General features: G+C 41.8%; 1 protein-coding gene across 4 annotated transcripts; it reads right to left on the bottom strand.

Annotated features, from left to right (window-relative positions):
• Positions 1-29,523: 29,523 nt before the first annotated feature.
• Positions 29,524-97,989, bottom strand: AMOT (angiomotin). 4 transcript variants are annotated; one of them, XM_075539608.1, is made up of 15 exons: positions 97,584-97,989; positions 89,201-89,277; positions 82,852-83,000; positions 80,184-81,117; positions 79,915-79,974; positions 72,848-73,379; positions 67,773-67,917; positions 66,542-66,634; positions 62,593-62,738; positions 44,999-45,148; positions 43,530-43,720; positions 37,190-37,312; positions 36,204-36,436; positions 33,786-34,547; positions 29,524-33,431 (listed from the first exon to the last, which is right to left on the bottom strand). In XM_075539608.1, exons 4-15 carry the CDS (start codon positions 81,053-81,055, stop codon positions 33,334-33,336), a joined length of 3,405 nt encoding a protein of 1,134 aa, XP_075395723.1. In that variant the 5' UTR covers positions 81,056-81,117; positions 82,852-83,000; positions 89,201-89,277; positions 97,584-97,989; the 3' UTR covers positions 29,524-33,333. The 4 variants fall into 4 exon arrangements, with proteins under 4 accessions (XP_075395723.1, XP_075395726.1, XP_075395725.1 ...); XM_075539611.1 differs by having other exon boundaries at positions 36,357-36,436; XM_075539610.1 differs by lacking the exon at positions 79,915-79,974.
• Between the last annotated feature and the right edge of the window lie 46,190 nt (positions 97,990-144,179).

The following is a 144,179-nucleotide window of genomic DNA, read 5'->3' as shown; positions in this document are numbered from 1 at the left end:
TGGTCCTGGCAATGTGGCAGGCCACTGATAGCTTTCAGGATTGGGGGAGCGGTAGGCCTTTGAGCCAGATGCGGGATCTGAACCAGCAAGAAGAGAGTGAAGTCTTGCCGCAGAGTCCGCTTAACTAGGAATAGACTACTTACCCAAAGCACACTTCTTCTTAATGGCAGCAGGGCGGTGACCTGAGCAAGGAGACTACTCCTCCCTAATCTGATTACAACTACTTTGCTGCTCACAGTAGACTCCATAATGGAGGGGGTTACATTATGTTATATCAAAGGTCAGCAAAGTTTTGAGATACAAGAGTCAATCTTGTCCCTCATAACAATTTAAAAATTAATTTAAAGCCATAAGTGTATTTTTCCAAACCAAGGCAATCACTGTTATCTGCATAATATCCTTTATTTAGTTAGTTTTAGTTTTACTTCTGAGCCACATGTATCCACATGCCTGGAGCATTGCAGTCGGCCAACCCCTGTGTTAGGTCACATCGGGGTGTAGGCTTCAACTTCCAAACAATGAGCATCCTGCCGCGGCCGACACAAAACTTATCATCACCATGATCGCTGCTTTGAAAACAGAGGAGCTCTGGGACAGTGTGGAAAGACAGTGAGCCTAGAAGTGGATTCTTCCCCAGAGTTGGGAGAGCCGAAGGTGAGAACTCACTTGAATCCCATTGTACCTGAATTCATGAAAACTCTGAGATAATAAATGTATGTTGTTTCAGTCTCCTAAATTTGAGATACTGTATTATGAAAGCAATAGACAATGAAAACAAGCACACGGTTGTTCCTTTCCTATCATTATTTCCTTTCCCAGTTTTCAAATGTCACCATGTCTGTGGTTCCTTCTAGGCTGTAGGGTCATCATACCCAGGATGAGTTTCCATTACTGATCCTCATTCTTCTTCTCAGCCCCCATTGCTTGTTTCATTCATGGCCTAGCTCAAAAAATTTAGTATTTTATTTGACTTTTTACCTTTTTTTGGAAGAGGGGGTTGTCTGTCTTTCCAATCAAATTGTCAAGGTCATGTAGAGAGTAAAGAGTCAATCTAGAATTCAAAGCCACGGCTTTCTTATGTGTCATACAGACTCTCAAATATTCTCACACCCATCTACACTGGCCTAATAAGAACTTTGTAATGGATTTTTAAAGTACGTATTCATATTCACATGAAACTTTACCTCCTGTATAATTTCAAGACTGTCTTAGAGCCCACCTACAAACCACAGGTCAAATTAAAGTACGTCACTGGTACCAACGATTATTTGCCCATTCATAAAAATCACGTGGGTTGGATTAGGTGAACTTCACAAGCGGTTTAGTTCTTAAGTGGATAGTCTTGGAGATGAAAATAATCTCCCAGACTCATATACATAAACTAATGCCAATAGTGAGCTGATAGCATTGGGAAAGGCCAGTATATCAAAACCAGGTTTGTCTGGTATCCCCTCTGATTTAAATTCATGTAAAAATTCTACTTCTAAGACCATCCTTAGCTCTATCAGTTCCTCTGGTAGTACCTGTTATTCCTAGCATTTAGGAAGTCACCTGTGTGCCTTGAAAACAACCCAATACAGCGCGAGTAGGGCAGGCTTTCAAACCACCCAACTTGTGGTCAAGAGCTGGGAGCTGCAAGAGTTTCCCTTTTTCTAAAACTCCCCCAATCAGACTCGACTAACAGGAGCTTTTCAGTCCCTCCCTGACCACGATTTCATCAAAACCAAGTATAGATTTTCCTTCTCAGCTCTGGGTAACACTTAAAGTTCCTTCCAGATAAACAGGATTGTGGCCAAGAGGGAGCCAAGAAAGAAATTAATGAGATAAGATCTTGAGGTGAGATTTATGAGTCAAGTTTCGGAAAGCTGCTCCTATCGCTCAGTGGACAGGCAACAGAGGACAAATTTCCCTTGTCTAGCTGGATTGATTCCACCCCAGGGCGCGCTGGGGCTCTGCTGGGGCTCCCAGCCTTGGAATGCAGTTCTCCTTTCCTTATCGCTTGTCCCCTTCCTCGGGATGAGTCATTCCTGCCGCCACAGACATTCAGGTTGTGCGTCCAGACTGCAACTGGAACTACTTTGGGATAGAGAGCAAGGATCATTTAAGTACATCCCATTCAAATTCAAAATTTGAATATTCTCCACAAATATGGGCCAGCCTGTGTTCCCTTTAGCGTCTAGACACTTTCTGGGGAAATCCCCTTCCCTTTTTTTGAATTGGCTTCCTTGCTTGTCTGAGGTTTCACCTTCCAATTTGAAAGGGGACTAGGGGAGTGGTTAACAGAACAGGTTCTGGAGCCACATGGTCGAAATTCAGAGTCTGTTCCGCCATTTACTTATCAGCTCATTGCCTGAGTGATGGCAAGCCTGCATGAGGCAAGCAGTTAACGCACTCAACTGCTAACACAAAGGATGTAAATTGGAGTAAACCCAGAGGTGCTTCAGCAATAAGCCCTGGCAGGGGAGGAGCAGCCTACCATTGGGAAGAAAACAACAACAAACAAACAAAAACATGTAACAAATGCCTGGTACTACATTCCTAATTGGAAACATTTGACCTAGTTTCTTTACAGCTTTTGGTGAACCAGGCTGTGTGCTACATACCACTGGGACTTTTGACTGTTCTTTTGAGGTATAAAGCATCTTTCACAGGCCACACCAACAGGACTTGATGTGGAAATCCCACTAAGTGAACTGGACTTGACTCACATGTAGCCCTTGCATGTTAGGCAGAAACTCCCAACTGTGAGAAAAAGCCAGTGACTGCTATCCTAAGGTCATAGAACTGGCGGTCATGGAACTTTGGTTTGGATCTGTTGTCTTGGGGATGCCAATGACTGGTGGCCAGGGACTACTATATACTGGTCGGCATGGTTCTGCAGATTTGAATTAACTTTACTGAAAGTTTTACCCTATCACCAACCCCCATTGCTTATGTAAATAATGTCTAGTAACATAAGCATTTAATCTGTACAAGTCAACAATTAATATATTGTGGTTCACAGCCAGCCTATACTTGTATGGTCTCTTCTTTTCAATGGTGTTTTAAATGTGATGCCTTTGACCTAATTAATGACACTATCAATAGAATTACCTTATTCCCCAGAGGGATGATTAATAATGTTCTCTAACAGGAAATGCTATTGATATCTCTAAAGTGAATATATATATATATATATATATATATATATATATATATATATGCTATGGGCCTACACTTAATTCTAGCCCCAATCTAAAAACAATTAGTTCTGATGACATGGTTTTGCTCAACTCTCTCCTTCATGAAGAGATCCATGAAGATATGAGTGCTACAGCAAACTGTGACGAAGATATTAGATGATGCTTAACTATAAGAAAGAATCACATCTGGGATCTTAAAGACTTGTCTTCAAACAAGCAGCCTTCTAAGTGAGGCATCAACTATGTCCACATGGAAGAAGCACACCAGCCTGTATTCAAGGATTCTAAAGAATAGAATCCAAATGCAAAGGATGGAATGGTATCAGAGCTTTAATTGTGAACACCCAGTTTTCAGAAGACTATGAATGAGAGTAGAAGCCCCAGATTCATTTTTAGGATTCACACGTGGACTAAGCCTCCAGTGAATTTCTTCTGACTATAGTCAAGGGATGTAAATAGCCTTGTTATCAGACAGAAAGTATTGTAACATCACTTCTGGCAGATGTAGTTAGTTTGTCGTTCTGTGGTTGTTTGTGTGATGCTGTGATGCTGGAAGCTATGTCACTGGTATTTCAAATGCCAGCAGAGAGAGCCGAAGTGAATAGGTTTCAGCAAGCGCCCAAACTAAGAACAGACAAGGAAGAAAAATATTATTTACTGCTGAGGAAGTAACTGCTGAAACAACCTGAAATGTGTGGATGGCACAACCTCGCTTGTTGAAAATGAGGAGGACTTGCAGCACGCGCTGAGGAAGGTCAAAGCTCGCAGCCTTCCGTCTGGATGACAAGTCAGTGGAAAGAAGACCTCCATCCTCACAGTTGGCCCAGTGGGTAATATCGGGCTCAGTGGAACAGAGTCTGAATTTGTCAAGGATTCTATGTTATTTGGATCGGCAGTCAATGCTCATGGAAGCAGCCGTGAACAAATCAAAGAATGGTGTTGCATTCAGTGAATTAAGACCTCTTTACAGTATTTAAAAACAAATATGGTATTCTGAAGACTAAGGTCTGCCGAACCCAAGTCATGGCATTTTCAATAGCATGTGAAATGTGGATATTGACTAAAGCAGACCAAAGGAGTAGCTATGCATGTGTTTTGTGATGCTGGAGAAAACTATTGAAAATACCATGGATCGCTAAAAAGACAACGTGATCTGTATTTAAAAAATAAAATAAAAAGTAGGACCAGAAAGCTTCTTAGAGATAAGATGGCAAGACTTCGTCTTATACAGTTTGGACATGTTGTCAGGAGAGACCAGTCCCTGGAGAAGGACATCGTGCTTGGTCACGTGGAGGGGCGGCACAAAAGAATACCCTCAAGGAGCTGGACTGACACCGTGACTAAGTGATGAGCAGAGGCCCAGGAACACTTGTGCAGACTGGCCAGTGTGTCATTCTGTCGGGTCGAAACCCAGCAACAACAATGACAGCTTAAAATGTAGTGTCTTATCCATTGATCTCCCTTGGGACCCACTTCAAATTTGGTCTAATTTTTAGCATTGTTTACTTTCTATTGAGGTTTTCCTATGTTTTACTTTGCTATTATTGCTAGATTTTTGGTGTGTATGCTTCTTGTATATTTTTCTGTATATGAGATCCAAGATAGGTAAATCTCTAGAGATAATAATTACAGTATATACTTGAATATAAGCCAACCTGAGTATAAGCCAAGGTACCTAATTATTACCTGGGAAACCAGAAAAAATGATTGACTCAAGTATAAGCCTAGGGTGGGAAATGCAGGATGTGAGGGGAGAGACGGAGCGCAGCCACAGACACATCCTTGCCAGTTCAGCTGCCCGCATAAGTGAATCACTAGAGGTGCTTCTGTGAATTGTGAATTGTGAATTGGAGCCATCCACATCATAGGGCGGCTCTGATTGGTTAGATGTGAGTAAACAAACATTCAAAGCCCTGCAGTGTCAGCGGGGCTTTGAATGAACAGCAGAGGAATGGCAATCACCCGCGAGATGTTACACCTCGGTGGGGTACCATTAACCTGTGTATAAGCCAAACCCCAGTTTTTCAGCACATTTTTTGTGTAGATTAATGGTCTCTTGAAGGTATTGCAGGGGAGGAGGTGGGGAATGAGGCACTAATAACCGAAAGTAGAGGAAAGAAGAAAATATTTTAAAATTGATTGTGGTGATGATTGTACAACTCTCCAGAGGGTTAAACTATTGAATTATATAACATATGAATTATATGCCAAGAAAATTGTTGAAAGAAAGAAGGCCTGGCGGTTTCTTCTGGAAACTCAGCCAGTGAAAGCTCTATGGAGTGCACTTCTGTGCTGACACACATGTAGTTTCCATGAGTAGAGTCCGAGTCTACAGGACAACAATTGGTTAACAAGAGTCTCCAAATTTTAGTAAGGATTCAGCCAAGTGAATACAAGTAAAGCACTTAGAACACTGGCTGGCTTAGAGTTAGTGCTCCGTTAGTGTTAGCTACTGAATGTCTCTTCAAAAAGCTCATGGAAAAATAGATTGCAAAGATAATTGAATTTTTCCATGAATTTTTGAAGCTCCCTTCTATTTGCTATCTATTCTGGGAGGCAGGGGATCCCCTCTTGTATTCAAAGACAATTGGACATGTTGTTTGCTGCTTTCAATGCCATTCCTATGTATTACATAGAACAAGGGATGGAGTTCCTAACGTGCCTATATTATTTTGTTACAGGATGATACAGAAGATAGAATGTATTCAACACTTCATATGTTCCAGGAGCAGCTCTAAACACTCTGTATGCGTTATATTGTTTAGTCCTTACTAGAAATATGAAGAAAGCACCCTGTTGTCACTCTGGTCCGGGCATGGGTCTGTTAAATGCAAAGCTCACCATTCAAACCCACCAGCCATCCCTCAGGAGAATGAGAACGCTCTCTATTCCCACCCAGATTTCCTGTATTGAAAACCCTGCATCGGGGTGCTAGGAATCAGCATCGACTTGATGGTAGTGGGTTTTAGAAAGTTGGGGTAAATGCCATTTTCCACATCGGACTCAAGACACAGAACAATGAAAAAAATACGTTATGCAAAACGATGTGATATAAAACTCTAGTTATCTGGTGCAAGGAGTAATTAGCAAGAACTGAGGCAAAATTGAAATGATCTCTGGAAGTCAGGCCTCTAGTTCAATTTTTTTTTATCACACAAAACTGGGTAAGCAGAGGGGATGATGATAGGGAGGATTCCAAGTTGAGGAGACCATAGAAATGGAAATTGGCAACAGGCCTCGTTTGTGTACCATAAAGGAACTAGACTGACCCAGAGGTCACATGTTGTCAGAAGGTGAGGCATTAGGTAGCATCATTATTCTTATCGTGGAGACTTAACAATGATGTCTCCGTAGTATGACAGCATCAATCAGTGACTTAGACTCAGAGGCATCAATCTTACTTTCCTAACCTAGATGTCATAATGATGTTGCTTTCTAAACAGTCTTTCTGGTTCCTCCCACATGAGGCTCTTAGGCCATGGGATATGCTATCCGCTTCCAAGACCATCTGAGCTAGGCTGTCCCACTGTGTCTCCCTTGGAATGCCCTGTGGATGTTTGACGGTGTATAAGGGATGGGCCACAAGAGTGGTCCTTGTCAGATCTGAGTTAAGTTTTGTCCATTCCTTATGATCCCAAAGCACATCTGAAGTCACACTGGAATCTTAACATACCTCCCTACCTTTCCTCTTGTAAATCTTTGCTTCTTTGTTTACCCTGAGCTTGAGCTTCTCCCCAGGTGAAGGCAGCCCTTTAATGATGAAAGCATTTATTGTTGCTACAAAAATGTATCAAGCTCTCAGTCATGTCAGATTATAGTGGAAATTTATTGCAGAATATAGAATCAGAAGAGGTGCCGAAGGGACTTGGTGTTCTTTGGAAGAGGATATAGCCAGAGTAATTTTTTTTCTAGGTCAGGAAGGATTAGTGACAATATAGCAGTATGTTTTGCAACAATATAAGAACACCAATGGGGAGGTGGTGGGCAGCCTATCTTTATCTTTCCTTCCTTCCTTGCTATCTTCTGTGCTTTCTTCCTTTGACCTTCAAAATGAGAACACTGGGAACAGAAAGAAAGGAAAGAATCTACTCCCTACTGCCCCCATGCCTCCCTGCCCCTCACAGACTTGACAGGCGGAGGCCCATTCTCCTGAAGTGATGGATCACATCTTGACAGGAATAAGAGGCCGGGCAGGATATGAGAATTATATCTTCTCCCTGGAGCCTGAAATGCATGCCCAGAGGTTGCCATGGTAACTCACTAGTACCCAGGCTCCAATCTATACAAGTCAATGTAATGCTTCTCTAGGGTTTTCTTCGTTCCATCTGCTTTTACATTTTGTTTCATCTTTTCTGGACATCAAAATGTCGGTGTTTTATCAGATCATAGGCTGGTCTGGAAAACAAAGTGCCATCAGGAAATACAAAAGGAAGAAGGCAAGGCCTGTAAGGTGGATAATAGGGTGATTTAGGTTTGTTGGTTTGTTTGTTTATTTGCTGCTTACTTACTTTTATTGTTGTTGCTGCTGCTGTGTTTTCATTGGAATTCTGCACTAGCGGACTACATAATTTGGTAAAATACTTCACCTCTTGGGGCTTCTTATTCCATTTCTTATAAATTAGAGGAATGGGCTAGTAGATTGGCAAAGGGAAGAATAATGTATATGAGAATAAAGCAAAAACAACAACAAAATCAAACCCAATGCAACAGAGCCCACTCTGACTCGTAGTGACCCTACAAATAATTTTCGAAGTTTTGTTTATCTTCGTGGTGCAGCTGGTGGCTTGGAACCAACACCTTTGTGAGTAGTAGTCTGCTTACCTAATAGTGCCACCCATTTGAGAATAAGCAGGGTCAAATGAAAGTGAGGAATGGGGCCTCCTTTCACCCTTTGGTCTGCGTGTTTTCCAGGTTTTTTGAAATTTTCTCACTCATTTCCAGGTTATAGTAAGTCATTTTCACATTCTTGCTTTTATGTGCACCATTTTCCCCATCCAAACTCCCTGTCATCTCTGTCAAAAAATTCTTAGAAATCTCTTAAGTCTAGCTCTAGTTCCATCATTCCCATAAAGGCTTTGTATTATTCTCTCAGACTCCAGGAATTGGTTATGCTTCTGGACAGCTGTGGCTCTCAAAACGTATACCCCCCGTATTTTTTGTGATTATTTTATTTTGGGTGCTCATACAACTCTTATCACAACACATACATGCATCCATTGCATCAAGCACATTTGTACATTTGTTTCCATCATCATTTTCAAAGCATTTGCTTTCTACTTGAGCCCTTGGTAGCAGGTCCTCATTGTTTTTCATTCCTAAGGGGTTTATCTGTCCTGGATTCCCTGTTTCCAATTCTTCTCTGTACCCATGTGCATGCCCTGGTTTAACAAGATTTGTAAGGTAGAATTGGGATCATGATAGTGAGGTGGTGGTGGTGGGAAGCATTAACGAACTAGAGGAAAGTTGTATATTTCTTCATTTCTATATTGCACCCCCTAATTCTTAACACAAACTTCTTTGCTGTCTCAGCTACCTTTAGGTTTGTTTTCATCATAATGTTTTAGAAACTCAGTACCACGAATTTTGATTTAAAATATGAAAAGATACACACACACACACAAATGTAGGCAAACCTTGGTCTCCTTAAAACTATGAGAGAAAAGAAGCCTCTCCCTCCATCACTGGCCTCTTTGAAAAAAATCACAAAAAAATATTTCATGTGGAATCATCCAGAAAAATTAAGATTAAATCAAGCATATGTACACACACACACACACACACACACACACACTCTACAGGGCCATAAATCCTTATAAAAAACTTTTGGGGTCAGAAGCATGCTAAAATGCAACGTGTTTATGATTTGAACGTATATTTAATATAGTGATGACTAAGACATATAATATGTTATTCCCTCAATGGGATTTAGGACTGAAGATTCATAGAAATATGAAATACTAAATTTATACATAAATCAGACATGTTTTCTATTAATCAAACACATTAAGATGTAGGGAGCAAAGTGGTTGAGCCATATGCAAAAAACATGAAGAATTCAAATAGCCATATGTCAGCAGCAGATTTTTCTCAAAATGAGTTTGTGCTAAATTAAAAAAAATAAGTAAAGTTATCATTTATAAAGCTTTTATGATTTTATAATTACAGATAAAATATTGTTTATATATTCTCTTTCTCTGTCTCTCTGATACACAAGGAGGAGCTATAACATGCATGTTATAATTACATACTCTTCTTCATTTGCTTTTTAACCTGAATAACATATATTAGAGATTTTGAAATATCATCCCATAGATAATTAACTTGTTCCTTTTACGTTTTGTCCAATATTCTAGTGAATGGTTGTAGCAATATTTATTTCCTTAACAAGAACCAGACTGATAGACATTTTCAAATGTTCTGGTTTGGGCGGGGGGAGGGGTTGTTTTCATTTAAAAATGTTGCAGAGAATAAATGGCCTTTGTCAAATCTCTCGGAGAACTTCAGCAAGCTGTGTATCTGTCTATAACAGACATTCTTAGCAGTAGAATTTAATGATCTTTTATGGACTTCATTTGTATTTTTATATAGATTGAATGCTCCATAGAACAGGGCTTATATTTTTCATTTCTTTGTATTAGCCACAGAGCAATGATAAGTAGAGGCTAATAAATATTTGTTAAAATAGTGAACATAATGATGATAAGTAAAGCAAGTAAGTACTGATTGGATCATTTACTGAGACCCTCATATCAAGCTCAAAAGTCACACAGTGATTGCAGCTGCCATCTGACCCCAGGCCTCCATTTCTTAGTGTGCTTTTTTCCTGGCAGGGGAGGTTGGAGGGAAATGGAGAACTAATAACAAGGAGTACATGAAAGAAGAAAATGTTTTATAATTGATTGTGTTAATGATTGTACCTCTCTTCTTGCTAATTGAACTATTGGATTTTATGGTATGTAGATTATGCCCCAATAAAACTGTTTTAATAAATATTTTTAAAAGAAACAATTTAAAATACAGGTAAATTTGTGAAAATATTAAAAAACTATTAGCAATAGTGAAAAGTGAGAATTTTTTGATGTTCAGTACTACTGGTGTGTGGGAATACAAAGGAGTAGCCACCTCCCACCCAAAAAAAAATCCCAAAACGGAATTGCACTGGGCAGAGCAGAGCTTTCGTTGTATGAATTTTTCCTGCTAGGGGAGCATCAAGCAAATTGCTCTGAGTTAGTGTACCCCATGGCATCACCTAGGGAGATTCTCTCTGGTCACAATGAATTCTTTTTTTTAAGGAGTTATGCTCAAACCTCATTTTGTGTGATGGCCGATTTATGAGAACAGCGCGCAGCTGTTAAATTTTGTTTTCTGCTTGGGAAAAAAATGTCTCAGAAACTACTGTCATGTTGAACACAACTTACAAGGACAGCTCTGTGGGAGAAACTCAAATGTATGAGTGGTTTTCTCCTTTCAGAATAGGCGAAATGTCAATTAACAACAAACCTCATTCTGGATGTCCATCAACTTCCCAAACCAATGAAAACGTCAACTGATGATAGTGCATTTGGAGGTCAATTCACCAGATCAGACTGTTAATCAAGCTTTCTATTTAGAGACTTTGAAAAGATTGCATAACCGTGTGTGACAAACAACGCATGATTTGTGGCAGACGGGGGACTGGTTGTGCCACCATGACAATGCATTTGTTAATTCAGCCATCTCAGTGTGCCAGTTTTTGACAAAGAACAGCATGCCTCTTTTGCCCCACGTACCTTACTCACCTGAACTCCCTCCATGCGACTTCTTTTGGTTTCCTTGAATGCAGGTCATGAAAGGACAGCAATTTGATGGTGTAGAAGATGTTAAGAAACAAATGAGGGAGGTGCTGCCCATCATCCAAACAGATGGGTTTGAAAAAAGTTTCCAAGAATGGAATCGCAGATGTGACAAACATATTAAGGTGAATGGAGAGTACATGGAAGGTGATAAGGTTGTTGTGTAAAAAAAAAAAATTAAATACGTAGCTTGGGGGAGAATCCATTTTTGGGAGGGAGTACACAGTCATATATATAGATACAGAAATATACACAAACACACCTATGTACCTATTAATAATTTGCAAAAAACATGTTTGAGAATGGTTTTAATGACAAAGAGAAAATGTAAGGTTAAGTGAAATAAAATCAAGTTAAATATACAATCTCAGCTATATGCAATTTTATATTCAACTATATACAATTCTCAACTATGTGGAGCATAATATATATTTTTATTTTAAAACATGGAGCAAAATGTGAGACATTGCTGCATCTAAGAGGATGACAATATGGGTTTTAAAAATATATACATATTTGCCAATTCTAGCTTATAAATCCGGCTGGACCAGAGGATGTACACTGGTACAGATAGGAACTAAAATCACAGGGAATCCAGGACAGATGAACCCCTCAGGACCAGTGGGGAAAGTGGCAATACCAGGAGGGTGGAAGGAAGGAGAAGGAGAAAGGGGGAAGAGATTACAAGGATCTACATATAACCCCCTCCCTGGGGGAAGGACTTCAGAGAAATGGGTGAAGGGTGATGCTGGAAGGTGTAAGATATGACAAAATAATAATTTATTAGTTATCAAGGGTTATAAGGGGAAGGAGGAGGGGGAGGAAGGGGGAAAATGAGGAGCTAATACCAAGGGCTCAAGTAGAAAGCAAATGTTTTGAGAATGATGAGTGAAACAAATGTACAAAATTCTTGACACAATGGATGGATGTATGGATTGTGATAAGAGTTGTATGAACCCCCAATAAAATGATTTATTATATATACATATTTGTACTTTGCTGTGACATACATATTGTGTTTTTACATTTATTGTGTGTCGTTTTGACAATCAGGGCCAAGATATACATAATTTGAGGTTGTTTTTGTTAGGTGCCATCAAGTTGCCTCGGACACATAGCAACCTTGTGCACAACAAAACCAAATACTGCACGTTCCTGCTCCGTCCTCAGCAGTGTCCCTATGCCTGCGCATATTAATGCAGCCATGGCATCAATCCATCGCTTCGAGAGCCTTCCTCTTTTCTGCTGCCCTTACCCTTCATCAAACATGATGTCCTTCTCGAGGGACTGGTCTCCTCTGACAACATGTTCAAAGTATGTGAGAGGAAATCCTGCCATCCTTGCCTCTGATGACTACTCTGCACCTTACTTCTTCCAAGACAGATCGGCTTGTCCTTTGAGGAGTCCATAGCACTTTCAATACTCTTCTCCATCACCACCATTCACACACATCCATTCTTTAGTCTCCCTCATTCAGTGCCCAACGTTCACTTGAATATGATGCAATAGAGAATACTATAGCTTGGCTCAGGCACCCTTTAGTCCTCAAAGTAGCAGCCTTGCTTTTCCATACTCTAAGGAAGTTTGGAGCAGCAGATGTACCTAATGCAATACGTCTTTCGATCTCTCGACGGCTGCTTTCACAAGCATTGGGTGTGGATCCAAGTAAGACAAAATCCTTGACAACTTCATGATGTTACCTACCAGTCCATTTGTGGAGTTTGGGGTCTTCTTTATTTTGGGGTGTCATCCAAACAGAAAGCTACCTCCTCGATCTTCATCGGAAGTGCTTCAAGGCCTCCTCGCTTTCAGCAAGCAACACGTGTCATCTGCGTACCACAGGTTGTTAATCAGCCTTCCTCCAATCCTGATGCCACACTCTTCTGCTTATGTAAATTTCTGATTCAAAATGGCAAATACTAGTCCACTTCAGCTCACTAATGCCTAGCATATTGATCTCCATGCATTCCATTCCATTTTCGACCACTTGTAATTTTCCTAAAGTCATGCTTCACGAATTCCACCTTCTCATCTGTAGAACCTTTTGCGCAGTCGTTGCTCTTTACCCGAGTCGTGCTCCATCAGCAAATGGGAAGCCCATAGTTTCCACTCCCACCAGCTCTAGTGGACAAGTGTCGCCGTGGGCGTCGCCCTCCACGAGACCATTTCCTTAGTCACATGGACCCGAAGGACCCATCTGGCGACTGTAGCCCCGACAGCGGTCTACTTTGTTTAGGCTTTCGGTATTTGAAAGTGATCCGAAGCTCTGCAGATGGTTTACAGCGGCTTCTTCTTCCAACGTGGGGAACTGAGTCCTTCGTGGTCTGCTCTTGTTTTGAAGCTCCACTGAAACCTGTTCACTGTGGGTGACCCTGCTGGCATTTGAAACACCAGTGCCATTGCTTCCAGCATCGTACCGCACGCAAGCTACCACAATGAGACCAAGTGGCAGACGAATAAGAGTAACTTTAAGTTCGCTGTAGGAAAAAGATTTTCATTTACATCTCCGCATAAATATAAGGAGGCATCTTTTATATCTGCTCATATCTTAAACCACCAGGTACCCTTGTGGACTATAAAAAATCTTAGTAATTGTCAAATATTAAAGTTTGCTTCTCTGTGTGCCCGTTTTATAAACTCCATTCCAGTTAAATTGTGCCATTTTACCACTCCTCAGAAATTTTCTTTTGCTCTCTCTCCTATTCCACATACACACCTACTCTTCAGACTCAATCTAATGCAGATTGACAAAAGTGGGTCATTTAGACTGCTTTCATTCTTCAGAAAGACCACCTGAGCCAGGACGGTGCGACTGTCTCACAAAGGGTGAACATATTCTCAGGAGAAGCCTGTGGAAGGGGTGGGGTTTGGCCTGTCTATCAAGGTATAACCAATGATTCCTCCGTGTGGGAATGGTCTTCTGATTCTGAGAATTCTGGGAATCTGCCTCCTTGGAGGCGGGAGACAGTCTCTCTCTCTCTCTCTCTCTCTCTCTCTCTCTCTCTCTCTCTCTCTCCCCTCACTCCCTTGGAGACTCTCTACAGACAAGGCTAACACCCTGCCAAACATGCCTGAGGAGAAGCCACATGAACCTACCCTGATGCAACCCTGGGAACTGGAGACCCCTGCCAGCTCTGAGATGTTTACAGCTCCCCTGGATCAAAAGACTTTCTCCCCAGGCCATTTCCTGTTTCTCTGCAGTTTTCCTCCAGCTTTTTGGGTGGTGGTCACCCTGGGCTTCAGCTCTCAGTCCACTGAGCACATGGCCCAGCCTGACCTTGTACTGTCTGTCCTCACGGGGTGAGTGTGCTAGGTTTTTGTAGATTTTCTAAAAACCCATTTGTTCGTTTTTGCTGCGATTTTGAACAGAGATCTGTCCAAGGGTTCCCTCCAGTGAAGCGTTCTTTGGGGCGTTGGGGGGGGGGAGCGGTGGGGGGGGGCGGGGGGGGGAGGGTCTGGGGACACTTGAAGTGATAGAAGACAGTATTTTGACAGAATCTGAAGTGGCAATTGATTTACACTACATTGTATCACAAAACTGAATAAAAGTGTCAAGGGTCAAATCTTTCAAAAGGCGAGTTTCTGCCCAGTGCAGCAGAGGAGACAGACAGGAGTGGTCTGTGTCCCCAGCCCCCGCTCCCCGTGTCTGCCACCCCTCCCCTGAGCTGCAGCCTCACCTCTGGCCACTCTAGACCCCCATGCAGCCCAGGCTTTCCCTCTGGAGCCCCTGCCTCAAGAGCAGTGTCTCCTTGCACTATAGACGGAGAACGCTCTAGACCGGGTTTTGTAGATTCCAGTGCGTTGCGTGATCAAGTTTCTTTCCTCAATGCTGATGAAGTGCTTCCCCTTAGGTCCCTAGTAACTAGGCGTAAAGATTGTGTGTGGCTGCCTGACCATTGATAAAACAGCGGGGGCTGCCTCCACCAGCACCTTCTCTAACCTCGCTGTCTTGCCAGATGACCAACACTAACCTAACTAACCCGACCTCACCTGCGTGGACACGCTGCTTCCCTTTGTAGCTTCTCCTGTGGGTCCATGATGTAAGCTCCATGCTAACCACCTTCTCTACACCTGACACCTTGGCAAGAACACAGCGGAGGGCCTTTCAACCACTAGAGCAAATGTTTTTTTAAATTGTCCGATGCAGAATTGTGGAGTGTTTTTACATTGATCTTTTGCTAATGCAATTAGCACTGTTGTGCATGTTATGACTTAATAAATCCTTGAACCATAAAAAAAAGACTTTCTACCCACTGGCCTGTGATCCTCCTGAATTCAGAGTCACTGCATGTGTTATGTGAGTCTAAAGAGGAATTTATAAATTGGTATCAGACATATGGGCTTGAACTATACTGGGTTGGGATGCTTCTTAATGTACAATTACCATGCATATAAAACTCTCTCATACACATATGAATTTCCATGCATTTTTTCCTCTAGTCTACTAACACAAGGCCCCAAACCAAAGTCACTGCCATTGAGTCATTTCCGACTCGTAGTGATGCTATAGGGCAGGGTAGAACTACCCCTATGGGTTTCTGAGACTGCAGCTCTTTAAGAGAGTAGAAAGTCTATTCTGTCTCCCGAGGAGTGGGCTGGTGGTTTCAAACTGCTGACTTTATAATTAGCAGCCGAATGCATAATCACTTTGGCAACTAGGTTTCTCTCGTCCCTGAAAAAGGACATTGAGGTTGGTATCGTGGAGGGTCAGTGAAAAAAAAGATTCTCAATGATTGTGAGGTTGGCACAAGATCAGTTCGTTTTTTGCTCTGTTCTACATCGGGCCACTGCCCCAGGGGCACCTAACAGCAACCACCTGGTGTCCGTAATGGTTGGCTCGCCTCTCCTTCAGTTGTTTGCCAACTACTTAAGACCTGAGCAAAAGATATACCACAAAGAGGTCCACAACAGAGTACTTAGTTGGTCACTGTTTTCTTCTAATTGGTTGGAGATAGAGTCTTTTTCTTATTTGTTGATTCCTGCCTTGCTTTTGGAAGCAGTAAAACATGTACAAAGGTGGTCCTGTTTGTATCCTACCTGTAGGCACTCAAACTTGTGTCTTCAGGCCAGCCTTACTTTCTTGCTCCCATACCACATTTTCTTCAGCACATGTATATGCTCACATATCCTAATTAAGGAAAGGAGACCTCTGACATCAGATGGCAAGTTCAAAAGTTTTATACAAAATAATACAAACTATTTTTAAGCAAAACTATACAAAATGTGAAGCTATTGTTTCTCAACATAGCCTCAGTTTAGGTCTTCCATTTTGCTGATCCTTCCACAGGAGAAGCTACGAAGGGAAGCGGCGTGTCCGTGCAGGTGAGGTCGGGTTAGTGTTCGTTTTCTACGTTCTGTGAGTTGAGAGATGAAAAAGATGTCTGATGGGACAAACTCAGGACTGTGTGGTGGATTAATTAACGTCTCCCAATGAAATGCTTGTGAAATGCACGTGCTACCCTAAAAAGCGAAACAAAACTGAGCAAGAGCATGGTTGTGAAGGGGAGAAGAAACCTCTTAGTACAATTTCTCAGTGGTTTTTCTCAACAATGCAGTTTTCACTTTTCTGGAAATTTCTTCCTAATAGGCTCCTGTCACCAATCCGTGCCCTTAAAACAACAACAACAACCATAAAACAGCATGATCCCCTTGCAATCCTTAAAAGGAGTCACCATAAACTTCTGAACTGACCTTTCTGCCTTGAATTTACTTATCCCCGCTGATTCCCTCGTAAGTCACTATTTTGATTGGTCCTTGATCATATTGGTCATTCTAAAAGTCATCCCCAATTCTGATCCATTCCATGAAATCATCTTCATTAGTTTTGAATTTGTTTAAAGAACTGATAGAAAGATCATCTCTTTGAACTCGCTAGTTGATTTTCATGAAATGTGTTTGTAATCTATCAAGCCAAAGATTTCATGAAGCTAAGGTGTTCAAATTCAAAATGCTGAACCATGGTAGAGCTCAACTTCATTAGGCATTCTATTTCTGAGGTTGTCCAGTAGTTTTTTAACGTTAACCAGTTTCTTCATTCATCACTGTTACAGTGTTCTCTCACTTGACTCACCTTTGAGGTATTTCCGTCCTTCGTAAAATCTTTTGTTCCATCTGAAAACTATTGTTTTGTGTGAGGCAGTGTGTTATTCTGGGTAGACTAGAGAAACAAATCCATGGACACACATATGTGCATAAGGAAGAGGTTTATATACAATTGTACATTAAGGAAACATCCCAACCCAGTCCAGTCCAAGCCTGCAAGTCTGATGTTAGCCCATATGTCCGATACCAATCTATAAAGTCTTCTTCAGACTCACGACAATCACAAGCCAGTGGATAGAAAGTGTTTGGGTCCAGTGGCGTTGGAAGCATCTCAGCGCTGACAGGGGTCTCTCTGTGCCTTCTCCAGCTTCCGAGGTCTGGTTGCATCCATGTGACTTGTCTTCTGCAATGTCTCCCAGGGAGTGTCTCCCAGAGAGAGAGAAGTGTCATCCACTTCCAAGGAGGAAGTACCAGATCTCCCAGAATTCTCAGGAGAAGGCCATGCCCACACAGAAGTCTCTTTGGCTATCTCCAGATTGACAGCCTAGACTCTACCCCTACACTCTTAATCCTTAAATTGACACCAGATTAGGTGACTGTCACAGTAAACTTGTTGCAAAACTTCTAGGATTTAGGGAGCTATTCTAGGATTTTGAAAGATGGTAACTTTAATTTTGTTAAAATTTTGAAATTTACCTTAACCTCAAAAATCATGTACGTGTGTGTGTGGGGCACAAATATATTTTCTTTGAAGACACTCTAAGGAGACTCAGACAAGTGAGATAACTTGTCTGCAGCCATCCGCCGATGAAAGAGGCATGTGTAAACACATTTTGTTTGGAATAAACCTCTGGATGTATGAATTGGAACCCTATAAGCAGTACTCTTTGACTTATCTTCGTATTGTACCATTTGATCCTCACAACAGCTCTATGAAGTAGGTACTATTAATTTACACGAGGAGACTGAATCATGGTCACATATGTGAAAGTGATACACAAGATTCAAATGTAGACATTCTGGCTGCAGAGTACATGCTCATAGCAACCGATTGCTTAATGACATATTGCCTTAATGATGTCACAACTTTGTGGAAGGCAGTATGCTATAGTAATTAAGAACGTGAGCTCTAGAGCTAGAATTGATGAAAATCAAAACTCTTTAACTTACTAGCTATGACCTTGAGGAAGTGAATTAACCTCTCTGACTCGGGTTTCTCTTTGTGAAAGGGTGAGGATTCAGCCTATGCTAACGTTTAATAGAGTCCTTAGTATATTTCACATCTTCAATAAATTGTGGATATAGTGAATAAACAAACAATCTTATGATGATAGAAAAGGGATACAATGGATATAAGAAAATGGTGAAGGCCTTTGAATCCTACCTCTGCCTCTGGAGATTTGAGTATCTTTCTATATGTGAATCCCACTGCACCGTATTTTCCTCATCTGTCAAATGGGAATGATGAAGTTATGATAAAAAGGAGGAATACATGCAGCACACTTAGAAGAGTGCCAAGGACATCGTACAGGGCGTCACCGTTGGCTTATGACAACAAACATCCTCACATTGACCTGAAAACCTTGCCTCTTCTGCCCTACATGAATCTGTCCCAAGATTCTTCTTGGTTTAATCAGAAGTGTCCCCAGTGGCGGGGATTTCATTTGCTCATGATATCCTCACAGCCAGTAGAGTCACTTGAACATGGTTTCCTGAATAAATTAATAAATGAATGAATGCAACTGAATCGGAATGAATAAGCAAAAGTATAAAAACTGTTGATGTTCTGGGGCAGGTATAGCATCTTCAAGTGGGACCAAATTTTCTAGCCAGACAGGAGAATGGAAAACTGCCCCCTGACTTCCTTCTTAACTTAATCAATTCTTAATAAATGACATTTAAATAATAGCATAAAATAGCTCATTCCATTTCATTTAGCTCAATGTACTAGCTCACAGTTCTTCCTCTGAAAGCAAGCACATGATCACTGATTTGGTCTCACATATCAAATGTCAGTGTGACATCGTTGTCCTTTTTCAAAGTAAGACAGCCTGAGGACTGGGACTGAGCTACATCAGGCAAGCTAAGGTGGTCTTTAGTACAGTTGTGCCTACCTCTTGATTATGATGATGCCTAAAGCTAGGGCTTTTGATATTGAGGATTTATCAGAATCATTTCGGGGAGCTTATTAAATATGCAGATACCACATTTGTTCAATCTTATCTTCTGAAAACAGAAACCCAGAAATCTGTATTTTTATAAAATTGGCCTAAATTATTTTAAAGCATTGCCTTAAGGATAAGCCAAGGTTGATGAGATTTCACTGAATTCTTCCTGACACATTACACCCATTTGTCCTGTTGTCCTAACCTTAACATATTTACTTGGCCAGCTGTCTGTCTAGAGCAAGTAGCTAGAACCATATCCCCAAAGAATCCATAGCTCTGGTCTCATGGATCATGAAAGAGAACAAGGGCCCTGTCATACATAGCATCTGGAAACCAAATGTTTTTATAGGCAGTTTGGTGAAGCAAGGGTGGTAAGCAGTGTGGCCTATGCAGGAAGCAGTCCCCCAAGTCTGTGGTTTTTCATTCTGTTCTGATGTATTGGCTGCTAAGGTGATATAACTCTGTTTCTTTGAATGCTTGGAAATAAACAGAACTAGTAAATGGAGCACAAAATTAGAAACACGTCATTTTTTAAATTGAACACTTAAAATAGACCTCAATTTTTAATTCTACTCTAATTCTAAAGAAGCAGGAAAACAAACCAAACAACATTTTAAAAACAACAAATCATACCAGAAGAAGGTGCAGAAATCATCGCATCTGCTACAGAAGGCCTCCACAAAATTTGACCACTAAAAAAAAGAATCAGACTGTTCCTAACTCAGCCACTCAGCTTGTCGTGGTTCAATCTAGCAAGCCTTACCACAGAAGAATTCAGCAATTTGCTCAGAAATGTGGTCTTAGTTTAAAACACAAGGACCTCCTGCTATGAAACCGTTTTTTGATTCAATAAACCCAATACTAAATTTCAGAGATTCTTATCTGGAGGTACAGATACCCCCGCACACAACTCCTCCCTGTGTGTAGGGACTTCAAACTACGGAGGAATTTCGATTCCCCCTTCATTTGTAGCGCTTTCCCCTACAACTCCTGTAGGTAAATCTACATGTGCCCCAAACATATGGCGGGCGAGGTGCTGTACGCCAACCAAAGACAGGCCAGCTTCAAAATGACTTCAGGCAAACCCAACCAGGAAAAAGATGCATACATAAACCAAGATACAAAGTATACATCCAGTATGATAGCCAGTCTGTCCTCCCCATCCCCATCTTTTACCATCTACCCTCACTTCACCAATATCTTCAATGGATAAATTTATGTGCTCTGCCAAGGAGCTTTAAGCCCCATCTCATCAGGTACCCCAGCAAGCAGATGTAGTAGAGCTCTCTCTCTAGGGTTCAATTGCCCAATGGTTTGCCAGTTTGTGATCAAGCAATGGTTTGCATGTTGTTGGAATGCAGGAAGATAGGCCACTGGTCTTACAAATACTATTCAGATAGCTCAGGATGGACAGGTTTCAGTAGAGCTTCCAAATTAAGAAGAAGGAATAGACAATCTACTTCTAAGGAAACAGTCACTGAAAACCATAGGAGCAGGAACTGATGTTAACTATAAGACTACAAGGAAGACAAGTTAATACAACTATTACTCAAATTTACCCACCAAACACTACAGCTAGTGATAAAGAAATTGAAGGTCTCTCCCAAATTCTTCAGTCTAAAAATGATCAAGCATGCTCTATCAGGAGTATTGATAATTGCTGGTGATTATAATGAAAAAAGGAAGAGGCAGAATCAGTGGTTAGAAAAGATGACCTTGGTCACAGAAATTAAGTTGGAGATCACATGATATAATTTTACAAGACCAACAACTTTTTCATTGCAAATACCTTTTTCTTCAGCAACAATGGTTACACACATAACCCTCACACATAACCCTCACAGGAGTCAAATCGATCACATCTGTTGGTGAAGATGACTGAGAAGCTCAAAATCATTGCCAAAATGAGTCCAGGGGCCAACTGTGCTGTGTAATAGACCATCAATTTCACATGTCTGAGTTCAGTTTGAAGCTGAAGAAAATTTAAACATACATATAAGAACTAAAATACAACCTTGAGAATATCCAACCTAAATTTTGAGACCATCTCAAGAAGAGATGTGATGTATTGAACACCAAATGAATTGTGGAGTAATATTCAGGACATCAGACATTAAGAAAGCAAAAGGTCATTAAGAACACAGGAAAGAAATTAAAGGCCCAAATGGATGTTAGAGGAGACTCTGACACCTGATACTTTTTCAAGCGTGATGTCTTTTTCTTACGACTGGTCTATCCTAAAACATGGCCAAACTACATGAGACAAAATCTTACCTTCCTCTTAAAAAAAAGAAACAAATTGTGGAGGATGTGCTGATATAATGAAATCTAATATTTTCACACATTTAAAAAAGTCTTGCCATCCTCACTACTAAAGAGCATTCTGGTTGTGCGTCTTCCAAGAAAGATTTGTTTATTCTGACAATCCAGGGTAGTTTCAATAGTCCTCTCCAAGACCATAATTCAAATGCACCAATGATTTTCATACCTTCGTTATTCATTATCCAGCTTTCAGAGGCAGAGGAGGCAATTGAAAACATCGTGGTCAGGTGTATTTTGGTATTCAAAGTAGCATCTTTTCTCTTTGAAACTTCAAATATGTCTTCTGTAGGATTGCCCAGTGCAATACATCATTTTATTTCCTGACTGCTGCTTCCACGATGGTTGCTTGTGGATCCAAGTAAAAGAAAATCCTTGACAATTTCAATTCCTTCTTCATTTATCATAATATTGTCTTTTGGTCCAGTTGCGGAGATTTTTGCTTTTTAATTTACATTGATTTGCAATCCATACTGAAGACTCTAGTCTATGTTCTTCATCAGTATATGCAAATGCATCAAATCCTCTTCATTTCCAGTAAGCCATGTTATGTCATCTGCATAGTGCATGTTGTTAATGAGCCTTTCTCTACTCTTGATATCATATTCATCTTCGTGCAGTGCAGCTTCTCAGATGATTGGTATGGTGAATGGATATAACCTTGACACACACTTATACTTGTGGTAAATACTCGAGTATAAGCCAATCTGAATATCAGCCAAGGCACCTAATTTTACCACAAAAATAGCATTAAAATGTGCTGAAGAACTCGGCTTATGCATGAGTATGTACAGTATTTTAGACCGTGCATATATCCTGGTTCTATTTAAATAGCTGTCTCTTGTTCTACGCACAGGTGAATAATGAGTAATCATAATGAGATGTTCTTGAATTATTTGCAATGCTATTCACAGTTTGTTATGAATGCCCTTGCATAGTCAATAAAACATAAGTAACATGGTTCTGCTATCCTTTGCTTTGAGCCAAAATCCATCTGATGTCAATAATCATATCCCCTCACTCCCTGTCTCCCTCTGGATTTGGCTTAAAGTTCTGGCAGCTCCCTAATATTGTACTGTTACAACAGTGAGTTGTCTTCAGCAAAATTTTACTTGCATGTGAAATTAATGATATTGTTCAACAAACTCCACATTCTATTGTGTCACCTTTCTTTGGAAATGGCTACAAATACCAGTCTATTAAAGAGATTCCAGTCAGTTGGCCATGTAGCTCTCTTCCTTGGCATACACAAGTGCCATCCTGTGCTGGGTCCGATTTTGGCAACGATTCAGTTGGCATTCTGTTAATTCCTGGAGTCTCATTCTTTGCCTAGGGGCACCTTGGATTTCTTCCTGCAATGCAATTTATCCATAAATTCTTGGGCATATGGTAGTTCATGAAATAGTTGAAAATCGACCAGTTCTCTTGGGCACAGTTACTCTGTATATTCCTGCAACCTTCTTTTGCCTGTAGAATCTTTCTAAGTTTCAACTTAAGACTCGGATTTCTTCTTCTGTTCTCTCAGCTTGAAATATGCTGAACATGTTTAACCCTTTTGGTTTTATAACTATTTCATTACAATGCTGGATTTGTCTTCTCATTCTACCTTTTGAAATTTGCTGTTCAATACTTGGACTTCATCTTTTCTTCCACTTGTTTTAGCTACTGTGTTTTCAGTTACCTTGAGTTATAACCTGTACAATTCTACGTAAAGAAAACAAAATCCCCACAAATGGACCAATATATACCCTCATAATAAACAGACAAACAAACAAATAATACAGTTGTCAAAGATTTTCTTTCACTGGTATCCATGAGCAACGTTCTTTGAAGCAGCAGCCAAACATTAAACAGTGCATTACAATTGGGCAATTCTGCTGAGAAGACATATTAAAAGGGTTAGAGAGAAAAGATGCCACTTTGAAGACCAAGGTGCATTGACTCAAGTCATGCCATTTTCACTTGGCTCATATTCACGTGAAAGCTGGACAATGAATAAAGAGGATATAAAAATAATTGGTGCATTTGAATTATGGTCTGGTCTTGAGGAGGACTATTGAAAGTTCCATGAACTGCCAGAATAAACAAATCTGTCTTTGAGGAAGTACAACCAGAATGCTCCTTAACAGCAAGCATGGTGAGGCATTGTCTAATGTACTTTGGAAATGTTATTAGAAGAGACCAGTTCCTGGAAAAGTAGGGAGTCAACTTATAATAGAAAGACCTGTAATGAGATGGAATGACACAGTGGCTGTGGCAAAGGGTTCAAATATAGCAATAGTAAGGATAGCACAAAACTGGGCTGTTTGCTTCTCTTGCACGTGAGGTAGCTGTGAGTCAAAACCAACTTGATGGAACCTAACTTAAACAATCATAGGCGTTAGTTTTCGGCAAGGGAAAGGGGAAGTCAGATTGAGTACCAATTATCAGCATACCAAAGAGAAAAATGAGTATCAGATATGCAACACAAAAAGCAGAGACTTTCAATGTTTGTATAATAAAGATCCCAAATTCATTTGTAGAGTAAGGTTAACTTTGTCAAAGTGTAGTCTGGTTGATTACCTCCTTTGATCCGCAAAGCAAACCAGAGTTATTATTTCCACCTGACAGGCTAATGAACTCCGGAAGAAATAGTAATGCAATAAACAACCCCACGCCCCCCTCAACCCCAAACCATTGCTATTGAGCCAAGGTTGAGTCATATGACCTTTGGTATAAGACTGAGTAGAATATCTCCATATAGTTCACAAAGTTATAAAATTTAAGGAAGAACTGTATATTTTTCCCTAGGGAGTGGCTCGTGGGTTCAAACCACTGACCTTTTGGTTAGCAACCTAGTACTTGTTCAGTCACTGTGCAGCCAGGGTTCCTAGAACAGAACAGAAGGAGCTGGAATTCAAGTTGGTAGACCTCAATGGAAGTGATTAGATTCTGGTTACACCTTGAACGTGGGACTGATGGATTGAATGTGGACCCTGAACTATATCGACTTATCCCAAAGCCTTCAGGGGCTATCTGGCCATGGATTTACATGGCAGTTTGTTTCCGTGAAAAATGGCAACTATAGGACCTCTCACTCTATTGGTTAAAATTGGCTAAGGCTATGATCTCTTTCCACTATGATCTGCCCCATTACACCTTCTCTTGTGTCAGGTCATGTTGCATGAGCTGTGAACATTTTTGACATCTAGCTAAGGAAAAGTTGAGGCAGCTATATATTTGGTTTGGATTTAATGGACTGCATTAATGGGGCTATATTTATGTTGCGTTTTTTTACCAGTCATTTTTATAGATAAACTGTTGCTAACCATCCCGGTAAATAAATGCTTTCCGAAAATACTCTTACTTCTCACTCTGCCAATTTTGCTTACATAGAAATACACAGGTGCAAAACCAGAGGACTTAACACTATATGAATATGTCTTATGGGAAAAGCTGCTGGAAGTAAGTGGATATTGAAAGAAAAACGAGGTTTCAAATTCAGAGAGCCAGAAGTCTCTGTGAAGCTCCTTCAATTACTTGCACACAGAGTCCACGGTTAGTATTAGTACCTAACCACAGAAAGCATTTCCTTTTGATAAAAATATATACAATAGTGTACATAACTATGCACAATACTTTTATTTTTGATGGAATTAAACATAGTTTATCACAATTCTTATGCTCATAGATGACAAACCTAAAGCTGTTCCACAAGCATTGAGGACATTTGTGTATGAAATCACATGCTATATCTTCTTAACTATCAAGAACAAAATGAAAGTTCTGATCAGTCATGCTTGTAGAAAGACTAGTAGGTACAGCCAAAAATGGAAGAAAAGAAAATTCAAGTATGTGCTGACTTAGTGAACTAGAACTAGAGGCTCAGTGAATATATTGGCATGCCCCTGGAATATTTGTTTTTGGTATACTCATATTTTAAAATGTCATTTATCTGTATTTTATAGCCAATTTTGGATCGATGTTAAAGGATTTATGATCTCAGAGGCAGTATTTAGTCTTGTGGAATCATGGACTGTAAAAGCCAGGAGGGACACCAGAAACCCCAATCCAGTGACCTCCTATTAGAGAATGGTCACTGGAGCTGAAATGAGCTGACCAAGATCACAAATGTGATTGTGATGGCCTCAAGGGATACAAAACTTATAAACCATTAAAGGTACCCAACAACCTGCTTTATCAGAACAGGACATCCACTGACTTAAAGTCCGATCCAAGGAGAGGCAGCTATTTCACTTACAGGGCCTACGCATGAATGAAAGGAAAAACGGCTGCCCACTAGAGTGAGGGTGTGTACCATAGCTGACATACAGAGTAGAAGTCTCCATTTGACTATGCATAGCGCTGAAACTTCTTTGTAGGAGGGGAACTGAAGAGGACAAGGGAAGTAAGATAAATTCCAGGAAATCCTCTTCCAGTATTTCTGTAAGTATGTAGTCTCAGGATTGGCAACACCAGAATGCCCTGAAAATTTCCCGGTCTTATGCAAGAACTACAGAATAAGCATCTCTCGGGCAAAGTTGAGGAATTTGCATTGTCTAAACACCTGAGGTGACTTCAATATAGTTCGTTTGCTTTTGGACTTTAAGAAATATAGTTTTTTTTTATTACTAGAGGAGAAATAATCATGTCCTGTCAGTAACATGAGAAAAAAGAGGATACTCAGAACAGCACGTGGTAATGATCTTTAAAAAAAATACTTTCACTGGGGGCTCTTACATCTCTTATCACAATGTACACATTCATCCACTGTGTCAAGCACATGTGCACACATGCTGCCCTCATCGTTTTCAAAGTAGTTTCTTCCCACTTGAGCCCCTGATATCACCTCCTATGATTCTGATGACATAATAGTCCAGGATATCTGAATCCTTTTCTGAATGCATCAAAAACGAAAAGAATTTTGGGCAAGGAGTTTTACCCATTGTTACCCAGTTTCATCCATTATTACAATGGGATGCTTTCAATGGTGAATAGAGGTGGAATAAAAGAGACATGGAAGCTATTCAGAGAGACCATCTGTGAGTGAGATAATGGTGGCTTAGAGTAGGTTGCTAGCAGAATGGAAACAAAGTGAATGAGTTTGAGAATTATTTTGATAGGATCTGGGATATATTTAATAGTTATTCAGGCTATCAGAGGTGTCAAGGATAATGCATAAGTTTCTGCTTGAATGAATGGGTGGAGTTTTAGGGGGTCTGAATGAATTGGGTTATAGAATGATTGAGTACAAGGTATAGATCACATAGATAAAAGCTAAGATCCTGGGAGGAAATGAAGGCTTTAGGGGTGTAAGGCCTCTCCAAAGGACAGACAGTTACAGTAGAGGAAGTAAGAGGTTGTAAGAAGTGAGGTACTGGTGGCATTGTCCTGGGGGATGACTTTCCCTGTGTGTAACTGTGAGCATGGATGTGGAGATCAATGGAGTTGGAGAGTGGGAGGAACTGATGTGACAAGTCAGTGGTGGGATTGTTCACATGGAGCCTGTAGTCATCTGGGATAGCACGTCTTTGGGCTAGAGAGGATGACTGTGGTAAATGCAATTGGAGTAGTAACCCAATGACATTGATGGGGTAACATGGAACCTTGGTTGTAAGCAACATTTTGCCCTTGATATATTTATATGGTGAATAAGGAATAATAGTCTAGAGTTTTCATTGGGAGCAAACAACAGCAACAAACACCAAAGATGCAATGGAACGAGCACCTCCATTTTTGAAAAACCTTGGATTTCAGCTTAAGGGAATTATAGGATAAAAGGAAAATGCTTGGTAAGGGACCCTAGTGCTAAATTATGGTCCTATTTGTAATATTTTGATTATAGGTGTAGTGCTTTATATTTTTCCTTATTAAGAATGGATCTTTAGGCATGCTGAAATATTTATTTATAAATGGCATAATTTAAAATATGTGGTGGGGGTGGTGGCATAAGACTGGCTAAGATTTGATATTTATTGAAGTTGCCTTGAGATATTGTTTGTTCTTGTGTGCTTGATTTTTTTCCTTATTTAAGTTTTATTGGCACTTCATCCAGATAGCGTGCAATTCAATAGTTCAACCATATCGAGTTGTATGTTCCTTATCAATTTTAGAACATTTTCTTTTTCTCTGTAATGTTATTCATGTATTTGAAATTTTAAACAAGAAATTAAATTGTTGCTTCTTTGCCGTTACAACATTGTTTTTCATGTAACTTCCCCCGCCCCCCAATATTCCAACTATGTGAAGCTCTCCTATCATCTTTCCAGGAGGTCAAGAGAAATAAGTATTATCCTCATTTTACTTAAAAAAAGAAACACTAAGGGACTTACCCCAGGTCAACCTATATGTAGAGGTAGAACTAGGATTAGAACTCCATGAGCTTTTGATTTCTAGGCTCACATGTTTAAATGAATTTTTATTTCTATTAGTAGGTTATTACTGGGTGTTGAAACTCAAGAGTAATTCTCTAGGACACAGCGAAGATTGGTTTTGCACACACGATTTCTTCTGTGTGGAAGGGTTGTCTTCATCCCTTGGTGCATCGTATTAATGCCTATACATCCTTCCACGAAAGCTTTGCTCCACCCTACCCCATTCAGTCTTTTGCACTGGCTCATTTATTTCATTCAAATTTTTGTCATTTTTTTATATAATGAATTGCGAGTATTCGTTTTCGAATGAGCTAGAACCACGGACCAGAGTTTTTAATGGGATATCCTAGGACCTGCTAATATGAAGCTTTGGACTAATTCTCACATGCCTCAGACCAGCAGCAACAGCAACAGGTAAATGGAAAGCCAGGAGAGCCTGAAGAGAAACCGTCGGTTTGGTCAGTTTGTGTGTCTAAGGAGTCATTTACAATGTAGTTTCAATACAATATACAATTTGGGTGTTGTGGATGACCAGTTTTGTTCTTGGAAATCCAGTTCCATCACCCGGGGCTCTTCACTGTGTGTTAAGAGAAATATTCTAAGCCACACATAATTTCATTTGCCTTTCTCAATCTGAAAGTGGAGACAAAGCACTTTTCTTCAGATTAGATAGAGGGAGAGGGAGGGAGGGAGTCAGAAACAGGAACTGAAGTAACCACCAGATAAAAGTTGTTATATTATTTGGTCATTTCAGAGGCAGCTCCGATCATGGGATCTCAGAAATTCTGAAGGAATCCTTGGGCTTTCTCTCCACAAAAGACTGCTTCATAAGAGCTGGAAACAATGTTTTTCAAAGGAATATTTTGCACACAAAAAATTATAGAAAGATGTGGCTCGCTTAATACCATTTCCGCTGTCCTTAAAGAGAATGGTGTCTCTTTCACAATTACGATTTTTAAAACACTCACCATAACAATGGAGGAAATATAGCTCACGTTTTAAAGGGCCAATCTGGACTCATATGCATTTTATATTCCTTCCTCATCCCTTTGGCAATTTCCATCTGACTAACAGCGTGATGAGAAAGTGCCACTTCAAAGGCCAGGGAATGTTTTCACCCTCTGACAGGTTGGGGACACACTGGTGAACAAGAGGCCCAGGGATGGCAGTGTAAAGGCAGCCTTAACATTTCCAGTGAAAAGAGCCAACTTGTTTGGGGTTTTTATTTACTTCTAATAACAAGCTCCCTCAACCCAAACTGATGAATTGGCACAAGAATAAGGATCCAAAAACACATCCCGAGGTCTTCCAAACTGCTAACCAAAGGCTAAAATCTCTGCTTTGGGCGGCCATTTTTGCCCTTGGAGGTAAGGAGATAAAACAAAACACAGCCTCTAATATGTACCGCTTAATTCTATAAAGAGACTGATTAAAGCAATGTGACCCACGGTGGTGTCTTCATACTTTATCACCATCCTGTAAGAAAATGCAAATTCTGCTCTATGTGGTTCTTGACAAGTCCTTTCACTGCACACTGAATTGAAAGTAATCGTTGCTACAGTGTCAATAAAGTCTCCATAAACACCAAAGCAATTTCCACACGGTATTGCATTTTAAAAAGCTAATTTTATTGTCAGTAAAAAGATAGGCACAACACAGATTCAAACTTGCTTAACTTTATTGGAACTTGCTCAATTGAATACAGAAGGGAGTCTCAATGCCTACGGGGCTACATACATTTGAAATCAAAGGTGATTCTTCTCTAACCATCTCCCCCCAACCCACCCCCCAGCACATTGTACAAACGCATGCCATTAATCACAAGAGAGGCCAGAAGGCGGGTTGATGGCTCGATGTCACACATCTTTGTGACTGGAAAAATAAAACACAAAACAGCCCCCTGACATTTGTCCCACTGATGATGGACAGCACTTGGAAGATAGATTTCCAAGAATCATGGCAGGCTGACATTGGTGGCAATGAGTCCATATCTTATGCCTTACTTTGACAACATTTTCAGTCAGAACGCAAACATTTTAAAGAACACATTCCATATGTGATTGAGCTATCATGATAACAGGAGATTGAATGCCTAACAGACATGAGAATGTGATTTATAAAAATTAGTGCACATATATACGCTTTAAGTTGCGACGTTATGAGCACTTTAGCTCTTCCGAAAAAGAAGTATGTACAATCTGTCTGTCTTTTTCCAATTGTTCTCCCTGACGAACCCGTGTCTTAACCAAAGGAGACTACAGCAGGTCTCTTGGTGTGTTCTCTAGGGTGGATATTTCCACGTCCCACTGTCCTGTTATCCCAAAGCTCAAAAGCAGCATCGAAACGAAATCCTTCATTAAAACAATAGAACGCATAATTTTAAAAGAATGCTCGCAAGCAAACCAAACCCAAATCAATGCCACCCAGTAAAGACTGTATATATTTCCGGTAGTAGACTTCATCCTTTGCCTGCAGAGTGGCCGTTCCGTTTTAATCACTGTCCTGAGGTTAGCAACCCAACACCTAAACCCCACATTACCACCAGGGCTTCTCAAACGAACACTATGCTACTTCTGGTAAATAGAAATGGTTAATTGGAGTTTTATATCAAGTATGTATTTTCTAATGCAATAATTTTTTTATCTTTCTTACACGGGACGCTGGAGTACACGAGAAATAGACATTCTCCAGAAATCACTAGGCAGTACAAGTTAAGACAGCAAGGTCACCTTCCTTTCCTGAGGTGCCAGTAAAATGCATAGATAGGTGGGGCTCCCCAAAAGGTCCCCAAAGGTTACATCCACACAACAGTAAATAAGTGGCTGACGAGATTTCTCCCATAAACCTGGATTTTTATATGATACCTGCTAGAGGTGTTTCTGAAAAGGCAGAATCTATCTTTTTCGTAAACATTGACTTCTTTCCATCTCTTAGCTCTACAGTATTGTCTTGGCAAATGATCTGGGGTTGAAAACTGAGGGGAAATGGACTACCTCGGGAGTGAGGCGAAAGGCATGTTCTGGACACTTCAACATAGATAAAATACGTAGTTGAGAGCTTCCTCTTTCCCCAAAGACATGAATCTAAAGAGACGGCCACCGCTCAGTGTGGAATGTACAGCACTCGCCACCAAACAGCATGCAACTCAAAACACAGTTTCTAGAGGAAGCCAAAGTTCTTATAATGGCTCTGGCCAGGGGAGGAGAAAAGTATTGCTTGTTTCATTTATGTATTTGGGAAAAAGATTAGATACCCTGCAATTTAGTGCTTTTGCTCAAAGTCTGGTTTTGGTTTTGTCTCCCCTACCTTTCGTTCTCTTCTGACAAACGGTTGGATGAAGGAGAACAAATACAACTGCACTCTTAATTTCCATTTGGCATTCTCTTCAACACGGAGTACAGTTCGGATGGTCACTTCATTATGGAATATGTGAAAGAACTGGCTGGAAATAACATCCAAACTTTTCTCTTGTCTTTCCACACACATGGCAAGTGATTCCTCTAGAAGGTAGGTAACGAATTCAGCAGATGAGTATTACATATGCCATCCCTGTACGCACGGAAGAACCGCATAAGATGATCCAAGACAAGTAAAGTGGGATGAGCTCCTTAGGAGGGTGTTTCATGGGACTCAGGGTCGAAATGGGGATCAGGAAAGGGAAATCCTTGTCAAAGGCACTGCAGGAGAGGTAAGACAGGAATTCAGAATTCTGGGAAAACTATCCAAGCCAGGGACATTTTAGAAAATACATATGCCCTGAGACATGAAGGGACCTTTTACTGAAATGGAGAATTGGAGATCTAAGGGTTTTTCAAATAAGTATGGTAATTGGCAGAGTGGTAAACTATGTTGTGTGAATTTCAGAAAGTAAACTTTTCCAAGTCTCAGGTTCCTCTGAGAATTCCCTCATAAGACGAGGGGCTAAGGCTATATTGCTAAAAGTCCACCCTGGTTCATGATGTCACTTCTCAGGCTTATTTTCTATTAGTCTGGTTTCTAATTAACACAGGCCTAAAATCTTTACCCATCCCACCCTTATTTACACCCCGCCCTCCCTAAACCCCTGAAAACTGATCTTGATGACACGATCTGTGGATTTGTCACCTGAACAGAGGGCAGAGGAAGCCCTGTGTCCCTGGAGGCAGCTGGATGACAAGGCTCTGTCCCGCCCACATGCGCGCTTCCTGCTGCTTTCCAAAGGTGCGCCAAGGTGAAACCGAGTGTCAGGGAGAAGAGGTAGGTGAGGACACTGCTACATTGAACCTCTCCTCCAACCGGAGCACAGGACTTTTTGGGGTTTCTGATGCTGTTCCCTTGGAGGTGACAGTCAAATGGGCCTTTTAAGACTTAAGTTGTGAGTTCACGAAAACAAAAGGAGTTACTGCAAATTAGTCACCAGAAAGCCAAAGCATTGGACTGGGCCAACACAAATCACTCTTCATTGCAAATAATGAGCAATTTCCAACTGATGAGCCAGCCCGTGAATGTGCTGTAGAAGAAATAAACACTCGGGTGATTGCTCTTCAGAATCACAAGCGTCTGGGTTCATGGCCACACACCAATCACAAAGGTCCACATACAGGAGCACCTCGTGCAAATCTCCATTGAGGTCTCTGACGCTTTGACTCCCCATGAGAGGAAGTTGTCCATCCATCCCGCTGTTAATTTCCTCTCCTAGCATCTGAAACCAATATGTTAAATAGCCCAAAGCATGACTTACTCCAGAGCACATACATGAACTTCTGAAACTCTAGGAAGGAACCAAAAGAATTCACTTCCAAATCACCACGGAAACACAGAACGAAACCATCCCTTGGGGCTAAATAGTTTTAAAAAAAATGGGAAGGAAAGTTAGCTCCAGCACCCTTCCACACCACAATAGTCCCAACTTTTTGTCCAGCAAACAAAGGCTCCTGAAAGGATTCCTTTTCTCGAGCCAGGTGAGAAAGCTTTCTCTCAATGCCGTCTAGATGGGAATTGTACAAAACAGTAAATGCACAAATTATTTCCAGCGTCTCCCTTCAGAACTACATGTTACAAACTGCCTTCAACACGTACTGTGCTTTTCAATGAAAGAAAAAAATTGGTGTACAGAAATCTTAAACAAATTTAACCACGCGGTAAAAACACTGATGCCTAGCCAGATATGAACAGTCTTGATATTTGTATAAATCTCAACCATAGACTTCACATCACATTCGCATTCAGTTGTGTTCAGAGGTATTCTCTAAGTGTGCCAGTGCAGCCTGGAGTTTGTACGGTATTACTTAAGTATTACAATGTTTCCAAACCAAGAAGAGAAGAAGAAAGGCCCTTTAAAAAACATTCCCACCCCCACCCCTTGTTCTCACCCTCAAAAAGAAAAAACAAAGGAAAGGAAAAAAAATGATTAGAAGAAGCATTCTTGCTGATAAGCTGCAGCTCTTGAGTTGGCCATTCAGATGAGATACTCCACCATCTCCGCATCAGGCTCTTGTCCCAGGATCTGAATGGCAGGTTTTCTTTCCAGAGTACTGGAGCGGAACATAGGACCATCTAAATGGAAATAAAAAGTTAGAAAACACTTCAGGGACAAGGGAAAAAACCCAACTACCTATAAATGGAGAGCCTTTGGGGTCCAATGATACTATGGCAGAGAAACTTCACTGCCAAAGCCCTCGGTCGCCTGAACACTCTCCAGGCGAATGCCCTCTACTTAGGCTCATGTCTGTCTTGTCTTGGTGGCTGCTAAATCATTCACCTATTCTTTTTCCTACCTCTGCTGATTAATCCCCCTTTCGAACATGAAAGTCTTACTCCCATATGGCCAACTCTGCCTAAAATGCAGGTGTCACCAAACCAGTATGTCTCTGAAGGCTGAACACAGATAACTGGTCAGAAAATCATTACCTGTCTTATCTAGATTGTAGGTCAAACTCGATAGGGATAAACGCCCTGATCCGGAGCTGGTAGTTGGACTTGCAGGAGCCTCAGCTGCAGCCAAAGCTGGAGTTGAAGCTGGAGCTGGAATAAGAGCTGTAGGCGGAGCTGGAGTTGGTGCTTGAGTCTGAGCTGGAGCAGAAGCCTGAGCCGGTGGTGAAGCCGGAGCCGGAGCTGGAGCCGGAGCTGGAACTGGAGCCGGGGCAGCTGATGCAACCTGAACAGCAGCAGCAGCAGCAGGAGCTGCCGCAGGAACAGGAGCAGCAGCAGCAGCGGTCAAGGCGGCAGTGGCAGCAGGAGGAGGAGCAAGAGCAGCAGCAGCAGGGGAAACAGAAACTGGAATGGGACCACCAGCAGTTGGTAAAACAGCAGAGACAATGGCGGCAGGAGCATTGGCTGAAGATGGGTTAGCAACAGCAGTGGCAGCTGGAGCTGGAGCATTAGCAGCAGCAGCAACTGGAGGAGCAGCTACCATGGTGGTGGTGGCGGCGGCAGCAGTGGCAGTGTTGGTGGCAGTGTTGGCGACAGCAGTGGCAGCAGCAGCAACTGGAGCAGGAACAGAGACTGGAGCAACAGCTGCGGTTTTGTTTGGTTCCGTCCCACGTTCGGTTTGGGTGCTGCAGTCTCGGCTGCCAGTTTTGGAGTGAGCTGAAAGCAGGGGGGTCGAGGGCGGCACAGGTGAGGGAGTAGAAGAGACAGAGTCAGCGCGGTAGTCTCCACCCAGGAGAATACCTGCAAATGAAAGAGACAAGGGTTAGAAAACATCATCGAATTGAAAACCAAGCTCACTGCCATTGAGTCAATGCCAACTCATAATGACTCTTTAGGACAGGCTGAACTGTCCCTGTGAGGTTCCGAGATTGTATCTGTTAACTGGAATAGAAAGCTCTTTTGAACCGTGGACCTTGCAGTCAGCAACACAACACGGAGCCACCAGGGCTCCTCTTTGAAAACAATGACATCGGATGACCTGTGCCCCCTTATGTACTTGTGGGGGGGGGGGGCTCGGGGTACAGAAGTATAGGAGATGTTTGAATGGATCTAAATTATTTTTAAATCATTTCATTGGGGGCTCTGACAGCTCTTATCACAATCCATATATGCTTCCATTATGTCAAGCGCATTTGTACATTTGTTGCCATCATCATTCTCAAAACAGTTTTTCTACTTAAGCCCTTGATAGCAGGTGATTTCCCCCCTACCTCACCCACTCTTCCTCATGAACCCTTGATAATTTATAAACACCCCCCCCCCCCGTGTGTTAACATTGACCTCTGTCTCCCTTCACCCACTTTTCTGTTGCCCATCCCCCTGGGACTGGGTTATCTGTAGATCATTGTGATAGGTTCCCCCTTTCCCTCTTGGTATTGGATCTAAATTCTTGCTTCATTTATACCTCTAGAAAACTCAAGAATCAGTCTGTCAGATACCTCCATCATTGCCCAAAAGTTTCTTTCAGACTTGGAAGACCTTTCTGATCCTTCTCCAACCTCCAGTCTAACATATTAAGCCTTTAAATATCTTGCAAATCTATTTTGACTTACTTTTCCAATGATGATTAATTTTCACCAAGTTGTTAGAACTCTTCTACTAGGTTCTTACAACCAACATCATACATGTTTTTGTTTTTAAGTTCATGGGAAAATGATACTAAAAGATAATGGAGTTATCCCATGGATTTCACGAAGCCCTTGTACATTACATAGGATCAGAGGAAGAAGACGTTAGTCACAGATCAAAGGTATGACCTATGCCCATGTCTTCACCTCCTCAAATACCTACTTGAAGAACACTCCAAGTGGCAGAGGATCCAGAAGCAAGTAGAAAAGTTAATATCTATATCTACATCTATGGATAGTGGACGGATGAAAGGATTGATGAATGACATAATCTGCTTCCTCAGGCACTAAAAAAGTTCCTGTTTCTTATGTCATTTACCACACTTCTCAGGTTTTATTGGGGGAGGGGGCAGGAAGAGTAGAGAAAAATGGAATGGAAAAAGCACATTCTGTTCTCATCTCAGAACATTCTGCTACCCAGGACAATTTAGTTTATGTGGGACAAAGGAGCAAAGAAGTTGTAATTTTGTAATTCTGAAGGACATCGAGGCCACATGGACTTTAGACAAAGGCAAAGTATCTCCAAAGGGCCAAATCAGGATTTTCCCGAGGTAATTAAGTGATCTTTCTTCTCACCCATACAGCACTCAAGAGTCTCCAGGGTACAGAAGTTCTTACATGGGCACCGAGTCTCTTGTAAGAAAATACACAATCTCGTAAAGCGCTTCTCTGTAACCTGGGCCCTCGTCTCCTGTTCTGTACACACTTACTGAAGTCAGGACTCTCTTTATACTTGTTACTACACTCTTGCTTATTTTCCTGTCATTACCTAGGCTGCCCTTCCAGTTCTTGTCATCCCGCTTTTCTTCCATGATAGGGGTGCCAGTCAGGGTAGGAGAGTGGGAGAGCAAGCCTGATCCAGCATTCGAGATGGACATCAGAGATTTGGCTGGACGCATGGACGACAACTGCTCTGTCTTACTTGGTTCCTTCCGGGAGCGCTGCTGAAGTACTTTGATCATGGCATCCTTCTCGATAATCTGGGCATGGAGCGTCTTAATCCTAGGAGTTAGAGATGAGACAAAGTTGATTATAAAGACCTTGCTGCCACCATGTTCTGCTCTCACTACTTCTCTGAGTTTCAGCTCCCATTTTCTATAATGACTAAAGGGGTGAGCTCCCGATTTCTGAGTAGGAGGAAGCAAGATGGTGTACTAAACTTTTAAAAATACCTTTCTGAAAGCAAGAATAGAAATAGCAGATTTCCCAGTAGTTGCATAAATGTTAGGAGATCAAAGCAGAATACGGCTAAAAAGAAAGGTTGTGTATATGCAAGAGTGCACTGATGTAGTGAGTACTGGAACGAAGGCCCTGCATCAACAGAAATGAAATGTTTAGCAAGAGGGTGAAAGCGTCTGTGGATGAGCCACGGCCTTCAGGTAATAAGTAAATGATTATGAGCTTGGAGAAGACAGCAAACACCCTTCTCCCAGGTTAAGTGAGTGTTCTTTTATGGAGTAGTCTGCTGTATTATAGGCTTGAAATTCAGTGCTACGAAGAATTCTTCTCAGTAAAATTAGCAAAAATTCGGTTGCGGCAAAGTCAAGGGGAGAGCATATCTACTTGGAATTGCACAGTCAGTGGAAAGTAAAGGTCATCATATCCCAACCCCTGAGTAATAGGCGAGAAGTGGTGGAGGAAGCCCTCATCATTAGGTTTCATGGTTATGAATAAAGAAGCTTGTCCCACCCTACAGACCTATCTGGGATTTACACCAACTTCTTATATCCATCAGGGTCTAGATTGGCCTATTACCTGCCCTCCATGTCAAGGCAACGCTTATTGGCCATCAAGATTTCTTCTTCCTCCTTTTGGATGCGAACTTCTAGGGCTGTGTCATAGCTGGTGTTGGGAGAGTGGTTGATGATTGTTGTATCCCTGAGGAGGAAAAGGGCAGTGCTGATGACAGAATAGCAACAAAATCAATGAAAAACGAACACTACCAGCCCCCCCCCCCAGAAATTATAGATATTGTTGGAAAGCCCCAAAATGAACTCATTAGCAACAGTTATTTTCTGGGTGACTTTCTGTTTAAAAACTCATCACCATTGAGTCACTTCCAATTAATTCAGAGCAACCCTATAGGACAGGGTATAATTGGCCCTGTGGGTTTCTGAGACTATCATCCTTGACAGGAGCAGAAAGCCTCGGCTTTCTTTTAGGGAGTGGCTGGTGATTTCAAACTGCTAACCTATCGGTTAATAGTCCAATGCACAACCACTATGCTATCAGGGCTCTGGCGTTCTGATAAGAGCCCTCAAAAGGGGAAGATTCAGCTTTTAGGAGATGTTCCTCACATGGGTATGGCTCTAAAAGCCAGTGAGGAATTCTATAAAATGAACAAGAGTGTTTCCTCAGAACTGGACAAGCATCCTCTTAAAATTTTGTGACTGATAGGTCCTTCAACTTTCAGGCCATGGTCAGGAAATAAGCAAATGCACTTATTTGCACTTTATTCTCTTTGACAGTCATAGTCAAAGGGAAAAGGCCAGAGAGTTGGAAGAAAGTCAGGGAATATATCAAATAGCTTATTGCTACAGAAGAACTGTGGTAAGTATACCTGGGAGTTAGAAACAAACTACAGATGAATTAACAGCTAAGATCAGATAGGGCCTGTGAGCTGAGTGACGAGCAGTGCCTTTCAGCCAGTGCCACAGCTCCTATCTAACCTACATCTGAAACATGCTAGTGCCAAATCGATGAGTCTACCCGACTAAGTGACTGTTCTCTTGCCAGATTCCCAACTGCACAAGAGGCCATCATGTTCCTGCTGAAACTGTCTCTGGCAATTAGCTCAAAGAGCAATTAACATGAAGCAATGCACCCGCGCACGTGCACGTTTGTGTATGTATGTGTGTGTGAGAGAGACAGACAGACAGACTAGCACTTCTCTTTACAAGTCAAAGAGATATGTGCATCATCTGATAAATGAGGCCACACATCTTTTCATGGCTCCTTTAGAATCAGCCATTGAGAAAAGAAGGATGGGAAGTCAGAGAGCTGATCTTACAGTCGTACCTGAGAGGTATTGTGGGTCAGCTACGAAACACCATACGAATGTCACACAATACAGTGATAGACAAGACTTGCTGTTTGGTTGCCTAGGGCATATACAAGTCAATGTTTCCATTATCCTATAGGGTGCATTAGCATTGTGAAAGCTTCAAATATTGGGGAAATTATCAAAATGTGATGGAGGAACAGAGTGAGCACATGCGGGTGGAAAACTGGTGACAAGAGACTTGCTTGTCACAACCCTTCAAATTATTGACAAAAAGGAACAGTGATATAATTAGTGATATAATCAGCCAACAGATCTAGAATACAACGAACTGGTGCAGCTTCCAGTGAGTATCTGTAAGAGAACTCCAAATATGTAAATACTTGTAGTTTAAGGATCAGAACCAGTGGCAGCAGCTGCTGAAAGTGGTAGGGGGAGGGGGCGGGTGAAGAGGCAGACAGTTAAGGTTAAAGTTAGGGCATTTTGATGAATCTCTGCGCACTTATTCAGTTCCAAAATGCTTGTACCTTATAGGTGATGTGGAAGCAATTTCAAAAATGAAAATAATTAAAACTAAGAAAGGGGAACGAAAACAATGAATGTCATTTCCCCAACTGATATTTGCACACCGCAGAATTCTGTGCTTCCTTTAGTACCGTTCACCTGCTTATAATGTTACTGGGGAAGGTGCCTGTGTGAAAACAGAAACAGGGGGAAGCATCGTCGTGCAGGGCTTGATGGCACTTGGGCCAAACCTCAGCTTTCCCAGGTACTCTGCCAGTAAGGAGGTGTCATCATGGGTGACGAGTTGGGCTAACCACAAGGGCAGCAGATCAAACTCCAGAATGCCTCTGTAGAATGAGGCATTCTGCTCGCTTTGAGACTGGTGGCCTAGGAAAGTCACAGGTGCAGTGCTACTCTAGCCTAGAGGGTCACTAGGCTTTGGAATCAACTTGATGGCAGGACACTTTTTTTAAAAAGATGGCCCCAGAAGGACAAGCATGTCTTGGTTGCACAGTGATTAAAGTGCTTCGCTACTAATCAAAAGTTTGGCAATTCAAACTTTGAGGGAACCCTGGTGGTGTCGCGGTTGTATATCAGGGCTGTTAACCGCGAGGTCAGCAGTTAGAAAGCACAAAAGAGGGCTTTCTACCTAAGTTATTAGAGTCATGGAAACTCAGAGGGGTAGCTCTACCTGGTCCTATAGGGTCGCTATGAGTCGGCATCCACTTGATGACAGTGAGAAGAAAGTCTCATTGTAGGAGAAGGATGTAGCAGTCGGCCTCTATAAAGATTTAAAGCCCAGCAAACTCTATGGAGTAGTTTTACTTTGTCTTATAGGGTCCCTAAGAGTTGGGATTGACTCGATGGCAGTGGGTTTTTGTTTTTGATTTATGGACTCAGGAAGCCAGTTCTCGGCTTTCAGTCCCAGTTCCTTCAAATATAAAATGGGAACAATAATTGATCTAACATCTCCTAGGGTTTTGTAGGGCTGAAATAAAATTTTGCACGTAGAGCACACAATGGCAGGGCCAGTGTAGGTAGCCAGCCAATATGTCTATTAGGAAGAGGAAAAGGATGGGTAGAAGCAAAATAATGGACAAGAGATGATTTATGACTTGAAAGAATTTCCAAGTCTTAGAATTATCCTGGAGGAAATTCCTGGTGCAATTTGACAGCTGAAGGCACCTTCAGTGCCAGATATTTTTTAAAAGTGTACGGAGTCTCTGGCCACTGAGGACTTGAGCGCATGGTTTGCCACTGGGTGAGCCAGCCCTGGAATACTGCCACCTTGATTACATAAAGACCATTTTGGGGACTCAGGGCCCTGCCAGCTAATTGATATGTGCACTGTGAGCTCTTCAGGAATGGAGCTTGAAAATTTGGGGCACTTAGTGAATTCCTACAGAGCTGCCAGGATAGTTCTTAGCATCAGTCTTCCAGCTAGGAGACTGGGGCCATTAGGCCAATGGCTTAGGCCAGTGTTTCCCAAAGTGGGCAAGAATACCCCCTGAGGAACACTGGAATGATCCAGGGAGCTGCAGAAACAGATGCCTAAATTTGATCTTGGATTATGGGCTAAAGTACAACTGTTTTTTATTGCTGAGGATGGGGGTGCTAAATGATTTAATTTTTTTCTGAAAAAGAGGCATATCCAGCCTTCAGGCCGCACAGGACTGTGAAATCATTAATACCCAGCTAAAACCCCACATCTCACCAAAGAGAAACAGTTCAATCTCCCACTCCTTCTTTTCCTATTGGTAGCATCCTATTGTTTATTTGACAAATGAACTGTAAAACATGAATGATCACTGAGAACAGAAAAAAATATTCTCGGACTGTAGGAAACTTTTAAGGGAAAACGAATATAAACAACTCTTAGAAGAATGAGGCTGAATATTATCTATTAAATCCAAACCACTGTCGTCCAGTGTGACCCTATAGGACAAACTGTGACCCTATAGGACCTCATTGTATGACCCTATAGGACAGAGTACAACTGGCCCATAGGGTTTCCAAGGCTGTATATTTCTACTGCTGCAAACGGCTTCATCTTTCTCCTGGCAAGTGGCTGGTGGGTTCGAACGTCAGACCTTACGGTAAACAGCCAACCACGTTAACCACTGCATCACCAGCGCTCTCATCAGGGCAATGGGAATTAGTGACGCTTTGGGAGGGAAAGGCTATTGTCCTCACTGTTTCAGGAAGACAGCATTCTCTCTTGCTGAAGTGAGGTGGAGGACTTCGAGAAGGGGTTCCTGGGCATCAGGCAGAGCAGTCAGCAAGGTTATTGTCATAGTCTCAGTGAGAGTTAACGAAAACAAGGGCTAGTGAAGTGGCAAAGGAAATGGAAATAGGGTGTGGGAGGTAGGATTGACAGAACTGGGAGTGTTGGAGGGGAGAATGGATAAGAACATTGGTGTTTGTACTTCATACAAAGAAAAGATAGTATATCAAGCTTTATGATAGAAAACCAGAGGAGAGGTTTGAGGGGTTTGGGCAAATGTTGGTGTGGGTTTTGATTCTCACTATGTTGGTATTCGTATCTTAATATTAACCGTGGGATGGTATCCAGCATGTTATTGAAAATTCTCATTTTGATTTTAGAGATGTCACCATCCGAAGCTACTGAATAGGACAGAGATCGCCGAGAAGAGGTCAAATGGGAATGGCGAACTGCCTCCAGAGGAAACCGACATCTGTGATGTGTGTGATCAGCTTGGCTTCAGCTAGTATCTTACTGAACTATTAAAGATCTCGATTCCACTTCCTTGGTACTCCATTATTTCTGGGAGGCAGCCCGGCTATGGTGACAGCAATCTAAATATAAATCTTGGCTTTTCTGCAACTTACTAGTTGTGTATGTCCTTGGGCCATTTTGTGAGGTGTTTCTTTCTAAATTTCTGCCCAAAAGATGACAAAATTACCCTGAATCTCCCCACCCCCAATAATAACAATGGTTTTAGTGTTAGGGTTTCATGAATAACCTCTGAACAAGTGCTGGGCTCAGGTGTTTCCTTGGGAACTAGCAGCTAAAATTACACTTAAGTCGGCTTCTAATCTGCCTCCAAACCCCTCTACCATCTTCTAGCACAGTCGGGCACTCTATTACGGCACTGACACAGATTGAGTACACCTTTTTCAGGGAACAAAGACAGTTAAGCTTCAGGCACCTACAGTCCATTTACATTATAGGGGATATCTGAAGAGCACATTAGAGGAATTTTTGATACTTTCCTGAGGAAATGAGAGTAGACTCACAAACCACTAGTCTAAGTCTCGAATCTTGCCACCCTCTCCCTGAGATTTGTCACAAGAAGGGATCAAAAAAAAAAAAAAAACCAAACGTATCTACCACCCCTGCCAGGTACAGAACCTGACAAGTGTTTTCAGACTATTCTGTCTTAGGAGACTGTCAAAGCCCCAGACATCAGTGTTTTAATAACTTCTGGCTAGAGACCTGTATGGGTACAATGTGCTGTAACCAACTTGAGGGCTTTAGATACCTAACTCCACAACCCAGGGCATTCCCTGATTTGAATTTAGTGTTTTATTCCCTGACTGAGGATCGTGAGTAACAGAAAGGTGGGAAAACATTATCAGAGCATGTTTTCCCTCTGAAGTCCAAGAATTATTATTTAAAATATGAAAAGGGAAACAAAAGAGAAGGCAAAAATATGTTGTTTTGTTTGGTTTTCAAATACCTTTATTGGGAGCTCTTACATCTATGATCACAATCCATACATTCATCCAGTGTGTCAAGCACATGTGCACATATGCTGCCCTCCTCATTTCAAAGCATTCTCTTCCCACTGGAACCCCTGATATCAGCTCCTTATTACGCACCCCCTCCCTCATGAACCCTTGCTAAGTTAGTTATTTGTTTCCATATCTTACACCGTCTTCCATTGCCCCTACATCCCCCTGGGAGGGGGTTCTAGTTTGCTCCTTGTGATTGATTCCCTCTTTTATTAATACTCCTCCCACCATTTTCTCTTCTCTACCAGATGGAATGTGATGAGTTATTGTGATGAGGCCATGTATAAAGAGAATGTGGCCTTCAAATATAGACCTACTGAAAGGGCAGGGGTAAATCCGTATGCAGCACAGCCCTTGACATACCTTAGATGAGTCAGACCTATCAAATGGCAGCAGTCACTCCTGAGTGACATTTACTTTCTTAGTGATACTTCTCAGGAGAGGCTTGAATGCCAGTATGTGTGCTAAACCAAGAAACCTGCACAGATGGCTAAAGAAACAGTGGTTCTGGTAAAGGAAGTGTACAAACACAACCCGGCCCCAACTGCAACTGCTCTGGCTCCCGTGCAAAGCTGCGCTACGGTTCCATAGATTGCTAAAATAACCTTAATTTTCAATGCTATGACCTTCTGCACCAACAATCATCCGGTACCTAATTGAACATACCGGGGAGTGGGGGGTACTTAAGCAGGAATGGGAGGAACAAACAGAACATTAAAGACCAAAAAATAAATAAAAGTTTTAAACGCCTCACAGAAAATCCATTAATTGGTTACCTTGTGGTTCTCCCCATCTTCTGCAATCAAGTAATGATCGTACACGCTAAGTGCTTACCTCTGAGCAGCCACGGTTGCAGCAGCATCGAGGGCGAAGTGTCTCATGACATTCTCCTCCAAGTACTTCTGTTCCCACTTTGTCATATCAGCTTCCAGAGCCAGGATCCGCTCTTCCTTCTCCCGAAGGAGCTCCATCAGGGCAGCAGCATTGTATTCGGAAATGTTGGTGGGCTGAACAGTGCCCTGACGCTGGTAGGGGAGATGTTCCAAGACCCCCCATTTAGTATGAGAAGAACCACAGTGTTTGTCCCATTTTACAACCCCCAATGCTATGCAGTTCACTTCTACTCAGTAACACATAGTGTCACTGTGGGTTGAATCATCTCAATGGCAATGGTTTTGGATTCTTGAAAAGGATTGCTGATCAAGCCACTTCAGCATGGTACTCACTCAGAAGCAAGGCCAATTCAGATCTCCTGCTAAGGCCACAAGACTTTGTCTCTTGAGCTTGACTGCATGAGACTCCCTTGGTGAGAAAAGGAGCCTTCCACGTCAAACAGTCATGCTGTTCAGAAAGTGAATCAGTGGGCTACTAAAGGCTCTCTCCACCAGCCAGGATGGTCCACAACAGAAATAGGAAGAAAACTCTGGTTTCAAATCTCCACCTTGCTCCCTAACTTGCTGTGTGACTTGAAATGAGTCGTGCAACCCTTTTCGGGTCTTAATTTTCCTCATCTAAAAAGGGAAAGGGGGCCTTGGCGGCATAGTAGGTTACAAACCTACCTAATAGCAAGGTCAGCAGTTTGAAACTACCAGTTTCTCCCTGTGAGAAAAATGGGGCTTTCTTCTCTCATAAACAGTTACCGTCTTGGAAACTCATAGGGAGAGTTCTACTGTCTTAGAGGGTCCCTAGGAGTCAAACATGACTTGATGTCAGTGAATTTTCAGTTTTTGGAAAAGGGGAATCGATACATGCTTTCTAAAGATTATTTCCGAAAAAAAAAAAAAAAAGCAAAATGAAGGCCATGGCCCTAGAGTTGATTCTAACTCACATTGACGCTACAGAGCAGTAGTTCTCAAACATTCCTAATGACGTGGCCCTTTAAAATAGTTCTTCATGTTGTGGTGACCCCCCCCTCCCAACCATACAATTATTTTTGTTGCTACTTCATAACTGTAATTTTGCTACTGTCATGAATCAGGCGACTCCTGTGAAAGGGTCGTTTGACCCCCTAAAGGGGTCACGATCTATAGGTTAAGAACCACTGTTACAGAGTTTCTGAAACTGGAATTTTTTTCAGAACAGAAAACCTCTTCTTTCTTGCACAGAGTGGCTGGTGGGTTTGAACATACAACCATAGAGAAAAGCAGCCCAAAGCCTAACCCATATGTGGTACCAAAAAAAGCCTAAATATGAGCTTGAATATGAATGTGGCTTTTACCTTTAGGTCTTAAAGCCAACTGAAAACAAAAGCAATGAAGATCATCATTTTCCTTGCTTTTAAAAAAATTTTCAAATCTCAATACCTGCTGAATTCTGAGGGATTCCAGTTCCCTCTCCAATCGTGTACGAAGACGGTGTTCCAGCTGCTCGCGTTTTTCACACGCTGCCTGGAGCTGCACAAGAGCCTGCTGCATTTTCTCCACCTTATCGACATATACCTGTTTCTTGTTCAGCTAAAAATCCAGGTTGGGAGATGTACAAGATGGGAGGGAAAAGAACAACATGGTGAGTTAGGCAATCTCAAAATCAGGGTTTGTGTTTATAAGCTCTCTCCCTGCCCTAGGCTATAAAAACAAAAATAAACTAAACTAAACTGAACAAACACTTGGCTGGAGAAAAGATCCTTCATTTTGACTAGCAAGCTTCCTTGAATTTATCATAAAGAGAGCGTGAAGAGGATAGGAATTAGAAACCCCATATTAGGCCCTTCTTCTTTAAGCCCACCATCTTTAAAGTTTTCATCTTGTCTATTCACATAAATAGGGACTGATCAGTAACTTCTAGAAAACTATCTTCTTGCCATTTTATCTTTCAGCGTCAAGCTCCAATGTTTTCTCTAGAAAATGTTCCCATACCGTCACACGTTTCTCATCTCTCCTTCCATTTTCCCCTAGTAATTCTTTTCATGTATCTCTACTATGACTTTTATCGCTTTGCCACCTAATCATTTACAATTTCCCTCTGCTCTACAATAACTTTATTTTATTGTCTTATATGTATAGAATTGTTGCCTAGAAACCTTTTCTCGCTCAATATATTTCTCAAAATAAATAAGTGAATTGGAGAGTCTCTACCATTATAACACGAACCATGTGGATACAGTTAAACATTTTGAAAGATGCCCATGATTCAAGATAGGTACCTAGGCCCCTGATACAGCTAAAGTTTATTGTGCCAACCTGGCCTATAAACACATGTGGGGTTAATTGAAGGGAGGAGAGATAAAAGGCTTGGTGAGCCTTGCCTTTTGAGTTTTTGGGTCTCTTGCTTTCTGATGGTCACACTAGGGTGCAGCTGCCTTATACAGATCCCTGCTTCAGCTGGCAAGGTTCACTTCCCGCAAGACATCCCTGAGGAGAAGCCACATGGACCTACCCCAATGCAGCCCTGGGTGCTGGAGCAGCTGTGTGGAGACCCCTGCCAGGGCTGAGATGCTTACATGTTCATGGATTCGGCTTCCCTCTGTAGTCGGCATCATTGCTTGTCTTTTGTGAGATGGAGGAGGACTTTGTGGATTGGTGTTGGACATATGGGTTAATGTTGCACTTATGGGCTTGGGCAGCACTGGGTTGGGATGTTTTCTTGATGTGCACTTAATCCTTTATATGACTCTCTCTTATACATGAGTTTCTGTGGATTTGTTTTGCTAAAGTACCCAGACTATCACAGCCCCCTAACATCCGGTGCCATTAATACATACACTCATACACATATACTTTACAGATAGAAAAACATATGCAAACCCTAAGCCCAAACATAACTCTATATCTACTGAACTTTATCTTTTTTCAAACCTATAAACCATATCACAAATCAAAGGGAGAAGCAGATTAGGAATAAGAATTTAATTTCATTGCATCCTTTTAGCTTATAATTCAACTTCTGGCATTATGGAAATAAGGAAATGTGTAGGTGCTCAGAGCTCCTCAAAGAAAGCATAGACATTATCAATATTCAAGAAGATGAGAGAAACTGCAAGCTTCTCCCCTTTTTAGCAAGTCAACAGAATATGCATTGCACAATATTGTGTGGTACCTTTCCATGCCAATAAATCACAACCTGTGAATTTTTCCTAAAGCAGAAATTGTTCCAAATTGGACAAATCTGCCATTACCATTATTAGGGCAGCTGAAGTTTGGGATATCATCTTTGGTATGATTAGAATATGAAAACAAACATTATTATCCTTGTTATTATTATTATTACTACTAACCTAGTCAAGAACAAAGACTATCCAGAAACTCAGTTTATCTGACTTTTCAACAAATTTCCCAAACACTTGAACTGCATAGATAAATGATAAGAGGAAATGAAACCAACCAAACTCCCTATGCCCACTGCAGAAACAATGCTCTTCTTCCTCTCCTCCCAAATAGTAAGCAACTCTTTAATGAAATCAGTACAAATAAATTCAGTCTAGAATTCCTACTCGGGTAAAATGGCATGTGTTGGTGGGAATGCCTCATTCACTATCCAATCACTGCCCCCTCCCTAAATTAGAATTACTTAACTTTCTCCAAGTGGAAAAAAAACCATTTCTTATATTTTTCTGCAAGGCCTACGGTATACTTAGCCTTGGTAAATGGAAGAAAACCTTTTACCATGTATACTCAAGTATAAGCTGACCCAAATATCAGCCGAGGCACCTAATTTTACCCAAAAACTGCATTAACAATGTGTTGAAAAACTCGGCTTATACATGAGTATATACGGTAAATATTTTTCCAAACTTTCTTCACATTTCTTTTCATCCCAGGTCTAGTACAATCAAGCTCTGTAAACCAGTAGAAGTGATTGATAAGCTGAGATATTTTCATCCATGAGTTCTTTACCTAGGTAATAAAACAAACAAACCATAACCATCTTCCATATCCCCATATACTTAAATCTTTCTTTTATGGGCTAATGTGAGCATTCATGAAAACTCTGGCTTGGACAATCAAAACCTGTAAGTCACGGATGCCTCGATAAGCTTTGCATAATTGGAGAGCAGCAAGCATCCTCCATCCTTCACCTTCTGGGCTCTCCAATCCTCATGAGCTATTTAAACTTGAATGTATTTATTTGGAAATCACTCTGCAAACCCTAGGGGAGTAATGCAGTGTTAACGCAGAGAATGTTAACTATAATTACTAAGGCTTATAGCAGTTATACTTAAAAGCAATTAAACTCAGAGAGCATGGAGTTCTTGTCTTGATGGTAAAGTATTACAATGTAAGTTTAGAAAACTAAAAAAGCAATTCAAGGCCTTGTGGATTTTCCAAGGCTCCATCTTTCTTAGGAATGAAAAAAAAAACCCTAAATATTCTATCAGAAGCATCACAGCAAGAGAAGTAAATGTTCCCCCAACCCTTTGAAGAGCAGAGCAGAAAAATGTTGCCCAAGGAGTTTTATGGTAAGCTGAAGATGGGAACACAGGTCAGACAACTTTTGTAACCTATCAGAATTAGACCAAACCATAACTATTAAGTCAATTCTGATAACAACCTTCAATAGGGTTTCCGAGGCTGTAAATCTTTCTCCAATGGAGCACTTGGTGGATTGTGATGCCCACCTTGAGGTTCATCAAGCCATGAAAAATATAGGCTAAGAAACATCTCATTATGCTTTGTCACTAAGTAGGTTATCCATAAATGCCAGGGTCAATAGTGGCATAATTCTCTGATACCCATAAAAGAAGACAAAGCACTGGTCACCCCAACACACTCAGTATCACTTACACAATCAGTCAATAAAGACTTAATCCTTAGGGAAAAAATAAGGTTGAAACGAACAAACTGTTGGGTGCTACTAATGCAAGGCCCTGTAATAGTGCCTGGGATTTTAAAGGCTTGTCTTCAAACAAGCAGTCATCTGAATGGGACGTGAACGAAGTCCACATGGAAGAAGCTCCAAGGATTGTAAATAATAAAATCCAAATCTGAAGGAGGTTATAGTATTAGAGTTTAAATTGTGTGATCAGTGGTTTGCAGAAGGATATGGGTCACAGAAGTTCAAATCCCTTTGTAATATCCTCACATGGATTAAGCCTCTCTAGTGAATCCCCTGTAAACATCATCAAGGGATGTGAATAGTCTTGCTATCAGACAGAGATTACTGTAAAATTGATTATGGCAGATATCGTTTACCTTATCATTTGATCTTCCCTTTGACCCATTTTAAAGTTCCTTTAGTTCTTAATATTTTGTGCTTTCTTTTTGATTAAGGGTTTCTATCTGTTGTATACATATTGTAGTTGGTTTTTGTTTGTTTGCTTGCTTGCTTCCTGTTTGTGCTTTATATAACGTTCTCTATATAAAATCCAGGATAAATAGCTCTATGAAGACAGTAATTGAAGAGGGCTATGGCAGGGAGCATGGAGTGAAATGAGGAGTTAACAACAAGGAAGAGCATGAAAAAAATATTTTGGAATTGATTGTATGATTGTCAAACTCTTCTTAATATGACTGAACCATTAAATTGCATTATATGTGATGTAAATGCCAATAAAACCATTTTAAAATATAAGAACAAAACTCCAAAGGAAGCAATCACCAAAGATATACACCTTCTAAATTATATACTCTATGCTTTCTGGATCCCCCATATGTGTAGAAAGGAATGAAGTTCTATACAGGTTAATAGAGGTTAGCTCCTTCACTATCCTAGATTTTGTATGCATCATTTCTACCTTCATAATGACAAAATCTCTTTTATTCTTTTCTGCCTCTGCCCCCAACCTCCATTTTTCCCTCATGCTTAACTCATCTGAACTTTAATCCCTGGAATACATGATTCTGAATCAGCAGTCACCGCATCTCTGATGGCCAACATTACGTTTCAATAGGCTTCAGAAATGTCAGTGGCTCCTTCTTGTAATGATGTGATGAGAAAACCTGTCTGGTGAAATGGTGAAGGGCATGAGTTTAGGTTTATGACAGCCCAAGTCCAATTCCAGGCTCTGAAGTTCACCAGCTAGGTAGCAGTGGGCAAGTTATGAGTCTCGCAGAGTCTCCCCACGGCCCCGCCGAGATTTCATTTATGCAGTCACCATGGGGGTCATGATAACGCTATGTCCCTCCAAATGGATCATATGAGACAAAACACAGACATCGAGCAGAAGCATGTCTGCTACAAATAGTACTCTTTCCTTCTTGGAAGAAAAAGCGAATGTGAACTCACACATGCTCTAGTTCTCTCAAATTTGAATACTCACTTGATGTGGTTCTCATTTTCACAGACATTCTAATTAGCATAATTTTTTACATTTTATTAGGGGCTCATACAACTCTTATCACAATCCACACATATACATACATCAATTGTATAAAGCACATCCGTACAGTCTTTGCCCTAATCATTTTCAAAGCATTTGCTCTCCACTTAAGCCCTTTGCATCAGGTCCTCTTTTTCCCCCTCCCTCCCTGCTCCCCCTTCCCTCATGAGCCCTTGATAATGTACAGATTGTTATTTTGCCATATCTTGCCCTATCCGGAGGCTCCCTTCACCCCCTTCTCTGTCGTCCGTCTCCCAGGGAGGAGGTCACATGTGGATCCTTGTAATCAGTTCCCCCTTTCCAACCCACTCACCCTCTACTCTCTCAGTATCGCCCCTCACACCCCTGGTCCTGAAGGTATCATCCACCCTGGATTCCCTGTGCCTCCAGCTCCCATATGCACCAGTGTACAACCTCTGCCCTATCTAGTCCTGCAAGGTAGAATTCGGATCATGGCAGTTGTGGGGAGGAAGCACCCAGGATCTGGGGGAAAGCTGTGTTCTTCATCGGTACTACCTCGCACCCTGACTGACCCATCTCCTCTCCTATACCCTTCTATGAGGGGATCTCCAGTGGACGACAAATGGGCTTTGGGTCTCCACTTTGCACTTCCCCCTTCATTCACTATGGTATATATATACATATTTTTTGCATGATGCCTTATACCTGGTCCCTTTGACACCTCATGATCGCACAGGCTGGTGTGATTCTTCCATGTGGACTTTATTGCTTCTGAGCTAGATGGCCGCTTGTTCACCTTCAAGCCTTTAAGACCCCAGACACTATTTCTTTTGATAGCCAGGCATAGCATCATTTTCTAATTAACACTTCAAGCACATAGCTGTTTGCTCTCCAGGAACACATTTAACACTAGATGGCCAGCCCTTCACGCAGTAGAGCTGTGGAGATCTTCATAGGACAGAACCATTCCTTGGACATCCAATGCAAAGCAACCACTTGAGAAGTTGCAAGGAAACCGAATTTTCTCAAAATGACGTGAGTCGAGAGAGATGTCCATTTCATGAAGAAGAAATATGTTCACTGTAGTCATTCTCTACTACCCCTATACACAAATATACATCCCAGAAACTTCTGTTAGACAGCACAACGACAGGTAAAGAACGAAATGACAATCGACAAAGTTTGGTTTGAATCCTGCCTCTACTATAATGGTAACATACTGTCCAGTGCTAAGTCTTACGTATGTCAACATTTGTGAACATGGCAGTGGGGTGGGGTGGTTTTCAGCGGTCAGCCAACAAAAATAGTCAGCTGAGCCAAACCGAGCCCTGATCATTCATTTACATATTGTCTGGGGTGCCTTCTAGCTAAAATGGCAGAGTTGAGGAGTTGCACTGAGGATGGAAACTGTATGACACGCAAAAACAACAATCTTTACCATCTGGCTCTTTTACAAAAACAAACAAAAACACTTGGCAGTCTCTGGTTAGATGAGTGGGGTGCAAAGCATCATTTAAAGTCAGGGCATTGCTTGGAGGTACTTTAAGGGGCCACTAGTGGGTGGGCTATACCAAATGGATCCTCTTTTATGTGCATTCTAAATTAAGGTTATATGTAAAGCTTCATTTGAAGAAAAGACTGCCAGAGATTTTATACACAGGCATACATGTAAAGTTAGTGGAAAAATAGAATGAAAAGATAATACAATTTTCCCATGAAGTTTTTTCAGTCCTCTCAGGTATCTGCTTGGCGGCGAGTGTGTTTTTGTTGTGTATGTTTGGTTTTTTGAGCCTGGACCTCCCACCTGACTTTGCTCCATCATCTTTTCATACTTGACCTTTCAGAATGGTTAAATGATTAAAGTGCCTTGCCTCTTCAGGTTGATAGGGAGTTTTTAAAAATTAAGAAAAATAAAGTAAGTAAAACTCTCTGCTAGACAGATCATCTATCTCTAAGGGGCCTTTCAATTCCCAACTATTATATGAAAATGGAGACCCCTCTTTTTACGTTTAATGTCAACTAGTATCTCAGATGGCTAGGCTAAACAGTATCCTAGAGGTCTGTGTAGGCACCTTCTTTGAGGATGAAACCAAAGCCCTTCCCTGGTTTGTATAAATGAACATGAGAGAGGTGGCGTGTAGGATGTGTGTAATACCCATAAGATCCTAGATGACGCCCTTTTCTGTGGCTTCAATTTTCAAGCAAGTGAGTGTTCCCTTTTAATGCTTCCCAAAGCTAAGATAAGTGGCTCAGGTCTTGGTGCATAAGACCAGTTTTCAGAAGCCCAGATGAGTCCCTCTGTTTCTCCTCTGGAGCCCGTACCTAGGAGCCCTTAGATGAAGTCAAGCACACCCAGCAATTAAATCAAACTCCACTGGAAATTTGGTGACTAAAGGAACTAATCCCATCTTTCAGGGTTTATCATCAAATGCCAATTTTTAAAACCTTGTCAAAACCCTCCACTGCCTGTTTCTTTTGTTTTCCTCAATTCTCTGAGGAAATGTTCATATTACCTCCCAAAGCACTCATTCTCAGCCTTGGCCTTTTAAGCCCATGCCCCCTTTCCACTGTATCCAAAAGGTCCCATCTAAAGTAAATGGTTTCCAGGGGAAATTTCACAATGTGTAGAGATATTTTTGGTTGTTGTACCTGGGTGAGACCAGAAATGTTGCTAATCACCTGACAGTGCACAGGACACCAAGCAACAAAGAATTGCCCAGCTCTAAATATCAACACTGTATTTTATGCAAATTACATGCATTGTACATTCCTGGAGGTATTTTCCTTAGCATACTGTGCTAATTCTTTTCACAGGAACATGAAAATAATTAACATACCACACTTAAGAACATACTTGGGTAGAGGGAATGGTTGACTAAAACGTAGAATGTTCGCTACTTGCCTAAACAGATCGTTAAGCCAAGTTTGAAAAATACTGGTCTCTACACATCCGAACTATAAAGACCTGGTGACACCACAAGCACTCTGTGGAGAACGATGGGGCTGTCTGCTTCCATAAGGCTTACAACCCTGGAAACTCGGCCCTGGTGGAGTACAGTGATTTTGAGTCACTCTGATAAGGTGTCTGTTCTGTTTTCCATCATTTGGCATTACTGGAGACAGCCTACATGCCTATACACTGAACGCCGATGACATTAATGATACTGTGCTCTCTTTATAGTCCCAGATCTCCAACTGATTGCACAATTTCTCACTCTGAAACATGGCCTAGTCCATTGGTCCCCAACCTTCCTCATGTCACCACCCTTTCATACAGTTCCTCATGTTGTGGTGATCCCCCAACCATAACATTATTTTCCTTGCTACTTCATCACTGTAATGTTGCTACTGCTATGAATCGGGGCACCCCTGTGAAAAGGCTGTTATATTCCCAAAGGGGTTGCGATCCACAGGTTGAGAACCTCTGGCCTAGACGGTTTTCATCTTTGTCCCAAACGTCAACATTTCACTAATTGAGTTATCATTATCATGAATCCCATTTTTCCAGTCTCAGATTCTTGGAATCAGTGTTGTCCTCTCCTTTCTTTGTCCACCACATCCAGTCTAGTAGAATAGCTTAACCCTAACTCCCGTTGCTCACATTCAGACACTTCCTGATATTGTCATAGCAAACACGGTTTCATTCCATACTTTACAAATTAGTTATTACCATAACAACCTAGCAGAGCTCTTTACTTTCAGCTACCACCCCCATCACACAAACACATACACACACGCAATCAGTCCATCCTACGTGGTTGCTAGAACAGACTTCCTTAAGTAGTAGTACATTGCAGCACAACCTTATTTAACAACAAAAATAATTTGCTGCTATCCCATTGAGCCAGGTAGTCCTTAATAAGTCCTTACTATATCCAAGGTACCATTACATGCCTTTTCTCAGTTTAGATAATCTGTTCTCTCTCATCTATATCTCAAACCACTTTATGATTTCAACTCACTGCCAAATCTCTTGCCACCTTGTCCCTTGTTCAGCGCAGACACATCTCCTAAAAATTCCTGTATCTGCAACCAGTATCACTGTTCATTATATCTAGAAACTGTGGGATAGGAAGGGGCTTGGTTGTGCACTATTTTCACCAAAAATCATATTTTAAAAAATGCCTGTATCGGTGTTCTAGGATTCCACTTCCTTCAAATGCTATCAGCCTGCCTATGACAACGATCACCCTTGTGTTAGTTTCGGACAATTCATCCCTCCCTCCCTCCATCACTAGACTCTCCAGGAAAGCTTCCTGGAGTTCTCTTACCTGACACTGATTGCGGCCTTTCTCTAATGTCTCTCATAATGTGTACTCGATTGGTATTCATTTTGTAAGGTTTTATTTAAGTATGGATTCTTTCATTCATTCACCAAATATTAACTGAATGTTTATCATATCTCAGACTCTCTTCTTTACAAGCAGCGATACATGGGGAAGCAAGCAAAACCCTAATCTTATGTGAGAGCTTCTTCTTCCTCGATATCTCTTTTAGGTTCAAGTTCTAACTTATTGTTCAGGACATTATTGACGACCAGCTAATGTCAAATAATTGTCAACTATGGGAACAAAATTCAGCGGAAGAGAGCTTAGCTACAACACTACAAATACAAAAACGGCACACACGCACAACAGAATGCATTGACTTTGTTTCTCCAAGTTAAGTTACAGGTTTCAAATCATTCCTGTTCAGGGATAAATTCTAACAGAATAATCATAAAACAAGAAAAAAATGAATAGCAGGAAGGCAAGCCCTCATGGAATAAGGGAAATACTCAAGCTCCATCAATCATATTTTTCCATTGCACTTCTGCAATAATTTGAACCCATTCCCAAGCATTTGGCAGATCTCTTAACTCCCTTCTGACTCAGGAAAATCTGATCCCTGCAAACGAATACCACGTGATGGTATGTCTTCCCTTCTCCCAACAACTGTGGGTGCCTTTCAAACGTTTTTTTTTAATTTTAAGAATAGCTATATACAAAACTAGTTCTGGGGCTTTTAAAGCTACTTATTCATATCAACCATTTGAAAGGAAGAGACTAAATTATTGACCTCTATTTCTTTTCACTGGGGGATAAAACACAGACTGGATAGTATAAAGTTCTGAGATCTGAATTGTCGTCCTAGATTTATCACAGTCACCTAATCTGTCTGTACTTGAATTTGCTAACACTTGCAAGTTTCATTGGGGGATATATTATTTAGAATATACTTTTTAAAGGTGAAAAATATAGATTTCTAGGTGATGGAGGCAGACTAGGAATGCTAGCTGAATGAAGACCAACACATACACAAGCTCACTGGCTGAAGGGCATTGGAAGTAATGCTGGAGAATGAGCTCAGGTGCCCAAGAGGGCATTCTTCACCATGTCTCATTTGCATGCGCTTTTATATTTTCCACAGCTCTAAGGAGTCTTTTGCAAATGTTACAAGTGAAGTGTACTTCCTCGACTCCCCTCCTTCCTACCACTGTTTATATGCTGCTCCATGAGCCTTCGGTAATTTCACTTCATTCGATTTAGTCTCAACCAGAAGCCCCTGGCTCCAAGTAAGAGTTCACGCTGAAGCAATTTGGTAACACTATCCTGGTATTAGCAGGCTGCCTCTATCCATTGCCAAGAGGCTGTGGTACACTGGTGCATAGTAAAAAAATTGAAGAGTAGAAAACCACCTCGAGCAGTGTACTACTTCAGGAAGAGAGCTTATGCTGTAAAGGGGACTGAAGAGAATTCCATGGGTTTCCAAGTTGGGAATTTCAAAAGCCAAAATCATAGGAAAGGCTTAGAAAATTGAGTTTAGAGATGTCATTCCAACTGTACTTGGGGTGGGGACAGAATTTCTTAACATGCTGGGTGGAGGAGCACCTCCTTCAAAGAAAATATGCTGCCCTAAGTATGGGAAATGCTGAGAGGAAATGTTCTTCAAAAAAGTCAACGATTAATCAGAACACCCTAAAGGAATTCTGGGTGGTAATGTACTTTATCTGAATTCCTATCAGCACTCTAAGTGCTCAGCTAATTCATACTCTCAGATTTTCCAACTAAATTCATGATCTACAATAACCCATTGTACATGAATTTTATTTCCAGAATCCTATTGTTCTTTGAAAATTATCTTCAAATATTAGACAGCTATATACGTCTCCACTGAGTGCCTCTTCCGTTGCTCTTGGGAAGAAGACTGGCTATGCCACACTCAAGCAGCATGACGTCTTGAAAGAAGGGAAGATGAATGGGGGGTATGGGAGGGAAATACGAATTTCCTCTTGGAAAATCAAGTGGACTGGCAATAGAAACTTAGGAAACTCACTGGCTTCCAGCAAGAATTAGCAGTGTGATATCCTCACTAGCCATTTCGGTTCAGAAAAGGTTATCTACTTGAGCTCCCTTTCCCCCAAGTGCCTCTGGTTGCCATTCCAGGCAAAAGCCAACTAAAACGGCTCGCTAGCACTTTCTGCTAGGCTTTCCACACGCCACTCTATCCCTTTCTGTGTGCTCCACTCAGTAAGCAGCCACCCACAGCATCTTCCTTCTTTGATCTTGCCAAAGCCTTTTTCCCACCATTCCTGAAACAATTACCCATGCAATGGCTCAGCTCTGGAGCATCATAAGACAACAGCCAGCTAGAAGCCCGGGTTGCCTTCAGCCTTGTGAGTGGATATGCCAGGCATCTGTCGAAAGTTTCAGTGAGGTCAAATTGGTGGGGGATGAAGGGAGGGGGTGCTTTCTGAATGAGAGAATACCATGTTTGCCGCAGGACACAGAGTTCTTTTGACTTGGAGTTTAATGAGCCTCCACTTCAATAGGACCTACGTGTCCCGAAAGATAAGGGCACGGATGGAAATGCACCATTTACCTCGGCTGCCTGCCTGCTTCAGAAGCTGCAGCTCAAGGCCTGGAACACAATGACTCACCAGGAAAAGGAAAAGTGGTCTGATTTTTAGCTAGAGTGCTCTCTCTTTCCCAGCAAGACACCTTGGCTATCAGCAGAGCAGGGTGCGTGAAAGCAGCTGGGCTGAACTTGGAAAGCATACAACGGGTTTTCTGTAAACCACAAGCACTGTTGCAGTATAGTGATTGGGGAAAACTGAGTGTAGAGTACCATGGGAAAGACACTTAATGAGATTAGAACAAGGGAATGGATTTCAGAAATCTCCCTCTGACTGAAGACTTAAGGACAAACATATGTTAAGTGTCCCCAGATTGTTTATGTCGCTCTCTATCTTTCCCTGCACCATTTTGATGCAATGAGAAATATTTACCGGAGTGACTGTAATTTCCAGAGACTGAAGAAAATAATTCTTAAATAAAAGGGCCCAATTTGAGACAATTTCTCTCACTCTGATTTGCTACAAGTGAACTAGGATGATTTTTCCCTGGACGAACTAATTCCTAAAAATAAAAAAAGGGAGGGGGTGTAATGTGGTGCCTTTCATAAACCAAAACTAAATAATCATTTCCTTACAACAGAAGTGTAGGTCATCTAACATACCCTCCGGCCTTCAAAACATGACTTCAAGTGAGCCCTTGCCAACAGACAGACTCTTAATTTTTCCACTCAATCATACCTATGTTAGTTTATAAAGGAAATCCTAGTGACATGGTGAGTTATGCACTGGACTAGTAACCCCAAGGTCAGTAGTTTGAGCCCACCATCTGCCCCATGAGAGAAAAAATTAGGCTTAGATGTACAGCCTCAAAAATTAACAGGTCGTTCTACTCAATAAGATAAAGAGGCTATGATGGCAATGAGCTTTAGTTTTGTGTGGGTTATAAAAAAGAACCCTGGCAGCACTGGCGACTAGGCATTAGGCTGCGAACCATAAGGTCCATAGTCCAAACTCACTAGCTGCCCCATGTGAAACTGAGACTGTCTGTTTCTGTATGAACTCCTAGGTAAGTGCTGAACTGCTAACTGAAGGTTAACTCTTCAAATACACCAGCCACCACCAAATCACTAGCTGCTCCCATAAAGATTGACAGCTTCGGCAACCCTAATTTGGGGTGCTATGAGTTGGAATAGAGTCAATGGGTAGTAGATCTGGTTTAGTTTATAAATGTTTACTTATTTTGTAAATATGTAACAATGAAGGAAAATGTCTCACTTTCTTCATTAAGAGAAACAGAAATTCCAAACCATTCAGACACCATGTGAAACTCTTACTAGGTGAGTTCCACAGCTCCTGCAATTAAAAATTTTACCCAAGGAAGAATGAGGCTCAATCAGGGTTATTTGACCCACAGAAGAAAAGCAAAACTCCAATGAGTAATCCCTATATAATCCATATATATATATGTACATATATGTGGATTAGAAAAAGGCAGAGTCTCCTTGGAACACTATAGGAAAGATACTGGAAATCCAGCAGCTAGCCCAGCTCTGATATGCTGCTGAAAAAGGAAAAGAAGAACCAATCAATTTTCACTTAGAGGTGGTTTCAAGCCTAGCACTGTTCAATTAGCACTAGACTGCTAGCTGCAAGGTTAGCAGTTCAAACCCATGAGGAAAAGACCTTCTTTAAAGATTTAAAGCCTTGGAAACCCTACATAGGGCGTGTATCAGTCAGAATCAACTGCATGGCAACAGATTTCGTTTTTGGGGGGTTTACAGGTGATCAGGTGTGAGTCTGGAGGGCATTGCATGGCCTCTGAGATTCTGTGTGTGGAAAGTAGGGCTCAGATCTGGCTCAAAATGGTTCAGTGGCCAATGGCGCGTACACATTACATAGTAAGCAAGTCTCTTCTGAGGGGAATTTTGACATTTCTACAAAGGAGTCTTCTGCACAAAGATGGAAGATGGCAGCCGGCACACATTCAAAGCAGCCCATTTGGATGCCATCTTGGAGCAGGGTTCTCCTCTCTATTTCCTAGTCCATTTAAGAGGCCATGCACAAAGATGTGGTTGCTCTGCATTCTGAGGTTCTGTTGGCCACTGCTGAACTCTTTTGAACTCGTTTTAAGCTCTGGTAGAAAGCAAAGGAAGTATAAGATGCAAACCACATAAGTAGACATACACACTCTTCAAGTTGTAAACGTGTGCTCCCAGGTAAATGCCCCACCTTCTTTAGTTCAACAGCTCAGAATTTCCGAACCACTGAGGCTCTACATGAAAATCGTTTCATTAAGATTTTTAAAAGTGAATAATTAATTTGCTCAGTTGACATATCTAGTCACTGGATTCCATCATGCAGTTCTAGTTGGTACTGAGAACTTCCTCTTTATTTATTTATTTATTTTAAATATTTTATTAGGGGCTCATACAACTCTTATCACAATCCATACATAAACATACATCAATTGTATAAAGCAAATCTGTACATTCTTTGCCCTAATCATTTTCTTTTTTTCCCCCTTTTCTTTTTTTTACATTTTCTTAGGGGCTCATACAACTCTTATCACAATCCATACATATACATACATCAATTGTATAAAGCACATCGCACATTCCCTGCCCCAATCATTCTCAAAGCATTTGCTCTCCACTTAAGCCCTTTGCATCAGGTCCTCTTTTTTTTTCCCTCCCTCCCCGCTTCCCCATCCCTCATGTGCCCTTGGTAATTTATACATTGTTATTTTGTCATATCTTGCCCTATCGGGAGTCTCCCTTCCCTCCCTTCTCTGCCGTCCATCTCCCAGGGAGGAGGTCACATGTGGATCCTTGTAATCAGTTCCCCCTCACCCACTCACCCTACACTCTCCCAGCATCACCCCTCACACCCTTGGTCCTGAAGGTATCATCCACCCTGGATTCCCTGTGCCTCCAGCCCGCATATGCACCAGTGTACAACCTCTGCCCTATCCAGTCCTGTAAGGTAGAATTCGGATCATGGTAGTTGTGGGGAGGAAGCATCCAGGATCTGGGGGAAAGCTGTGTTCTTCATCAGTTCTACCTCGCACCCTGACTGACCCATCTCCTCTCCTAAACCCCTCTATGAGGGGATCTCCAGTGGCCAACACTTGGGCTTTGGGTCTCCACTCTGCACTTCCCCCTTCATTCAATATGGTATACACACACACACACACATATGGTATACACACACACACACATACACACACACACACACATATATATATATACATATACACATACATATATCTTTTTGTTTTGCATGATGCCTTATACCTGGTCCCTTTGGCACCTCGTGATCGCACTGGCTGGTGTGCTTCTTCCATGTGGGCTTTTTTGCTTCTGAGCTAGATGGCCGCTTGTTCACCTTCAAGCCTTTAAGACCCCAGAAACTATCTCTTTTGATAGCCAGGCACCATCAGCTTTCTTTGCCACATTTGCTTATGCACCCATTTGTCTTCGGCGATCCTATCATGGAGGTGTGCAGCCAATTATATAATTTTTTGTTCTTTGATGCCTGATAACTGATCCCTTCGGGACCACTCGATCACACAGGCTGGTGTGTTCTTCCATGTGGGCTTTGTTGCTTCTGAGCTAGATGGCTGCTTGTTTACCTTCAAGACTTTAAGACCCCAGTCACTATCTCTTTTGATAGCCAGGCACCATCAGCTTTCTTCACCGCATTTACTTGCTCAACCCCTTTGGCTTCAGCAGTTGTGTCAGGAGAGTGAGCATCATAGAGTTCCAATTTAATAAAAGAGAGAACTTCCTCTTTATATTAGGGCTAGCCCTCGGAAAGCTACTAAAAATCTCTGAAGCAAATGCCCAGAAAAGCCTCAGAAGTATAAAGCTAGAATTATATTTCCAGAAAATCTTTCAATGAGGGCTGCCTGGTGGGAGCCACAGATGAACATAGTTTCCATAGGTATATATTTCTTTTCATGATTAACAACCAGAAACCACTGTGCTTCCAGACACGGAAAACCAAGATGGTTTCAGAGCCCTTACTTCCACCTCACCCTCCCTCTATCTGGATATGCTCTCTTCCTGGAGGGTATGTAGGGCTATGTATGTATGTATATATGTATGTATGTATGTATGTATGTATGTATGCATGTATAAATATATGCTGAAATTTTAAAAGTTTGGGCCAGTTCCTCATAGTCTGCTGAAAAGAGGGGCCTTTTTAAAAATCAAATGAAAAGATGCAGAGGTTAGTAAAATTGAACATGCGCCCACATTCTGTTTGGAAGCTGAACCAAAGGATGATTCACACAGGGAAGCAGGCAGTAGGATCTAGGGAATGAAGAGTCATGAGATTCCAGTTTTATTCTTGGCTCTACCAAGACTTGCCATGTGACCACTAGCAAGCTATTTCTTTTCCGTGGGTCTCTTAGTTTTCTCTAAATGATCCTTGTCTTATCTCCATTCAGTAATGTAATCTGCAATGTAATCTGCAATTTGCCAGCACAAAGGGAAGGAAAGGCAAGAGATGAGGTGTTTTATCAGAAGACTAAGTTCTTTAGATCCGGACATTGAGCAAATCTAAGCGCTCCTCATTTTCAATATGTATTTTTATACGGACAACAGATGAAGCAGACCACTAACCTAATCTTACATGGTCTGATGTTTAACACTTAAACAATTCACGATAGGGGGCATTGTGGGTTAGATGGCATTGATTGTTTAAAAAAATATATATATAACCTCACAACCTAGCTCCAACAAACATTTTTACACACCAACAAAAAGAAAGAAGAGACTTGTAGGAAATAGAATCATTCCATCAAATGAGAAGAAGCAGTCAATGAATAAAAGGTAGGGAATGTACCTTGCAGACAATGGCCAGAAAATGCTAAAGATTTATTCATGCATAACCTTTTTGTCTCAAACTGAAATATTTTCAACTTGTTATAAAGAGGCTATATTTTCCCTTAATATCATTCACATTTTATAATAGAAGTCAGTGGAATGTGACGTTTTCTTTACCAAGTAACATTTTATCATCATTCCTTTGCTCAAACACACCCATTCTCTGAAGTGAAAACCACCTAAAAACAGTTTCTATCTCTGTACTGGTCCAGAACTATGACAAGTGACACCCAAGATTAATGATAAAGCAAGCAGCGAGAGTTCTTTGTACTTTACACGAACACAGTTTAGTGTTACAAACCAGTCAAAAATCTACATCAAGACTAACCAGATACACATGCATCATATAATTGCTTAATAATTTGGGGGCCTTAGCATTCGGCAAGGGAAGGATCCATCCTTACACCCAAATAAGTACTTCTCCCTACCACAAAACTACATGCCAGAACCAAGAACCAGGGCACCACATGGTTTGGGGGCCAGTACGTTCTCCTGACACAAACTGCAAACTGGTCCTGTCCTCAAAGAACCTGGTAGAGCAAATCGCTCATTTTTTTACCTGGGAGGAGAGTGACTTGCCACTGAGCTTGGGGAGCCAAGGACCATTTGATATCAAAATCCTTACTTTACCTGGGATAATTTTATAGTTAATCCAAAAGAAAGCTTACTATCACAGGCTTAAGGCAATGCCTGGCGCATAGTGAATATTGGATTAGAAATAGATGAGGAGGGAAGCTTATTATATGAATGAGCACTCCTTGACTTTGGTGATTTCTTGTTCTAGAAAAGGAAGACTGTGCAGGGGAGAAAAGAGAAAACAACTGCCCTTACATAGAAGTAGCCTATAGCACCTTCCTGGCGGCACAGCTGCCAGTTTACTGAAATAAAGAGTCCAGTGCCTGTGTTTTGCTGGCTTCCCCACCTTCCGCATGCATATGTGATCTAAAGACACCATACCTCTTCCTCCAGCTTTACCACCTTAGCTTGGGCGTTGCTGAGGGCCTGGTCTCGAATTTCAATGTGTCGCCTTTGGTCCTCATTGGTGGAACGGACAGTGATCAGCTCAGCTTCCAGCTTCTCCTTCTCCCGCTGACTTTCTTTATCTATCAGGATATGACATATCAATATGGACATCCTGGAAGAGGTTCAAAGCTTAAGAACAAGGATACTTAATAACTACTCTATCAGGTGTTGTAAACAGTGAGTTTTGTTATCATCTTATGCTCTGTCACAAACTTGCTATGTGTATTCCAAAAATCAATTAACAATAGTTGTTCTGCACAGTGAGAAAGGAAACCTAAAATCTATTATTTAAGGTATATTAAAAATTGCTACACAAAGAAATATATACACATGTACATTTATAAACATTTATAAACGTACACACATATACCTTTATGTCAACTAATTTTTTCAAAAAGTCTTTCACTGGAAAAAATGAGTCCATAAGGGTTTTCTCATTGTTCATCATGACCATGTATCAAAGAGATCTAAAACTTATATTTAGTACAACAGATAAAAACTGAAAATGCACAAAGACATTATTTTCTAACTGAGATCAAGTCTATTAGACAACATCTCCTTCATTAGGGAAAACCTAAGTCAATAATACTATGTAATCTCCTTTATCTCAGAATCTTCTCCTCTTGGAAAATCAATGCCTTTACAATGAGTATGGGTCTGAGCTAAAACTGGAAGCCATGTTTGGGTGAAGCACTAGCAAGAACACAACAGAGTCAAAAGGGCAACATAGCAAGTTTCGAAGAATATAGGCACTACTTTAACTCAGGGAGGGGTGAGTCCTCTACTTGGGAAACAGTTTCTTCTGAATCAGCAGAGTGAAGCAAATACTTGTAGACTTTAGAAGTTTAGAGAAAAAAATTTTTTAAGGCAATCTGTATGTGTGTGCATGTTATTAGATCCATGAAGTGTATTTTCAACTCACAACAACCCCCAGTGGGCCTAGTTTATACAATGGTCAATAAATCCAGTGACATATTGCATTGGGGAACTATACTGTATAAGACATATTCAAAGGGTTAAAGAACAAAGATGTCAACTTGATTAAGTTGTACTTGACTCAAGTCATGGCATTTTCAATTGCCTTATATCAGGGAGACTGAACAAGAATTGATGTCTTTGAATTATGCTATCAGAGAAGAATATTGAAAATATCATGGATGGCGAGACTTCATTTCATTTACTCCTAATATGTTATCAGGAAGGACCAGTCCCTGGAGAAGGATATTGTGCTTGGTAACGTAGAGTGTCAATAAAACAGAGAAAAACCCGTAATGGGATGGATGGAACACTGTAGCTGCAATGGTAACCTCAAACACAGGAACGAGTGTGAGTGTGGCAGAGGACCAGGCAGTGTTGCATTCTGTTGTACAGCGGGCCATTATGAGTTGGGGATGACTGAACATTAACATGGTTCAAGTTCACTATATGATGTGGGATTGACTTGAACTATATTTCCCTTCTTTTAAAACGGAAATAACAATGTGATTTCATGTAATCTCGCAATAGGATCAAATTATATAATAGGTTACTAGAATGATGAATGTGGTAGAGCACGAACACCAAAAGGATTTGTTATACAAACAAGAAGAATGACGATGGTGATTGTGATCATGAGCAACAATTATAGAAAACCTGAAGCTTTGAACCATGCCTTTCTTTGTGATTTGACAGATTCTGTATATTAGTTTTAAGAGTAAGTTTCAGATTCACTTGATGTATAAAATTAGACATTCTCTTTCTGAATCCAGTCTTGTCTTATACCTCCCAGTGTCTATGCCTTCCCAGTTCTCTTAGTCTAACTAGGGCAGAGCTCATTTCAAACACTCAAACCAATGGTTTTGCTTCCAATTTGAAGGTAAAGTAGCTTTTTTCTGGAGATGCATACAATTTGCAGAGAAAGTGTAATAGGGGCAGCCTCACTAGCCTCTTCACTCTGACTTTACATACCTATTCAGATATGCATTGGAAGGAAATAAACATTTGCTCTGTTGCTTATCAGGCATTGTACTGAATGCTTTTGGATATATAGCTAACTTCATCCTCACTATAACCATACAAGGATGGTATTTTTCACTTCTCCTTTTTGCATAAGAGTAAACAGAGACCTGGAGAAGTGACATCACTTGCATAGGGCCTGTGATGGGTAAACAAATAGTGGAGCCCATATTTAAGCCCAGATTGTTCTAAACTCCTTCTAACTGGCCGCCTTCCTTCCCTAGGATCGGGCCTCTTTAGAATTGCTGGGGCACATTCGCTAGGAAGGCTTTTCAAGGAGGGGCTTCTTTTTCCCCCCTGCCCCAGTTCCCACTATATATGCCCCTGCCAATGCCCAATGGCCAAGGAAAGTAAGGAGGCCAAAAATCCTGCCTTCTTCTCTTCCTAGTTGATGGAGTTTCCTTTTTCTTTTCTGGGCCATTTGACAGTCTTTTCCCCTGTGATGAATGCAGTTTGATCTACTAAGTGACCACATTTTATAAAGCAGCAGCAGAGCTCCTAGGACACCTGAAATAGCATCCTCACACAGAGTAGAGTATCAACATGCAGTTCAGGGCAAGAATCCATATTTTTTTTTGTTTTGTCTTGGGAAGCTGCCACCCTCTTTCAGCCACTGAGCTAGCTTCCAGGGTAACTGGGACACCACAAAAGCAACTTCACCACTAAGCATTGTACACTAGGCACTGATGACATGAGAAACACTGCATTCCTTCCTCTAAGATATACTGACAAAGGAGCAGGAGGAGCGGGGAAGGAGGAAGGGAAAACAAAACAATACAATACAAAAAAGAATTCAGTTCTGAAGCCAGAGCACAACTGAACAGCCCAGGAAGCTGACTGGAAGCTGCAGGGAATGACTTTAAAGAGTTATTTGGTAGCACAGCAAAGATGAAGACTTCTGAGTCCCCACCAAGCAAAACTCTATCTGGGAAGTGCACTGATAAGAGAAACACAGTGTGGGCATCTGTAGACACGAGTGCAGTTCATCGTTGTCTCCTACCTGAACCCCAACTAACTCTCTATGGACTCAATCCACTATGTCATTTTTATTGCTGTTTTTATGACACGTAAACTGGAATCAAAATTAGATATGGTCTAGTGCAGTGGTTCACAACCTTCCTAATACCGTGACCCTTCGATACAGTTCATCATTTTGTGGTGACCCTTCAAGCATAAAATTATTTTAGTTGCTACTTCATAACTGTCATTTTGCTCCTGTTATGAATCGGGCGACCCCTGGGAAAGGGTTGGTTGACCCCCAAAGGGGTCGAGACCCCCAGGTTGAGAACTGCTGGTCTAGTGGGACAGAGTACGCTACGGACTGATAAAAGAATACGGTCAATTCATTGTCTGGCTCCTAGGAGGTTTTCTAGACAAAGAATGCCCAATGATATGAGTCAGAAATAGCTCTGTCCTCTTCCACATCCTCCAACCCTGTAATGGAGTGATTCTCATTGGTTCAGCTAACAGCAGTGGTTCCCTAGTTCCCCTTTCAATATACAGTTCAATCTCATCTCTATCAGAGTTAGCCTAAGAAGTTGGAGCCTTCTAAGAAATTGTCTTCAGCATTAAGGAACTCGATGTTTCCTAAGGTGTTTTTCTTAAACTATCCATGATAAGAGCAGAGAATTAGAGGTATTTCTCTGATTTAATACAAAAAGAGCAATGTTGGTGAGAGTAGATGTTGTGGAAATGAGTCAACTTGACCTAAATGGAAAAGAACAGAACCTTCTAAACTTCATTCCTGAATAGAAAAAAGGAATCTCTAGACGATATTAAGTCAACCCTGGCTATTCTAGAAGCTTAAATAGAACTGTGGGACTTTGTTTACACACTTTACTTCCATTAGCTCGTTAATACGTGCTCCCAAAGCTTTATTAATACTTACTTTTGGCAAAGAGCTGAGAGATGGTTTTTCTGGTATCCTCTGACCCCTCATATTCTTTCTCTGCAAGTTGCTTGTTGGCAGTCTCTAGACGGTCTGTGGAATTTGGAGACAATCAAACTTTCAAGCACATGCCATTTGTCCTCTAAATACTGACCTTTGACCAAACAAGTCCTCTTCTCCGTGTTCAGTAGAAATGAGTGACACAGACATAGGTATGCAAATGAAAGCAGACCAGAGTGAGGACAGAGACGGTGAGTGAGCGATACATTCAGGCCTCACAGACAAAACTGGAAGTGTAGAATTGTAAGTGCCAATAGAGGCATCCATCCTTTAGTATATACCAATATGTTTTATTAAGTAGGAAAGGGAGCATAAATGGTATAAGGTATGTAAAACCATATCATGCCATGAGACCATGAATAGCAGATAGCATGAAGACAAGTGAGCAAATCAACAAAAGCACGCAAACACAAACCCGTTGCCATGGAATCAATTCCAACACATGTTTGACTCAACCCCTTCCTTTTATAGATAACCACAACCCCCAAATTAGACAATTACTTTCCCAAGGTCATCAGTGGTGAATGCGTTGGAGGGGATTAAAAGGAGAAACATTTCTTACTGTCTTCAATATTTTTATATAAAGGTAAAACTAAAGGGAGGGAGTTCCAGAACTGACAATTTGCAGACATCGTCATTTTAAGCTTGCGTAACCCAAAGGCCCGCCTGTAGCTAAAACTATACAGCAGGGTTCTCAACCTGTGGGTCGCAACCACTTTCAGGCGGTCGCGTGATTCCTAACATTAGCAAAATTACAGTTGTGAAGTAGCAATGAAAATACTTCTTTTGGGGAAAATAATTTTATGGTTTGGGGGGGGGGTCACCACAACATGAGGAACTGTATTAAAGGTCCACGGCATTAGGAAGGTTGAGAATCGCTGCTATACAGGAAGTGAGGAAGATGGTAGAAACAGAGTAGGTGAGTCCCAAAGAAATACGGCTTGATTCAAACAGCAGTTCATCTCTCTGAAGGAGATTCAGATGAACCTCTCTACTTTGAGGGAGTATAAACTTAAGCTGAAACTCAACTGCAGTAAAAAAAAACAACACAACAACAAAACCTAGCCTGTAGATGCCCCATAATTTCATAGCCACAGTAGTGGGTTAGATCAACTCGGAAAATCTCACCAACGCTTCAGAAGTAGAAAGAGAAGCCCACTGATTCCCTCACCTCTTAGGTCCCTGTTGAAGTCATGCATCCTGCGAATCTCCCCCTCGAGCTTGTTTCTCATAGCCTTCTCCAGAGCCTCCCTTTTGGAAGATGACTTCACAAGGTTCTCATACGCCTCGGAGATACGCTGGATTTCGCTTTCCACCTGAAAAGAAAAGACGGTGATCAATATAGGAAATTGACGGGCTAATAATCGAAAAATATATGTGTGAACCCTCAGTAGAAGCTTCTCCCAGGGCTTTCTAGATGGCTAGGAGACAAGTATAACAGGGATGAAAAAGATATTTAAAGGAGATTTCGAAGTTCATCTTAAACCCACTGTTTCATTTAATTTTCTCAGTTTAAATAAATGAACAAAAGCCATTTTCTGCCTTCAATGATGAGAATAAGACAGAGGTAATTTCATAAATATAGCTATAAATGATTCAAATTTTTAAATAAAAGTTCTCTGACATGTCAAATATTAATAATAGCGTATGTATGACTTTTTCCCTAGAGCATTTGACAAGCTTTCCACATGTTGACTTCCATTTGTTTGCTATCTGCTTAGGCCAGGAGTCCTCTCTCTAGCATTAAAAGTATAATAAAATCCCACTGCTGTCAAGTCAATTCTGATGTATAGTAACCATACAGGGACAGCGAAAACTGTCTCTAGGATTCCCAAGGAGGAATCTTTAAGGAGGCAGACTGGCACATCTCTCTCCTGCCCAGCAGCAGGCAGTGTGTTCAAATAGACAACCTTTCAAACCCGCTGCCAAACACATAAGCATCAAGCCACCAGGAAACCTTTTCTCCATCTTAGTGTAAAAACAAAGCATCTTTCCAAAGAGCAAGTCGGTGGCCGAGATGAACCCTAAGAATCTTAAGGCTAAGTCTCACGGAACAGTGCAGCTGAATTTAGCAAGCACGAGAAGGATGAGGCTTTCTGTCCCGCTAGACTTATATCCGTGCCAAACCTGCCTAAGGAAACTATAAGTCAGAGTCATCTAGGCAGCAGTGGGTATTACTTGCAAGATCCTTTAAAGGCACTTTGTGGTATGTAACTCTGATTGGGGACTGGTTCTGCATTGGGCTACAATCCACATGGTTGCCAGTTGGAAACCACCAGCAGCCCTGAAGGAGGAAGACCAGGCTTTCTAATGTAAACAATTACAGTCTCGGAATCCCACAGGGGGTTACCTGGAGTCAGCATGGACTCCAAGGCATTGAGTGTTTGGTTTGGGTGAACTATAAACGAGGACATTAGTTTTGCCCTCAAGGAGCTTGTAATCTAGTCAAGTCAAACCATACAGGAATGGACGCATTACTAAGAGAAACCATAAGAGTTCCAAAAAGTACAGCGGAAGATGGGGTTATTCCTGGCTGGAGATAAGAAAAGTGGACAGTATTTCAATGAGGAGGTTGCATTTGAGTTCCACTAAAAGATGGGTCAAGTTTCCATAGGCAGAGGTGAGAGGAAGGATATGCTATTCTGAGTAAGTCAATGCGTTTCAAGAATGACTAGTAGTTTAATTTGGCTGGACACCCTGGGCCACATAGAGGAAAGTAGGTGAAATCTAACTTCAAAGATAGTTTGGAGTCAGATCATAAAAGGGCCCTAATGCCAGGCATCTCGGACTTTAACCTCATAGTCAGTGGGAAACCGGTACAGACTTTTGAACAGAAATTAAGGATCAGAGTTTTGTTTTATGGTATATTATAAATCTTTTAAGATGAGGGGGAAAAGCAACAACAACCAGAAAGGCTCTTACTCTAAATCAGCCAGAACCAAGGGGGAAAGTATGCATACGATAAATCCAGGGTCTTTTTGTAACCAACAGAGCTTCATTGCCTACACAAATAATAACCACAGAGATGTTTGCATATCATTTGCATAAGACAAATAAACCCAATACCCTATTGTCAAGCAATGTTCAAATAAAATTTGACTCCTATAACCATTCTGAGCACCAACCACACTGTATCCCACCCCAATTTAAAAGTTTTCTTTTTGGTGAAAGTGTAAAAAACAAAACATATCCATTGAAAATTTTCTACATACTGGGTTTTGGTGACACTGCTTATATTCTTCACATTCTGTCACCAACTTGCTATTTCTACTTGCATTGTTTCACTGGGCCCTACACAATAGCTAAGCCACTAGGACCTACATGAAAATGTTCCGTGATCTGCATTCCTTCTCAATGACTCCACTACCTTCTAACACAGTAAGGTACATTTTAGAGAGAAAAACCAGATATCATTAGCCTACTAACTGCAAGGTGATTGATTCAAACCCACCAGCCCTTCCATGGAGAAAGATGAGACACACACAGAGAGAGAGTCTCAGAAACTGTGTACAGGGTTGCTATGATCAGAATCGACTAGATAGGAGTGGGTTTGGTTTGGTGTTAGAAGGAGACTGAGAGAAAAGTAGTGGTTATAATCTCATTTGTGGATCGGTTGTCTTTATTGGGTGAAAGAGGCAGGAACAGAGGAGTATGTGTCTCTAATCAATCTCTTTGATGATATAAAAGAGATTCTAGAGCAAGTACAAGCAGAGATGGAATAAGATTGCTGTCAAGACAGGCCACAAGGAAATCTCGAAGGCCCAGGAAGCGGAAGTTGAAGAGAAAAAGAACAGAGAGTCGATAGAGAAAGCCATTTTCTAGACAGGTAGCTCAGCCCTGAACCCAAACATCTTTCCTCCTCAATTGTGATAAAGTAAACTTCTGTTAAAGCCGTCTACCGGTGAGGCTTCTGCTAAAGTAGCCCTAGAGAACTGAGGCCCAACAGCTCAGAATCAACCTCGTCCCGTTCCTACCATAATGCCCGTGAGTGGTCTGCCTGCAAAGAAGTGAGGCTTATACCACAGAAAAGAGCAGACTTGAAAGTGTCTTCTCCTTGCAGATGGAACCAAGATAGCAGCGCAGAAGGTGAAAACAGGCGAAGGGCATTTAGAGACAAGATATGCAGGACCTGTGCATGAAGAAGCTTTTGCTCCATGAAGTTCTAGGGATGGTAAATAAATATTTCTATTTGTAAGAGCAGGTTTGGCATTGGTCTGTGATGGGCAGCCTTTAGGGTACAAGGCTATCCAGTCCCTTCAAAGCATGCAGCATCTTGTCGTTATTCAGGTGGCTCAAAGAACGACTTCAAATTCTTACTTTTTCCTCCGTGTAAAGACTGCACCCTTCAGATGGGCAAGCTGCATATCTCTCAACAGGCTTTTCTAGGCAAAGAAGTCACAGAAAGGCATTTTCAATGTTTCTTTTTATTGCAGGAGGTCAGGGGGTGGGGGTGGGGGGTCCGGTGATCTGGGAAGAAGGTAGAAGGCAATGGGTTTTCTGACTTAGTCTGTGGCAATGTATTATCCTCCCGTGTCTTGGGTCTACCCCCCCCCCACCGTACTAGCTGACATCTCCTATGTTATACTCCCCACTTTCCTTTTCCTCTTCTATCTACTTGTTCTTCTGAATCCACTATAGCACTGGATTAATCTTCACTTAATCTAACACCCTAACTGGTCCAATTATTTTTATTTGAAACCTATTTCCCCACATTGGCAGATCTGGCCTTCCAACATCGGGGATTAGCAGATGTCTCTTGATAGTATTTTCTCACGCAAACAAAGCATTCTGCTCTGCTCTTTTCCTGTGGACCACCTTCTCAAAACAAAACAAAACAAGCCCCCCCAAAACAAAAACCACCATAGATCTCTTTGAAAAATTGCTCGAGTTCCTCCTTTAGTTATTACATCAACCATGGGGCAGGGACCATCCTGAATAGAGTTTGGGGAGAAGGTATCAAACAACAATTTAATCAACAATCATCAAACCATATTCATCTGCTTCTAATATATAAACATTATCAATATATTGTGCTAATGTAGGGGGAGGGGTTGTTAAAATGAGGAACTGAAGTGAACTCCAGAAGTGAGGGAGAAACAATCGGGGAGGAACAATCTTTTTTTCTATCTCAAGAATCCTCATTTAAATTTGGAAAAACTTGGGCAGGGTAGGGTTTTTTTCCCCTTAAAAATACTTTGCTGACAACAAGTCCCTGTTTAGGATCCAGAAGCAGTTTTTGCAAATACTCTGAATTCTCTACTCTTGGTTGTTCCTTAGGGATAGCTACTGAACAATACAAGGCAACACTCCTTCCTTCCTCCAGCTTCCTCCTGCATTCCCTGACACTGTAGGGACATGAAACCACAAGAGTTCCAAGAGGACAAAAGCTGCAAAGAGACTACCAAAGGCATAACCTTATTCACCAAAAGCTGCTGGAAGCCTACAGCTAAGGTTCCTAGCTTGGGGCACACTCCAGCTAAAGTCCCAGCTGTGGATGACAGGAGGGTCCCAGGAAAGAACGTGAACTCGGGACACAAACTCCTTCTTCTATTTCCTCAGCCTAGGGCTCTCACCTGTCACCCAGCTGTGATGCAAAGCCCCCCCACCCTGCCTCCTACACACAACAGAGAGAACAGATGTTACATTTGAACTGCAGTGGAAGACCAATGCAAAACAAGGAAAACAAGAGGTTATCGAAGAAGAGTTATTCTGTGAACCCCCACCAAAGAGCTCTGTTTTCCAGAGCAAGGCAAGGCAGGACCTCACTTCAGCTAGTGAGATTTTTCTAGGAACTATGGATGGTGGGGGTCAGAGGGGACAGGGAGTGGATCATCTAAGATGCAAATTCATTATTTGACTAAAAACACAAACATGAGACTAGTCTTATAACTGGCTCAAAGGTCATCTATGAAGGCAGCGTTAGTGTTCTTGGTCTTATGATGCATTTTCCCTGCCTTATGGAATTCTAAACTAATCTGCTAAATCTCCTTTAGTGTTATGGTGCCTGGAAAGACCATATACTTTATTTTTCTCCGCATAGAAATATTAGCCCTCCCAGATAGGTACACAGAAAGAAGATCTTTTCCAAAGCATAATCCATATACAAAACCTTCCGATACAAGAACCCTGAAGACGTGTCCATAAATAAAGCAGGTACCCACAAATGGAAACTTGCACATTTACATGAAACAAGTCCCACGGATAAGGTTTAAAGGAGACTTTAACATCCCTACGTGGGGGCCTCACCTTCTGCAGTCTTGCCACTTTCTCATAGCATCCTTCCAACTCCTGCCGCAAGTTCCGGTTCTCATCCGAGAGGATTTCCATCATTTGCTGGGCTCGAGAAACAATGGCATAGGGGTCAGCTGGCATTGGTTGATAAGAAGCAGATGACTGCTGAGCCCGAGGCATGGCGGAATAGGCCTCTCCTGGCTGTTGCTGTTGCTGTTGCTGTTGCTGATGCTGATGCTGTTGCTGATGCTGCTGTTGGTGGTGGTGGTGGTGCTGGTGCTGGTGCTGGTGCTGGTGCTGGTGCTGACTCAGAGCCGACTGGGATAGACGGTAGTGATCTCCTTGATGCGGCTGATTAGGAAGGTAATGTTGCTGCGCCCTAAGCAGGTGAGCTGAGTGGTCGCCTTTGGTTGAGACCAAAGGAGACAATCTAGTGGATGGTGAAGACTGCAGCAAAGACACGGAACCGCCTGATGTAAGGGAAGAAGTAGGGCTGTGAGGCTGAGAGTTTCTGGCTGACAGTGGCAATGAGATATCCTGTGATGGCCTGAAAAACAGAAAGGCAAAGCTCAGGTGAAGTTCTCTACTAAGGCCTAGGGGTCGGGAGGCAGCAGGGCATAAGACAGTAAGATGAGAATGTTACGGGGTCCCCTAGCATACCTGCAAATTGATGAGCAGGCAGGGTTTCACTATCTCTGCAAAGACCCTTACAGATTTTTCCAGGTCTGGCTTTCTGTGACCTTACCAGACATAAAGACCCAACAGAGAAGGGTATGGTCCCATAGGGGCTTGAAGCAGATGACCTGAAAGGTCTTGTGCAAATCTAAATGATGAGTGCCTACACACTCGTTGACCAAGTTAAACATTTTAAGTAATTATTCTGGAAGGCAGTTTTATCGTGCTATTTAAAACTAAACTGTTTCTGGCCTTCTATATGTGGCATATCACATGCAAATATTTAAATTTAGAAAATGAATTCTACTTGTACAAAAGAAAACATCCAATAGCCATCTAATCCTTCCTAAATTTTGCTATCTGTAGTTCCCTTTGGTTATTTGAAGATTCCCCTTGATCATATATTTGCAAAAGATTCCTTCATAGTATATAAAGTGAATATTTAACATTTATGAATTCTTGTTGGTTATATTATCAATAATGTAACTGTTGTTCCCCATGAAAAATGAAAACCCCAAGATCTGTACGGATTACAGGCAAGCTACATTATCATTTTCTTTTTAAACAAATAAATTTAGTGCAACCCTGGCATTAGACTTGGAAGAAATGGAGGTCCAGAGAGGACAATGGCCTACCAAATCTTACAGCGTAAGTCAGGGGTGGTGCCAGGGTACAGACACTGTTCTTGATCCCCACTTGTAGACTTTCTAATACCACAACACGCTGCTTTCTGGACATGATTTTCCTATCTTCAGCCCACTGCTTATAGAGAGTTTCAGAAAGAGAACTTTGGTACCTTGTTAGATGTCCCTCTCCGCTTCTTGTACATAATCCCAGACTCCTAGCCACTAAAGCAAGGGTGGGGAGCATCTGACCCACTGGCCATATAGGGCCAGCGATGTCATCAACACTAGCCAGCATCACACACTTTACCACAGAGAAGCACTTTGAGCCATCACGTTAGGGGTGAGTTCAATAAATGTTTCACCAGTATGGCCTTCAGATGATGTTATCAATATCCAAATGGCCCTTGGGAGAAAAAAAGATTTCCCTCCCCTGCACTAAGGGAAATCATCAAAATATGTAGATGGATTCCTTCAACAATCCCCACCACTAGGAAGAACATCTGTTAGTATACACGGAAAACAACAAACTAGTTCACCCGGCCCTTCTCTCACATACTTCCCAAGTACTGGGGAGGCCTGATCTTGAGTTCAGATGTTTTAATCCATGGAAGACAGATGGCTAAGGGTATAGGATACTGATACCAATGGAGTTTAAAGACCCTAGTCTACTAGTTTTGTAAGCTTGCTCAATTGACTTAATGGCTATGAACCTCCATTTCATTACTAAGGTCATAAATGACTCCCGAAAACACTGGGCTCTGCTCACTTCTGAGCTCAAAAGAAATTACAGAGTCTCTTATCTACCTCCCAGTGAGATAGGCTGACCTTGTTAGAGACTTTACTTATGGGATATCCATTTAATCTTTGCACTACATTGCTTAATATTCATGGTGGAACTGGGACAAATAACTAGGGGCAATTAACTTCTAACTGGCATTCCACACGCTAGGGCTTATCTCTCCCACACACATTCTAGCTAGCATTATTGTTCCTTTATCTATCCATAGAAGAGATCCTCATTAAAAGTCTTTTTTACAGCTAGAAAAACATTTAAAATACTTGCTCATGGGAACTCAATAACCCACATGTTTTTAAGAGCCCTCAAATCCACTCAGTCCCTAGGTTCTGTCCCTCGGTTATGTAGATGCTTCTGGTTTCAGTCTCCCATTGATCCAATTTTAGACATATGTCAACACGGATGATTGCTGAATATCAAAGAGTACATATATATTAATTATATATAGAAAATATACATGCTATTCATGATTACAAATGAAAAGTTGTGACCACACATGACTTTTCTTCCCAAGAGCTCAAAGCACTTATCTGATTAAAAACCCAAGGGCGTTATAAACTTATTTTTATGAGGCTTTCTCCATTTTCCTACTGAAAATCTTTAGTTTCCCTACAGGTAACATGGACTATGTGGTCTCTTTCTTCTTTTAATAATGGTGTGTGTGTGTGTGTGTGTGTGTGTGTGTGTGTGTGTGTGTGTGTGTGTGTGTTTCATTTTGAGGAGTTTGGATCTCTAATACAGAAAGCAAACACACAGTGACTTTGAAGACTGTGAATCTTGACTAAAGCCAAACAGCCTCATCTTGCCCCACACCACCCCCAACAGCAAATGATAGGTTTGAACAGATGACCTGCATTTTAGCAGGCCCAGGCTTAACTCCCAGTGCCACCAGGGCTCTTTAATATAAAAGAACCCAAAAGAAATTCTTTGTTACCCAGTTGATTTTGACTCACCGCGAGCCTGTAAGACATAGTAGAACTGCCCCTGTGGGTTTCTAAAACTATGAATCTGTACAAGGCAGAAAGCTTCATCTTTTTTCCTCACAGCACAGAGAGGGTTCAAATTGCTGACCTTGAAGTTAGCAGTCCAACATGTAACCCACTATGTTATCTGGAGTCCTTTAATGCAGAGAAGTGCTGAAATTTCTGCTTTTTAATGTTCTTTCTAACTCTAGAAATTTTAGAGGCGAATCATATGAACCTTCCTCTTTGTTCCTTGGAAGCCTGAGAGGTATTCTCTTTTAATGACTGAACGCCTGGTTCTGAACTGGGATTTCTCCTCCGGCCCACTCCAGTTCCCTTGTAGCCATTTCTCAGACTCTGTCTATAGTCGTCCTCCTGCCTGGAGATTGAAAGATTCTGTCTTGCCCTGGGCAACACAGCACCTCTGAGGCGCCTGGGGAAGAAGGAGACCACTAGACCTGTGGTGTCCAGATATGCCCAGGGCACAGGCTCATGTCATGATTCTGGGTTCTGCCTAGACATAAATGGAGACAAGGCAGATTGCCCTTGGGTTGGCAGGCTGGAAAAGGCAGCAGTTCCTCTGTGCAGTGGTGTTAGGAAAGCCAAGGCAGTCAAGGCACTCAGACTCTGAGGGTCACACAAGGGCAGAAAGGCCTCCCGTGAACAAACTTCGCCTGGACCCCAGCATCCTCCCACCACACAAAAAGGAGGACAGTATTTCTATTTGTATGAATTTCCCCGAGAACAGAAGCGAAATGAATACAGGGATGGGAGAGAGTTGGGGGCGGGGTGGGAGTGTGGTGTCAGAGGGACCAAAGTACTCTCCAGATTAAAAAACAATACTAAGGGCAATAAGTGTACTAATAAAGGCGGTTGGCCAGCCTGGTGAGCTACCCAGATCCTTCTACCACATCACAGCCTGAATCTCTCCCCACTGAAGCTGCCTGCCAACAACAGAATCACATGAGCCCACTGGAAGGCCCATGACCCGTGCCCTTGCCTCTTTCTTCCCTTCCTTCATTCTGCTCTCTCCTAAGACAACTTGGGCCACGGGTGCGCCACAAGAAAGGAGGAGATGGCCCACAGCAGGACAGAGGTCCATGGCTAAAAGCGGTGTCCTCGATGCCAGATGGACTCTTTCCCAGACAAAGCGGGTGAGGAAACAAAGGGAAAGCAAAAGCTGGTGCGTACGACTGAGCCAGAACCTGCTACCACACCAGGACACTTACAGGAAGCCCCACCTTCCTGAAATACACACACGCATTCCTGATGGACACATCCATACATGTGGAAGCCCAAGCAACAGTGCACACAGACACACTCACTCATTCATACCAGAGCAGGTGCCCCCCACCCCAACAGCCTGGAAGCCAGGCCACTCTCACCACAGAAATGCCTCCGTCTCCAGACTCTGCGTGTGAGTGCTGGAGAGGGCTGCAAGGGCCGATGGTTCCTCTTGCACGACCAGCTCTGCACTGAACTACAGAGTGAGGTCACTCTTAGATTCCACTTAAAGCGGATCTCAGGAAACCTCACATCTGGTATGCTCTCAACCACTGGAAGGAGGTGGACTGCTTTATAAACAGAAGTGATGTCATTTTTAAAAGCAGTTGATAAATGTACAACCCCAGGAACCAGCAAAGGTTTCGGTTGCAGAAGGATGGGGACTCAAGAAACTTGACAATTCTTCAGTGCCTTGGCCTTGTTCCCCTTCTGAAGTTTTGAGCATTTGGGATTTTTTTTTTTAAGTAAGGAAAAGGACACGGGTAAGATGAAGTAATAAAATAATTGCTTGGGTGGGGGGAAGGGGGAGAGGGGAAGAGGCACAGAGGAAAAAATAAATAAAAGAACTGCTTATAAAATGTGCTCATTTTAATAGCAGATCTTCAGCACTGCATGGCCCTTCTAAAAGCAAACAATGATTTTTTCACAACAATTTGTTCAATGGGCTCACTTTGCATCATGATCTGTAATTTGTGGATTGAGAATGAAGACTTGAGTCTTCTAATTGTTTGGTGCTTCCAGCAGTTACTTGGAAAAGACCTTACAAACTGTGGAGGTTAAAGGAAGGGGGTAGGGGGAGTACCATTTATGAAAACAGTACACTTTTTGCCAGTAGTTTGTCTGCAGGTACCACTGCCTCACCAGGGCCCTGAAAAAATTTACAGTCTGAAGCTGCCTGAAGTCAACCCATCCTTCATACTGAGCATCCCCCAAGTAAGACCACTTCAGAATTCCTTATTTATCAAGCATTATCAAGCATTCTGTTCTTCTCCCACAGAGATAGAAAAGCTGCTACCACAAACCCATTATGGCTCCAGAGAGGGGATTCAGCATAGGCCCTGCTACTTTTGCGGGGAGGGGGGCAGGGGGAGAGAGAGAGACCTAGATAACTTAGAAGGGTGGCAAAAGTGTGTGTGGGGGGGTAGCATCTTCCTGTACAATACATGCAGCTAAATTTTTTTCTGGTGGATTCTTCAATATGAAAGAAAAAACATCCTCTTTGGGCTTCTTCTTCTTTATTTAGACAGATCAAAGGGCTTTTCCATATAGCTTCAAACACGGTGGGAGTCACTTCAGAGCATAAACAATATTGGTGAAGGAATTCTGAAAGCAGCTTTCCTGGGAAGGCGGGGCCATGTGCTAAACTGGGCTTTGGATTCTGCTCCACACCCCTGCCAACAGACCCCTTCCCACAAGGCAACAGGCTTCAAACCATCCACATATGGGATGGAGTTCCACAGCCTCTTCCATACTGATGGGAAAAGCAAAACAATGCCCTGCCCCCAGCTTCATTGACATTTGGTTGGCTTGAATGGGTTTCCACTAAACTAAACAGTTGAATAGACTAATCCTTCCCTGGATTTCCGGTTTCATTGGGCAGATGGGAACTGGGTTCTTGTTCTCATTTCAACCTGAAGGGCCCTGTCCATTGCCCCATTTCCTGTTCCAAGTCACTTATAAGAATTTCGGCTCTTGCCCTTTGAATGCTGCGCAGGGGAGGTTAGAAGGGTTGGGCTATGAATCTGGGTTAGAGGATGGGGGGAGGGGGATCCTAAACTAGCAAGGAGGGGTGGAGCTTAATGCGAGTTGCTTGTGTCTAAAACAACAATCACCACAACAAAAACCACAGGACCGCAAAGTGGGTGAAAAAAATGAAAACCCTGGAAATGCCAGGTGCATATTTTTACCTTCACCTCACACCACCAACCCCCTTCCTTCCTACTCTCCCAAATAACCCAATGAACTTCAAATTAAGAGGCCTTTTCCTTAATGAGTGAGAACAAAAGGTTAGCCCAGGTCCAGGGACTTCAAACCTTATGGCCACACAAAGTTGCTTGCATTCAAGATGCCAGAATACGACACATAATTGTCCTCATTGTTGCCCACAGTGTCAATCTCTTCCCCCAACTCCCGGCGTGCAATCATACTTGTCAGACTTGGAACAACAATCAGTCATAAGGTCTAGTCGATACAGCAATAGGACAACGAACACTGAGTACTGGGTAATTTAAGAATGATTGAACATTTGAAACAGCTCTTTTGAAAGAATCCAGTGGGACAGAAGCCATGGATACCTTTTTCATTCTGAAGTTTAACATCTGACTGGCAGTGCTATAGATGATATGATGTGAATTCAATCAATTTAGATACGCAAAACCATGACAGACAACTAAAAAGCACAGCAGGGAAAAAGAAGCCATTCAGACTTCATAAACTACAAGAACATACCCGGCAAGGGTCATTTTGGACCTATGCACATATATATTTCCTTCCACAATAAATAATAAAAAATAAAATGTTTCAGTAATTCTACACAAAAATTATAATTAATGGCAATCAGAGAGATTTGTTTGCAAAAGGGAAAAAAAGGGTTAAGAGTTGTATGGAAGCACATAAGTGTAATTGATAGGTTGTTCAAGACTAGAGTCCAAGGTAATTTGCTTCTACTCCTCAGGATTTAATAACTCAAAAGAGGAGCATGGCCCCTTTCAATATTTTAGGATACAAAACATTGAATACCCGCTGAAATCAAGATGTGTCTTCCTTTTGGTTGACTTGGCAGCGGTGGTCATGTTCAACCTATAAAGCCAAGGAAATGTATTGTGTTAATTAGGGCTAAAAGGCTAGATAGTCAGGTTGTCAGCTGATTTTCTGTCAAGGGGCCAACCATGTGTTGCAGTTTGCCATACCAAACACCTGCCTGTTCCTTTCCTTAAGATTCCCAACACACAGCAGAAGAAGCTGGTTGTGGGCAAGGTCGAGAAATGACAGAAAGGGAACTCTCTTACCTGGCTGCTCCATACTCAGGGGGATGCTGATATCTCATCAGTTGCCCCTCTGTTCTCCCTGGCTGGTTCAGACGATGCTCACTATAGTAGTGGCCTGGCTCTTGGGGCTTGCACACTACAGACTGAGGTGGCATGCCCTTGTAGGGGTACTCTGGTGGGGGGCCTCGGTGTTCCATGCCTTTCAGGCTATGCTGGTTGGGAGGTGGCCCCTGGGTCTTGTAGAATTCACTGGAACTGGTAGGATTCTTGTAGAGATCACTGGGCTGTGGTGGGGAAAGGGGAGCGCTGGTAACAGGTGGGTGGGCCTTAACCCCACTGGTGGCCAGTGACATCTGCATGAGTCGCTCACTTAAGGAGCGGACATGCCCGTGCTTAAGATCTCTAAGTCCTTCATCTTGGTGCATCTTCCCAGGCTGCAGTCGCTGAACTGATGGCCGTCCTTCGGTTCGCATCTTCTGGTTGGTGACCCCTGTGACATAGAAGGCAGCTCCGACACTAGCATGTTGTTGGCCCCGAAAATACTGAGACTGAACCTTGGCTTCTTCATAGGTTGGGAGTTCTTCATTATTTTGCATTCGAGGGGAGAGCTGCTTCTCCATGATGATATTTTCTGACTGGATTTCCTGTCCTTGAGGTTCTTGTCGAGCGGCATGAGCTACAAGCTGTTGGTGGTGTTCTTGGAGACTCAGCACATCATTCTGAGGACCAGGGTTCCCACCACCACTGGAAAAAGGAAGACCACTCCCTGTGGCTTGTTGGTGTATGGCAAGCAGGTTGCGATTCTCATTAGGATTGCCAAAGCGAAGCTGCTCTTGTAGCAGACGTTGCAACACTGTGGTTCCTCCACTTGGTTGGTCATCAGAATTTCTCATCTCTATTGCTGGTGGTGCCTTGTGAAGAGAGAGAGAAATTGGGCACCTGGGCTGCCCTTGACCTGGGGAGGGGAAACAGGAAGCTTAACATCCAGTTGATGGATAAATCAGTCAATTAAAGATGGAGAACATGGGTACTTGGTGATAGGGTTCCATTGCAAACTCAAGAGCTGATCTAGATGAACTGTTGGAGATTCCTGGCCTTAGCATCGAGACAGTGAGGAACTTGCAGTCCTAATAGCGTTACGTTTACTCTTTTACTTTTATCATGAGCCAGATATTCAATCTTAAGTCCAAAGAGAACTAGGAAAACCTAGGTATGCCAAGTAGGGTGACCAAAACGGATAATTTCCCTAAGTCCATTTTAATAGAGTTTCTGTCTGTATTCTACTTCTTTCATTAAAAATCAAACTCAAATGGCTTTGGAGGTGGGGACATGGCAGTGGGGGAAAAGTCATCCCATCAAAAGGATTCATAAAGCAATTTGGAATGTGAGAGGAGCTAAAACTGCTAAATAATAACTAAGGTAAAGAAAAGGTGAAGAGAGCTTGACTTGCATCAGGCATGATGATTCCGTCCATGATAAAAATATCTCTTTCTGATTTCATTATACTCTGAAGCCTAACATTTAAAAATATATATATATTAGTTTTGTATTGTCCATTTTGGATGTTCTTTATCAAGGGCTTACTAAAATAAAGGTGTGAGGCAGTTAAGGTAATTATCATTGGCAATGCTTCTCTCTCAGATATGCAGGAATAAGCATTAAGGTGTGTGTGTGTATGTAGTGAGTACTACTTCCATTTGAAATATGCCCCTGTCGACATAGAGCAATTGAAAAATGAACCTCCCCTAATTTTTAAGGATTATGTGTTGGGTAAAACAGGTAGCAATTATATGACAACTTAAGATTCCCATTCTGATCGTGGTACTAATTTGTGTGAAAAATGAGTAGTAGGTGACATCTCTTCCTTCTCTAATCCTACCTTCCCAACATGATGTAGACACACAAACTCACAACATCTTTGAGCAAACTGCTTGTTATGCTAAATATTGCCATTAAATCCTAATGTCCAATAATGAAAGTCCCATTCTAAGGATCTTAACTGTTCTTGGAGAATGGATATAATGTCAAACAAAAAGTCACATTACAAGTCAACCTAAAAAAAAAGTCAATGTAGCCAGCCTTGGATTCCTAGATGAGGACTCAGGAATCCAAGTTTCTGGTCCCTTACTTCTATTATGTTGGGCAGTCTCCCATCTCTCTGAAAGCATGAATCTCTTTCCATTAGTTTTTCAGAGAATGACTCAGAATATGTCTGTCAATAGCAGATGAAAAGGGTCATCTTCTCTCTCTCTTTTTTAACCTTTTATGTTTCCAATTGTTCCACTGAATACTAGTCCAGTTAATCCTTCTCCTAAAGGCCATTTGTCAATCATCATGTTCTTTGTGAACAACATGACTTTTAGTATGCTTTTCCTCTCGCAGTGATCCCTCAAGATTCCTGTGTTTGAGCTGCCAAATCGAAATTTTTGGACATACAAATCTCTTTTGCTGCTTAAAACGGGAGAGATGATTACCAGACTACTTAACCTCTCTCAAAAATTGAAAACAGGAAGTTATACAGTTAAAAAAATCACTTATAAACAAACCCCTCCTGCAAGACAGAAAATCCAGACATGTAGCTGCTCTAGACCCCAAAGAATATGCCACCCCCTCCCTATTCCATATCCACCCCACCCTGCGCACACACATGCACACACCCACGCACACCATACACACCCATGAGCCATACCTATTTCTGCTTTCTTTTAGGCTTAAAGCCTTGATCAGGATAGGGAATTCTTGCTTAGGAGCAGCTCCAGAGACCGCAACGGCAGATTCCCTCTCCCCTAACACTCAGGTTCAGGGTAAGCGCCGTCAAGTGTCCAACCACTGGTCACTCTGAAATGTTCAGGAAGGATAGGGAGGGAAAAATAAAAATGTTTCTATTTTGCCACCAATGCTAGCAGATAACCAAATCAGTTCTTCCAAGAGATAACATGTTATCTGGTGTGCTTGCCTTTTAATGAGCGGCAAATTACAGCACCACTCATGCAAAAAGAAAGGGCTGCAGTCACCAGGTGATAGAAATGGTCACGTCTGAAACTGAAAAAGATTGCTGTGCTCTAGCCTCACAGACTGGAAAGCTTCTACTTGCATTCTGGGTTGGCATGGCCATATTCACTGACACCTTTAAGATGCAACTTTAGTTTGCTGCCAGCATTGGAACAGGTTCGTGAAACTCATTGTCCTACAGCTTGGACTTCAGAATATGGTAGGGTTGGGTTACTAAAAACACTGAAGCTCCCGATTTAATAGACTCAGCCTACTCTGGGAAAGGGGAAAACAAACAAAGAAACAAACAAAATTCCCCCCAACCATGTTATTAAATGTTTATGGCACGGTGACTATTCCAGACATTTCCGCAAACTCATGCGAGACACAATGAGAGATACAAAAGACAAAACCCAGTTCCTCCTCTGGCAGCTCTTACAATCCACTCTTACCATCCATGGAGGTAGGAACGTTAATTGCCCTTCTCAACACATAGCAACAACCCTTCTCCAAATGGAACAAACATTCACTTGTTTCCTCAGTGCTTCCACTGCCCTAGTATCTCAGCAAATGGAAACTACTCACTTAATAGAGACAACATGCAAATGCTCAGCAGGCCTAGATTGAGATCATCCTTATTCCAATATCTGCTTTGGTCCCCCCAAAATGGTTATAATATCGAGAAGTCTGCATTTGGGTGAAATACACATGAACCACATTCCTATCTTCTGTCCTGGCCTCAGCCAAGATGCACTCATATCATGTAAACACAGGCCTTTAATCTGTAGCAGAAGCTCCATTTGAAGAGCAAACGAAGCACACGGGGAGCTCTGCATTTGGGGAGCTTGACCAAAACATTTGAGTTTTTTTCCCTTTTTTTTTAATTTAAAAAATCAATAAAAACACAATAATTAATTTGACATTACTTCTTTGCAATGTTGCCAAAAATAAAGTCAACCAAAATAGAGTGAACAAACACAGAAATGTGTCTTTCCATCTTATTTTGGATCAGTGCATAATCATAATCAAAAGCAAAATTGTCTCCAATATGCAAGGTAATAATTTTAGAGTGTCTCCTTTACTTGAAATGCAGGGGAATGACTTCTAATTGGAGCCAAAGCTGGACTGTTAGCACAGCAATGGTCAATAACAATGGTACCTCTTTTGTCCAATTCTGAACAAAACATCTGTCATTTTTCTTAAAACAGAACCATGCAGAAAACAGCCTAACACTCTTAAATTTGAGTCCCTAGAGAGAAACTACCACATAAGTCTTTCACTGTATAACTTAGATTATTTGTGCCAATTTTGATTGACTTTCTCTTCACATTAGACTTCTCACAAAAGAAACTTTTAGTTGAAAGTCTTACTGTCTTCCCTTAATTATATCTTCCCTCATCCATATTCATTCCAACCTCAAATCATTTTCTGTCAACTGGACATGGATCATCCCTCTTTGCCTATCTCAGATCTTTTTTTATTCTATGAGAGAGAGAGAGAGAGAGAGAGAGAGAGAGAGAGAGAGAGAGAGAGAGAGAGAGAAAGACTGTGAAGAGTCCTTTCCTTTCTAGTTTACTGATTTTTTTAAGAACTTAAGTTCATTTACGCATCAAGAAACAATGAGGAAAATGTTAATCTTTTTATTTATTAGAGAAAAGAAAGGAACCTATTCCCTGTCTCATGAACAAAAACTAAAATAGTATGAATCAGGAAAAATTCTATCCACCCAAAACTTTAAACACTTCACTGACAAAGTCTGACGTCATTCTCAATCAATAAAATAACCTGGTTTCTCCTAGACACACAGACTGTCCCTGAGTAAGCTTGCTTGGGAAAGAATGAATATCTGTAGTTCTCTCCTTAGAAATTTAATATATATTCAGTTTATCTGTAACTATACCAGAGCAACAGAGCCATAAGTAATTCATATAATATGTATAGGCATTAACCTCTCCCAGCATACCTGTAGTCATTAACCTCTCCCATACCTAGGAAGTTGAGCCAATATGAAAGCTCAGATGTTTCCCAGACCAAGTCCCCAAAAAATCACCATTACAAGGAGGCCTGGGCAGACTAATTTCCACTCTTCAAATAAATTTTGAAATATGCCTATAAATTCTTCTTTATAGTCCTTCTACCTGCTCTTCCTATTCTGCCCCAACAACCAGGATGAAGGATCCAAAGTCTAGGGATCATGTTGTTCTGATAAATCTTGGTCACCTTGTTTCATACCATTTTCCTTCCAGGTAAATGGAAAGAATCCAGTTCGAAGTTTTCTATATGCACACCATAAATATGTGCACAATTTGTACATGAATCACATACACATAGAAACACATGTGCATACAATGCATGCACACATCAAAAATAAAAACAAAAAATATTGTCTTCCCTTCCCCTCCACCCCAATTACAATGTGAGAGGTCAATTGTTCCCTGAATTCTCTTATATCCTCTCAGGTTGGTCCATAGTGTGGCTTGGATTATCCTAGAGAACACATCTCCTCAAAGCCTCGACCCAAGACATGAATTCCTTGCCTTTGGGAGGTAAGAAACAAGTGTACCCATTGAGCATATCCCGAAACTTGCTATGGATAATGGACAGGCAAGAGAGTAGCAATCTTATAACCTAAGTTTGTATTTTTCTATTTTAGTCTCAATTTAGCTTTTTTTGTCTAGAGTCTTTGGGACATTGAAGGCTAGAATGAGAAACACACTTGGGAGATCATCTAGTAGATCAAATCCTCCTTCTATAGATGATAGCAGGGTCTAAAGAGGGTCAGAGCCTACAACACAGACGTTCTCAACCTGTGGGTTATGACCCCGAACGACCCTTTCACAGGGGTCACCGATTCATCACAGTAGCAAAATTACTGTCATGAAGTAGCAATGAAACTAATTATTTTTGAAAATCTTTTTATGGTTGGGGGGGGGGCGGTCACCACAACATGAGGATCTGTATTAAAGGATTGCAACATTAGGAAGGTGTGAACCACTGCTGTAAAAATCTTTAGAACTCTTAGCGCACCAGCTCTTCCATAATAGCATATCATCCAACACTATAAGCTCATAAGTAAAAGATGCTTAATATACATTTTTAAATCAAGTTGACCCTGGTTTGAAGAGGTATACTATTGTTAATTACCAATGAGTCTCACAGCGCAGCAATACATTCTTTATTTCCTCTTGTTCTCATTTACTCATAAATAGTATATGAAATCATATTGTGAATAAAATAAGAAAAGTTTGGAAATACATAGACCCTCCAAGCCAAACTACTAGCCTGCTTCCAACAGCATATCACTTACTTTTATTTGCATTTATGCTTTAATTTACAAGTACTGTATAAGAAAAGCACATCGATAGTTATAATAAAGGGAAAAAACATCCATACACCTCAATATCTCAACCCAAATCTTGGCATCAGAATATCTCTAGTTTGTTTTTCCCATGTTCATCTGAATGTTTACAAGACAATAAAATATCAAGACACATATTATTTTGGACTCTACATTTCACTTAACATGAACACTTTTTTCCACGAGGCTTACACAGACCTCATAATAAACATAATGGCTGTATACTAGTTTTTTAAATAAGTATATCAAGATATACTTAGCCATTCTCCAATTATTAAGAGATCAAGAGTACTTCCAATTGTGGGCTAGTGTAAATAATGTCAAAAACACATCTTAGTGATTTAGTCTTTTTCAATATTTTGGATTTTTTTATACTGGCATAATCCCCAAAGTGAAATTAATGGGTCATGGGTTCTTAATGTTTGTTAGACAAGCCCACTAAAAAAAATACAACTAGTGAAACACAAAAGCCTCATGAAAGTTCTCTTTCTCTCTATTTAATGAAAACTTCTCTTGCTCTCATTTCTTGACCGGGGCACAGAACAGGGTTCCTGGGAGGTAAAGAAGCCAAGAGAAGCAGTGTGGTATTCTAGTTGCTTGTGAAATGAAAAAGCGAAATGTGGGCTCCCCCATGAATCCAGCTTGCATGCACTTGTCGCAAATGGCAACCAGGCCAAGAAGCTAATTAGTAAAAACATCAGCTGGGTGAGAACAGGTTCATGGCTGTAATGGCTTATATCAGGTTTCATTTTTGCCCTTGGAAAAATCTGACAGTCAGCTTCAAGACATTCAGTTCTAGTGACCCAGCCTGGTACTTTCTGGTTGCTAATAAAATTCGCTAGTTTTCAAATACTGGTCTTCAATATATAGTAAAGGATATTGTGCTGTACAGAACTAAATATCCTTAACCAACGCATCCATGTGGCCATCTCCATTTTCAGCTACAGTTAAGGTGGCACATTTAATATTATATGACTAAGTGGCACCTGTCTTAAATGGTCAATGGCTTATAGACAAAGGTTTATTTGCAGACACGACCATAAAAGTCTTCCTGTCCTAAGGCGGGGTCAGGGGTGTGGGAGAAGCCAGCCCCTCACACTGTCGTGGGTTTAGTAAGTGCAAGTATATGGTTAAATATATATAAAGATCATAGTAAAATCATAGAGAATAATAGACATAGGAGAGAGTAAAATGAAGAAACCAGACACATTTCATAGTAGCATGCTCACCTCCAGGTCGGCCATGATTTCACCAGCCAGGTCCATGCATAATGCGGGCAGAGAGGGCAGGAGAGTCTCTTTTTATTTCTGGTCAAGGCCCATATATACTTAGGGGGCGTGCTTACAGGTTACCACGCACGTCACAGGAAGGGGCTGTACAATAGGCATATACATCACAGGAAGGGCTTTGAGGGGCTGGCTTCCCCCATACAGGGGAGCCAACAGTCCAGAGGTGTCTTCTATCTTATCAAGAGCATATGCACAATGGGCAGTTCTTCCCTTGCTTCTTAGCCAGAACTCACAGAAGAAGGTGGTTCCGTTTCCACCTTTTCCTTAATGTTCTTCCTTAATCACTCTTCATCTTTTCCCCCACCCACTGTTCAGTATGGAATATTAATTGTCCCTTCACGCTGTTCCTACTGGACTTTGGACACGTGTCAACTGTAGTACTTACCATACCATACTGTCCACAAACAGTATTGAACACATACCCTGAGCCATTGTGCTGGGCATTGGGGTGGAAAATAAAAAGATAAATGAACAGAGTACAGTTTCTAGTCAAGGAGAGGAGGCAAAAATGTATCCACATTCCAACAGGAAAATAGAGCTGTAAGCAGATATCTCTGGTAAGGCAGAGGCCGCTACCAAGAACCCAAACCACATAAAAATAAAAATACTCTTTGAGACAGCTTAGAACGCTCCCCAGGAAAAAAAATCTGAGAGCTTAGTAGGAGGCCTGTGATGTGGTGACTAACTTGGTCACCGAGAAGAGGAAAAGGAAGAATTCAATGACAGATTGAGCTATCCATTTGGGAACCATATGGACATCAGACAGATGGAATTCCCATGTGATAAATTGTATGTGCTCAACTACAAACCCAAACCATTTGAATCTACCTAGAGGTGCCTTGGAAGAAAGGTCAGGCAATCTGCATCCAAAAGGTAACAGCTTTGAAAACTATGGAGCACAATTCTACTCAGCAGCACATGCACTTGGCAAGTGGGGAAGTGAGAGAGACATTCCTTTATTTACCCCATAGCTTCTCTATTTATGCATCATCAATTTACACCTTGGGCTGACAATGCTTAACAGAAATACAGAACAAGATTCAATTCTTGTCTTTTAAGTTTCTGAGTGTCCACACAGAAATCAATGCTAATGGGAACAGCCAGGAATGGAAATTTCTGGCTCTTATAGGGCAAGGGTGAGGTGTATGATTTTTTACTGTCTATACACCAACACCTAAAGAGCCCTGCTGGTGTAGTGGTTATGCACTTGGCTGCTAACAGCAAAGTCAGCAGTTCAAAACCACCAGCCACTCCTCTTAAAGAGTTACAGTCTCAGAAACTCACAGGGGCAGTTCAACCCTGAATAGCTACTTCCCAAACTCTTTGCACAGAGGCAACAGCAGAAAATAAATAGTAATGCACATGTGCAATCGCAACAGCAATAATAATAACAATATTACCTTTGCTTTCCCAGTCTTTGTCCAAGTAGACAATAGCTCTTTCACTTCTGTAATCTTAGTTTTCCTTGTTAGCAGTACTGTGAGGAGATAAAGGCATATGTGATTAGTCCCATTTTACAACCAGAGAAGTTCAAGTCCAGAACGGATGGCTGATTTGTCCAAGATTTCATTGTAGTTCAGTAGCAGGGCCTGGATCAGAACTCAGGTCTTAGGACTTCCTGCTCCATGTTATTCTCTATAAATCGGACTCCTCTGTTCTTTGGAGGCTAGTTCAGCAGAGAAACTCAGTCTCCCTGAGTATCTCAAGCAGTTGAGGGTCCTGCACTTGGGGGAACATATCTAAGAGGCTTCCTCATATCAACCCTGGAATGGTGAAAGGGAATTCCCAGCAAAGCTCTACTAACGTAATTTGGAGCTCGCTGTTTTGCTGTACCCTTTTGAAGGGAACTCCATCTGCCTTCAGTCTGGTTTCTGTGTCTGAGTGGGGCTCAGGTGCTGACTGCAGGTGTGGGGCATCCAGCAGGTGCATGGACAGGAGCCAGCAGTTCATAGCTTCATACCAAAGAGCCTGAGTCACTCCCCAAAGGCAGAAGACAGCCCCTCCTTCTCCTGTTGACTTGCAAGCCCCAAGAACCTCTCTTGACTGAATTGCCAATGCAGAACTGAAGTTAGACCCTGCCTTCCCAGGAAGGGCTAGTGAAATCAGTTAAGCCACACATTTCACAAACCGGCCAACATTCCCGCTCTCAGAAATCAAGGTGAGCATATGCCACAGATATAGCATTAGAGAATATATGGAAATGTATGTGGTTGTCCTCTACAAGTTATGGGGATGAAGGGGAGGCCCACCTATCCACACCAAGCCCATTGTCCTTGAGCCTCTTCCAACTCATAGTGACCCTCCAGGACAGAGCAGAGCTGCCGTCCCCGAATTTCCTTTATAGAAGCAGACAACTGCATCTTTCTCCCATGGAGGGGCTACAGAGTTCAAATTTCTGACCTTTCAGTTGATAATCGAGGGATTGGACCACTGTGTTATGCGGGTCCATTAGAGCTACACTGTGGAGTCATTTCAGACCCATGAGTGATGCGGGGTGTGAGAGTGATGTCTGAGGCTTTGTAAATCTTTAAAGGAGCAGAGAGTCCCATCTTCCTCTTGCAGTAGGACCGCCCCAGACCTATCGTCCATATTTCGCTCCAACACGCTTATTCTATTGTAATTGGTTCCAAAACTACAGGAACAAGTACACACACACACACACACCCCGCCACAAAAGACGTGCAGACATTAGAAACAACACACTTGAAACCCTGCCCTCCCATTCTCACCAGAACCATTCTCCTGCAGGTTGCCAAGGGAGCCCTGCTTAACCTCCTCACAAAAAACACCAGATCAGAAAACCTCCTCACATGCCCCTAACAGACCCTCCACTCCACGGACAGCCCGAGGCAGACAAAGTGTTCTTGGGGAGGTGAAGAGGGTCATTAAAATTTACTTAGTTCCAAAAATTGTTTGCTTAAGAGAAAAAAAACCCTCCCCCGGATAAAAACATACACTCTCTAAATAGAGAACTACTTGTAAAAGAAAAGGGAGGTGGGGTGGGGGGCAGAATCCAACGTTACCTTACTAAAAAGGGATTGGGGTGATTCACTCTATTTCTCCAATTCATAATTCACATATGAAACTGAAATGAGTAAGCTTTGGTTTACAGTCCATGATCCTGAAAGAAAAACTGGCTACTAAACTAAAATGTGATCGCTGTATACAAACAGAGTGCAATGAAAATCTAAGCTGAAAACCTAATGCCAGAGAGAGGAAATTCGATTTCTTCAAAATCATTGTCCCCATCTGCGTGCTATTGTATTGTTCATTACCTTCATTCGCGATCACATGGGGGGGGGGGAAGGAGAAGACATAAATTCAATGCAAATCTAATTCTGTTGGAAATAACCATAAATGATTAAGTGATGCACTAATTAGCTTCCTAATGGGGGAGGCTTTAATGGCACTGTTCTATAACAACCTCCATCAACATTTCCAGGGTAACTTCATAAAAGGATGGCAGACCTGGCCCACATATTTTTAATCCCTTTAAAAATAATTCTCAATGCACAGAAAGCTTATTTCTCTTCAATGCTGTTAACACTCAGGTCACTACATTTTCTGATGTCAGCAATCCCCTTCCCACAAATATTCCAAGTATGCACCACCGTCATTCTCCTTTCAATTCTGTGGTCTCTCTGCTCCTTTACTGATTGAGTCCAGGCCTCTCAGCTAATGAGAAGCATGTGCAGGGAAAATATGCTCTTAAAAAACACATACATCAGTTTCATCTGCATTATGAAGAGAGGGGGGCAAAATGCTTATGGCAGATCATTTGTCCATATCAAAGGAATCAAAATGGGAAGTTTTCTATGGTATAAATAAAAAAAGGAAGAAAAATTTAGCATCAATGCCTCAGAATGAGGGATTGGTCCAGTTATTGCAATCTGAAGCAACACCAACACATGCAGGAAGGACCCCCCAAATCCAACATTTCTAGCTAGGCCATATTTATATTTAATGTTATCTTAATGTTTTGGAGGGTATTTAAGTTCTGACATACATATGGAAATGAGCCATGAATTGTACAGCAAGCATAAATATTCCATCATTAATAAAAACCAGCTGTGTAAAAAGCACACTACAATGGTTAGGTTTCAGTTACTGGCTATCATCAATATATGTCATAAGCGAATAGTACTCAGAACTTTCTCCCTTAAAACACAGACACACCCACACAGAGGTACACAGAAACTTACTTTTACTCTTTTTAATCTTTTGGAAGCGCTTCCAAAAACTCATTGATCTTTATATCATATTCCAATAATGTATTTTTGGAGCTATTTATCATCATTGTGGCACTCCAATTTACCACATAGTTAGAAAATATTTAATTTTTTAACATCTGGGAATCAATACTATGAATATTTGGACAATCTTAATTAGTCACTAAGGCAATGGATCACCAACAGGCATGATATGTTAAGCTCATTAAAAGTGAACACCTGTTCAGGTCCCTATAATAACTCTGCCACCATACAAACACCTTTCATCCAATGACCTCAAAGCATGTGCCTAATATGAAGCATGCTCAAACAACTCTGTGAAGTATTAATACCCTGCCGTCCCAGAAGAGTAACTGAAGAGCAGATCCGCTAATTCATTTAACTTTGGTCACATGGCAAGTCAGAGAGGGGTTGAATGCACCTGGGCGGATGGTATTTCATGGAATTGAGGAAATGATGAAAAGTGTCTTTATGAATGGCCAGCTATAGGGAGGGAGAGTAGATTTTTCTAGAACCATCTTAAGAACACTAGCACATATATCTGTCCATTTCCCCATCAACATGTATGACATAAAAAATATTTCTGTCCTTGATATTTTGTCAGTACTTCAAACCATACTTGATTTCCTATGCTGGTTAGAGCACTTTAATCTAATTCCAATTATGATAAGCCATTTGCATCCGGGAATAGGTCCATCAAAAACTAGAGATCCTATACATACGTATACCTGAGATTTCAAAGTGACTAAACTTTTATTACCTGGTAAAGGCTTCCAATGATGAACTTATTAAATTTGGGTCATTTTGCTGCACCTACATGTCTTTTATTTAATTGTATAAACCTTTTATTTTCTTTGCTATTTTGTGGCCTAATTTAAACACAGCCATTATTTTTCAGAGCCACAAAACAAACTAAAGTGTGGTTTCCTGCTTTTCTTTCCTCATTCTAGAGATTTCAGGAGACTATGCAAATCTGTATATTCTCTTGATAGGATATGGGGATAGTGATTTAAGGATCACCAGCAATGACTTAGACCCAGTGACCCAGCAGACTTGAGTGTGCGTTTGGCAAAACAGGAGACTAAAGGAGTAGACAGTACAGCCACAGGAGAAATACAAAATAATCCTCACATCACAGAAAGTGTTGGGAACGAAATGTGAACTACTTGGAAAGAAATTGTGAACTATTTGTCAATTCTGGAATTCAAGGGACAAGTATGTTTCCTTATGTGTCCTTAGTCAGGTCTTGACTCCTCCCTCCCCCCCACCCGCCCAGGTTTACAAAGGTAAATTTTGGGGGGGGGGGGGCTAGGGGTATAGTGGATTATGGATTGGGCTTCTAACCACAAGGTCAGCGGTTTCAAACCAGCAGCAGCTCTGGGGGAGAGAATGAGGCTTTCTACTCCTCTAAAGTGTTAAGTCTCAGAAACCCACAGGGATAGTCCTACCCTGTGCTACAGGGTTGCTGAGTCAGCATCAACTCAATGGCAGTGAGGTTTTTTTTTTGTTTGTGTGTTTGGTGTTGAATTTTATTTAAAAGCAGCATTTTAGGACCATGTAACTATGCAAAAGTTATGAAAGTGCCAGAAACCAAATTCACAGCCATTGACTCCGACTGGTAGTGAGCCTATAAGACAGGGTAGACTAGTCCCTGTGAGTTTCTGCTGCAGTGATAACTGTTTGCAGGAGTATGGAGTGGCTGCTGGTTTTGAAGTGCTAACTTCGAGATAAGCAGTCTAATGTATGACCCACAGGGCTCTTTATGCATGTATAGGTGCAATGACATCAAAGGAACCAGGAAAATGATTAGTTTTGGATAACAGAGTTTTTGATGATGCTTTGGGAAGGGTCTTTGTAAAATTTAAATGGACACATTGTGAAAACACAAAATATAGTGTGCTGATATTTATAGATGTTCATCCTAAACAAATAAGACTCACTGCCATCATTGAGCCAATCCCAATCCATAGTGATTCGATATGCTAGGGCAGAACAGCCCCTTTGGGTTCTGACACTTTACATCTTTTCTCCTGTGAAACAGCTCGAGGATTTGAACCACTTACCTGTATGCTTGGCAGTTCAGTGGCTACTATCAATTTTTGAAAATAAATCAGACTTTATCGATTTTGAAGAAGTCTAAGATTAGGACTATCTAAGTCATATAAATACAAATTGTGCTTCCATCAATGAGTGTATGTGACAAACCTAACCAAAATCAAATGAAACTCACAGCCATTGACTGAGTTAACTCCATTTCATAGCAACCAACCCAAAGTTCCAGAAAATTATTTCTAGCAAATAATGGCAACGGCTGCCTTTCAAATGTTAAGAATTTACTTTCAAATGTTAAGAATTTAGAGCAGCCTCTCCTACTGAGCCTACCAGCCAAATGACAGTAAGTTTTAAACCCAATGTTGACTCTGTTTTGCCCCTCCCCAAGTGATTTTAGTTAGAGGCTACTATTGCTAGCATTATTATAAGTGGTATAATAGACCATTAAAATAGAAAATTAAAATAGAAAATTAACTCCATCCCATATAACAAAGAGATTTCAAAGGCCAAATAATGACCTCTGTGTTCCCCAGAAGGCTCAGGTTAAATTGACATTTTATATATCAAGTCATGGGTTAAAGCCACTATATGAAAAGCTACTTTTATCTCCTTCAAAGAAACCTGTTATGGATTCTTTTATAAAGCAAATGACCTCCATTTTTTTTCGTTTTCCCTTTTGAAAAACTGTAGATTGTGTGGGTTGTATGGAGGGGTGACTTCCCTCCTTTCTCTAGGTGCAAAGAGGTCAGAAGCCCACCACAGAGGCAAGGAAAACAGTATAGCCATCCTGTTTAATACTGTTTTTCTTCATTCCCTGAGACCTAATGCTAACCTTTGACTTGGGAGTGGGATCCTAGATTTTGAACCAAAGTCCACAAAAGGCTGCAAGGCACCAAGAAGTAAGTAACACTGCAGACAACACATCATTGTCAAACACCAACAAAAACATTCTTGAAGACAGGAAATCAATGGAGCACAGTTCTAAACAAATTGGTTTAGTCCTCAGCTAATTAACTTGTCAAGCAGATATCCAAACCCACTGAATCCATGAAGGAAAGGGGTGATGTAAGAGGAGATTTGGGAACATTAACCCATTTACTATCCCAAAAGGCTCAGTCAAGACCACACACACCTCTCTCCACCCCTTTCAGTGGGTTTAAGCTGGGCTTTAATAGGTGCAAAGGACAATTTCATCCAGACAGTCCTTAAGAGTGGACTCTTTACAGGCATTCCAAATTCTCAGTCTCTAAGGAGGAGACTACCTGGCCACAAGCATGTCCCAAGCAAGAACATTCCGTCTACTTTTCCACATTGCTTTCCACTCCCCGCAAACAAAATCAATAACTTCTACCTATCCTTAGAATTTCTATGTTGTTGTTTTTTGGGGGAGAAATGAAAAAAAATCTTAAGATTGGAATAGAAAAGTGTGGGAAATTCGCCTTGCCTCCAAATTGGGAGGGGGGCCTTCAAAAGCCAAATCAAAGGAATTTTGAGGGATGGGGGTGTGTGTGGAGATCCTTAATTACGAAGACACGCTTTTAAATGAGGAACAAAACCTGGGAATGGAATCTTCTGAGAGTCACAGAAGCAGGTACACCCACTTAGAACTCTGGCACTCAGTGGAAACTCAAGGTCATAGCACCCATCACTCTGCTGTCTGATCAGACTATGCTCAAAGCATTCTAGAGTCTGGTTTGTTCTCTCCAAAATTTCAGAAAGTGCCATTTGACAGAATTCCTTGCACTAGTGTAACATAGCTTACTTATGAAACCAGAAATGACATATTTCCAAATCAAAGTCATGTTCAATATGAATTTTTAAAATCACCTTTCTTAAGTCTTTTAAGCAGGTAAACTGTTCTATAACGTTCATGGAGACGTTACTCTACTTGGAAATATGGTCAGAGATTTACTCCATATCAATACTCTGGAAAAGGTACTTTCAATTTTATAGAGCCACAAACTTTTCCAAAGAAAGAAATATCCTAAAATGAAGTATGATGTAGTATCAGAAAATGTCTGTAAATGACACCAGATAAACCCATACAGAATAGTTGGAACCTGAGTTATCATCTGTAAATAGATTCAACTACTCTACAACCACCTGGCTATTAAAATGTCCCAAGCCAGTTATAAAACTTAGTTGGGTCGGGCCAGCTCTTCCCTCTGGCTGATCTGAAACATGATAGCCTTTAAAATTGTCACCCTGCAATGTTCCTTCTCCCTCTGCTGTCTTTTCCGTTAAAATTAACCAAAGAAATTATGTTTAAAAAATAAGGAGATATGTTTCCCAAATACAGAATTTCAGTAACAGATATTTAAATACCACCATTTAAAATATATATGTATATAAGTGTGTCTAGCCCAATTGAAGGTGAGAGATGGGTGAAGTTGTATCCCAAGGCCCAAATGGTATTTCAAACTATTCTTAGCTACTAAATGAGGGTGCTCAGAGGTCTAACTGAGAAGGCTTCACAAAAGCTGGCCTGAGAAAGAACTTTTCACAAAATCAAACTCAAGGAGTCTTAAATGCCCTTAGCCCTCCATCATTAAAGATTTTGGTGACTAATTATCTTCCTCTCAGAATAGGAGAAGAAGCTTAATTAAAGTTTTAAAACTGCTTCCTAACATCCACCCCTGCAGGAGAATTGAACTTAAGATACTCCCAAGGTGCTCAGAAATTCTTTGTAAAATATCTACTGGAAATGCTATTTCTCACCAACTTTAAATCTGTGTAGTCCCATGCTGCAAATCATTAATGTGTTATCAGTGGCAAATTACAATTTACAAAGACAGTCACTTTGCCCCACTCTCTTCCTTCTGATTTCATGCACTCAACTAGTGATGAAGTCTGTCTTGCAGTTGGGACCTTCAAGACACCTGCCTGATCCCGAAAAACTAGTTATGAGCATTTTAAAACCTTATAAAGCAGATAAGGAACTACCTCTCCCACCCAGCCCCAGCACACACACACCCACATACCAAAAGGAGGACAGTCCCTGTAGATTACTGCAGTTCTGAAGACCTCAGGCACTTTCACTTCACTCCCTCCTTGGATCTTGCCCTGACCCCAGGGAAAGGAGTGTTGGCCCTCACCCTACCACAAGCACTCAGGGCAAATACATCTAATCACCCGAGATAGGAATTTATATTCCCGAGGGACTAAATGTAGATTACAGATTCCCTTGAGTCTTGAGTTTCCTTATGACTAATTACCCTCCAGGACCCCAGGAGACAAGGAAGTAAAAAGGACCATCGAGTAGTGGTACCCACTAGCATCTCCTCGCTGAAATAGGACAGAAAAGGGAACTCACACTCTAATAAAGTGAACTTGCAGCATATCCTGGAAAACTCGTGGTCAACTGCAAATAAAGTAAAATGCCCGGGCATCCCTCCACGCACCTTAGGATCATTTTACGGACTGCTGGGAGAGCATGACCAAGTTCAAGCCACCGCGATCCCCTGTCCCAGTACCCAGCAAAAAGTAACCACACATTTCCTACCCCTGGAAGCAACGAAGGCAAGGTGTTGGCTCTCTCGGCTTGCTCAGGTGGCTTTGGTCCCTGGCCAGTGGCCAGGGATGGGCAGAGGGGGGGGGGGGAAGCCCCAACTCCCCACGGCTCTTCTCAAGTCTACAGCCGGGCTCTCCTCGGTGGCGGCGGACAGGCAGGATACCGGGCCGGAGGGTGGAGCAGCGGATGATCGGCGGCGAGACACACTCGAGGTGGGAGGACAGGAGAAGTGGGAAAAGAGGAGGCGAAGGAAAGCAGGGAAGGAGGAGGAATTCAGGGGTCTACCAGCTAGGGCAGCCTGAAAGCTCCTCAGAAGGAAGGGGCGTGACTGCACTGAAGGCAGCTTCTGGGCAAAGGATGGGAGGTAGGGGAGGGGGACGTAGGGGTGGCTTTTCTTCTTGCGGTGAGCGGCTAGGACCGCCCCGAAGAGGGGGGGGGGGTCTGGGGTGGGAGGCGGAGTAGAGGGCGGGGAAAGGAGGGCCAGAGTTGGCCTGGACCCTAGGCTGAGGGGGAGGGAGGCCTGCGCGGTGGGAGGGGGGGAAGCACAGTAGAGAGGCGGGGCCAGTAGGCGGGGTAATTTCAAACAATTGAACCGGCGGGGTCCTGATGCTCTGTCGAAAGTGGGGGCCCTGCTTGGACCCTCCCACCCAACATGGCACCAATGGGTTGCCTGTGTACCCGGGCCAAGGGAAGGCGGGGTTGGGAGGTAGGAGAGTGTTTTCGGCGGACTGTCGTCACGATCTACGGCACCAGCAGGGGGCAGGCGCGTGGGCAAGAGAGCCACTACTGCTCGGCGTCCCCCGGCGGGAGGCAGCGACCCCCGAGAAATGCTGAGAAGCCGTTTTGCTCCAAGTGGGCTTGAAAACCTTACAGGAAGAAGCCGCGCTCCTTCGTGTTTTCCTGTCCCTCTTGCTTCCTATGACCAATAGGCCTCCACCCAGGTCACAATTCGGCGAAACACCCTCCTTCCTCCCTCCGCTCCCAGGCCTCCGCCCGCCCCTTTCCCTCGGTGACGCGCGGCGCCAGTGGCAGCGGGGGCGGGGCTCAGGGAAAGGCCGCCCCCTGGGCGGGCTGGGAGAGCTGGCTGGGGGCGGGGCGAGCCTGAGAGTAAGTTCTACCCACCGTTCTTTGGTTTCCGCAGGTTGGTGAGGCTTGCCTCGGCTTTCCCTCCCGATTGGTCGCGAGAGCCGTCAATCTCCTTCTTTACCCCACCCATCTTCCAAATTGATAAAACTGAACAAGAGGCTATTGTCTCCTCGGTTCTCCCCCTGCTACTGCTGGGTAAAGAAAGATGAGAAGCTTGATTCTCAGTCACCTGAAAGTGTGTCGGCCAACTCAGGTACACCTCCATGGCCCTGTCCAGCACTTAGACTAGGAACTTTTCTTCTCTCTTAATAAACCAGGCAAGGAGGGAGTCCCACAAAATAAGTGAAGTATCAATGTAGTGTTCACCTTTCTGGGCTGCCTTGGGAGGCTGGGCGGGGCGGGGGGGCGCGTGGCGGTGGTGGTGCAGGGAAGTATTGTTTGTTTAAGAACCCGGAGAATTGAGAACAGCAACTTTGGGATCCTGAAAATCTACCATTTTACAGGCCAGAAAATTAAAACACAAAGAAACAGCATAGGAATGAAGAGGATAAAATGGAATTTGGAACCTCAGGAAACATTCATCTCAGACTCTGGCACTTATTATGTGTTCACCTTTCGTTACATCGTTTAATTTTCCTACCTGTAAATAGACATGCCCTATTAACTTCATGACATTGAGATGGAAATAAAATGAAACGTGCATTTGTCCCTGCCAGGACTCACAGGAGTTTGAGAATCATAGGCCATTTGTTTTAAGCATTTACCTCCAAGGTGTGTAGATTCTGTGGCTTTTGTTTTTAAACAGCCAGTGTTTTCCTATAATCTTGGAGATGCATATGAAGTTGGCTCCCTGCAGTTAGAATAATAAATTACCCCCTTTTCTAACCAGGGTGGGGGAAATTCCTTTTTAAAATAGTTTTGCAGTGGCGCCATGAACTTAATCTATTGTGGTGGTGGTACTGAAAGAGGAAATCATGCTGTGTATCTCCGAAGTGAACTTGAGAAAACAAATATGAGAGAACATTTACCATGGAAACCACCAGTCTTCACAGATCCATATTTCCCTGCAAACACTACAATTGGAAGCATGTCTCAATGCAAAGGCCCTGAAAATGCAGAGCTAGATAGCCCAGGGCAGAGCGACATCCAATACAAGCCTGCCTAATGAGAGCCTTCTGAGAGCCATGGAACAAGGTGTGCAAGAGGAAAAATGTTCAAAGGAGACACTACCTCATGCCGAACTGGATCTCAGAATGTAACATCAGGTGTATGGAAGCAGTGGGTCCACAGCCTGCAGGCAAAACCTCATGTAGGCTTCTATATGCAGATTGCAGTGCTAGTGCTGCTCAAAGACTCAAACTCAGGGCTTTGGAGGACAGGGTTTGGGGTATGATTCTGCTTTTGTGCAAGGTGAAGATTCAGAGGTGATTTTTCATGAGGCATTTGAGTGTTCAAGACATCCAGACACCTAGGAAGATTATACTTTGTCTCTATTTGGAGAAGTAGCCAGGAGAGTTGGATCCAAAGGCAAATCCAAACTCACTGCCAGCAAGTTAGGTAATTTCAACTCATAATATATGCTGGAGTACTACTACTGATCAGAGTGGTGAGATGATAGTTATTAAAGTTAGCATTGCTGTTATCAAGGACAAAGTAAAATATGCACATGATAAAATCAAACTACTGGATGGATTACAGTGGGAACATAACTTTTCACCAGCACTTCTGTTCCAAAGAACATTTACCCTCCCTTTACGCCTGTTTGTGATCTTCAAAAGAGATAAACATATATATATATATATATATATATATATATATATATATATATATACACACACACACACACATACATAGGTGTTTGTGTACACCTTCCCACCCATCCATGACAATACACCTTGAATTTATTTATTCAACCATATATCTTCAAAAGCCTTTCATATCAGGGTAAAATTTTAAAGTTTCATTCTTTTCACCTCAGTATCTCATTGCATAGATGTAGCAAAAAAAAAAACCCATATTTTGGTATGTATAAAATACTTTATTTCTGAAAATTGTGTCATCAGATACAGGGGAAATCACTCTTTATACTTTAGAAACGATTTTATTGCAGTTGAAAATATACAGAGCAACACAGACTGCAATCCAGCAATTTCTATGTTTAAAATTCCAGGGCATTGATTACATTTCACATGTTGTGCAATCATTCTCAACCTCCTAGTCAGAGTGGGCCCCCCACCCTCTTAACATAGACTTACTCCCTGCTGTTGTTACTTTGATCCTGTAGAGATATTTCTTTAAGAGTGCAAAGCTCAAGGCAGACATTCTTTACTAATTAAGCTAACCCATTGTTGAGGGGAAATTTTTGGTTTAAAGTTTCACGATTATCTGGGGCCAAAGTTTGGGGATTCATCCTGCCTCAAAAGTGGTGGTTGAGACATTTGCTACCCCTTGCCATTGCACATGACTCTGGAAAGAAGAACAAAATCCTGGTAGCAAAAGTCTGGCAGCTGCTTTTAGTATGCCTCCCTCCAGCATGGAAGTTGTTTTCAAAAGGTTCTTTTAAGTAATCTTCTCCTACAACTATGAGGACATTCATACAGTTTTCAAAACGAGTCCATTCTGACCCTCTAGTGACGTTACAGAGTAGAGTAGCACTGCCCCCTATGGGTTTCTGAGGCTATAAATCTTTACAAGAGCAGAAAGCGTCCTCGTTCTCCCATGGAGAGGCTGGTGGGTTCGAACTGCAGATCTTGTGGCTAACAGCCAACACATAATTCACTAGGTCATAGGTTTTATACAAAGGAATATGTGAAACACTTAAATTTTTTAACAGTGCCCCCCCCCCGAGTCCCGCAAATCCCAATAGAGGATTTACTGCACATCCTCAGATAAGAATTGGCCTGAAGTAAAATTAGCAGAGCTCTGAACTTAATGGCAAACCAGGCCAAGCATTAATCACTTCTTAACCTGTGGCAAACAGCAGGCCTCTGGGTACCTCTGCTTTACCAGGGTCATCCAAGCGTCTTAGGTGTTCCTTCTGTCCTGCCATGCAAGACTTCCTCCTTGTTTTTATCCTGAAAACCCTTCAGTTTGTTTAAACTGAGTTTGCATTTAAAGCTATGCCCTGCCTGCTCTACTTTAAAGAGGATAGGGAAGGGGGGGTGGGGGGTAGGTTAAGGAGGCCAATATAAACAAACATTGATTGAGCTGTTATTATGGACAAGCCTAGAAAAACAAAGAGGTATGAAACTTGGCTCCTTCCTTCAAGGATATAGACATAAAAAGGTAACCAAAAAGGGAATGCTAAGTGCTAAGTGAATGGATATTGACAGTAAAAGCGGTGGAACTTCAGAGAAGGGAGACAAAACTAGTTCCAAGAGGGAGAGTTTTTACAGCAAAATATGCCACACACATTTAACTAATCCCCCCAGTCTTCCCCAGTCTTCATCAGCCTGAGTAAAAGAAGAACTCTCTGGGGGGGAGGGGGATACCAAAATTAACCACTAGCTGTAAAACACCTGTGTAAAGACATTGTTACCTAAGTGCTGCGTGTTTTCAAAAAGGCCCCATATCAGAATAGAGAAAAATGGAGGATCATCTTAAGCTTGGGAACCACGAGTCTCCATCCCCGCTTGGCCTTTTCTATTCATGTCTTTTCATTTTGTCATAAAGTGCAACTCCCTCCTTAGCATGCAATAAATATCAATCTCTGTCTTTTGTGTCTATTGTTTTGCCCAATGTACAGGAAACCTACAAAGGAGAATGTGGTTTATCATTGAATCCCCAGGCCCTGGTTTCTAGAAGGAAAGGCCATGAAATCTGAATGCTTGGGATTGAAGGACAATCTCCCCTGGCCGCCAAGTGGAATGGGAGTGTTGCATGTGCACATCTCCTGTAGGCCTGGGGAACAACTAAATCACGTCGCTGCACTCACAAACAAAAGCAGAGACAAGCACCTACACTAAGAAAAATAAATCTGAACAAGATATACCTCCAAAGAACTCTGCCCTCCGCTCATAAAACACGCTGCACATAGATCAGACACACATCTAAAAGCAGCCTTTTCCACCGTCCCTACTAACATCAGCCTCCTGTTGATTCGTAAGGACACTAGCACTGCTCAAGTAGAAGCCAGCTGATCAGAAAAAGCAGCTTTATCTGAACAGGAAAAGAACAAAGGGACATGTATGTGGTGTATGCAATATAAGCATTGAATTGACTACTTTTCCTTTTGGATTCTTCCTTCTTCCCACTTCTGTTCTTCCCAAAGCATACCAATGCACATTGTCCAGAAACAGGAAGTTTGAAGTGTGATCCATGTGTGTAAAATCTGAATTTGGAAATTCCAGAACTGTGCTTCAAGGCCTGCTACAACATTTGGTAAGCAAGTTATTCCTCAAATGCTTGGAACTACACTTTCTTTGAGTCCATTTTGATTTACAGTGACCCTATTGTGCATGTAGTATACCTGCTCCTGAGGGGGTTGGAGACAGCAAATCCTAACAGGAGTTAACAGCCTCATCTATCTCCCAAGAGGTGGCTGATGGTTTTGAACTGCCAGCTGTGTAGTTTGCAGCCCAACACTTAGCTTATTGCACCACCAGGCCACCTGGGGAGTACTTGGGATTAACTTCCAACAGTGTGAAAGTCAATCAGTTGTAGAAAACCAAAGCTGCCTTTAAGCCCATTTTCCAAGCTACTCCAGGGGGCTTGTTTGAGTAACCTGTTTGCTTCTATGACTTATGAGGGTTTTACTTTAACTTAACTGACTTGGATTTCTGGAAATGTCCAGGCTGTCCATACTTCTCAGTAGGTTTTGTTTGCCAAGTCCTGGGTTAGGTGGAACAAGAGGGCAGCTGTGAAGGCCTAGCAGCACACATCAAAGAGTGGTCTTTAAGGTTTGGAATGAGAGGGAGAATATAACTTAGTCAGTAATTAAAAAAACAAACACCCAAAACATCTCTATTCTTTGAAGGGAAATCAAATTCCTGAGCCAGAATTCCTTGTACCAAGTTAGCAGAATTAAAGGGAGTTCATCCTCTGACTTTACTCTTTACAAATAAACACGTGTTGGATTCAGTACTCTCTGCTAGAGTGTCAAAGTTGGTTTTATTTTAATCATTTTAGTGGGGGCTCATACAACACTTATCACAATCCATACATCCATACATTGTGTCATACACATTTGTACATCTGTTGCCATCATCATCCTCAAAACAATTCCTTTCTACTTGAGCCCTTGGAATCAGTTCCTCATTTTCCCCTTCCTGCCTGCCACTACTCCCTCATGAACCCTTGACAATATATAAATTATTATTAGTCATGTCTTACACTGCTCGATGTCTCCTTCAATTTCTGTTGTCCATCCGCAGGGAAGGGGTTATATGTAGATACTTGTAATCAGTTCCCCCTTTCAACCCCACCTTCCCTCCACCCTCTGCTATCACTACTCTCACCACTAGTCCTGAGTGGTTCATCTGTCCTTGATTCCCTGTGTTTCAAATTTCTATCTGTACCAGTGTACATCCTCTGATCTAGCTGGATGTGTAAGGTAGAATTGGGATCATGATGGTAGGAGGGGGGGGAAGCATTTAAGAACTAGAGGGAAGTTATATGCTTCATCGTTGCCAGAGTGTCAGTTCTTCTCCCCATGAAAGTGTGTAATTTGAGTAGAGATGTCTCTTTTCTGGCACAATGCTACACTTCAGGAACTGCAGTGAGAAGGCAGGGAAAATGCTATTTTGCTGTGATTTAAGGCAGGCCAAACTTACAATGCCAGTCTTCTTTTCATCTTGGATTCACTCCCATGAAAGCCACATAGGAAAGACCCTTGTTAAAGAGTAAATATGTAACCAGAGAAGGGTTAAATATTAAGCCATCATTGGTGTGTAAGGATGGAAAGGAGATAACTTTTGATTCCGGCCGAAACTTCACCACCCACCAATGAGATGGCATTACTTAATTAACGTGGCCACATCTGTTTCTTCAGCTGTAAAGTGGGGACTGTAGTTTATTTCCTGGGAAAATTAAATGGAATGACCCATAAAAAGGTCTTAGCATAGTCACATAACCAAGTGTATTTCTATACTCCCTCCATTCTTTTTTAATTTTAACAATTTATTAGGGGCTCATACAATTTTTTGTTTTTTTTAAAGTAAAACAGCAGGCGATAGAGAAGTGACCTAGAGCACCTACCAGCAAGGCCTTTAGAATCAGACGTTCCTACAAATCCTGCTTATGGTGCTAAGTATTTATGGGGGTTAGCACCAAAAAATGCCTATTTCATAGTTCTAGCTGTGCCATTCACTATGTATGTTACCTTGGGCATGTTGGCAACCTCAATTTTCTCATTTGTAAGATAAGGTGAGTAATAGCACCTTTCGCAAAGAGTGATGATGAAGACAAATTACAGAGATATATAAAAATACAAACCAATACTATTATTTGTAACATTTTGTACACTGACTAATTAACTGAAGTCTACTTCTCTAATAAGCATTTCTAATGTGAAACCATGAAAGGTTTAGTAAGAGTCCAGCAAACCAAACCAAGCCAAATTCAGTGCCATCGAGTCAGTTGTGACTCACTGCAATCCTACATGACAGGGTAGAATTGCCCTGTGGGTTTCTGAGACTGTAAATCCCTATTGAAGTAGAAAGCCTCATTTTTCTTTCGAGGAGAGTCTGGTCGTTTCAATCTGGTCACCTTGCAGTGAGCAGACCAATCAATATGTGACCCAATAAGATATGTTACTTGGCTCCCAGTAATAGAGTCCAAAACAAACCAAACTCACTGCCAAGTTGACTAGGACTCACAGTACAGGAGCCCTGGTGGCATAATAATTATGTGTCTGGATGCTACCTGAAAGGGCAGTAATTCAAACCCCCCAGTCACTCTGCGGAAGAGAGAAAAGGCTTTCTACTTGTATAAAGAATTCCAGTCTTGCAAACCCACGGGGGCGGGGGGGTGGGGGGGAGGTTTCTACCACGTCCTAGAGGCTCTCTATGAGTAAGAGAGGAGGACTGTTGAAAATCGTTCAGCTTCCTAAGGATTGTCAGGTGGCTCTGGGAACAGCTGTGTAGACATCACAGCTTCTGGCTGTTGGAACTCTCCCACCTCTGTCCCCTACCACCACCAAGATTTTCACCATGCTTTGGTAGTGGTTATGCATTGGGCTGCGATCTGCATGGTCAGCAGTAGGAAACCACCAGGAACTCTGAGGGACAACGACTGGACTTTCTACTCCAGTAAACAGTTACAGTCTCAGACATCCACAGGGGGTTGCTATGAGTCACCATTGACTCGATGGCAGTGAGTTTGCTTTGGGGTTTGAGTATAAAGGGAGATTCCTACGAAGGGCTGCAGGAGATTCTGGGTTAATAGATTAACCTAGTGCCATGTTGGCCTCGGACACTCAGGCCTCCAGCTCCTTGAATCCTTCAGTTCGCACCTGTCGTGTACTATTCCTTCTACCTAGGAACCTTATAAATACTCCTTTCTTCAACCTCCCTCCTCTCTTCTCACTCAATGCTGTGTACCTAACACCTAGCATATACTTTGTCCGGCACATAGTAGGCAATTAGTGGATGAAAGAAATGTATTCAGCATGGCAAGGGTTTCTATGTATGGATTCCAATAGCTCTTTGAAATTTCCCACTGTACTTCATGTCTGATGGAGTCACTTAGCTGCCTCAATCTCATTGCTCAGGTCTCAAATTAAATGCCATCTCTCCAGGAAATAGTCCCTGTGCAGCAGCCGCTAGCCCTGTTTGCTGTTTATCTTTAAACACTCAGGTGAAGGTTGTGGATTCTTCATGCTATATTAAAAGTGAGATGATTTCAAAACAAATAAATGTCAATTATTAAATGGGTAAGTTATTTCGATTGATCTTTCAGTCTAGTAAAAGTGTAGATCCAAAGAGAAGCTTCGTGACTATTCGGTAGTTCTGTGGTATTCTCTTATCCATAAGCTGCCCACAGTTCATTACATTTTGAAGTGATTCCTACATGGGATGGGGGGATTGAATTAGGACGGTGAGTTTTAGCGTTCTTTGTGTGTATTAAATGACTCCGGCAGAATAATGAGATGTCAGGATTCTGTTGGTTTTCTGAATACTGGAGTAGGGAGTAATACAAAGTGTCATCCAAATCTTACTGTCCCCCCGTTTCTTGATCTTGGTGTGTAATGGGAAATTTTGAAATGTGGTTAGGGAAAGTTGGTGGGATTCATGTAAGCACAAGGTAGTACGTTTATTTGGTAGATGACAAATAAGTGCTGGGAGATCTGAGGGGAAAATGAACGCAGGCATGAGTGATAGGGCAGTTAAGAGTGTGGCTGGTTGGTCCAAATCTTTAATGGCAAGAAGATGGTTTTAGATAGTTTTGTGAATGGGGTTACTTCATGAATGCTGATCAAAGCTCTAGACCAGGCAGAAATTTACCAAAAGGCAATGTTAGCACTCAGTGGACAGAGGGAGATGGATTTGGATGCAGATAGAAAGTGGTTACAATCTCAGCATTAAAGTTGCTGTGTGACCTTGAACAAATTCCTTAACTTTTCACAGTCTTGATCTTATAGTTTACTCTTTTAACTAGTATGATAAACGTCCAAAGCAAATCAAAGCAAAACAAGACAAAGAGCAGTACACTAAATGTATTGCGTCTGAGTCAATTCTGCCCTATGGCCACCCCATAGATTTTCTTGGTGGTAATCTTAAGGAAAGCAGATCGCCAGGCCTTTTTTTGATGACACGATGTGATAGGTTTGAACTGCCAACCGTTAGGTCAGTGTCAGAGCACAAACAGGTTGCACCATGTCCAGAGCCTATGTATCAAACACTGCTTTAAGCACTTGCAATGAATGCATGGTTGAGAAAAATAGGCAAAATCGATGCATTCCTGGAGGGACGGGGGAAGGGTGGGCAGATGTTTATAAATTTCTTGTGAGGATTTGTGAGTTTGTCCACATAGTCCTGGGTCATGGAGGCTACTCCATAAATAGAAGCTATTATTAGGTTTTAATAAAGCAATCACGACTTGTTAAAACTCAAGTTACACCAGTTAATTTCTTGATCAGGATTGTGCCATTACATATATTTTTCCCTGCCATAGTTTCCCTAGTGGCAGTTCTTTCTGTTGTAAAATTTAGCCCAGATGGGCTCTAAGCAGTAATTTAACCTCAAACTCTCCTGCTTTGTTATCTCCGAGGAGTCAAAGCGCATGAGTGTGTGATCGTGTCATTTGCCTATGGCCGCTCCCATCAAGATCCCATCCAGCTGATATTAACCAACCATTTAAGCTAAGTTAGGTGTCCCACTCCTCTACTCCTTTTTCGAAATGTAATGTGGGAGTGAGGGAGTGAGTGAATATGTGTGTAGGAGGATTATCGGAACGTGAATGCTTTCCCTGGTTCAAAATTTCTAGTTTGATAAAAATGTGCAATTTTTATCCTATGGCAGAACAATGGAACCAAGCCTTTTTCATAATTTATGTAGTTATTTTCACAAAGTCTCATGTTACACATAGTGTCATGTTTCCAAAATTTCATATAACCCCCAGGCCCATGGGGAATGGGCAGGCATTAAGCCAGGGTGTTGGGGAAACATGATTTTGTTTGTTCCCCCTCCCCCCTCTCCCCCCGCCCAGTTTCCCCACCCTTTGCCTTGACTTGGGTTGATAATTCAGTGCCTTTCTGATACCTTGTCGCATTGTGTTGAAGCTATTTATTCTCTGTATTCCCAAATAGAGTGTCAATTCCATGAGGTCAAAAATTATTTCCATTGTAGTGCTGTATGCCCAAGACCCAGCAAATGTTCTTTCTGGCACATAGTGGGTACTCAGTGGGTGAAGGAAGAATGTATTTCATCTTGGCATAGGTTGCTGTGTAATTGTTTATAATCCTTTTCAATTTCCCACCCCATTTCATGTTGAATTCCAAGATTGAGGCTATTTTTTTTTCTTACCATCTGTGGTCAACTGAGCAGGCAAAGTCACTGCTCTGACATCCCATTGTCCCAGATGAAAGGTCCCCATGATCATCCCCATCCCATCTCAGTGGGTTTCCCAGGTTATCCCCAACGTTTTTCTATGCTCAACTCACTGTTTCCCTGGAACAGAGACTTCAGAGTCAGAACTATTTCAATTTAAAAGACGTTCCTTTTTTTTTAATGAGTAACTCTCTAAAAGTCTTAAGTTTCTTCATAAACCCGCAATGTTAATCCTCTGTTTGTTCATCGGTACCCCACTCCCTCAATTTCCCTAGTGAGATACCTCTTCCAGGAATGTGTTTCATTGGTAGCCGTTTTCCACTTTGATGTCTTATTAATAAAAACACTGCAGTCATATAAAATAGCTCCCCATTAGGAGTCAAAGAACTTCAGTGTGGCCTTGGTATTTACAAATATAAGAACTTGGGCAAACAGCTTAACCCTTCTGAGCTTCCATGTCCTTAACTATAAACATCCAAAGAATAATCCTGGTGATGGTTTGGCATCACACTAACTTGTGACCTTCAGATTAAACAATGGTTGTGAAATTGCTTTGGAAACTGAAATATAAGGTTATTTTCAGGACACATGTAGTGAGTGTGGTTACCACGCACATTAACACCACTCTGTTACCCAATTTGGCACCAAGCATTTGTTCAGCCTGAAGTACTCTAGCCTTGGACTGTAGCTGCGTGAGGGGGACATTGTTCTTCCTATTTCCTGACATGTTGATCTTGGCTTAGGACATGTTGCCTTCAGGCCTTTTCGGTCAGCATCTTAGGGGAGCCCCTCCCTTAGTATCTCAAAGGTCTGTTTTCAGGTGCTCTTTAGATACTATGTAGTTTTCTATCTTCAGGTTCGATCTTAGTTACCTAGAGCTGCTGCATTAGAAAAACAAAAAAACACCAGTGGTTTTAAAGAACAGAAAAATAATTTTCCCTCAATTCTGGAGACTAAACCCCCCAAAGAGGGTCTCGGTCATGGTAATTCTTTCTGTGGACCTCACTCCTGGTTCCTGCGGTCTGTCTGTCTGTAATCCTCAGTGTTCCTTTGGTGACAGGCACCTGCTTTCTCCAGTGAGTGTCTGTGTCTATTCGCCAAGGAAGATACCCAGTAAGCAATTAGGGTTAGTGCCGTTGGTGTTCCTTTCAGGTCTAATTAACATAAAAAACAAATCTCAAACACAGTCCTGTTTACAAGTGCTGGGCCTAAAACTAAGGAGCCCTGAGCACATAGCAGGCCAAGGGCTGGGCTACTAACTGCAAGAGTCAGCAGTTCAAAACTACCAGCTGCAGTTCATGAAAAAGATGAGACTTTCTACTCCTATAAAGAGTTACAGTGTTGGCACACCAGCCTTTGTGATCAAGAGGTGTCGACGGGAATGGGTATCAGAAGTTTAAAAACAAGCAATCAAATGGATGTGAAGGATCTTGGACAAAGTGGAGAGCCCAAATGCACCTGTAAGAAAATTATACAGTCCCTCACAGAAGGGCCACATGAAAGGGATGATAAATCCAGGGTGCGGCATAGCACCAATGGAACACATAGCGACCTTCTAGATCTTTAGGATTTCCTCCCCTTACTATTATCGTTTTTGTTTTACCTCATTAATCTTGTTATATCGGCATAGTTTCATTTGTATAATTAAGATCATAACCCTCAGCAACCGTAATGGGAGTAATGTCTTCCTGAGGGTACTGGATGGGGCTGGGCAAAGCTGATAGGAAGGATGATTATATAACCCCACTTGAGGGGAGAATTATAGGTGAATGGATTTATTGGATGGGGTAAAATACAGAAATAAAAAATAAATAACAATAAGGGCTCTTGTGGGGTAGGGTTTAGGAAGGTGGGGATAAAAGGGATGTGTAATCAAGGAGTTCAATATTGTGGTAGCAACTGTACAATTATGCTTGACCTAAATGAATTATGGATTGTTATGATATCTGAGCACCCTATAAAAGGATTAATAAAAATAAATGCATGATTAGCAAGATTGAAAAAAGAATTATAGTACTGGAAACCCACAGGGACAGTTCTACTCTGTTCTATAGGGTCATTATGAGTTGGAATCTACTCAATGGCAGTTACGTTGGGTATTGTAGTTTATAATACCTACCTACCTCACTAAAGTGTTAAGTATCATTCCTGCTTTTACTACATATGAGTTTTATTTTAGGTTTTAAGTATTATTTGGTGTAATTTGATGGGTGGGTTTTTAGATTTTGTGTATAAATGCCTTAAGTTGTATACTGGGTTATGCCTTGGGCTGCTAACCACAATGTCAGCAGTTCAAATCCACCAGTCACTCATAGAAGAAAGATTCAGAAAACCATAGAACCAGTCCTACTCTGGTCTATAGGTTTACTATGAATTGGAATCTACTCATGGCTGTGAATTTGGAGGTTGGGGGCCCCAAACTTCCACATTTCTTTTCCACTACAGAATTAAATTCATACCTACTGTTTATCCCCAAGGGAAAAGCTCTTGCTGGATGGAAAGGAGAAAATGTTTCCAACAATCTTCCACTCTTGTACCAGAACTCCCAGAGTCTCCAGACTCTGATTTTCAGGCATATCTTCTCTACATTATTTGAGCTCTGTCTCATAAGGTATTTTAGAGTGATTCCAGGCAGGTCAGTTATATTTTACAGATATTTTAAATATCCCCAAAGTGCAATCTCAGCTCGTCGGTAATTATAAAGTCCTGGACTTCCAACAGTTTTTATAGCTAAATAAATAAGTAAATAATCGATCTGCAGTGTTTGCCTCTTCTTGACCCCATCTTCCAGACTGTGTTTGGATCTGTTCTGAAAGCTCTGGAGAGAGTTCCTCAGCCTTAATTTGGCAGGTACTCGGTGTTCTGATAAAATCACTCTCAACTCCTCCACGCCCCACTGTGAATAACTTTTGCACAGATCTTAAACCCTAAATCCCAAACCAAGAAGCAAACTTGCTCCTCTTTCAACTAGTTCTGCAAGCTAGGAGAAAATGTTTGCCTTATTGGATACTGAGGGGAACTGGGTTAGTCTTGGATTAAGTCCTTTCCTCATTTAGAATCCTCTTTACACTTAGTATAGAAGGCTTCTAGTCCTATCCTGCATAACTGAACTTCCTATGGTTGATGGTCAATAAATATATTTCAAAGTGAAATTTACACACACGGACACACACACCATGTTTTAGGGCAAAGATGGACAAGCTACTGTTCACTGGTGGCTAATTTTTGTAGAGCCTCAGCTAAGAATATATGTATGTTAATATGTTTATATTATGTGTTAATATATATACATGTTTGTGAATATATATCCATATATGTGTGTGTGAATATATAGATGAGGGGGTAACCCCGAAAACTGGAATTGCACTAAGTGGAGCGGAGCTTTTGTAGTACGTAGGCCAGCATCCAGCAACTTGCTCTGAGTTAGTGCACTCGGTGGAGTCGCCTGGGAAGATTCTCTCTGATCATGGTGATTTTTTTTTGTAAAATAAGTTTTGCTCAAACCTCATTTTTATGTGATGGCAGATTTAATCGAACAGCATGTGGCTGTGCAATTTTGTTTCCTGCTCTGGTAAAATGCCAAGGGAACTGTTGTGATGTTGGACACAATTTTCAAGGACAGCGCTATGGAAAAAACTCAAGTGTACCAGTGGTTTTCTCGTTTCAAAAAAGTTGAAATGTCAATTGATGATGAACCTCATTCTGAAAATCTGTCAATTTCCTGAAGGAACAAAAATGTCGACCCGTAGTGCATTTGAAGTACATTCCACTAGGTCAGTCTGTTAATCAAACTTTGTATTGTGAGGTTCTGAAGAGATAGCATAACAATGTATGATAAAAAAAGGCCTTGATTGTGGCAGATGGAGAACTTGTTTTGCCACCACAACAATGCACCTGCTCATGCAGCCATCCTAGTGCACCAGTTTTGGGCAAAAAACACCATTCCTCTGTTGCCCCACACACCTGACTGCCCTGACCTCACTCCGTGCTACTTCTTTTTGTTTCTATTGATGCAGAGGAACATCAAAGGACAGCGATTTGATGATGTAGAAGAGGGGAAGAAAAAAACGATGGTGGTGCAAAGAATGTACAGATGTGCTTTATACAATTGATGTATGTATATGTATGGACTGTGATAAGAGTTGGATGAGCCCCTAATTTAAAAAAAAACACTATGGTGGTGCTGACTGCCATCTAAATAGATGAGTTTGAAAAATGTTTCCAGGAATGGACTAGCAGATTTGACAAATGTATTAAATGTAATGCAAAGTACTTTGAAGGTGATAACGTTGTTGTGTAAAAAAAATAAATACATAGCATTGAAAAAAACCTCTGTTTTGTGAGGAAACACCTCATATGTGTGTGTGTGTGTGTGTGTGTGTGTGTATGGTATGTGATTATATATATTCATATGCATATTTAAAAGGATTGCTAAAAGAAACCAAAAAGAACATGCAAAAGAGATGGCAGGTATGTCGTTTACCAAGGCTACCATCGTTAGTAGCTGGCCCTTGACGGAAACTGCTGGAGTTCTCTCTGCAGTATGCAAGTACAATGGGAAGCAGTTTTGAGCATAGCACCTTCTCTGCTGCGGGAGGTTCCAGGATATGGCTGATTTCTTTAGTACCACATTTGCCATCTCACCTATCTCTTCCATTCAATTTGTAACTTAGCCACCAAGTGTTTACATGGTTTCTGATCTACACATTTCATTTGCACTCACATTACATTTCTTTCCCAGAGAATAAACTAACTTCTGTGGGTCAGACCAGCTCTCCATACCTCTCTCCTGGCACCCCTCCCCCCAGCTCTAATTAATATCCCCTTGGCTTTGATGAACAATTTGGAAAGTGAGAGCTCCTTGTTCGTTTTCACAGATTCTCAGAAAAAAATCTCTGGGTAATTTGAAGACAGAGCAGATGTTAAATATGGGGAGATTTTTGTGGACGTCTCAACCATGGAGACACTTAAAAGCTCCCTGCAAAGGGAGGCTAACTTTGTTTCATCCACAAGGTGATTTATTTCCATAGCTCTTTGGAAGAAGGCAGGATCAGTTTACTTAGGCTTAATTTACTTAGCAGTAGGGCTAATCTCCCCTGTAAAAAAATGTATTTACTGCCCAATTTAATCTTATTCTCAGTGGTATTCCTTACGCATGACCCTCATAGCTACTGAAGTTAGGTCACACCTAAAGAATGTTGGTGTACTCAACGAATATCAGCCTTTATTCCAAACACAAACACTTACTGCACAACTACTAGGTACCTAGCATGTGATTGGTGACATGTGGAGTACAAATAAATCTAAATCTGAACCCAGACTCCAGAAACTTCAGTAGAGTGACAATATGATTTAGTAACTATGCAAAGCGTTCCATGGTACAATTCAAATGCGTGAACACCACCAATTTAAAATAGTTTCTTCTGATTCCTCAGTGGACTGCACATATTTGTCAAGCTATCATGTTATATGATCAATTGCTAAATATAAACCTACTCCTCACTTGTCAACAGTCTCATCCACGGTTGTCCATTGATACAAAATCAAAAAACAAACAAAAACAAAAAAACTACTGTCCAACTATCCTGTGCTTCAATGCTACATGCTTGTCAGTAATAACTACTGCGGTCCCAATAGAAACGAAACCAAACTCAATGCTATCGAGCTTTAGCGCACAATGATCTCATAGGACAGGGTAGAACTGCCCTGTGGGTTTCTGAGACTTTAACTTTTGTGTGTATGTGTGTGTACTATGTTTTTCATTTGATTTGTAGAATATTTGAAAGTTATCAAGAGACGGTAACGTGACATGAACCGACTTGATACTTGCCCTCATGAAGAGATCATGGAAAATAGGGGTGTTATAGCCAAGGGTGAAAAAATCTGATGGTGCCTGGCTTTCAGAAATAATCTGTGTGAGACACCACATGGAAAAAGCACACTAACCCCTGTGATACAAGGATTGTAAATATTAAAATATATATATGAAGGAAGGAACAGTATTAGAGCTTAAATTCTTTTTTTTTCTTGTCATGCTTTTTTTCTTTTTTTAAAGTGAGGGCTCTTACAGGTATTATCACAATCCGTACATCAATTGCATCAAGCACATTTGTGCAAATGTTGCCATCATCATTTTCAAGGAATTTTCTTTTTACTTGAGTCCATGGTATCAGCTACTCTTTTTCCCCTCTCTCCCACACCCTTCCACCATCATAAGCCCTTTATAATTTATAAATAATTGTTTTCTTATCTCACATCATCCTCTGTCTCCCTTCACCCATGTTCTGTTGTTCATCCCCCCCAGGGAAAAGTGGGGGGGGGTGAATTCTTAACACGCAATTTGCAGAAGGCTGTGGATGACAGTGGAAGCCCAAAATCCATCTGCAAGGTTCCTATGAGGCATAAAGGAGCTCTGCCGGTATAGTGGCTACCCGCTGGATAGCAATTAAAACCACTAGACTCTCCTCAGGAGAAAGAGTGACGACCTTTTTATGGGAGTAGAAAGCCCCATATTTCTCCCTCAGAGTTGCTGGTGGTTTCAAACTTCTGACCTTGTGGATCACAACCCAACATGTAACCATTATGCCACCAGAGAACGTATAAAGAAAGCTCGTATAACACCACTTGGTTTTCCTGAGCTGACAGGGTGTTGAGTGGCTTGGGTGGCAGAGGACAAGAATGAGGTCATCCGAAACAGAATATTGCTTGGTGGGTTCTGAAGGTGCACAGGGGGCTGAGACCTGGGCAGTGTCCTGCAGACTAGCCTCCTTATGACAGGGGAAGAAATGGGACCCTGGTTTTTGCTCTGAGATAGTGCACTTAGATACCTCGGGTCCTTGAGGCTCCCACATCAGTTGACTGGCACTCATGCAGCCCATGTTTCCTTGCTGAGTGTTCACAGGTAAGGTCAGGCAGTTTGGGCATCCATGAGAGACTCACATCACATTAATTATAAAGTTCTGTGAGTTTCAGGGGTGGGCGGAAGATATGTGACAGAGCACGATCAGGGCTGCAGAGTGAAATCATCACAGGACTGCCCTTGTGACCCGCACATAAGCTGGTGCGTTGTCCTGGGGGAAAATGATTCCTGGGTACACTTTTCATGGCCCTTGTCTCACTGATGCAGATTTCAGTTGTCTTCAAATATCTTCATAATAGGCTCCCATGATTATCCTGTGTCTTTAAAGAAAATCTATCAAGATTATTTATTTGCATTCCAAAATATAGTGAGTATAGCCTTCTGATAGGATAGCTCTGCCTTGAATTTAACTGGCCAACCAGCTCCCTTTGGGAACCATTGCTTTCCTTGGACTTTTTTTTTAAGGCACCATAACAAGACTACAGACAAGTGAATTACTAAGAGAGCATGTCTGTAGCCATCCATTGATCACAAAGACATGTTTTAAGCACATATTGTGGGGAATTAATCTGTGCATACATGAACTGATACCCTAATTATCAATATTTTTACCTACCCTTATGTATATGTAGGTTACTATAAAACTACTACAATTGAGTTGATTGTGAGTTATAGGGATCTTATAAAGAACTATTCCTTAGGATTTCTGAGATTTTAATTCTTTATGGGATCAGATAGCCTCATCTATCTCCTTAGGAGAGGCCGGTGGGTTGGAACTTCCAACTTTGCAACTAGCAACTCAACACCTAATCAACCAGGGCTCCTTTTAACTATAACGAAAAACAAACAAACTGTCCACCATCAGGTCAATTCTGGCTTATAGCCACCACCCGAACTCGTGTGTGTGTGTGTGTGTGTGTGTGTATTCACTATAATAGGGAAGAAAAGAGAGTAATTGCTATGTGCTTTGGCAAAAAGTACTTAGAAAGTGTTCAATAAAGATCCTCTAAATCACTGTATGTGAAGAAACTAAAGAAATATATTTCACAATCATGAACTGGCACTGGCAAATGTTTTTTTTAAATCATTTTATTGGGGACTCGTTCAACTCTTATCACAATCCATGCATCTACCCATCGTGTCAAGCACATTTGCACATTTGCTGCCATCATCATTCTCAAAACATGTTCATTCTACTTGAGCCCTTGGTATCAGCTCCCCATTTTCTGCCTCCCACCCTGCCCCCCTCCCTCATGAACCTTTGATAATTTATAAATTATTATTATTATTTTGTCATGTCTTACACTGTCCAATGTCTCCCTTCACCCACTTTTCTGTTGTCTGTCCCCCAGGGAGGAGGTCATATGTAGATCCTTATAATCAGTTCCCCCTCTCTACCACCTTCCCGGTATTGCCACTCTCACCACTGGTCCTGAAGGGATCATCCATCCTGGATTCCCTGTGTTTCCAGTTCCTATCTGTAGGAACTAACCTATCTAACCGAATTTTTAAGGTAGAATTGGGATCATGATATTGGGGGAGGGATGAAGCATTAAAGAACTAGAGGAAAATTGTATGTTTCATCATTGCTACATTGCACCCTGACTGGTTTGTCTCCTCCCCATGCCCCTTCTGTAAGGGGATATCCAGTTGTCTACAGATGGGCTTTGGATCCCCACGTTGCACATGATATGATTTTTTGTTCTCTGATGCCTGATACCTGATCCCTTCGACACCTCATGATCACACAGGCTGGTGTGCTTCCTCCATGTGAGCTTTGTTGCTTCTGAGCTATATGGCCGCTTGTTTATCTTCAAGCTTTTAAGATCCCAGATGCTGTCTTTTGACAGCCTGACACCATCAGCTTTCTTCACCACATTTGCTCATGCACCCGCTTTGTCTTCAGCGATTGTGTTGGGAAGGTGAGCATCATGGAACTGACAAATGTTTATAATTCAAACAAAACTCCAGTTTGCTTGCAGTTCAGGTGAGTAGAGTGGCTTGATTAGAGCATAAAGTTTGTGTAACATTTAGGATAAAATAAGTTCTGCTATGTAAGTGGGGCTAGATTAGGAGCTCCATGAATTGGAAGGTTTGGAAGGAAAGGCTGATAAAAAATTACATGAAATTTGTTGGTGACGCAGAGGGGCTTACTCACTGCCATTGAGTCCATTCTGATTCACAGGGCTCTATGAGGCTGTAATTTTTTACAGGAGTAGAACAGCCTCATATTTTGCCCTCAAAGCAGCTGGTGAATTTGAACCTCTAACTTAGCGGTTAACAGTTCAACGTTTACTTCACAGCACTTCTAGGGGTCTGTACAGAGTGTCTAGAGCAGTGGTTCTCAACCTTCCTAATGCTGCGACCCTTTAATACAGTTCCTCATGTGGTGGTGACCCCCCAACCATGAAATTATTTTCGTTGCTACTTCATCACTGTCATTTTGCTACTGTTATGAATCAGGCAACCCCTGTGAAAGGGTCATTTGACCCCCAACGGGGTTGGAACCCACAGGTGGAGAACCGCTGTTCTAGAGGTAATTAAAGACTGGAGTTCAGTATCACTTCACAAAGAATTATGGACAATAACTGAAATATACAAACTCTCTTACTTTTGACCAGTTGATGGATAAATGGTATATAGCTAGAGAGCAAGACTGGCAGGTTTAAGTTTCATGGGTCTTTACCATTCTCTGGAGAATAGTTTAAATATTTCATAACCAAAGTCTACATACCTCCATATAGCTAGACCAAGGCTAGGGGTCACAGTCAAGTCATTTGCCAAGCCTATGATAGTGCTTCGAGGATGTCTGGCAGTTTCCTTGCCATGGAAGAGGCCCTTTCTAAGTTATGGGTCAGGGCTGTGTCTTTTCACTTTACTTACTCAATCTGTATACTGAGAAAATAATCCTAGCCTCAACTATATGAAGCATAATACAATCTAGATTTATTAGCAATCTGTGATATGCAGATGACACAAACTTTCTAGCTGAAAGTGAGGAGGACTTGAAGCACATGCTGATGAAAATCAATGACTGATGCCTTGAGTGTGGAAAGAATTGCAACTCAAACTAAAATAAAAATAACTGGAAAACATGATCAATGGGAAAAACAATGAAGTTGTTAAAGGATTTCACTTTGCTTGGATCCACAATCAATGCTCCTTGAAATGGGAGTCACGAAATCAAATGATAGGTTGCGTTTAGTAAATCTGCTGCAAATACCTCCCTAAAGGGTTAAAGAGCAAGGCTATCACTTTGAGCACTGGAATGAACCTGAACCAAGCTGTGATATTTTCGAATCCTTTATATGCACATGAAATGTGGACAATGAATAAGGAAGAGTATAGAAAATCCCCGTCTCACTGTATACCCTGTAGTGCAGACCTTGCAAACCAGCAAGACAGATAACCTAAAGATTCTATTTGGGCCTGCCTGCTACCTCTTCTAGTTAGCCTTAAGGGCTTTTGAAAGACGACAGGGCTGTGTTCTAGAATGCAGGCATCTTGCGTGGTGGAGGCACCCACAGGCAACATTGTCTGGGTGGTGGGAGGGCTCTGATAGAAAAAGAACAAAGATCTCACTGGAGGTCTATTTGTACTGTTCCAACACCTCCCCTACCTCCCAACCCTGTTTGCTGCAAACCTGCTACAAATTGTTACAGAAGTGCGTGCAGTGGCGTCAGCTCCAATAATAAACACTGTTGCCTCCAACAGGTCTGGCTTCTGATATCAACAAGAAACCGCCCTTGGGGGGGGGGGAGAGAATTAGGTTCAGGATAGCCCTTATTCTAGCTGGTGCTGATGACTACTGAATAAGGGTGCACTCACAACCAACAATCTATCAGAGGACTCCAAGAGTAAGAAAGACAACAGCCATGAGGAGCTGAGCAGTGTGACTCCCCGCCACCAACTGGTAATTGTTGCAAACTGCTACAAAGGCTCCCATAGTCAACACAATTTGACACCAGGTGTACCCATAGTTCAGAACTCCGGAACCAACAGGACAAACACGGTGGGTATCTGGTGAGAGCTGTCTGCACCCGCTTCCATTTAGCACTGAGGACCACTGATTGAGGCTGCTGTGTGCTAGGAGGCAGGTATCCTGAATAACAGGTGGCCTGAACAGAGGTAGACTGATAGCTAGAAGGCAGACTTCTGGTGGTGGTGGTGGTGTCCGTTTGGAGTGGGACTATTCGTCCGTCAACTGGTAAACTTTGGCTGCTAGACTGATACTCATTACTACAGAAAATCCCTTACAGCAGAGACAGGTGATGGGTCACCTAAGTGGAGTCTGCTGCCGGAAACAGCACAGGGCTCTGGGCCTCTGAATCCAATAAGACCTCTTTCAGAGGTGCTCCTTGATAGTGCCAGCTCTCCACCTCCTGAAAGAGAGAAAAGTTTCCCAGGCTTTTCCTGAGAGCTGCCTCAGATCTAAGCAGCCCCTGCAGAACAGGGAATGAAGCCTTGGGCAAAACCAGAAGGCAAGGCCAGCCCCCAAGGGTGAAGGTTTTCTGGAGAAAAACCTACTTGCTGAAGATTATAAATCCAAACTCCAGATCTGAAGGAGAGAATGGGATCAGAACATAAACTGTGAACAACGCCTAGGTTACAGAAGGCTGTGGGTGACAGTGGAAGCCCCAAATCCATTTGCAGGGTCCACACATGGATGAAGCCTCCCAAGAATTCCCTCTGGTCCCTGTGAATCGTCTTGTTATCAGACAAAGAGCATTGTAAAGTCGATTATGGCTGGCATTGGTTAAAATGTAATATGTCATCCCTTTATCTCCTCTTATATCCATTTTAAAGTTGTTTCAGTAAAAAAATATGTGACAAGGAAATCATGTGCATTTAGTCTCTGGTAAATATCCTCAGACCAGACACTAGGAATGCGAACAGCCTTGCAAGCACCACGGCGGGTGCATTGGAAAGTGGATGATGGCAAATGTAGTTAGGTTGAAATTTAACACCTTGGCATTTGATCTCCCTTTTGATCCATTTTAAGTTTGTTCTAGTCTTTAATAGTCTCTGCTTTCTTTTAAAAAAGGAATTATTTTATTGGGGGCTCTTACAGTTCTTACAACAACTCAGACATCAATTGTATCAAACACATTGGTACATATGTTGCCATCATCATTTCCAAACATTTTCTTTCTACTTGAGGCCTTGGTATCAGTTTCTGCTTTTTCCCCCACCCCACTCCCCACCCCCACCCCCCCCCCCCGCCACTCCCACACTTGTGAACCCTTGACAAGTTAGAAATTATTTTCCATTGTTCCCCTTCACTCTGCTTTCTTTTGTTTTTACATTTTATTAGGGGCTCATACAACTCTTATCACAATCCATACATATACATACATCAATTGTGTAAAAGCACATCCATACAGTCTTTGCCCTAATCATTTTCAAAGCATTTGCTCTCCTCTTAAGCCCTTTGCATCAGGTCCTCCTTTTTTCTCCTCCCTCCCTGCTCCCCCATCCCTCATGAGCCCTTGATAATTTATAGATTGTTATTTTGTCATATCTTTCCCTTTCCGGAGTCTCCCTCCCCCCCCTTCTCTGCCGTCCATCTCCCAGGGAGGAGGTCACATGTGGATCCTTCTAATCGGTTCCCCCTTTCCAACCCACTCACCCTCCACTCTCCCAGCATCGCCCCTCACACCCCTGGTCCTGAAGGTATCGTCCACCCTGGATTTCCAGTGCCTCCAGCTCCCATATGCACCAGTGTACAACCTCTGCCCTATCCGGTCCTGCAAGGTAGAATTCGGATCATGGTAGTTGGGGGAAGGAAACCTCTAGGATCTGGGGGAAAGCTGTGTTCTTCATCGGTACTACATCGCACCCTGACTGACCCATCCCCTCTCCTAAACCCCTCTATGAGGGGATCTCCAGTGACCAACAAATGGGCTTTGGGTCTCCACTCTGCACTTCCCCCTTCATTCCCTACGGTATATATATATATATATACACACACACACATACACACATACACATGCACACATATAAATATATACATATACATACATACATATACACATACATATATATTTTATTTTTGCATGATGCCTTATACCTGGTCCCTTTGGCACCTCGTGATCGCACTGGCTGGTGTGCTTCTTCCATGTGGGCTTTATTGCTTCTGAGCTATATGGCCGCTTGTTCACCTTCAAGCCTTTAAGACCCCAGACACTATCTCTTTCGATAGCCGGGCACCATCAGCTTTCTTCGCCACATTTGCTTATGCACACGTTTGTCTTTGGCGATCGTATCATGGAGGTGTGCAGCCAATAATATGATTTTTTGTTCTTTGATCCCTGATAGCTGATCCCTTCGGGACCACGCGATCTCACAGACTGGTGTGTTCTTCCATGTGGGCTTTGTTGCTTCTGAGCTAGATGGCCGCTTGTTTATCTTCAAGCCTTTAAGACCCCCAGACTCTATCTCTTTTGATAGCCGGGCACCATCAGCTTTCTTCACCACATCTACTTGTTCACCCGCTTTGGCTTCAGCAGTTGTGTCGGGAGTGTGAGCATCATAGAGTGCCAATTTAATAAAAGAAAGTATTCATGCATTGAGGGAGTGCCCTGCTTTCTTTTTGATTGAGGTTCTCCTCTCTTTGACTTTGATATTGCTTTTAGTCGCTTTTGAAAAGGTTTTTCTATTTATGAAATCCAGGATAGTTACATCTCAGAGACAGTACCTAGACCAGTCTTTCCTTGGGAGGGGGGGAATGGCAGGGGTTATTGGGGGAAATGGTAAGCTATTAATGATGAGTACAAAAATAAAGAAAATGTTCCAAAACCGTGGTGATGATTGTGCAGCATTCCTTGATTTGATCTAACTATTGAATTGTGTGATACGTGAATCATATGCCAATCAAACTCTTCAACAATAAACAATTTAGTTGCAGTAACAGAGACTAGGACTAATAAACAGAGCGGGAACTGTGCTCCCTGGTGGACAAATTGATTACTACATGGTACCTCACCTGAGTAGTGTTGCCTGCTGGTGGACAAATGTCGCCCTTCATGTTCTCTGGTCCTTTGGGGAGAAATTGAAAGTTGAAAAATAAAATATGAAACTCGTAAATCCCAATTAAATCAGAGTAAGAGGAGAAGTCATCACTGTGCGAGAAAACCAGTAAAGAAAGGCCAGAGGGTCTGCTCACTTAAGAGTTTGTGCATAAAGCAATGCAAGCACAAATACCCAATATGGGGATCAATAGAGAACGTTCCCCATGAAAATTCCAGTGCATCACAAAAAGTCGTAGGACACACAAAAATAGAGATGCAATGGGACATCAAAATGAAGGTGACAATGGCCCACCAAATGCATATGCCAGAGGAAGCTAAAGGAAGAAAATATGGCAAAGGGACTGAAAAGGAAGGGGAAAATGGAATAATATAACAATACTAAACATCCCTGAGATGGAAATTTCTCGTTCTGTAAAGAGTTACAGTTTTGGGAACCCACAGGGACAGTTCTACCGTGTCCTACAAGAGTTGCTATGAGTTGGCATCAACTCCATAGCAGTAAGTTTGTTTGTCTGGTTTTGAAACATATCTGAAGAACTGTGGGAAAACAGACAAAAAGCTAAAGTAATAAGTTAAACAATGCAGGGACAAAATGAGGTCGTATGAAAAAGATATTCCAACTAGAAAGGACAATAGTTGCGATGAGAAACATGATAGAAGGAATCACCAAAAGATTTAATCATGCAGAAGAAAGAATCTGAACTAGAAGATAAGATAGTTAAAATTATAGTCATTGCAGTGCAATACGAATGGATGTCCAAGAAATCTGCGAAAACTTTAATGGAATTATTGGACAACATCAAAAGACATGATACATTCATTATGAGAATGTGAGAAGCCAGTGAGAGTGTAAAGAGAATAGAAAGAATATCTGAAGAAATAATCACAGAAAATGGCCCCAATTAAATGAAAGACCCCGATGTAAATATCCCCAAATCTAAAAGAACCATAAGTAGGCTAAACCAAAGCAATCTACACCAGCACCCATAGTTATAGTCTCAAAAGGTGAAAAGGAAGTAGTGAGAGAGAAGCAAATAAGATCACATGTTGATTTTTTTTCTCAGAAACATTGGAAGTGAGAAGAAAATAGAATTATCTATTTCAAGTGCTGGAGGGAGACTGCCTATCTGAAATGCTGTACTCAGCAAAACTCTCCATCAAGAATGAGTGTGAAAAGCTTCCCAGCTAAACAGACAGGCTGTACAAGAAGGAATACTACTGGAAGTTCTGAAGATGGAAGGGGAAAAAAACCACTAGAGAGTAATTCAAAGCTCTACATAAAAATAAAGATTCCTGATTCCAGACAACGCATGGACAAGTAAAATGGCTAGTAATAAGATATTCGGGTTGCATAACTGTAAATATTTTATCCTTCATATTTCTAGTGACCAATCTATTGCTAGTATGTGCAGTAGGTTTCACTTGTTGCACTTGTAGGCATGTCAGTTGTTTCAGGTGACCTTAGCATGTTGTACACAGTAACAGAATGCTCTTCTGTTTTGGGCCTCATGTTGGTATCCCGATCCAAGCTGACGTGACATCTCCTTTACTGAAGTGATTTGTAAGGTGCACATATAAAAGGGTTATATATAGTTAATGGGCACTAGGCAAGTGCTCCACCTCTTGCTTGGGAGACTGGATCAGAGAAGATTACATGACTTGAGAGCAGAATCCCCTCTTCATGTTGGTATTTCTATTTCCAGCAGTGGTCTCATACAATACTGGTCCTTTAGTGATTGACTAACTTCACTTGGCATAATGGTTCCCAGGTCCTTCCATATCATGGGGTGTTTCATGGTTTCATAACAGTTTGTTAGGGATGCGTGTGTATGTACCAGATTTTCTTTATCTATTTTTATATTCATGAGCATTTGGGCTATCTCCAGTTTCTTGCTATTGTCAACTGTGTTGCAGTGAGCATGGGAGAGCATATGTCTGTATGTTTGTTTGTGTTTTGTCTCTTATTTCTTTGGTATATACACCTAGCAAAGATATTGCTGGGTCATATGGTATTTCTATTCCCTGTTGTTTTAGGCAGTGCCATATCATTTTCCATAATACTTGTACATATTTACAAGCCCACCAGCAGTGTATGAGTTCCAATCTCTCCATACCGTCTCTAGCATATGTTGTTCTCTGTACTTTTGAATTGGGCTATCACTGTGAGTGTAAGGTGACATCTCATCGTTGCTTTGATTTCCATTCCCCAGATGCCTAGTGATTGTGAGCATTTCCTTATATATTTGTTGGCCATTCGAATGTTGTCCCTTGTGAGTTGTTTATTTATGTCTTTTGCTCCCCTTTTAATTGGATTATAGATTTTAGTGATCAGTTTCTTGTCTGTTGTGTCATTGTTAAATACTTCTCCCCCAATATGTGAGGTCTTGCTTCTTTTATTATATTTTATAGTCTTTGTATGCCCTGAAACAGGGACCTTAAAATTGCCCCAATTTTCTCATTGATGATCCTTATAGCTCTGGGATTTAAACATATGTCTCTAATCCATCTTCAGTCTGCTTTTGTGCAAGGGGTGAGGTATGGGTCCTGTTTCATTGTTATGCAGAGGTGGAGATACAATTTTGTACGGTACCACTTGATGAAGAGGGTGTCCCTCGGCTGCTTATGTATTTTGGTCCTTTGCCAAAAATCGGTTGCCTCTAGGTGGGTGATTTTATTTCTGTTTCTGATTTTACTTTAAATACTGTTCCCTTGGTATCTGTGCCGGGCTATTTTGGCTGCTGTGGCTGTGTAATCAGTTTTGAGATCGGGGAGGGTGAGCCCTTCTACTTTGTTCGTCACTTTTCCTGGGCCTATTCCCTCTCCATATAAAGTTGGCAAATTGCTCTTCTATTTGAGGGACAACACTCGAATGGCTAACAAATATATAAGGTAATCTCACAATCACTAGCCATCTGGGAAACGTAAATCAAAACAACGATGAGATGTCACCTTACACTCACAGAATGAAGTTGGGATGTGGATTGGAATTGCATTTTATTTGTAGATTGCAGGCTAGTGGTTTTTAACCAAGGACCTTGGGATCAGCAGTCCAAAGATTACTTAACCATGCCAACAGTGCTACTAAAATTGTCACAAGATGCATAAAATATAAGATGGGATTAGTAAGAGAAACAACTAAAGCAAAGCCGCAGGAACTGTATAGATATAGATTTTCTTGTATCAAAACAGTACTGAAGTTCGGGTGGTATCAATTTACCCTAAAATGCTGGAAATAAAAGCTTTTAATTATAATATTCACATAATATCTAAGGAAAAGATAAGGGAACCGGAAATACTCACTATAAGAAACCAACAAAAAGTAAGTTACATCTTATCAGGAAATGAATTAATGCTCCAATTACAAGGCAGGAAGCAGCAGAATAGATTTTTAAAACAGAATTCAACATTATATATACTTCTTAGACATAACCAAACACCTTGAGCAAATGCATTGCTAGACCTGGCCACTCAGGATTAGGTTCTTTGCTTTAGAGGTTAGGGCCATGGAATAATGGGACACCCCAGTTAATTGGCCTAATATGGTATTTAATGCTCCTGTTCTACTGGTTCATTGTATCATGTTTGCGGTCTTAAATGCTTTCAAGTGGCCACCAAGCACAATTGGTCTCCAATTACCTGGAGCAACAGAGCAGCATTTGATGAGAGATCCCTTTGGAAGACAGGAAGTGATGGGAAAGGATGTATGGAAATGCAAACACGGAAGGAACCGGGAAGAGTGCGATTATTGTGGGACTTGCAATCTATTCTTGAGAAAGATCCGTGTGGATTGGAGAAGAATGTGAAACCTTTTGCTTTTGGATGAAAGGCTCTATAGATGTCTATCAGGCCCTGTTGCCTAATTACATTGTTTAGCTCTCTGGCCTCTTTGCTGAGCTTCTTTCCCTGTGACCTGTCTTTCTCTGATAGTGGAGTGTTGAAGTCCCCCACTATTATTGTTGCTTCCGTGATTTCTTCTGTCATTTTTTTAATAGTTTGTTTGACGAAATTTGCCGCACCATTATTAGGTGCGTAAATATTCAGTATGCTTATTGCTTCCTGGTTTACTGAGCCTTTGAGCATTATGTAATGTCCCTCTTTGTCTCTTTTTATGTTTTGGATCTTGAGATCCATTTTGTCGGAGATTAAGATAGCCACTCCTGCCTTCTTGGAGTTACCATTTGCTTGGTAAACTTTCTGCCAGCCCTTTATTCTCAGCATATGCTTGTCTGCTTGCTTAAGGTGTGTCTCTTGCAGGCAGCAGATTGATGGGTTATGTTTTCTAATCCAATCCTCCAGCCTCTTTCTTTTAACATATGAATTGAGCCCATTTGTATTCAAAGTGATTATTACAATCTCTGGCTTCATGGTTGCCATATTCTGTTTTGTGTTTTGGGTCTTTGCCTATCTTCCTTCATATCAGTGTACTGCGTTTGAGTGGAGGGTTTCTATCCTGTCCTCTTTTCCATCTGAGACCGTGTTGTCCTGGTACGTGTTGCTGGCATGTTGGCTTCTAGATGGAGATGGGCTATATGGTGGTCTCCTGGTGGTTCTAGTTGGAGCTTGATCTTCTGGCCATAGTGAGTCAGCCAGTATGTTCTGCAGGGTCGGGTGACTTGCAGTATATTTTTTGAGTTCTTCCTTGTCCTGGAAGACCCTTATCTTACCCTCTATCTTAATGGATAACTTGGCAGGGTATAGGATTCTGGGGGAGGCATTTTTATCTTTCAGTTTTTGGAAGATGTTGCTCCATTCTCTCCTCCTCTTCATGGTTTCTGCTGATAAGTCTGAGCATAACCTTACCTGCGCTCCTTTGTATGTGACTGTCTTCCTTTCTCTTGATGCTCGTAGAATTTTCTCTTTTTCCTCTAAGTTGGATAATTTTACAATTATATGCCTTGGCGTGTTCTTCTTGGTGTTTAGCTTAGCCGGCGTCCTCTCTGCTTCCTGTATGAGAGTCGGATTCTCCTTTGTTAGGTTGGGGAAATTTTCTTCCAGGAATTCCTTTGCTATCTTGGCAGTCGATTTGTGTGTTATGTTGTGTTCCGGTAGACCGATTATTCGAATATTATTCCTCTTCATAGCATCTGTCATTGATCTCAGGCTGTCTTCTGTTTCTTTAATTTTCCTATCTGTTTGTTTTTCTCGCTTGCTTCGTTTGGTTTGAGCGTCCTCGAGTTCACTGATACGGTTCTCAGCCTCCTCAAGCCTAGATATAGCTTCTGTGACCTTTTGTGTGGCCTCTGCTACCTCCTCTGTTAGTTTCTGCAGTTCCTTTTGGTGGATAGTATTCATCCCCTCTATTGTGGACTTCATCCCCTCTATTGTGCATTTCATCCCTTCTATCGTTGCATCCTTATTTTGATTTGCTTCTCTTAGCTCCTGTATTATGTGCAAGCAGAGTTCTGAAGATTTCCTTTTGTGGCTGATCTATATCTGTTTCTTCTATGAGTGACGTTAGGTCTGTTAAAGTGCCTCGTTTTTCTGATTTTTTTGTTGGGAGTGATGTGGTCTGTTGATTTTTCCTTGATCCTTTAATAGGCCCCATGCTTCTGGGAGACAGGAGTAACCTTATTGTGTGGAGGCTCAGGCCACTGTGCCATCTCCTGGGGTGGCTGGGGCGGGCTGCGGCAGGCTTAGGGCTGGCACTGGGGACCCAACAGGGCCCCAGGTGGTGAGAACTGGCTGGAGCTCACTGACGGCTCCTCAGGGACTGCAAAGTCGAGACCCAGGCTCCACTGCAGGTGGAGTGTTTGATCTGCCCGGGCTGTGAGCGGGCGCGGGGAGGCCCCTTGGATAGCTGCGAAGGCAGCTGCAGGACACTGCAGGGAACAATGGTGTTCACTCTCCGCCCTTTTGGCGCGAAACCGCAGGGGGTAATGGCGCCGGCAAAGGAGGCTTGGCGCGAAACCGCAGGGGGCAATGGCGCCCTTCCTCTGCTCAGGCTCAGAGTCGCGGCCGCCGGGGTCCCCGCAGCACCCTGGGGAGGGCACCTACTCTTGTGCCTTGCGCAGGGGGGGGCCCTTGGTGGGCAGACTCAGCAGCGTGGGGTGCGGCGCTCCGCGGAAGCTCAGGGTCCGGGACAGGCGCGGGTTGGGCTATGGCTCCTGTTGGCGGGAAGTGCTCAGCGCAGGGTCCCCGCCAGGAGTGGAGCTGGTGCTAGGCTGCCAGGGGCTGGCGGGGGCGGGCGGGGGTGGGAGGCCGGCGCACGGGGGGCAAGTGGAGAGGTCCGCGGCAGCGGTGCGGGTGGATGGTCCCCCGTGGGGGTCGCCAGACAATCCGCGGGTCCGCTCCCCTGAGCTTGGATGAATGGAGGGAGGGACGTGGGCCCGAGGGCAGATCGCTGCCCTGCGGGGAGAGGGGAACTGCGGGAGAGGAAAGCTTCTCTCCCAGTGGGGATCCGCGATAGGGAGTGGGGAGTGGGCCGCTGGAGTAGGCAGGACAGGCAAGTGGTTCTGGGCTGGCGTCCGGTTTGGGGATGGAGCCTAAGCCGGTCGCCAGTGAGCTCACGGCAGCTTAGTGGCCAGAGATGTCCCACTAGTCCGGTCCTCTTTCACCTAGACCCCTGCTCCGGACAAATACGTGGGGTAGGACTGGGGTGCTGTCTCAGGGGGATATTTCACTCACCAGACTCTTACTATTCAGCTACCTGGTCGCCAATCCCGCTTTGTTTGGAGGAGCTCTCAGAGTATGCGGGTGTCCCTGTCGGCCATCTTCCCCCTCCTTTCTTCCCTTAATTCTTAACATATAGATATGATATCGGGACTTGCAATCAATATCAAAATAAAACAAAATAAAATGGGTATGAACTGTTGAATAGAAACTAATTTTCGGCGTAAAATTTCATCCCAAATAAAATAAATAAAGGAAGTGCAGTCATTGGGGAGGAGGCGAAAATGTGGTTGAGAATGGCTACAGAATGTAATCAGTGTCACTGAATTGTGTCGGTAGAAACTGGAACTGGTGTATGTTTTACTGTGTATCTTCTCAGCAAGAACAACACTTTAAAAACAAGCCCAAACTAAAAGCTTATCATGACCCTCTATCCCTACCCGCCATTCTCATCTGCTTCCTCATGTATTCTTCACCTTCATGAATGACACCAAGTCAGAATTGCACACTTACACAAATCTACCCCAAGTCTGCATTGCAGGAGACTTACACACATCTCGTTCTCGCTCTCATCACGCAGTGTATCAATCACTAAAATAGCACCAAACTCTGTTTCATTCCCACAGACGCTGACTTGCTTTTAGGCCCTCATCATTTCTAGGTTCTCCCACCCTGCATCTTTTTGACATCTCCTTTTCAATTCCTTCATCCACACCATAGACAGAGACATCTTGTGAACACATAAATCTGATAATCTCACTTTTCAATTTGAGTCATCACAGTGTCTGATATCTCCTTTAAAGGAACACCCAAACTCCTTAGCATGACTTCTCTCTTCACAGAGCTCTTCTTGACAAATCAAAACGGTATTCCATCTGCAGTTACTTTCGTGAACTTTCCATGTCTGCTCATATCCCAGTATCTTTTCCCTTATTGCTCTATTTGTAAGATCCTTACTTCTTCTTTTTAAAAAAATCATTTTATTGGGTGCTTATACTACTCTCATCACAAGCCACACATACATCCATTGTGTCAAGCACTTTTATACATTTGTTTCCCTCATCATTTACTTTCTACTTGAGCCCCTGGTATTTACTTCTTATTTTCCCCTCCCTCCCTGCTCCCCCTCCCTCATGTACCCTTGATAATTTATAAATTATTATTGTTTTGGCATATCTTACACCGTCTGATGTCTCCCTTCACCCACTTCTCCGCTGCCTGTCCCCCAGGGAAGAGGCTATGTGTAGATCCTTGTAATCTGTTACCCCTTTCTCCCTCACCTTTCTTCCATCCTCATGGTATCGCCACTCTCACCACTGGCCCTGAGGATTTCATCTGTCCTGGATTCCCTGTGTTTCCAGTTCCTATCTGTACCAGTGTACATCCTTTGGTCCAGCTGAATTTGGGATCATGATCATGGTGGAGGAGGAAGCATTCAAGAACTAAAGGAAAATTGTATGTTTTATCATTGCTACATTGCACTCTGACTGGCTCATCTCCTCCCCGTGGCCCTTCTGAAAGGGGATGTCCAATTGCCCACAGATGGGCCCTGGGTTCCCACTCTGGACACCCTCTCATTCACAATGCTATGAGTTAGGTTTTTTTTTTTTTTTTTTTGGTCTTTGATGCCTGGTAACTGATCTCTTATATGCCTCATGATCTTCCAGGCTGGTGTGCTTCTTCCATGTGACCTTTGTTGTTTCTCAGTTAGATGGCCACCTGTTTGTCTTCCTGCCTATACGACTCCAGACTGTATATCTTTTGATAGCTGGGCACCGTCAGCTTTCTTCACCACATTTGCTCATACAACTGCTTTGTCTTCAGTGATCATGTCGGGCCAGGCTGCTGTGTTCATTCCATGTGGGTTTTGTTGTGTTGTATAAAGGTTAAGCTAAGTCTTGGAGGACAGGTAGTAAAAATAAATAAGAAGTGTTTTCATCTTCTTTATTTTTACTACCTGTCCTCTGTGACTTAGTTTAACCTTTATACAACCCTCCAAATGTGATTTAGTTAATCTATTACCTATAAGAGCCTCAGAAACACTTCCTCTATTCTCCTAGCGTGATTTATTTCTTCTTCCGCAGCCCCCATGTTATTCTGGTGATACTTCAAGCATAAACGTTATTACATTCGCCCGCAGGGAAGAATCACATTCTACTATAGCAATATAGCAATGATCAGTGTAGTTTTCTCTCTCTCCCATTAGAAAATGAGTTCCTTGAAGGAAAGGAGTCAGATCTTTTATCTACCAACAGTCTCTATTTATCCTAGATTGTTAAAAGTATTTGTTACTGGAATAGATAAATTAATATATGTGGACATATTCACATTGTTTTATAAATAACTGATACACGGTTCTTTCTGGAGAATACGCAAAACCTGAAAGAGACAGAGGATCTAACACATGGGGGGAATGTTGCTCTGTAGAGCCTTAGGAGATGCTATGAGCAGGGAAAAGGTCCGACTGAATATCTGATGGAAGCTGCTCAATGTTGACACGTATACACCCTGCCATCATAGGGATCCCTGGTTTTACAAAAAGGGAACTGGTGATATAGTGGGTTATGCAATGGGCTAATCAGAAGGTCAGTAGTTCAAACCCAACAGTCACTCTATGGGAGAAAGATGAGGGAGGCTTTCTGGTCCTGGAAAGTTTTACAACCTTAGAAACTTGTAGGGACAGTTCTATTCTGTTCCTTGGGTCAAAATTGACTTAACAACAGTGAGTTATTCTGATAGAGAAGGAACAAACCCAAACTTGCTGCAATTGAATTGATTCTGACTCATAGAAGCCCCATACAGCAACATAGAACTGCTCCTATGGAGTTTCTGAGACGAAATCTTTCCTGTAGTAGATAGCCTCGTTTTTCTCCCATAGAGTAGTTGGTAGGTTCAATCCACTGACCTTGTTTAGTGGATGGCAGCTCAATGCACAGCCCACTATGCCACCAGAGCTCCTTAATAGAGAAAGAGTAGGGCCTAATTAGGAGAAACAGCTGACTTTCTGCATGGCCAGAGGTTAACAGGATGTTTGAAAGTAACAGGAGGCTACTGCCCACCCAAGGGAAAATAGATATTGCTTACAGAAAAAAAGCATCAGAATGGATGCATCATAAACCACCTCCCCTCTTCCCTATACCCTGAGTTCCTCAGACCTTCTGTAATATCATCTAGGACTTATCATAATAAGGAGGCAAGCCTGGGCTTGAGGTACTGGCTACATGTTAGGATTTTATGCAAATAGATTTTAAACTCCTAGAAGGAATGGACAAGCTGTCCTTGCGTCTATATGGTATCCTAAAATCCAAGGCAGAAACTTGCACACAAATATGTCCTTGGCCTGTGTTTAAGTCAGCAGTATGTTATAGAAGAAAGAATACGGGATTGAGAATTAGAGAGGCATTGGGATAAGTTCTAAATTTTACTCATTCCTGCTGTCTGATCATGGCCAGAGCACTTCAATCCTCTGATCTTTAGTTTCCTTTGTCCTTAAAATGATGATATCCCTGATGCAAGGGGCTTAAGTGGAGAGCAAATGCTTTGAGAATGATTGGGGCAGGGAATGTATGGATGTGCTTTATACAATTGATGTATGCATATGTATGGATTATGATAAGAGTTGTATGAGTCCCCAATAAAATGTAAAAAAAGAAAAGAGGAAAAAAATGATGATATCAGTGTATATTTCCAGAGTTTTATGAAATGCGTAGGACACCTGGGCAAAGAATAGGTGCTCAACACATGCCAGCTGGTACCGAATCAATGGCTGTGATAAGATACAGAAGTAGTATCCCAAAAGGATTTACCCACTGCAGGCTAGTCTATCTTTTGGTGTAGGTGACTTTCTGATGTTTAAGATATCTCCTTTGAAAACAAAATACAACTCTGAAAGGTAACATTTTAGGCTGATTATTTATCACTCAGTATCTTATTGGTAGATGCCATTGAACCTATTTTCAACATAATAGAACCATTGGGTGGGTTTGAAGTGCTTAGACACCCCCAAGCAGGATTGTTTAGAATGGAAGAGAGGAAGCACCGCAGAGCGGCTAAGCAAAGGGAAGAAGTTGGGATGTTATGACTTGAACCTTCTCAGTGGGGATGTGAGAGAAAAGATCTGGTGACCAGTTTCCCTACAGATGCTAGCTTTGAAAACCTCAGTAGGAGAGTCTTACTCTGGCACATGGGGTTGCTGTGAGTTGAAATGGACTCACTAGCATTTAACCGCAACAAGGCACGAGCTGATAACAGGGTGTCAGCTTGAGGTGTTACCTGTCACAGTGGAATTTTGTTATGGCATCTAACGAAAACAGCAACAAATCATGAGGATGGGAGTGAAATAGCGACAAATGCTGCCTGCCTCATCAATTGGCCAAGGGCTTACGCTCATGACAGCAAAGCTTCCAGAGACGAAGGCCTGGGCTTTGTTATTGAGGTTGACATTGGCTTGGCCTTAAATATATCATCTCCCAACTCCACTTTCCTTAACCTTGGAGTGAAAGCTCCAAGTGGTGACATCCAATGAGCTGTGCATTTAATTCAATGTGGGGGATGAAAGCGTGCCACAGTGTGGTTCCTGTAGAGTGTTTCATAAAGTGTGTGAGTAGCTTCCCATTGTCGAGCAGGAGAAATGCGATAGGCAACATGGATCTAGCTGGAGAGACATGGGCAGAACACCCAATCGGAGTTATCCTGGAACTTTCCTCCTTTCTCCAGTCCTGTACTTGTTCTCTTGGCCATATCAGGGAGTGTGTTTGTATGTTTGTGTGTGTGTGTGTGCGTGTGTGCGTGTATAAATGACCATGCTTCTAGATAAATGGACTACTCCACAATAGCAAAAGATATATAGTCATTAGAATACCTACCTACATAACCAAATCATCTTTCAAAATATGTGTTTACCAGTTCACAGGGGAGGAAAAGGCATCAGCAGGGTCCTGGAAATAGCCTAATCCATTACAGACAACTCATCTGCCTTAAAAAGCATGAGTGGTAGATATATTATCATTTCTCAATTTGAGGATTAAGAGTGTAGAGGTGGAGTCTAGCTTGTCAATCAGATCATAGCCAATGAGGCCTCTGTGTGGGCATGCATGGCTTCCTGAGAATTCTGGGAAATCCCGTATTTCCTCCTTGAAGGGGGGAGACTCTCTGCTCATACTTTGGGAGACATGACAGCTGACAAAACACATGGACCCACCCTGATGCAGAAACCCTTGCCAGCACTGAGATGCTTCCAATGCCACTGGATCGAAAGACTTTCTACCTACTGGCCGGTGATTGTCCTGAATTTGGCATCATTGCATGTGTTCTGTCAGTCTGAAGAGGACTTTTAGACCGGTATCAGACATATGGGCTAATATCAGATTTATGGACTTGATCTGGACTGGGCTGGGATGTTTTCTCAATGTGCAGTTGCTCTTGTATATAAACCTCTCCCTTATATACATATGCATGCTTGTGAATTTGTTTCTCTAGTCTACCCAGACTAACACAGCATGCAAGGACCTTGGGTTCCCCAGAACTTAGCATAATCTCTGGCATATAATAATTTTCAGTAAACATCCCTTGGATAAGGGTACAAATGAGCAGAGGTCCGTCACTGAGTTTCCTGGTTATGTTATTATATTTGGGAAACAATTGTTCGTCAAACCTAGCCTTGGGTTTGGTGTTTACTATTGTCATTCTGTCAATTTCTATCCCTAACTTCATTTTTCAGGGGTGGGTGGGTGAGGAATTCAAATGCACACTTTTTTGGGTTAGTCATGTTTCCAAAATATTAATTTACTTGTAGAAATGGCATGTCCTCCCCTCTCCCATTCTATTAGGCTTTTCCTAACATTTGTTTTTTTAAGTGCTCTGTATTCATATTCATTCAATATCATGATATGTTTATTTTCTCTGGCTTTCAGGGGTTGGGGACTAGTGAAGAAGACAAGCTCGTGAGGAAGCTGAGTGTAGAGAGAAAGTTCCTTTCCTGCCCCTTGGTTGGCTAGTCCCAGATTGTATTGAGGTGGCCATGTCCCATCCCTTATCAGAGCCTTTGGATTGCCATCGCCAGCCCTCTCACTCACTAGTTCAGTACCTAGCAATGGGTTCTACCTGAACCTCTCGTTTCCATTCAGTAAAAATGAGCAAGAAGAGGACTTTTCAACCCGTGACCCACTGACACTCTGAAACCTACAACATTATTAATGAATGTGCATACTTCTATAAGTTTATCATGGCTAGCATAGAAGAACAAAGTGCCACACATTTGGTGACTCAAATCACAGAAATGTTTTCTTTCCCTCACAGTTCTGGAATCCATAAACCATGTTGTTAAGCCCACACTCTCCCCTCTGCTGCATTTCCTCCTAGCATTGTGCTCTTTCTTCTTCTGGCTCCTGATGGTTTTCAGCATTCTTTGACTTGAGTCCTTGTCATGCCACTCACTGCCTCACTGGTCACTCTGCCTCTTCCCCTTCTGCCTGTTTTCTCTGTCTCTTATAGGACCTATCATTGAGTTTAGGGGCCACCCAGATAATCCAGGATGGTCTCCTCATCTCAAGATTCTTAATTTAATTATATCTGCAAAGACCCTTCCCACAAATATCTATAGGTTTTAGGGATGGGAGATGGTCATATCTTTTTAGGAGTGACGATTCAACCCACAAAAAATACCCGAATAGTCTGCCTCTACAAAGATGAGAGCTAAGAAAACCCTATGCAGCAGTTCCATTCTGTTACAGAGTTACTGTGAGTCATAAAACTGATGACATTTAAAATCAACAGAATTCAACCTACTAGAGTGTTATCTTGATCCAGAGGATAATTTTGCCAGTTTATCTGTAGGCAAAATTTATACCAGATTCTCAAGGGTCCGTGTCAAACAGAAATAAAAAGTCAATGATTTCCTTCCGTCCAACTGTCTGTCATACCGCCACTGGTAAGGTAAATGTGACTTCCACTTGTTAAATCTCTGTAAATTTGATTTAGTATTATAATACTATGTCATAATATTAATATTTAATATCATTGAACCCTGATTAGCTTCTATATTAAGAAAAACTTGGCACAAGGGTTGCACACGACACAACCTTTCTTGCTAAAAGTGAACATTTCAAGTACTTCCTGATCAATTCCAAGACTATGGCCTTCAGTATAGACTACACGTGAACACAAAGAAAACAAAAACTGTCCACCTGGACCAGTAAGCAAGATCGTGATAAGTGGATAAAATATTGAAATTGTCAATTTTACTTGCATCTAAGCCCGTGGAAGAAATCAAAGGATGTATTACACTGGGAAAATCTGATGCAAAATATCTTTTAAAAATATTGAAAGACAAAAATATCACTGAGGACTAAGATTCACCTGACCCTAGCCATGATATTATCAATGACCTCATATGCATGAGAAAAAGAGATCATGTCTAAGAAAACCCAAAGAAGAACTGATACACTTGAATTATTGTGTACACAAAGAATATTAGCTATACCATGGTCTCCCAAAAGAATTAAGAAATTGGAAAAAGTATAGTCAGAATTCTTAGAAATGAGAATTGTGAGGTTTTGTCTTGCTTACTTGGGACATATTTTAAAAATTTTAAACAAATTTATTGGCGTCCATACGGGAAACCCTAGAGGGGCCCAGCATACCTTACTGTGTAGGTATGCCCAGCAAAGGGTCATACCATTCACTGTACCCCATGTCCCAGAGGACTCCCCTTGAGCCAAGCCCCAAAGCCCCAGGACTGGCTGGGGGTGGGGACGCTTACTTGGGACATATTATCAGGAAAGATTGATCCCTGAAGAAGCACATCAGGCTTGGCAAAGTAGATCATGGAAAAGAGGAAGACCTTCAATGAGACTGATTGACATAGGGACTGCAACTGGGCTCAAACAACATGCTTTTTGAGGATAGCTCTGGAACAGGCAATGCTTAATTTTCATAGAGTTGCTATGAGTTGGAAATGACTAGAGGTCACTGAACAACAAACACTGTTCTAAGTGTGTCAACGAGCTTTATCCTCATAATAACCTTCTAAAGTAAAGGTACCAATTAATTTAATCTTCACAATAGCCTTATAAAATAAGTACCACTAGTAATCCTCTTTTCCTTCCGTTTTCCTATGAGGAAGGTGACACATAGAGACATAAGGAATTTCCTCATAGTCACACAGCTATTTGATGACAGCTGATTCAGCCACTTTGGCGACAGAGTCTCTGTTCTTAACTACTGTACTTTGTGGAAGAATCCTATTTCGATTTAAACTTTTAGTGAGCATTCAATATCATAAATGACAGCAAAGGGTTGTGGACATATTCCAGAATCAAGGAGACTAAAAAGATGTCAATTAAATGCAAATACTTTATCTTTGGTGGGATCTTGCGTGGAAGACATCTAGTATTTTCATTAATATATTTCTACTGACTCACTGTGGTAGTTACATAATCTGGTGCCATTTGGGACTTGAGAGGATTAAGAGTGAAGGGGTGGAGTCCAGTCTGTCAATAGGGTCATAGCCAATGAGGCCTCTGTGTGGGCATGGCCTTCTCCCGAGGATTCTGGGAACTCAGAGATTTCCTTCTTGGGTTTTAATATTACACTTATTACTCTGAGAACTCCCTGAGAGACACTCTACTGACAAGACACATGGCACTATGCTGATATAACCTGAGACCTGGGAACTGAATGAGTCACGTGGAGATCCCTGCCAGTGCTGAGATGCTTACAATGCCACTGGATCCACAAGACGTCCCACCCACTGGCCTGTGATCATCCTGCATTTGACGTCATTGCATGTGTTTCATGAGTCTGAAGAGGACTTTATAGATTGGTATTGGACATATGGGCTAATATCTGACTTATGGACTTGATCTGAACTGGGCTGGGATGCTTTCCTTAATGTACAATTACTCTTTATAGAAAACTCTTTCTTATACACATATGAGTGTCTATGAATTTGTTTCTCTTGTCAACCCAGACTGACACAAAGAACACCCAGTTGAAAAACGTAGAATTTAAATAAATTGATGGAAGCTGTTGGGCTGGATAGGGGCCAAAAATGAAAGATAAAGCTTTTATTTTTCATTTGCTTTTGGATTTTTAACAAAACTCTATTTTCTGATTGTCATTAAAATCCATGAACTTTTGGAATCCTCCTCATACTTCCAAATCTTAAGGAACCCTGGTGGTGCTGTTAGTGTGCTAATGGTCAGGTTGGTTTGGGGTGTGTGTATTATCAAAAATTAGCCAATTAAAATCTAATAGTGCACAACAGGTTACTTCATGACTTATTTGTATTGGACATGTCATCAGGGAGGTCTTGTCACTAGAGGAGGACATCGTGCTCTGTGCAGTAGAAGACAAATGATGTCATGGGAGACCCTTGGTGAGACAGATTTGCACAAGCGCTATAATGATGAACTTTGAAATACTGGTGATTGTGAGAATACAGAACTTATCATGACTTAGTTCTATTGTACATAAAGTCTCCATGAGTCATTCAACTGGATGACACCAACAACAGTATTAGGCACAGTCAACACATTATTTAATAATCCTCAAACTTGATATTATTCGTTACTGATCTCATTTTACTGATGATGAAACTGAGATCCAGATAGACTATGACTTGCTTAAAGTCACAGGACAATTAAGTAACTGATAGGAGATGAAAACAATGGTCCTCTGACTCTAGGCCCAGTACTGTTTTCACTAGAGAATGAAAACCACTTCTATTGAGTTGATTCAGATTCATAGCGACCCCCTAGGGTAGAGCAGAACTCCCTCTGTCCATTTCCAAGGCTTTAAATCTTTTTAAGAACAGGACAGTCTCTTCTTTCTTCGGAGGACTGGCTGGTGGGTTGGAACAACTAGACTTCCAGTTAACAGCCCAATGCATAGTCCAATAGGCCATATCAGGGCTCCTATACCACTTTGATGCTACCGCTAATTACAAATGACTAATTTTAGCATTTCTGAACAGAGAAATGTTTAACTATTGTCACCCTGACTTTTGACCCTGTGGTCCGAAGGTCAGTGGGAATGTTTTCTCCTTCCTTTGGGGCCAAAAAGGGAGATCCAGACTATAAAGGAATACCGTTGCTGTCCTTGTTTGATCAATGGAATTTGTATTTCCACATGAATAGGAAATGTTGAACTATTAATAGCTTCTCTGGTGCTTATTATATACAGTACATCTACCTGTTTTAGTGATATGCAGGAGGTATTCAAGACAAAAAGCCCCATCTGGAATTGATGCAGTCCAATTATCTGTCAGTCCCTCTGTTGAAAAAAGTAGGAAACATTAAGCATATGGCAGAATTTTACAAGATTACCGCATGGCACAAACATATAAAGACAATTACATGTTAATTGTAACACCATTTATGATTGGATGACATAAGCTACTAGGAACACTGTACCAGATATGGTAGTTATAACCTGTGTTCCTAAGAAATTGGAAAAATGAGACATAAAAGTAGAAATTGTTACTGTCGTACACCACAGTGATGAGGAAATGACTATGTAGGCAATGAGTGCTATTCTTGCCCCACTACTGCTATAGAGTTGATCTAAAACTGACCATAGGAAACACGACACAAAGGCTGAGATTGAACTAGCAAACCTTTTACTTTGAGATAAGAGGGAAGAATGAAAGGGTGCCTTTGAAGATCTCAAGTTCCACATCTCTGACATCTCCCCAGCCTATGGTCCACTCCCAGTCTCTGCTGCTCCTGCCCCTGATACGTCAACTCTTTTGCATTGAGTCCTGCCCTGAACCATCAGCCAGGTATAGAAATTCTCTTCATTTTCTTTAGGCCAAGAAATCCCTTGGGGGAAAGGGAGGGCATTTGAAATAATAGAGCTGACTGTGAGCAATGGATTTCTTTCAAAACTTGCCAATCAGGGAGCTTTAAATAGGAAAAATTCAGGTAAATTGAGTCCACCTCAGAAAGACCTAATGTCTTTCTTTGTGGTTCCTTCATTTAGGTATTTAGCAAATGAATGTTCAGCATGCTTAGCACTGTGTACCAAGAAGGGGTGTGGGAGAATGACCCAGACCACTCCTCAACCTCACCATGTTGCTACTGGGCAGGCCTAACTATGCTTCTCAGGGAAACCTCCAAGTTTCCAATGTCTGGTGTAGGCAACCACCGTAGACAGTCCACAGTCTACTGAATCAGCTCATTATTTGTTTAGCACCCTACCATTTGTTTGACATTATGTAGACACAAAGCTCGATTGAATGAGGTAACTGTGTTACCCAGTAGGGTCATAACGGAGGCCTTTTAATTACAATACAAACAATCTGTCACACATTTCAGTCACACATAGTGGCAATATAATTCTGTTGCTTTGGAAATGGTTAAAAGCTAGTTTTACAATGAAAAGACAAGTTCTTGAAAACAGGGAGGGACAGTGGTGGGGTGTGATTGACAGACTGTCATTAGTATTTGACAGATATTCATGATTGTTTTTTCAAAAAGGAAAATGGATGGCTCTTAAAAGCTGTTTTAGATTCCTGCTTTCATTTTGCTTAATTTTTTTAACCAAGTCTTTTTCTCCCACTTTTCTGCGTGGTGTCAGCAAATGAACTGTTTCCTCTCAAGCCGTGCATATTGCCTTGCAACCTTTGTCAGTGTAATAATCTATCACAAACATTTGGGTGTGGGAAGAAGGGGGAGATGACTGGAAATAACCATATAGGTTATATGAGCTTTCAAATGCATCTGTTTATGCACAAAGGGTCTCTACAGAAGACTGTTTTATTTCAGGTAACATTTTACCCTGATGACAAAGTGTAAGTCAATGAGTCATTTTCATGGTCTGACATTTTGCTGTAAAAGTGCTTGAGAGAGGGTGCGTCACATTTATAGGTTGCTTGTGTCCTGAAGGCACCTTGTAAGACACAGTCTAGATTATGTTGGATGGTGAACCTTTATGAGATTGGGTGGAAGTGGAACCTTGCATTTTTTCAAGTTTATTTCAATTACTCCGCTATAGAATACACGAGTTTCTCTCAAGGATAACTAACTCAAGAGCTACAAAATAGAATTTTAAAAAATAATCTACTCATAATGGGTAGAATGTTGCAGCTATATTTAAACCATATCCTTTTTCTCCTATTTAAACTTTTTATTGTTCATATATCCCTGGGTTTTCAATGATGCACATACTGAACTTCCAATAAGAATTCAAGAAGTCTCCAAGTTAAGTTGCAATGGCGTATTTTTTTGAGTTCAGAAACAATTTCCCCATATAAACATGATTCAACATTATGGGAACATTACCAACCTGTCTACCCACGGCTATGTAACCCATAATGTGCTTGAAGGAACGTATCTTGTATTGTACATAATGCAATTTCTATGATAAAAAGAATAGTTCTAAACTTGGAAGACCAGATTAATTCCCCACTGTCTACCGGATTTCTCCCCTTCAGTGCTACCCAACTCCAACCCTGAGTGCTTTATAAGTCAGGCTGTGTGAAAGAGAATGCCCTGGGCTACAACATATGTGTCGTCACTTCAGGAACAGAAGCGAAAGATGGCAGGAACTTAGGCATTAGGAGTAGATCATATCTTTTCTCTTCTATCATCAGGTCTGCCTGTTCCTTTGAAATCCTTTAGGAGTCCTTTTAAAGCATTTTTATTGATAATAGTAGTGAAAACCATACATTCTTTCAATCACTCAGCAGTTCCTCTGTAGCAGACACTGCTGTAAATGCTGGGAATACAGACATAACTGCGCCCCAGAGGTCTTCCTAGTCTACTGAGGGACACTGGCATCACAGTGAATTATTGCAATGTAGCCTGCTACCTGCAGGTGATAGAGTGCTGTTCCAAGTAGAGGGATGCTACAGAAGAAGCTGTGGTTCATTTGGCCCAAGGAGAAACGTAACAAAGCTCCCAACAATCCCAAGCCTAACATTGAGGGATGAGGCCTTTCATCTGGAAAACAAAGGTTAAGGAGAAGATATTCCAAACAGAGACATGAAGTCATGAAATATATCTATTAGGACAAAAACCATCGTTATGTGATCACCTTCCCCATATAAACGCCGAAGACAAATGTTTACATAAGTAAGTGTGGTGAAGAAAGCTGATGGTCTCCGGTGCTGTCCCTTGTATTCATCCTTTTGTTTTCCTTTCCCCACCTCCTCCACCATTGTCTACCATGTACATCCCTGCTTTTGGTCTGGTCTCTTCCATACTACACCGTCTTCACCCCTAAAATGTTTGTATAGAGTAGCTTTTTTCCCTATGCCACTTTTGCTTTTAAAAAATTTTTTTTTTAAATTCTTACCTCAGCGGACTCATGTTGTACTTGTCCTTTTGTGCCTGACTTACTTCGCTTAGCATGATTTCCTCCAGTTCTTCCCATGCCGCTATGTGCCTCATACGTTCATCACTGCTTTTTAGTGATGCGTAGTATTCCATTGTATGTATAAACCACAGTTTTTTAATCCAATCGTCAGTTGATGGAAATTTGGGTTGCTTCCAACTCCTTGCAATTGTGAACTGTGCCGCAATGAACATTGGAGCACAGATGTCTGGTCTTGGTTTGTTTCTTGCCTCTTCTGGGTATATGCCCAGTAGGGGGATTGCTGGGTCATATGGTAACTCTATTTCCATCTGTTTTAGGTATCGCCAGATTGATTTCCATAGTGGCTGTACGTACTTACAGTCCCACCAGCAGTGGATGAGAGTTCCTGTCTCCCCACAGCCCCTCCAACACTTGTTGCTTTCTGATTTTTTGAATTGGGCTACCTTTGAGGGTGTCAGGTGGTACCTCATTGTTGTTTTAATTTGCATTTCTCTTATGGCTAAAGATCGGGAACATTTTCTCATATGTTTGTTGGCCATTCGGATTTCTGCCCCTGTGAAACTTCTGTTTAAGTCATTTGCCCACCTTTCAAGTGGGCTATTGGTTTTTTTCTTTTTGGAAGCTAGCAGAGTACTGTAGATTTTAGTAATAAGGCCTTTGTCTGATGTGTCATTGCTAAAGATGTTTTCCCACTCTGTGGACTCTCTTATTACTCTCTTGGTGAATTCTTTAGATGTACACAAGAGATAGTGACTGGGGTCTTAAAGGCTTGAAGATAAACAAGCGGCCATCTAGCTCAGAAGCAACAAAGTCCACATGGAAGAACACACCAGCCTGTGTGATCGAGTGGTCCCAAAGGGATCAGTTACCAGGCATCAAAGAACAAAAAATCATATCATTGACTGCACACCTCCATGATAGGATCGCTGAAGACAAATGGGTGCATAAGCAAATGTGGTGAAGAAAGCTGATGGTGCCCGGCTATCAAAAGAGATAGTGTCTGGGGTCTTAAAGGCTTGAAGGTGAACAAGCGGCCATCTAGCTCAGAAGCAAATAAGCCCACATGGAAGAAGCACACCGGCCAGTGCGATCACGAGGTGCCCAAGGGACCAGGTATAAGGCATCATGCAAAAAAAAAAAAAGCTATAAGTGTGTGTATGTATGTGTATATATGTGTATCTGTATATATGTATGTATGTATATGTATATATCATATTAAATGAAGGGGGAAGTGCAGAGTGGAGACCCAAGGCCCAAGTGTCGACCAATGGAGATCCCCTCATAGAGGGGTTTAGGAGAGGAGATGGGTTAATTAGGGTGTGAGGTAGTATCGATGAAGAACACAGCTTTCCCCCAGATCCTGGATGCTTCCTCCCCCCAACTACCATGATCCGAATTCTACCTTGCAGGGCTGGATAGGACAGAGGCTGTACACTGGTGCATATGAGGGTTGGAGGTACAGGGAATCCAGGGTGGATGATACCTTCAGGACCAAGGGTGTGAGGGACGATGCTGGGAGAGTGGAGGGTGAGTGGGTTGGTAAAGGGGAACTGATTACAAGGATCCACATGTGACCTCTTCCCTGGGAGAGGGACAGCAGAGAAGGGGGGAAGGGAGACTCCAGATAGGGCAAAATATGACAAAATAACGATGTATAAATTACCAAGGGCACATGAGGGAGGGGGGAATGGGGAGGGAG

This window comes from Tenrec ecaudatus, chromosome X (genome assembly GCF_050624435.1).
Source record: "Tenrec ecaudatus isolate mTenEca1 chromosome X, mTenEca1.hap1, whole genome shotgun sequence".
Classification (NCBI taxonomy): domain Eukaryota; kingdom Metazoa; phylum Chordata; class Mammalia; order Afrosoricida; family Tenrecidae; genus Tenrec; species Tenrec ecaudatus.
The sequence above is the reverse complement of the archived record's forward strand: the minus strand, read 5'-3'. Positions and strand labels throughout refer to the sequence as shown.

What these genes read in the sequence shown, in the direction of transcription:
- AMOT (XM_075539608.1), bottom strand. Translation starts at nt 81,055, where the DNA reads ATGAGAAATTCTGATGACCAACCAAGTGGAGGAACCACAGTGTTGCAA. An exon ending in CTTCAACAGGGACCTAAGAG is followed by an intron (nt 66,635 to 67,772) that starts GTGAGGGAATCA and finishes CAAATTCCACAG; the next exon opens with ACCGTCTAGAGACTGCCAAC. An exon ending in GCAACCGTGGCTGCTCAGAG is followed by an intron (nt 37,313 to 43,529) that starts GTAAGCACTTAG and finishes TTTCCTCCTCAG; the next exon opens with GGATACAACAATCATCAACC.